The sequence below is a fragment of the Centropristis striata genome, chromosome 4, assembly GCF_030273125.1.
Source record: "Centropristis striata isolate RG_2023a ecotype Rhode Island chromosome 4, C.striata_1.0, whole genome shotgun sequence".
Taxonomy (NCBI): Eukaryota; Metazoa; Chordata; class Actinopteri; order Perciformes; family Serranidae; genus Centropristis; species Centropristis striata.
Window position 1 is genome coordinate 32007076 of NC_081520.1, and position 144179 is coordinate 32151254.

Consider the following 144179-nt stretch of genomic DNA (forward strand, 5'->3'; position numbering starts at 1 on the left):
GCAAGAATATAATATGACAGACAGTGAAAAATAGAGACTGACAAACAGAGTGAGGGAGTATCACAGATACGGAGTGAAACATTACATTAAATCTAATGGTTCTCTATTGTTCTCAGTGTGTGAGATTACAGCTTGTTGAAACTCCTCAGTGACAGAAAGGTAAAGAAGACTCTCAAATACTTTTTACACGTCAGCCAAGAGGAGCCAGGCGCGCCCCCGCTGCTCCGTGAACTAACTAGTTAGCAAAAAGGTGCGCGTGTAAGTCTGATAGCGCGGGTTGCGTTCAAAAACTATCGGGAATATGAAAACTGTCCAATCACTGCACAACTAGTAATACACAGTCATGTAAAAAAAAAAAAAATGACCATTTTCCCCTTCAATTTCTTGTTTATTTTAATGCCATTTTCCATGGTTCTCTTGATGATAATCCAAAATCATTATTTAGAAAACCATGGAAAATGGCTAGATATCAGCTCTTAAATTAAACTCTTATCAGCTATTTTTTGTTATTATCATTATATTTGTCCAAGCAAATCTACCTTTAGTTGTACCAGGCATTAAAATGAACAAGAAATTGAAGAAAACAAGGGTGGTCTAATATTTTTTTCCATGACTCTACAGGAGATGCATACACCTATTTGCATTGTATATGTGGGTTGGTAGGATAAAGGCCTATATCCACAATAAAAAGTTTAGGATCGAGTGGTAGTTTCTTTGACAACATTTGATCAATCATATTAATAACATCTCACTAAAACGATTAATTGTACAGGTACCTGTAGAAAACAGATTTTGACCAGTTTAGGATGATGGTAATAGTCATAGTCTGTATAAATAATCTTATAGACAAGCACAAGAAATCGCATTTTTTTTTCAATATATTTTAAATATTGTGTCTTTTAAATAAACGAGAATCAACTCCATCAAAAAAATATATAGGCATAGATCATGCGTCTAATGTCGAATGAAAGTTTTCTTTCAGCTGTAACTTTACAAATGAAAAATAAAACATCTTTTAAGGCAGAGCTGGGAGATTTTCGGGGAGCACCTGAATGCAGCAGAGGGAGGCGTTTCTATTGAAGCCGTCCCTGCGTCGCCTGCCTGTTCAGCCTGATTTCTCCTCCTCTCCCTGGTCCACCTCCTCCTCTTCCTCCTATTTCTCACCGCATCTCCTCCACCACCTGCCACAGCAGCAACGCAGCGATGGAGAGCCCCTGCAAATGATTATAAGCTCACGGAAGACTACACTTGAGAAAGAGGGGAAGAGAGACAGACACAGAAGAGAGGACTGGTAAAGAGGGAGACGTAGAGAGACAAGCGGAAACAGAAACATATGGTTTGTCTGAGGAGCGGCTGTTTCTGAGGATTGCTGAACCGGACTGAAACTTATTCAACCACCGTGATCAACTAAAAGGCACATTTTGATTAATCCGTCTTTATTTTTGGACATTTCTTCGCCTTATTTCCGTGTGCTCTCACCTGTATGAGGCTCTGCTTCTACACTTGTGTTTGATTAGTTTGTGCGGGGTGGACTGCGGTTGTTGCACCTCCCTGAACGCGCACACACATACACACACACACATACACACCACAGTGATCATCACAAGACGCGGTGCAGCCTACCAAAGCTTCTTGCAAGGAGGAAATTGAATTAGACAAGTTATTCCCACAGAAGAGGACAAGAGTGGTTTGGTCTCTGCCTTCACTTCATTTCCCCGCTGATCACCGTGTCTCCTCAGTGGACAACAGGAGCCCCCCTTCTCTTCTCCCAGCCCCCTACCCCCCAAACCTGTGAGCCATGTCTGGACAGACTGTGACCATCCCGGACGACCGGGCGTTCGCCAGCTTCAAGGCGGAGTGTCTGTGCGAGGAAGGCTGGAGTACGAACCACAACAAGGGGGGCATCACGGTGTGGACCCAGGCTCTGGAGGAGGGGAAGTCCATCCACAAAATTAAGGTGAGACTACCTGAACTAGGCAGATATGAAACACGAGATGGTACACGTCAATTGGGTTGTCATATGCCAGAAGAAACTTCGATACAGTAAAAGGAATGGAAAAATAGTCTACTCGATATCTTTTGATCGTAATCGAAAAGTAATCGGCACAAGAAATAAATAAAAAAATAATAGTAATTTTGATTTTTCTACCCTATTGTTTAACATGTGCAGTCTTGGGTTGAAAATCAGATTTTAGATCTGATTAGGGCTGGGCAATATGGACCAAAAGTCATATCCCGATATATTTAGACTGAATATCAATATACGATATATATCCTGATATTTTTATCGCAGAGTGAGAGAAAATGTTCAGTCAAAGTCAAAGCCAAATATGACATATCACAAGTAGTTTTATTGAAACTGTTTATTTAAGTGAACATAAATACTGTATAACAACACAAGAACCTTTTTTAAAATCAAGTAAATTAATAAAAATCTTAAATAACAATAGCCTGAAATTACAAAAAAATACAAAACAACTAAATATGACAAACCCTAGTAAGGGCAGCATTTATATATAAAGAAAGAAACATTTTTTAACTATATCGATATATGCGATATGGTCGGATTCCATATCACATTTGAAAATATATTGATATATTTTTTTATATCGATATATCGCCCAGCCCAAGTGCTGATACAGAAAAAGTTGATTTTTCGACCCCATTGTGTAACCTGTGCAGTCTTGGGTTGAAAATCAGATTGTAGATCTGATGTAGGTTTTGTACCATCAATACTAAGATGTGGATATTATATTGTTTTAAACACGTGGTATTAAAAAAAAATGCTTTGATACCTTTTACATTCTGTGTAGAAGTATAAATCTGATCTGTACAGGCCTACTTACTGTCTGTGTAAGGGGAAAAAGAGTCTGATGTATAATCCAGTTGGCAGCCATGTGCTTTCGCTAAATTCCCATATGATTCAAACTGCTGACGTGCTTTAACTGCTGCTTTTCTGCTGCATGGTAGTTGCAGAGGCTTCTCCAACCCACTAATAGCTTAGTGCATTTATTTATTTATTTAGTAACTACAGGAACAAATGAGTTTAATAATAGTCACAATATAACAGTGCAACTATAAAGCCTGCAGTGTGTAACTTTTTTATGACACTGTTTAGTGGACACATCCTGTGTTAGATTCACTCATCTATTTATAAACGTGTACAGTGTTGGGGACTTTATGCCTGATACTGTGAGTAATCCCCAGTACTATAGAAAAGTGAGAGAATCATGAGACAGGTTTAATTCTCCTGAGACACCTTTATCCTCTGCCAGTGAATCTATTTTCAAGTCTCTACCCAAAAAGCATATTTGGCAGTGTTGAGTGTAACATGTCAGCCAACTTCTGACTTCGGTGGAGTTGGTTTTTGCATACAGTTTCACAGAAAAGTGAACAAAAGCTGAAATAATACAATAAACAATAGAACTGACTCAAGCTAAAAAAAGAGCCGGCAATTTACTGGGAGTCAATTTACAGAAATAGTTCAGTTATGAACTGTGTTTTTTTTATTCAGTACTTATGTCTCCTGAAGTTTAAGTTTTTTCTGCATTTCTCAGTTTCCTAAATGTAATATGTGTGTTATTTTTAGGTGTCTAATCAATGAAATAATTAACCAGCCCTGGAACTGCATGTGTGCACAGTTTATTATAGGGCTGGGTGACAATTCAACATGATAATTTGTCGTCTTTCAATGAAATCTTATATCATGATATACAATTATGTCACCTGAAATGATAAAAAGCACATACTAAATCAAATTTCTCAGAAAAAACATTATGTATGTATGTTACATTTTTACCCCCTAATTGAAACTGTTATGTACATTTTGCACTGAAGTTATAAATAGAATGAGTAAAAGATGAGATAAAAGATCTTGCCCAACCCTATTTTGATATGCAGTAACACAGGTTGCAGTCGGCAATTAAATGTAGCAGTTCCTGGTTATTGTTTAGGTAAGGTGATGACGTGACAGGCATGTGAAAGTACTTGATGAGCAAACTTTGTTATCTAGTCAAATAAGAGTCGTGGCAGTTTGTCTCAACTGTGAATGTTTGTCTTGGCGTCGATGTGAAGGCGTCATCAGGACACCGGTGTCACTTTAAGCCACAGAAAAACTGCTGTGTACCAACTAACCCATTATATTTAACCACAGTCATTAATAATCCTTTGTTAGTGTTATGGGACAGAAACCCGGGGGGAAAAAACTCATTAAGACTGCCTTCAATGCACATTTGGGAAAAAAACATAGTTAATAGAAGTACGTTGAATTTTCACACATTAAACACAACTTTAAGCTCAATTGTTTAACTAAGAAAGGTCTTTATAACATTAATTAATATTATTCTGACTTCTATATCTATGTGCCTGTACCTAAGCTGCTGTGACAACTACATTTCCCCACTAAATAAAGTCTTATCTTATCTTAATTATTTGAAGTAAGATAAGTGCTGAGTAAGACATGATGTATTGTGATCTGTCTCTGAGTCAAGGGTGACCCTAAAAATAAAAATAAAAATCATTATATCACTGTTGTCCTTGCAGTTCCCTTTACAAGTGCACACTACAGTCTCCGCTCAGCCTCAAACCAGACTGACTGGCTGGCAATTTAGTGCTTAAGTGGCTCAAAATCTCTTGTCACTCTCACTTTGAGACGACTTTTGCTTCACAGCTGTCAGTTTTTTGGCAGTTGCTTCCACTTATCCAGTGCTGTCCAGTACTTTCTGATCTGACCTGACATAAAAGATAATCAATTACAATAATTTGTCCTCTGTGTAAATGTGTGAATGTGTGTGTGCTTTCCTGCTGCTGTATCCGGGTCTGGGGAGTGTGAGCGAACCACCAGGTGTTTACTTTGTTAAGTAAAGTAGTGTGTGTGCCTGCATGGGTGTGGGTCTGTGTGGGGTAGGGGAGTGCTAGAGCCACAACTGCAGGGGGGGTTTCCCAACCCCCCCTCTATCTACTGTATCTGTGTTTGTTTGTGTTTATGGTGAACGGTCCAATCAGGATTGTGTAAATTGGCCTCATCTGCATGTGTGATTCCTCAGGGTACGTCATGTGTGAGCAGGAGAAGATTCTTACCCACAACCCCATATGTATGTCACATAGGGATGTACCCAACTCCTAATGTTTTTTGGCAAAGCACAAATAATGTGATGTAAACAGATATTTTTTTGATCCAGAGTTGCTTGTTATTATTCTGGGAAAAAAAGCCCAAACTGAAATATCTAAGCACCGGCCATTTTGTTTCCTGAAATGATATGATATATGTTGAAATATACCTTGTAATGAATAACACGCTAATATTAAATCAAGTTGATGCTTTGGAGCCCACCCCCGGTCTTCTATCCGAATATGGTGATGGATCATTTTGTTCGTTACACATACAGAAAATGATGCCTCTGTCCACCTCTAATGTCCCAATTGTATGCATTCTATATGCAACAGTACATACTTTGTAAGGGCAGCTGCGTACATACTTGCTGGTTTTAACAGACGACAGCACATTACTTCGATTTTAGCTTCTCCTCACCTGCACCCTGTTCGTTTTAGAATTGATTTTAAGATTTTACTGAGCACTTTTAAAGCACGTCAGGGGCTGGCTCCAAGTTACATTTCAGAGATATTGACCCCTTATGAGCCAGCCCGCAGCCTAAGGCCCTCGGGTGGGTCCCTTCTGGCTGTTCCAAAGTCGGGGCTCAAAACTTAAGGTGATAGGGCTTTTGCCATCAAGGCCCCTCGACTGTGGAATGTCCTTCCTGAGGACCTAAGGCTCTCTGAATCAGTGAATTCTTTTAAGTCACTTCTTAAAACACATTTTTACAGACTTGCATTCACATGATTTTTTAACTTTAACTTTTTTAACTTGTGTGGTATTTTTTTTCTTCATTGTTAGTTTCCTATTTTTGCATGATTTTTATTCATGCTTGTTCTGTCAAAGCACTTTGTGAACACTGTTTTTAAAGGTGCTATATAAATAATGGTATTATTATTTTTTTTATTGTTAAAAGTAAGAAATTTGCGATTTGGAGCGCAGCAAATAGAGGTAATTCCCCAGGAAACGAATGTTAGTGAATGTCCTCTAAAGTGATATAAATGCAGCTGGGTGTGTTTGTGTGTGTGTGCAGAGGGCATGGACAGGTGTGTTTCCTCAGGACAGCTCTGCAAACACAGAGAAGTAGAAAGTGCACACAGAGACACATTTTGAGTTTGAATGGGGGCTCCTATCTCTACCTGCCACTCTGTCTTTATGTAAATGTGACAGTTACAGGAGCTTTATTTTGCATCATTCTCTATCCCCTCTTTATTGACTTGACTTTATCTCTTACACACACACACACACACACACACACACACACACACACACACACACACACACACACACACACAGTGTCAATCTGCCATTCACTTCATGCAAACTCTGACATGTCACATGTTTATTTATTCCTCTTTACTTTAATGAAAGTTAATTAAGTTAATGACAGTTGACTGTATATACAGTAGGTGTAGGGATCATGCTGCTCATAGGTGTGTGTGTGTGTGTGTGTGTGTGTGTGTAAGGGTAAGAGTAGGGGCAAACACTGATGCCACAGATACAGCACTTCTATTTATAGACAAAATAAAAGCATGCATCTTTGCGGATGCATGTCGAATGATTAATGTGTTGAGACTCTCTTCACTCTTCCTGTTCCCCTCTTCGCCATAGCATTAATAGCAATACAGAAAGAGTGATATATCCAAATTAGAGAGTGAGAGGGAAAACAGGCTGGCAATCATCATTATCATTAGTCGTCTAATTATCATCAACCCCATTATCGTTGGAATCATTGCCACTGCCGTATTCATCAATAGTGACTCTCGTATCACACTGTAATCACAGCTGTAACCATCAAGATCGTGTCATCTGTCAGCACATGACTCCAGACACAATGCACAACGTGTAGGTGTGTGTTATTGTGTAGGTGGTTTTTGTTTACTCCCATAGTTTGACAAACTGTCAGACGGCCTCTCCGCCACACACACACAGACACACACACACACACACACACACACACACACACACACACACACACACACACACACACACACATCCATATGCCGACACACAAATACTGGAGACTCCTGGGTTTGCTTTCTGCCCCGCTGACACACAGGAAAGCCCGGCACTGAAACACACACACACACACACACACACACAAACACACAGTGTCAATCTGCTATTCACTTCATGCAAATTCTGACATGTCACATGTTTATTTATTCCTCTTTACTTTCATGAAATTCGGTTAATGACAGTGGTGTATATACAGTAGGTGGTAGGTGTAGGGATCATGCTGCTCATAAGTGTGTATAGGTATTAAAATGAACATGAAATTGAGGGGAAAAAAGGGGGTCTAAACATTTTTTCCATGACTGTATTTCCTAGGAAAAGTTTTTTTTAAGCATCACATATTTACACCCTGCCACCATATTAACGCCAGCATGGTGATGCACTCAGCATCTATTCTGTACTGACCGCTGCAGGTTTTGTCTATATTTCTTGTTGCCAAAAGTTGAAAAATGTTCAACTTTTGGTAAAATGCTGCCACTCAACACTGTCACACAGCTGTTCAATCAGCTCCCAGCTGGGTGTTTCCAGATTCTTTGAGCTGGGAAAATATGCACTGGTGGACAGACAGCCTTATTAAAGCAACACCAACGAACACCAATGAGGATTTGGTCAGACAAAAGTATATTGACCAAACAATTGATGTAGGTATCAGGCCTTTTGTATAGTTTTGATGGCAGCAACCATGGATGGATTACTAAACGGGCCTACCGGGCACAAAAAGCGACTATAGAGATTAAAAATGATCACAAAGAGCTGCTTAATGACCGAAAATAGACACAAAATGATCAACATATACACATACCGACAAACAATTATCCAAAAGACTACAAAAAGACACAAAACAACTACAAATAAATGTAAACTGACTAAAAAACACACACAAAATGACTCAAGTAGAGACTTGAGACTCTGAGTTCGGGTTTCTTGTTCTTGTGTAGGCCTTTTTTTTAACCCTCTATGGTACGGTGTTGCACTCAGGCAACATACCCATTTTTGGCCTTTCAAATTTCTACAATGCATGTTTTTGAGTGATGCAATACTTAAAAAAGAGGGAAGAGTATAGGGAACCACTAGCAATGCTTTAATTTGTCACATGACCTCCAAAATGTCATTTCCTGACCCTTTTCCATCCAGAAAAAAATATATTTCTACTGATAGGTGAGAAAACCTTCATTTTTGATAGTTTCATACACTGAGACTGTTCAAGACATTCATTTCAATGGGTCGTTGGTTGAATGGTACAATGTTGCCTACAGGCAACATTCAGACGAGAAACCAGTTAAAAAACTTCCTTTAAATTTAAAATGTTATGCATTTACCCTGTTGAAGCTACTGAATCTTTTACACATGTTTATTAAATAATTAATTTAAACTTTTTTTTTTTTCACTTGTGCACTGTTATGGTACAATGTTGCCTACGTGCAACAAACCCCAAAAACTGTAAAAAAAAATGAATGATAAAATTTCTTCAGATTATGTTTATTTAGTCTATTTTAAGACAAAAAAACCCCACTCCAAACATTATTGACCTAACTGGCATCATAATGCGTCCCATAGAGGGTTAACAGTCTGTGGCCATGAACCATGAACCATACAGTCTGTGGTGTGGTAAGGTCGAGCATGCTGTATTTGACAGAGTTGGCCGTTCAGCGTGTAATGCATTTGTGTAAAAATCATTTGGATGAGGAGGGGTGCTGATGGAATTTCACACAACTGAATGCTTCCATTCACATGACTGGTATCAAATGAAGTAGAAAATAAAAAGTATCAAATGACGGGCTCTATTGGTATCACTTTAAGGGTGCTGGTATTGTCAAGCCCTGGTTGTCTGTGTAGGGGTCAGAGGTCATTGGGTGTTCTGAGTGGGCGGTGGGACCAGGCATGGAGAAAAACTCCCAGATATTATTTTGTGTACCTACTTGTCTGCCTCCGTCTCTGCTTTATCTCTCTGAACTCTCCTTCACCCGCCTCTCTCTATCTCCGTCTCCTTGCTTCATCTGTTGACTTCACTGAATTAGTGTATAATAGAATTACACACATGTGTACTTGGCTGGCTGTATATCTTCATTCTGCCCTGTATGTCTTTTGCTCCCTACGGTTCTCTTCTGTCGCCTTTTCATTTGGTTTTTCTTCCTCCTCCTCCTACTTCTGTCTCAGTTTGCCTGTGGACACAACACATCCATTATTCTCCCTGGTCTTTTCTCACTGACAAGTCCTCTGCCAATCCGTCTACACACACACACACACACACACACACACACACACACACACATACACACACACACGGATATCAAATACTAGGCCTTACTGATCCTGCTGTACTGTCATTATTTGCTCATGGCTGCCTTATCTAGATATAACACATTTAATATTTGCAGTATCTGTTTTCTCTGCTTAGATACATCAACAGACATGGCATTGGCATAGTTAATGTCCACTTTATTTTGAAAATCCATTCATACTGTCTGTTAAAAGAGTCAGAAACAAGCATTTAATATTGATTTAGTTCTCTGTTCCAGGCTTTTTGCTCCTCTGTAATGTTAATCTGCACCTCACAAACTTTCTCTTCCATACATCTCTCTGACATTGCATTCGTTTAGGCAGATCAGTATCAGGTGACTCTACAATCACTAATCACATTTGAACAGTCAGTTAGCACCACATGTCCTGTTTTTTTCACTCACAATGCTGGAAACTTTATTTGCATCCTTTACTTAAAGGCGAGTAGGCTTTGTCTGATTGGGTTTCTAAACACAACATTCAGACCTGGCCCCTCCTCCCTGGCTCAATGACACCAAAAGCTTTCACCTCCTGACCGCCGTGCTTGCTAACAGGTGAAATCCAACTCCAGATTTACTCTCCATTTGGAACAAGCTTTGTCTGCTCTGTGTTTCACTTTGCTAATCGCATTCACATTTTTTAACACAGTGTCTGCCATTTTCATAACTTCCTCTTGGACCCTTTTTTTAAAAAGTAGTTTAACCTCAAAGTAAAAAAAAAATCTTAAATAAAAATAGCCTATGATGATAAAATAGGCCAATCTTTTTATAAATAAATATATTTATATGATAAAAAAATAACGAACATTACAAAAGAACTAAATATGACAAACCCTAGTAAGGGCAGCATTTATATAAAAAGAAATATTTTTTTTAAAACTATATTGATGTATGCGATACGGTCTAATTACAGTACTCATTATGCAGAATAACAGCTTCCAGATTATAACTTCCAGAGGTGTTACTAGCGTAGGGTAACATTTTCATGTTATAGTTGGTCAAAATTCAGCTAATTTTATCAGTTTTTGTTGACACTGTCATATAGTGTGTTAGTTCAATTATACTGTAGCTTTGAGGGAAGGTAATGGTGTTGTCCTGCACTGCATTATATTCAGAGTGTCTGATATCCTGCTCCCTGCTGTGTTCAAATGCAAAGGACAAAAAAATGGAACTCTCAGTATACTGAGATCATCGGTAAACCCCACCTTTATCTATGATCTCACGAATAAACATATAATTGAATTTATGCTTTTGACAATGTCAGCAGAAACTAAACATAATAGGCATCCTAAAAGTAGATTTTATGGCATAACAGTTGTATTGGATTGCGTCAAAGTGTACAGGTGTACCTAATAAAGTGTCCACTGTGTGTAAACTGTTAGAAAGTTTAATCTATAACAATGCATGCAAATTGTAGCTTTTCCTGTCAGATAAATTAAGTAGAAGTATATAAAATGCATGAAATGGAAACACTCAAATAAAGCAGGAAGTCTTACTGGATATTTTCCGATTTCTGTCCAGTATGAGTGGCAGCCTACTTCCTAAACAGAACCATAAATTCGCTCCTATGATGTATTTGATTGAACTAATAATGACCTTGCACTATGTTCAGACATTCACTGTTGTATTTTTTTTATCAGTCTGTGTTTACCTGCTGTTTGGACCCAATCTACGTCGCCTTGTTACCAGCGAGGGGGCCGTGTTTTGGGGGATGTCATTTCAATTTAGCACTTTCTATTTCTTTTGTTGCACAGTGTCGAGCCCTGTGAGATGTGGCCATGACTAAGGGCTATATAAATAAAGTTGATTTAAAGAGGCAGCAACAAGTAAACGTAGCTCTGACATACTGTGCAGACAGCGGTATTATTGTACATGTCCAATTTTGACTCTTGAATAAGTGGGTTGGAAGCCAAAATAGGATGCTGAGAGATATAATGATATCTGGTCCCAGGACAATACTATTCACTTAATGTGTGTGTTCTCTGTCTGTTGGTTGGTCTGCTGCTTGTTTTTGTTCCAGTTTGACACTTTTTCATATGAGAGATATAATTTTCATATCCATATTAGGGCTAGGTATTGATAGCCTTGATATAAAAGATATATCGATATACCCTTAGGGTTTGTCATATTTAGTTCTTTTGTAATGTTTATTATTTTCTCATATAAATATATTCATTTCAGAAAAAGATTGGCCTATTTTATTTCATCGGCTATTATTATTGAAGATATTTTTTAATTTAAATGTGCACTTTATGGAGCTTTGGTTTTTTTTTTAAAAAGGTACTCCTTTTGTTATACAGTATTTATGTTCACTTAAACAGTTTCAATAAAACTACTTGTGACATGTCATATTTGGCTTAGACTGAACATTTGCTGTCACTTTGCGATAAAAATATCGGGATATAAGTCGTATATCGATATTCAGCCTAAATATGTCGGGATATGACTTTTGCTCCATATCGCCCAGCCCTAATCCATATCTCACTGAGAAATTCAGATTTGTCTTTAAATGTGAAGTGCATATTTTGAGTTGAACAGCAGAACTGCAGTATAAAGCTGGTGATAATTTTGTGAAATAAAGCCCTCAGGGAAACAAGGGAAAAAAGATTGAGTTTTAACCCTCCTGGACTGATTTGTAACGGGAGTTAAAATCATCTGGGACAGACCAGCACCATCGGTCATTTCCTTCTCATTTACTCTTCTTCTCTTGCTTTGTTTTTCTCTCTCTCGGCCTGTCACTTGGTCTTTGTGTCTCTTTTGTGTTTCTCTTCCTTCATGGCGCTGTCGTCCTTTGTTGTTGTTATTAAGACTAATCCCCCCTGGCAATTGTAACTGTAGTAACAGCTTTACTCAAGGGCTGCAGATCTTTCTTTACATGCGGTTAATGTACAGTGCCATCCACTCCAAAGCTGACATAGGCAAGAGTCCCTATGGTTTCATTAATAAGCCGTGACACCATACTTGTTCCAGATCAACAAGTACAATTCAATTTTACGAGATTCTGCTTTGAAATATATCCCTACAATTTATCTGGAGGTTTTTTTTAAAAGTAGATTCAAGGGTGTGTACGGCTACCCTTTCACTTCACTCACACAGACCATTTGACAGGCTGCATCTCTGTCCTGTGCTGATTGTGTTGTTTTCCATTTAAGCGCTCAGGTCTAGTAATGACTCATCTGTGGTCAGTGGCCTGCCTCCTGGTTCTCTCCTAATTTTCTATTCCTCTCCCTGTCACTCACACACACACTCTCTTTCTCTGCTCTCTGACACTGATATTCTCTGACCATCCCATGTCTGGTCGGCTACATGTCAGTTGCCAGTTGTGTTTGTGTGTGTTTCTTCCAAACCAAGTGTGTGCGGGATCTGTCAACACTTGTATTTACACACATCCTTTTTGGTATATTTTTATTTTGCACATAAGATTAAGTATATGTGTTGTTTGTTCTCATCTTTGATGTGTTAGCCAAGGTTTAGTTTTGTTTCAGACCTACCACTGCAGCTGTTATGTGTTAACAGCACAGTATTATACTGTGAATTTATGGGCTTCATTAAAATCAAATGGATTTTCTTAGTCCATAGCTTGCATTGGATAGAGTTCTAAAGGCATGAATTGCATACATAGACTTAATAGAAGAAGTAGACGTGAGCTCCGGGTTTGAAAAGTGAAGCCAATGCGGAAGTGCCTTAAACCTGCATTCTTTCTAATGGCCAGCAGGGGCGACTTCCAATGTTTGCAAAAAAAAAAAGTCAGATTGTATAGAAGTCTGAGATAATAACCCCACTTCTCACTTTGATCTATTACCTCAGTTAACATGTTCCTAATGAGTTTTTGGCTCCAAACACTTGTTTCAAGTCTATGAATAGAGAATTATGTTAATTTTGTAAATAATAGGTATTAAGCAGGGAGGGCAGACATGGTAGGGCTGGGCGATATATAAAAGATATATCAATATATTTTTAAACGTGATATGGAATTGGACCATATCGCATATATCATTATTGTTAAAACATTTTTATTTCTTTATATATAAATGCTGCCCTTACTAGGGTTTGTCATATTTAGTTCTTTTGTAATGTTTATTATTATTTTCTCATATAAATATTTATTCTCTCTATCTATTTTTATTAAAGATATGTTTTATTTAAATGTGCACTTTATGGAGCTTTGATTTTCAAAAAAGGGACTCCTGTTGTTTTACATTATTTATTTATTTATTTTTATTTATTATTCACTTAAAAAAAAGGTTTCAATAAAACTACTTGTGACATGTCATATTTGTCTTTGACTGAACATTTGCTCTCACTTTGTGATAAAAATATCGGGATTTATATCGTATATCAATATTGAGCCTAAATGTATTGGGATATGACTTTTGGTCCATATAGCCCAGCCTTAAGACGTGGCTACCTTATGATTGTCAAGTTACTACCATGGCGACCTGTCATTCAGGATCGAAGCACAGTAATTTGTATTCTTCGTACTGTGTATGTTTAAATTAACTTGTTCTTGAGGGGGGGCTTTAATTTACGGGCCCTGTTCATTACTATGAAAGTCACATGAAGCCAAAAAAGTTTCCGTGTATAATAATTACCCATATTCCTGCATTCATGGGACCAAAAGGGTCCATGCACTAGTGTTTTTCTTTGACCCCAACTCCCAGCAAGTAAACTCAAAAAAATATGGTGTAGTCTTTGATGTAGTTGTTGTTTTTTTTCCCAGTACATTTTTTTTTTACTCAAAATTAAAGGTCTGTCTGTCTGTCTGTCTGTCTCTTTCACAGTGTCGGATGGTGTGTAAAGACGTGTCAGCTGAGACCATGTATGATGTGCTCCATGACATTGAATACAGAAGGAAATGGGACACAAACGTCATTGAGACTTTTGATATCGGGAAACTGACAGTCAACGCGGATGTCGGTTACTACGCATGTATGTAACACACTTGAGTGTGAACTTGTGCTGTTAACAAGCATTCATTTGTCACTAATATGATTTGGGGCTGTGAAGGGAAGCAAGGACAGAGACACAAAGTGCACATTGATCTACAGTGCAATGTTTTGTTCATCTGATTTGTCTTGCGTGTTAACAGGGCATTGTCCGAGTCCTCTCAAGAACCGAGACGTCGTCACGCTTCGTTCCTGGCTGCCAATGGGGAAAGATTACATCATCATGAATTACTCTGTCAAACATGCCGTGAGTAAACACACACATACTGTACAGCACTTATACATGCTCAGCTGAGGCCCTGCTTATTCACCTCTATGTAACTCTGTACATATGTGCTCATAGGTGCGTTGTGAAACAAGTGGCCCGTTTGGAAATGAGTGCACATTGTATGAGCCGACATGATCCAGTTTAGCGAACTTCAGGGCGTTGTGCTGCATGAAATGAAATCCTTAAATATTTGTGGAAAGGCAGCGACACAAAACTGTCTGCACGTCAGTTAATTGCATGCAGTTAAAACAACCACTGCATTCATGAAGTAAAGACAGTTTGGAACCTTTCCAAAGAGAGAGCAACCCTACACCTCCTGCCCGTCGATGCTTTTACCTGTGAGAATGATAGATGAGTGTGTGCTGGCACTGCTTCAGTTTAAGTCTCTGGTAGTTAATTTTATTCAATTGAAAACACTGTGTTTTTCATTCAGCTTCCAGTCGTGCTTTTTAAGAACCTGAGTGATTTGAATGCCAAATGCCCATAAAACAAGTGACTGATAAGAGACCACATGAGTGACTTTAAGTTTGGAATCAGGCCCAAATCCTCAGCCTTTGCTTGGGCTGTTTTTCTTGTCTAACAGGAACAACAGTAGAGGAACTATCCCGTGTGAAAGCTTGTTCTCATCAGCTCTCTCCAGGGCTGCAACAACCCATTAGCTTTATTATGGATTAAATCTGCCGATTATTTTCATGACTAATTGATTGTCTGGTTTTTAAAATGTCAGAAAATAGTGAAAAATCTAATTTTGCAGTGTTGTAAACAGCATGTCTGACTGAAGAGTTTAAAACTGAAATATATTGAATTAACTATCAAACAAGACAAGGAAAAGCACAGAATCCTCACAAATGAGAAGCTGGAAGCAGAAAAATGACTTATTTGATAAATCAATTGTCAAATTAGGTTCCTATTCTTTTTCTGATTCCTCAGTGACTCAATTAACGAAGGAATTGTATCAGATGTCCCTCTCTCGATCTGTCTTCTCTGTCTCATTCTCCTTCTTTCTGTCTTTTTTGCCTTTCTGTCCATCCCCCGGTCTCTTTTCCTTTCTCACTTTCGCTCACTAATGTTTACAAAAGGATAAGGCCACTCATATGACTCTTAGCTGTTGACTTCCGCCGCCCCTTCCGCATTCTTGCATCAACAAGTGGTTACGAACATAATAGACGTTATGTGTGTGCATGACTGGCTATGTGTTTGATTAGCCAAGGTCACTCTGTATAATCATTAGAATTTGAGAGCTTGACTTGTGGAGTGCAGCTTCAGGGGAACTTTAGTCGAGTGCTGAACTCAAACACCACTTATACTGTATTTTACACTCCATATTTCTGCATTCTTTCCCATGATTAATCACAACTGCTTTTTCAGTCATTCATTCGAAGCATTTTTCAGCAATCTGCCCTTAAGATCCAGCTGCCACTGACCTGCCGTAACTGTCTAAGTCTAACTTCTTGTCTGGTCTTGCAAGTGAGGCCTTTATGATTATATTAATGCTACAGCTAATGACTACTAATGACTACTCCATCAGTTGATCTATTAGGCACTCTTTTAGTCACAATGGCTCCAGGGATGGCAGTGCTATTTTTGGATGGATTAAATTTTGTACAGGCATTCAGCCCACTGGCTTTAGTGATTCCTTGATTCTTGAACAATACCTTCACAACTAATGACGTTCCAGTCAGCCTCAGCTGGACTTTGTGTTTCACGTTAATTAGTTGGGCTGGTCGATATGGACCAAAAGGCATATCCCGATATATTTAGGCTGAATATCGATATACGATATATATCCCCATATTTTATCGCAAAGTGAGAGCAAATGTTCAGTCAAAGTCAAAGCCAAATATGACATGTTATAAGTAGTTTTATTGAAGCCGTTTATTTAAGTGAACATGAATACTGTATAACAACAGGAGAGCCTTTTAAAAAAAAAAAAAAAAGCTCAAAGAGCATAAAGTGCATATTTAAATAAAAAAAATATCTTAAAGAAGAATAGCCTATGAACTAAAATAGGCCAATCTTTTTCTGAAATAAATATATTTATATGAGAAAAGAATAGCGAACATTACGAAATAACTAAATATGACAAACCCTAGCAAGGGTAGAATTATTTTTATAAAGGTTTTTTAAAAACTATATTGATATATCCGACACGGTCTAATTCCATATCACATTTAAACATATATCAATATATTTTTTGTATCGATAAATTGCCCAGCCCTACTAATTAGCACAATGAGCATGCTAATATGCTAAATTAAGATAGGGAACAGTAAGCCAAATAACACAAAGTTAAGTGAATGTCTTGTTGATAATCTAAGTGACTGATTATTGTGTCAGATATGGAGTTTCCTGGTATGGCGGATGTGTACAGATTGTAGAGGGACACCTCATTGGTGACTAACGCTTCAAATACTGTAACCCTCCCCTCTACATTACACCAAACATTGTCATGTAGTAGCCCATTTCCCAGCAACCTGCAGATGTAATGTTTTTTACTGTCAGCAGAAATCCCTACAATGTAGCCTTTTAGTAGAGAAGTGCAGACACCACAGATATGATTCAAAAAGTTGAAAAATAATAAAGGAGTTGTCTGATGTTCTCCTCTCATAAAGGTTCTTGAGCTGACTGCTACACTGTGTGCTTCTGAAGTGCTCCGCAGTGTGCCTGTCCCAATTAGCACAGGCTAACCAGTGCTGTACTTTATCATCATGAATAATAATCATATATATATATATATATATATATATATATATAGTGGGCCTTTGCTGCTGTGTTATTCACAGAGCACTGTGCACTGGATTTACATCAGAAAGACGACTGTGAAGCAGAAAATCAAATTGACTGGCAACAGAAAAACACAACACAGAAAAAAAACAGAATCCCAGTGCTTACCCTGCACAAAGTATGTCAACCATTTGACACGAAGAGCCAAAGGCATTTTTTAGTAGGGATTTCTCAGTTTTTTGTTGTTGTGTGTTTCATTGACCCTAAATAAAAAAATTAAATCTTGAGCTACCAAAAATAAAATGAGGATTTTACAGGGCTCCATATCCTTTTTAAGCTTTGTAGATACATGCACTGAATAGAAATGTTATTGATAACAATGTGTGTGTGTGTGTGTGTACTTTCTCTACAGAAACACCCCCCTAAAAAGGACGTGGTGCGAGCTGTGTCCATTCAGACTGGCTACTTGATCCAGAGCCAGGGACCAACCAACCACTGCACCCTTACTTACATGGCCCAGGTAGACCCAAGAGGTAACTAACACACACACACACACACACACACACACACACACACACACACACACACACACACAAACACACAGACACGGGCAACCAACATCTAAAACACAAGGACAAACTCATAGAAGAAGAACAGAAGAAGATGCACAATGTGCTCAAAGTTCTAATGAATGATTCATTACCCTGCCTTTATGTCAAAATGAGTCGCCATAGTAACACCATATGAAGGACAGAGTCTATTTCACTCACCGCCTCGTTCTGTCTCTCTCTTTTCTCATTCTATTCATTAATCTGGTTCTTATTCTCGTTTACTTCAGTCACACTGAAAAAGTTCTGATTGTATCTAATGTGGCAGTGTCCATCTAAATTGTGTCTGTTTGGAGCAGACCAGTTGCTTGGCCTGTGTTATTGCTTTTTGCAACTGTCTCGAGAACTGCTCATCAAACAACCTCACACTAGGGCTGGGCGATATGGACCAAATGTCATATCCCGTTTTATTTAGGCTGAATATTGATATACAATAATATCCCCATATTTTTTTTGCAAAGTGAGAGCATATGTTCAAAGTCAAATATGAAATATAACAAGTAGTTTTATTGAAACTGTTTATTTAAGTGAACATAAATACTGTATAACAACAGGAGTACCTTTTTTTTAAAAAAAATCAAAGCTCCATAAAGTGCACATTTACATGAAAAAAATGTCTTCAATAAAAATAGCCTATGAAATAAAATAGGCCAATCTTTTTCTGAAATAAATATATTTATATGAGGAAAGAATAACAAACATTACAATAGAACTAAATATGAAAAACCCTAGTAAAGGCAGCATTCATATATAAAGAGAGAAAACTTTGAACTATATCAATATATATACGATATGGTCTAATTCCATATCACATTTAAAAAAAAAAAAAAAAATAATAATAATAATAATATATGTATATATATATATATATATATATATATAGTATATATGTATATGTATATGTATATATATATATATATATATACACTGTGCTTCCTTTGGACCCTGAGAATTACACCTGCCAAGAGATAGTTGGCTGGCTAGTAATGTAAAGTGTATGCGTGTAATTTGCTCACAGCCAGCTATTTGGGACCAGGCTATTTTTCAGGAACAAAAGTGTTTATTCCAAAAGTTGCATTACAAATTGAAATGTTTCCCGGTTTCTTTCTCCATCTGTTCTTGCATGTAGTGTAGCAAGCGAAGAAAATTGAGCTGTACCCAGCATGCGATTTAGCAGTGTAACAGTTTACGGGGGTCCCATCTCAATACATTACAGAGTGTGTACATAACGCGTTGCTGATAAATATATCCTGTAGATCCCAAGAGCTCCCCCATAGGAAAAATTAGTTGCTCATGTGTTGCTCAATCTCATCTCTTGAGATCAGTTTGAGCTTCTCATATTCTTATCATTCTGTGATCATTTGTTTCGGTATTACTTCACCTAAGGGACCCTTAGGAGCAAGAGATAAGCTAAAAAGAGACAAGACATCACTAAGACAAAGAAGGCTGAGTTGAGAAAACCATTTGAGCAATACTTAAGAAGTGGGATAAACTGAGGAGATCTCATAGTTGTATGCCCCTGATCTCAATTATGTCTCTGTTATTATGAAGGAGAATTGAATTGAGACATAATTGAGATCAAACTCAAACTCAAACTGATCTCAAGAGACTAGATTGAGCAACACATGAGCAACTCATTTTTCCTACCAACACTGCCCTTCCTTTGGTCCTTAGCAATACATCCACCGACTGTGAAGTCCTTCTGATGAGCGGTTGTCGAGAAAATCAGAGGAGAGACAGAGACTCCTTCCATTTTAGTTAAATGTCTTTATTCACTTGTCTGAAATGTGTGTTGCAGTGAGTATTAAAATACAAAGCTCCACTTTGATCCTGGATGACATGACATCTAATAAAGCAAACTTTAAATCCCCCTTTCTCTCTCATTCTCACACTTCTCCGTCTTCCTCTGTTCACTCTGTGTCTCTCTTTGCAGGTTCGTTACCCAAGTGGGTTGTCAACAAGTCTTCCCACTTCCTTGCTCCTCGCGTAAGTAATTTGCAGATTAACAGAGATTGTGTGAGTGTGTCGTGTATTTGGTGATGTGTTGATCCACAGACACTTTTACAACCAATTTATAATCTCGCCAATACCTCATTATGAGTCTCAGTACTTTTCTTGGCAAGACCAATGACCCTTGGCTTGCATTGGTTGAGATTAGGCATTAACCTTGAGTGGTTAAGGTCAGGATAGCCCATTAGTCAGGGAATAGGACCTGAAGAAATTGGGTTCTGGTGTCTCACGATTGCATGGATGCCTGGCCAATGCTAGGGCTTGAATGCTACGCAGGGAGGGTCTTGCCAAGAAAAGCAGCAGGATTCAATATAACACCTCTCCTTCACATTCCAGGAACAAACTGTTTCCAGCATTTGTTTGTCTGTTTGATGGTGTCTGAAATAGGGCAAAGATTCTCCAGAGAGCACCCGGGGTTGGAGGAATCCCTTGATGATAGTCAGAAAATAGCAGCACAGCAAGGCGCACAAATCCCACTGAAAATAACCATGCTGACGACTTTAACACAATAAATACGAAAAGAACTTTCTGTCTCGGTCTTATGGATTTTTTTTAAATGATTCAAAATATAGTACATACTGCAGACTTTCATTTGATAGTACAGCTGTATATGGACAGGAAAGGGGGGGGGCAAAGTGGGTGACATGTAGCAAAGCACCACGGGTTGGAATAGGGGTGTGAACTCACTAAGCTTCTCTGCGCTTCTTGTTTGATCTTTTAAAAAAATATGTTTAGTAATTTTAAAGAGACGAATAAAAATAGGAGAGGGAGAGAGAAAAAACAACAAACAGAAACCAAACGAAAACAAAAAAAAAGAACACCTGACAAAGATCACATAACATACAGAACACAGCACATCTTGGAATACAACAATATTCCATGGTCATAGTTAAGATGGATACTATAAACAAAAACATCTAAAAGTAGTGTGGCAATTTTGTAGATTGCACAAAGTTAATGGGTGAAACAAACTCGAGGCACACAATCCTCTGTTCAGCAGGTTTTATTAGCACATTCGAATTCCATACACCACACAATCCGGAATGGCTCTTTTACAATACAACAAAGCCCCATACACCACTCGGCTTATAACTGTTGTATTTATCAGCATTGGCTCTTCAGCTAGACTCAATGCGGCCCTATCTTCCTACCTTCATACATGACCTAAGGTCAGAGGTCACTCATTTACATGTATCCCATGGTGTTATCAAAGTTAAATTCACAGTTCGAGTTCCCACAAGGCCTTGCATCTCGAATATCAAGTACTTCTTGTCCCACCATGACAGGAAACACCAAATTGCCTTCACAGTAGCAAAAAATGAATGAATTCGAGAAATACAAAATCACATACTTATTTGCACTGTGAGGTTTTATATAATAGCTTAAAGCCTATAATAGTCTATGAGCTCACATTTTTAAGATAATTCAATACTGGGTTCCATGTTTTATCAAACGTATCTCCTCTACCTTCGTGATAGAATCTCAGTCTCTCCAGATGTAAAGTGTTTGACAATTCTCCCAGCCACAAATTATATGTAGGCACAGAGTCCACACACGTAAAATCAGCTTTTTTTGCAATCACCATCCCAAATTGAATAGCTCTTCTTTCAAATTTATTGACCGAAGAAAGGACACTTGTTTGGGCTGGGTACCAGATTATTACCAAAAGCCTCAGAAAAGCACTGAAAAATACACTTCCAATAAGAATGAAGTTTACTATTCTGGTGAAATATCAGGATAAAATTTGTGTAGCTTTTCCTGTGAATAATGAAGTCTGTGGAGTGTTTTCTACTTGTTTGAACTTTTTAAAGCAATAGTCTTATTGAATGAAGGTTTTTTTTAAATTCAGCACACTATTTTTCATCCCTGTTGAGTTCAGTCCAGTCTGCCCTATCTGAGCCTTGGCCAAGAATAAATATTGGCAGTGCACTCAAGTGGTACAATCCCCTCCTTTCTGCTCGCTGAAGTTGTTGATGATCAATACAAAGCTTTCAAAAATTAACTGATATGGCGTCTAACCTGTGTTGTTCATCTATTTTGTTCTTTTTAGGCGATGAAGAAGATCAACAAAGCTTGTTTGAAGTATTTAGATTGGAAGCAGAGACACAACCCTGGCTTCAAGCCCTGGCTCTACCCTGAACAGACTACATTACCCAGCATCCCACTCTCTGAGCTCAGCATCCAGCGTGCAGAGAGCCTGGAGAAAATTGATGAGAGCTCCCTGGCTGAGACCCAGGAGAGAGACGACAGCGACTAACTACACAGACACACACACAGACACACACACACACACACACATACACAGAGTCACGTAATTATACACACACAAACAGAACTGCAGGGTTACATGCATGCCTGACACACATCCATAGTTACACTTATGTATATGTTATTCTATATGGAAGTATGTGTGTGTATGCACATGCAGTTGCATATGCAGGCATACTAACATGCACATGTATGGAATAATTCATGCACACAGACAAACACATACTTGACCAACTCCATCTCATGCATAATGTATAAACACATAGATGCACTCACATACACACTGGCCCACTTAGAGAGGGCCCTGAAAATTATTTTTTTTACAAGTCAGTAAATTCATATTCATTGTAATCAGAAAGCGGCTGTTAATGCGATTTTTCATGCTGCTTCAAGGTATAACAAAGTTCTCTAATCGGGACCTTTGCAGATTCTAACAGCAAAATATATTTTCAGGAAGACTTACTGGTGAAATGTTTACAGATTCCCCAGACAGTGGACATCCATCTCAAAATATGAACAATGGATTTCAAAATGTATACCACATTTTGAAATCCATTGTTCATATATGTGATCTATGGACACAAACCATACATTTATACTACATTTATGCATCCAGACATACACACGCGTACACACTCAATTTGTGTCTTTCTCCCTGTCGATCATTATGTGTCTCCGTCACATTTTGTAAGCACATATTAAATATGCAGGTGTGCAGAAGGCAGCTGGAACCCCCAACCTGCAACCCTTTCATACACACACATACAAACACACATACAGATTTTACACACGTACTGTCTGCTCCTCTAATTGAGAGATGTATGAATGTATGTAGAGTTTAAAAATTAAATACATATTCCTACAAAGGTTTTCAAATTTCACCAGTGAGCTGAGTCATTTTTTTCTTTCTCTGTGTGTCAGTGCCTTTTGCCCGGGTTGATGTCTGATGCTGCAGGTTTGCATGGTTGTGCTGATGCAAAAATGGGTTTGATCTGCTCTCCTTCACACATTCTTTCAGTGACAAACGCACACACATAACCATTGATTTAAAAACTGCACTGCCATGATTAGAACACCATGACATACAACCTATCGATGGACAGTTTATCTCTTTACTGGGAAAGTGCACATATGTGTGTGTTTATTTAGTTACATGCACCCATGCATTCGCACGTGTGCAGCATATGTGTGTACAGTGGCCTAGATCGGATTTAGGAATCCCCCAATCTGTTGGCATGGCAACTCTGAGATCGACTCAGCACCAAAGGGAGACAAAGGGATGGGAGCGTGCCTGTCACAGAAGAAGTGACTTATTGCAGAGTGTCTGCCCCTTCTTCCCTTCATGAAGGATTAGACTCAGCACATATATTGTAAATGCATCGCACGCGTAAACAGCAGTTCCCTCTGACTTGGGTTAATTAGATAACATGGCTTGAAGTATGGCTAAAGAACACATTAAATAAACACAAGATAAGAAATTATTTTAAAGTCCATGAAGCAATCTGTGTGTCTGTGAGTGCCTCAGTAAGAGGAACATAGCATTGCACTGTCAACACAATGCCTTAATATATATTCTTTGCATGTCATCCTCTCTGAGTGTTCCCTTTTTACAACATCCGCCTCTGCATATGCACCACCTAATAAAATATGAATGATGAAGGAAAGAGCATGTAAGAGATGCAAAAAAAATGAGGTGTATAGAGCCTTGGTGTTCTTTCCAACAGCTGCATTGACTGTTTATCTCTGGCCTTGTATCAACCCATCCATCCATCCTCAGAGTCTTAATGAGGCCCCTCGCTTGGCCATCATCATTACGTGCATGTGTGTGTGTGGTCAGAGGAAAAGGGCTGCATGTGTGTGCCAGTGGCATCCCTGTATTGTCTTCCACCCGCCTCCACAGCAGGAGGAGACGTATAAGCAGCATGGTGAACGGCATCCCTGTGTGTGTGTGTTTCTGCATATGTGTCACACTGCCACCCCCACAGCAACCCGGCCCAGCCTGGTGATGACTCATCACCACCACCACCCCTACCTCCTCCTCACCTCCTCTCGAGCTCCCTCCACCTCTTGTATTCTCCCCCTGCTTGGTTCCTCAATTTTCCCCTCTTTGCTGTTTATTTTTTATATCCTCTCTCCACGTGTTCATCCTCTCATCCATCCTTTCATCCAGTCCCCATCCAGGCCTCTCTTCTCCTTTGATCATTTTTTCTTCAATTCTTTTATCTCGCCCCATTCCCCCTTCTCCATCTTTTCTCTTCCTCTGCCCCTCCTGTCTTTCCCTCTCCCCCCTGTTTTTTTTCTTAATTCAAACCATTTGTTCACCTCCATTTATTCCCATCCTGTCTTCTCTCCAGTCTCCAGCTTGTTCATTTGTTCCTCCTTTTGCTTTCCCGTTTTTGCTCAACTTCTGCTCCCTGTTCTCTCACTGCCACTTTTCACCTTCTATGACCCGTGTCTTCCATCTGTCACCTTTCATCTCGTCTCCTTATTCCTTTTCCCATTTCCTTTGTCCGAGTCATGGATGGATTATTGAACCAGCACAGAACCACTGGCCAAATAGTGTCACACCTCCCCTAGAGATGCAAAAGGACTACATAAAAAGAGGCACAAAATAAGCAAAACAATTACAAGGAGACACAAAACTATAACAAAAAGGGGCTAAACATCTATAAAGTCTGTGTTTTTTGAGCTTATTTTTCTGGCACTGTCTCATTACCCCAAGTCAGAAGTAAAATGAGTAACATACTGCCGAGTCACTGACTTGTCACAGAGTCAATGTATTGTTCATTCAGGCTCCTAAAGGCTAAAATATTACCCTTGTCCTCACTAGATCTTTGGACCGACTGTAACATGAGGGGAGCCCAACACAATGAAACACATATGACACACACAGAAACAATGGCCAAACTAATCGGCATATTTCTCCTTCACCTCTTTTGACAGAACACATTACAAATGTTGCCTTTTTTATTCCTGCAAACAAACAAGTAGGGTTCATACATTTCCAATTTAATTTAGCTTAACTTTTATTGCATGCCAGGCAGCCTTACTTGCTCTCAGTTGCTTTCATCTTGCTGACTCGTCACTGTGGCTGAAATGCAATCAAAGGGATCCTCTTTAATAATTTAAGGTCTATTTACATGCAACATTCTCTTTGCTGTTTCCCTTTATTTTGTGCTTTATTCTATGGTGCCTTTTTGAAATCCTCTCCATCTATGAGGCTCAGTATCTTTGTGGTTAGTTGATGCCCTCTTCTGGTTCCTATGGGAGCTTACAACTAACGAATCAGAAGCCTGTCTGATACGAATGCCACATCATCGTCACCTCAGTACAAACGTCTGTTTAGAATTATATATTCTGGTCTCAGTGGTGACTGGATAACACCTGTTCATACCACCTGCTGGGCTCATGGACCGGAATGGACCCTATGCAATAAGCTACGTCTCATTTGACTTATAGGCTTTAGTAACTCTTTTGTTTTTAATGTTTTTTTTTATTGTGTGATTAAATGTGTGTAAATAGTTGTTTGTATTACTATTTAATTGTACACACACATATTGAAATCAATTGGTCAACATTATTGTTCCCCAAGGAAATTTAGGCTTATAAAGCAGAGTGTATGTTGAAATTACTGTGTGTGCTTTCTCATGTGTGTCTCGTTTTCAACAATGAGTTAATCATAAACGGTGTTATTGTTTTCTATAACAGTTATTTTATATCTTGTATAATACAGGGATTTACAATTTGGTATAGTATATAGCCTTATATTTACAAGTATAACCCCGTGGGAGCTGTAAATGGGAATTATGTGGGATAATATCTAGTTAAAGGGCATTTGCATGAAAACAAACTGGGCTGTCCAGTTTTTTTTCAGTGGTCACATGACGGCCGTACAGAGGGTTTTTTGCAATTTTGCTGCATCAAGTTAGCCATACCAATACCGGAAATACATAATTAATAGCTTTAAAGATAAAACGCTACATCATTGGGCGTCTATGTGTGTATTTAATTTGAAATTCACAACCGGAAATGGTCTACTTCCTGACTCTACCTTAACACTGGCTGCCTGTGAGTTGCTGCTGCTTCCCATCCGTGTGAAAAATGTTATCCGCTATTCTGCGTCGCAGTCGTGGCCGCTACTTTCACCTCGAAAACCAAACGGCAGCATTTTTTCAGCGTATTTAAACACCCGGCAAGACTTTACAAGGTAAGCGATAGCCACGACTTTTAAACTTTTTTTTTTCTAAAGAGAGGAAACTTTCCCAGAACAGCTGATAAGAATAGCCGCTAACTTAACAACATGAAACCTCACAAACGTGTGTTGTCTAGGTTACACTGACCGGTGGCAATAACTAGCTAAGCTTAAGAAAGTCACTGTTTTTGTGAATAAACCGACAACTGCTGAGACCATTTCTGCTTTTAGCAACTTACTAATTATTTAACTAACAATTCCCGACCTTCAATTGGTTATTGTAAACTTGTCAGAAGCTGTTCGGGTGTTTTTCTCAGGCTGCTCTAGTTTTTGTGTGGTAAAAGCTGAGAGGAAATGAACTGCCCACGACGGGGTTGTTTATCCCCAGTGGAATTCATTAATTTTAAGCCCGGTGCATGGGTGAATTGAGTGTTAAATCGTGAGAAAACATAAAGATGGAGTAATTTGGTCCCCATCTGTGGGGTTAGAGTTTATCATACGCCCTCTCCCCCCACATCATATATATCCTTTATTTAAACAGGTAAAAGTCTCGTTGAGATTAAAAAATCTCTTTTCCAAGAGAGACCTGGCCAAGAAATCAGCATGAAAAGTGACAAGTTACTACATTTAAACACAGTTAACATAAACAATACAATTAAATACAAATTCAGCCATCACAACAACACTGAAGGAGCCTCAAGTATAGAGACTCATAGGGAGCAGTCACACCGACCAAGGGAAATTATTTAATTATCCTTGAGAATCGATTTAAATTCACCGATTGTGATCAACTCAGACAATTTCAATTATTTTTGCAAATTGTTTCATGATAAAGGGGCGGCGTAACTAAAAGCTTTCTTAGCTTTTCATGAGTATGCTAACAGGTGGATTTGTGACAGGTGGTCATTCAGGCCCAGCAATGTCAGACCTAGAGCAGGGATTTATAGCTACACTTTTATACACAGGTAAAAGCAATACCACTCCAGCTACAGCAGATTACACAAACCCACTTAGCTGCTCAAGGCTGTTTTTCAGACGCTTGTTTCTGCTTTTTCTGCAGTCTAGAGAAGGGCACTTATATGTGGGGTTTGTTCAGACGTGATAAGATGTGATCAATAGTGAAACTGTGAATATGCTATCAGATAAGGTTATTAAGTGAAGTGGAAACTGCAAACGTGTTGTAAGTACAGCCTTGTAAGATATCCTTAGAATAGAGTCATTTTTGCATGACTTGCCTGCTCAATAGACCCTTACATTTTGTAAATATAATGGTTTGTGTCCAGTTTAGTGTTCTCACAGAAGTAGAGCCTCTGAACCATGAAAATAATATCTGCTCTGGTTTAACCGATGCTATTCTGCTGGCCCACACTTCCTTGCTAGTACAGTTACAGTTAATGAAACTGCATTAGAGAAGTTAACCAGCGCCGAGGACTTGCTGACCATGGATTAAATAACCTGTGTATCTTTTTAAAAAGCCACCAGTTAATTTCTCCAAATGGCAACACAAAACTGACTCATATAGCCTAATGTTATTTTTGGGAGACTGGCAAGAGTAGCTATCAAACAGAATGGCACTATGACCCTGTTTTGTCCTGTAGTGGAAACTCCGTATTTGGCATGTGCACACTGACAGCCACAAAATGTATTGTAACAGGATGTCGTTTATCAAGGCACTGATATAAGTATCTCTCTATCCCTCAACATGTGTTTTTTTTGTGTGACTACCCGTACGAGAAACACGCTATGCTAAATTCAGCCAGTTTAAATTCTCAATGCACTTGTACTGAGGATGTAAGCTTGACTTAATATCCGTTATTGACATCAAGTTGCAGCTAAAAGCTTTGTCCGTCTGTCCCTGTCTCTGATTTTCTTTATCCCTTTTGTGTCTACCACTTTTTTTGTCTTTCATCTCTCCCTCTGTTTCCCACTTCGTCTGTCTCAACACTCACATGATTACTTGCTGCTGAATCACTCTATAATGAGGTGAGAGGAGGAATATCTCACTGGATCAGAGGACGCGTTAAGCAGTCTGGCTGTAAAATAACACTGACTAAATGGAGGGACTGTACAATTTCATAAGGGAAGAGAACATATCACTTGCGAATGAATTTATATGTCTTGTGAAAATGAGATTAGCTTGACACGGAACTCATATGATTATTTTATTTCACAGAGACTCAAAGTTGTTTCTGAAAGATGTAAATGTAAATACTTTGATCTCTTCAATCTTTTCCACCCAACTGTGAGCGTACATTACCATTGTGAGACACAGCCATACACTCATTTTAGTGCACCCAACATAAACTAATAAAGTATAATATATATATAAACAGTTCCGCAATAAATCCTGTGTTTATGAGGCATGTCATTTCCCGTTAAGTTGAAACTGTTTTAGAGAGGTGTCAAATGAACTTTAAGACCATTTTTGGGGATGTTTGTTGATGCTGTTGAATAGAGAAAGTCTACATTGTAGACCAGATATTCAAAGCACTTCTCTTTATATCTCAGTGTAATTCATCAACATTTTGTAGGATTTCTTGGTACATTTTTCAGTCAAAGTGGTGTTATTGTGAGGCACTTTTTTTTAAAGCTGTTCTTGATGATATATATGCATTATTTCTAACATCGGAGATGAAAGTTTTCTGAAATCTATGTTGATGTGCTGTCAGAGTCAAAACATTGGATCCATCTTTTGTGATAATAGACTTCATGAAAAGGCTTATGTGAACCTTTAAGTTAGTGTGCTAAAACATGGAAAACTTTTTCATTCTTTCTGTATTTTTCTGCAGTGACTTAGGGACTGGACAGTAGAAAGAAAACAACATTAAGTCCACACCTATTCTGCTGTAAGTTTGTGGTATGCACAGTTTGTGCTTGTGGTAATATCGGCTCAAGTCAACCATGAGAGAACCATGAGAGTAAACATCCTGACTCCAGGAACTTCATACTCACTAAACTCAGATCATTGTTTTTTGTCATAGGCAAATGACTTTGGTGCCATTAAGGGATTCACAGGTTGGTAGTTTATGGTGGGTTACCACTGGGAACAGCCTCCTGTAAAATGTTGAACCCTGAAGAGTTTAAGGCAAGTGTGTGCTCACTCACACAGGCTTGTTCACTAAAGGACATTGTTCAGATGCATTTCTTTACTGGCAGGACTGAGTCACTATTCAGTTCTAATTGAAAGTGGGCTAAAAGCAGCAGTGTGTCTGGTGGTGAACACATGAGTCATGTTCCGTGTGTGGGTGTGTATGTGTGTGTGGGTGTGTGAGTGTGTGTGCATGTATGTGTTTTTCAATGATCCCCATAAGGTCAACACCTTGATAGAAATTTTAAGGTTTGCAGAAAATTCCGCTACCCAACCACTAGTCCCAGGGAAGCATCGAGTGAATGAAAAATGTTCATGAATTTTTGAAATTTGACATGTATAGATGGAAGCATTTTTGTCAGCAACAAAGTGAAGTTAATGTGAGCAAAAATTGTGACGATTGAATTTTGGACTTGTATGTATAAGATTGTGACAAACATGACCCCAAATGAATGCTAACTTGCTCTATCAACAGAGTACCACGTATCAACAGAGTACCAGATGTCATTGTGGGAGTCTGTGTTGAACCACAGACAGAGTTTCATAAATGGTGAAAGCTTATCTCATCACCGCTGAGTTGATATTGTGTTTTTGTATATCTCTTGTAGTATAGGAAATTATGCTAATCCTTTCACTTTTTCAACACCACATATCAAAATGTGCTCACTCAAACAACAATACGCCTGTGCCTTTGTAACAGCATGATTTTGGTGCCAGTGTGTCAATCTCAAAATATTGCTGTATTGATTGTCTGTCCTGCTCCCTGTGGTTTCGGCACATTTTAAATAATGCATGGGGCTCCAGCCTTCAATTGACTCTCACACAGTAATCTTCTTACTGTTCTATACTTTTCTTTTTTTGAGAAATAATTTATTTGTTGTTGAAATAAATGAGACAATGTCGTAATACTAAATTGTAGGAATGTCACATAGAAGGATGACTTTCCCTGTCTTTGTTTTACAATGGTATTTTTGTTGAAGTCATTCAGTACGGAGGTTTTAAATTCTCTACATTTGTAGTCTGTTGGTATGTGTTCTACATCATGATTGCAGATAACCAAATCTCATTTCCTTTCACCTGATGCTTGTGAGAAATTCATTAAGAATTTGTTTTTGAGTATTTCCCCAAGACTACACAGTAGAGGAGTTGTATGTAGAAGAGACAGCTGAACATACATTTGTAGACAAATATCACATCATCATTAAGATAATGTATGAATGTGTCAGTACAAATATAATTTACAGCATGACACAAGTCATGTGGTCAGTGTGTTTGTAATACACAAAGTGGGTATGTCATGACGAAAAACTTTGCTATTATTGCATTTCACCATTGTTTGTGCTATTTAACCAAAGTCCAAAATTAGGCACAAAGCAGACGGTGAAATTTCCATTTGCATCATAATGGATTTTTTTTTTGCCAGCTTAGAAGTCAGTATTTATTTATTTAGTGTGTCTGTAGATCTGCAGCTAAGGCCATATATTTAAATGCACCTCGGCTAACAACATTTTGAACTCAATTTCTTTTCACAACTCCATATATTTCATGCTACCATAAAACATATATTTCTCACGTTAAGTCAATACTGTATCTGCTCTGTTTCCATAAGAGATAATTTCATAATGATAGCCAAGACAAGTTTATTTCAACCTTTGTTTACTTGAACAGATTTTCATTGGGTCAAGTGTTTAAATATACTCTCTGAGCAAATGCTGCTGACATCCTATTTGTCTGCTGTGGTTAAAGTTGGGAAATAAAATGCATATGGATTTTTGATGAATTAGATTTTTTGAGAAATATTCAAATAGTTTTATCTTCAATTTTATTTTAAAATTTTCATTGCAGGGAAACCTATTACATTTAAAATAACCTTCCAATGACAAACAAGTGCATGTACGCTAATATTGCTTACACCGTACCCAGGCTTATTTACATTTATCCTAGCTCTCCTCAGCTGTATCACTAATTAAGCGAGGTAGTATGCAAAGACTCTGGCAGTGGAATTAGAATAAAGGTCACAGTCATTACTCGTCATAGCAGGTAGCCTAGTAAAGAAATGTGAAAGGTTTGAGAAATACCTTCTTAGCTTTGTGTCATCTTGTCACTATAGATGTTATGTACGTAAAAAGAGCAGGAGACAAGCCAGTCATGTGATTTTGGTGTCTTATATTGCTGAGTTCTCATAATAATTATAATTTGTTCAAGTTTGTTAGTCCTTTTACATTTCCTTGCACTGTCTGAGGAAGTACTGAATGCAAAGTTGGTCTAGAAGGTAAGCAGAGTTGAATCTGACGTCACCCAGCACTGAGAACAGAGAAAATGGAACATCCTGGTTATCTGTTTGTATGTCAAATTGAAAGGGGATATGAGGCCTGAAACACAATTTCAGAGGCCCCCCCTGCTCAGGCAACTTTACACACACAATGTTATTAGGTGAGCACTTGTTTTGGAGAGTGCAGCCAGATTCGACCAGTAGGCCCCCACCAAGCGTTTCCCTCCTTCGTGTGTGTGTGTGTGTGTGTGTGTGCGCGCGCGCGTGTTTGTGTGCGTGTGTGTGCGTGTGTGTGCGTGCGCTTGCTTGCTTGCCTAGGCAACAGAATGCCCCATTGTGAAGGCAGCACAGAGACTCTGTTATTGGCAGCTTTCTGAGTGGGAGGGAGGGAGCGCGGAGAAGGATGGAGAGAGGGAGAGAGTGGAGAGATAAATGAATTGAAAGTGCAGACAGCAAAATGCTGGTTGGAAACTGCAGAAAATAAAATACAAAGCTCAGGGAAAATGAGGTTAGCAGTGGATTAACAGATACACTGACTATACAGAATTTATGAAGTACCCACAGGTTTCTTTAATTTTATGAGAGTTCAGGTGCAGAGATGAATCTGCTCTTTGTTATCAAGTAAAATTGTTTAGCCTAACAGACCAAAAACAAAAGGCCATAGGTTTGAACTATTTCACAGACTGTAAATACCAGAGGGAAACTGGGGTTTTCTAGCATTTCATCATACCCAAGTGTACACTACAAGTTATAATGTCTTATTTATACACATGATGGATATCTGGCAGTTCACACACATAATAGCAAATACATGTCCAGTTTTCACTGGATAGTGTATGTTTGAACAAACCAAAAATTATTTCCACCAAAATGACTATAAGAGATCGAATTGATATCAGTCTTCTGCCTCTGCCAAAAGTGTTGCCGACTGTGAAAACTTAAGGTTGAGTCAAGACTTGCTACATCCTGTAAAGTTCATCACCGACACTGGGCTACTTTCTGTGAAAATGTAATTGGTTTTCCTATGTTTACAACTGCATCTCCTGAGTTAGATCATCCATTTATTTATTTCATTTGTGTATTAGTTTAATTGTAAGGAGCAATGCACAAAACATTGTAAGAGTTTTTAATAACATAACACATAATAACATGATACAGATGTATCTCATATATTTCTTCCTTGGGATTTCTTCCCAAGGCCCCTTCCTGTTCCTGGATTGGCTTAAACACTAACATGGTATTTCCTCCTGATAAGAATATTGAGCTGATTTTGCTGGGTTCTCTACATGATTGCTCATTTGATTTGATTTGACAAACAAACAGTAAAACAAATGAAAAAATATTCTCAATGTTTTTATAATCTTGGAGATATTTTAATGAGACTCAGAGATGATCTGACCTGCTTTTATCTTGTCACATCTTGATTATTGCAATAGCCTTTTCACTTAAATCCCAAAAACTTTTGAGCGGCTACAAAGTGCAGAACTCAGCTGCTTGACTTTGTACCAGAGCCAAGAGGCGGAACTGTGTGTTATTTTACCAGAAGTATTTTCATTAGTTTTTCTCATCCTCTGTATTAGCATTTAACATGCGCCTCTTGAGTCAGCCAGCCACGCGCATGCACACACTGACACACAAGGCTACTTCAGGGCTTTTATGGACCAAAGTGCGCGGTAGAAAAAAAATGTCTGGTCAAATCTTTTTTATGTGTTCATATGTACTTTTTGCATTGTGTGTGTGCGTGTGTTTAGTTGATGAGTAACTCTGCAATGATGGCTGAATACCAATCAGGCTGTAATTCATTGTGTTTCTGAAGAGTTCCTCAAAACAAAAATAGGAACTGGGCAAGATCAGAGAGCAAGAGTCACCCTGTCCCTCTGCTCTGCGGTCTCTGCCCTGTTTTGAGGAAACATTTGACAGGAAATGTAATACCCTCGTTTCAACATACTCACTCACTGGTTAATAGAGTGTCTCACACTGGATAGTTGGGGTTATTGTGAGCTCGCTACGTCTTCGCTGCCTTCACTTCTTGCTACCAAATGAAATCAGGTCTATGTGATATATTTATTATTTACTATCTTGCATGATCTGTTGCTAATCAGGCAGATAATGCGTACGTGTAAGATTTATGTGAGGTGAAAGAACATACTGTCAACTTTTTTTTCTTTATTATAGTTACACTTCAAATTTTCAAATTTAAGATCGACCAAAAGGTTGCATTGACTGTTTACATGACATCATATGTAAATATTTAGCAGCCTGTTTCCTGTCGAATTTAGACAGTGAAGGTTCTTGTAATAAGTTAATGCAAAACCAGCATAAACTAACTACTAAATAATTGTTGCGAGTGCAGTTATGCCCTAAATTAATAAGACTTGACCACCTACGTATCCCTCAGTATTTTAAATAAATTGTATCTAACTTCCTTTTATGAATAAAAAATAGTATGGACATATTACACAATTTAGTAATTTCCTATTTTTTGACAAAATGCATCTTAATTAAATGACACTGCAAGATTGGGTCCACCGCTCACCACAAATAAATATATTGCATACACTCCTCTTGTTACTCAAAGTTAAATTCCACTAAAGCCCCTTTATCTTTGTTGAAAATATTTCAAATGTTTTAAACAAGTACTTAACACTAGCAACAGTCATCATGTGGAGTGATAATTACTGTATTTAGGTAATTAGGTCAGTGGACCTTGTATTGAGCTGGATTGACAAAAACTTGCAATCAAATGTAAATTTGCTTGTAATTGTCGACTTAGGTACATCAGGCGCCTTGGTACAAGTGGTATTCAGTGAAGAGGCTCTAAAATTAAGCTATGTGTTTGTGTAGAGGAAAGACTGTTTGTGGCTCTTTCTGGGGAATCAGCAACTTCCCTTGTGGTCAAAGCCGAGACAGAGTTAAAAAAACGTTGTGAATACAGTAGCTGTTTGATTAATAACTTTAACAGCAAGAAAATAGCTTTTTTGTAAGTAAAGATGTTCCCCTGTCAAAATTCATCATAGCTTTTTTCCCTAATTTCAGTTCATGCATCACAGAAGTCCTCTCAAGATGTTTCTTACAGTCAGGAAGGTCTGCATCATGTGAATCAAGGCAGCTGGTACTGCCTGCTGTTTGCTAATCAAGGCCTGGCATTGTGAATCATCTGCATGTGAAAACTTCAAAAAGAAATCCTCATGATTTACTTTATTCATATCCTAAACCATAGAGCATTAGAAAACTAAAACCTAGCATGAATGGTACCTTAAGAGAGTGCTAATGGAAAAGGATGGGCATGCCTCGTGGGAAGCTGATCTCGATTCTACTTACGCAGCATTCAAGTGTGTGTTGGAGAGATGTAGAGAGAATTGAGTGTTTCTGTGTGAACGTGCTGTGTGTGCCAATACTTGTTGTGTCAATTACACTTCCTTCCAAAGTGGCCTGATGTGTGATAGTGCTAAAGTACTGGCTGTGTGTTGGCTGCTTTAAAGGAATAATCATCAAGTGTAATTGTGTCTGTATGCATATATAGCAGTGAGATGTGTTTGCCTGTGTAGCATATCAGATAGGTAATACAGGCCTAACAGCAGTTTCTTTCTAAGTCACTTAAATAAAATATGATAATCTAACCTGAGCAGTGATCTGAGCCGTTTCAATACACAGTTATTTTATGCGTTCAAGCTGTCTGTAGACATTAAAGTGAGAAGAGATGCTTATCAAAATGACTAAACTGCTTGGAAATCATACTGTCAAGGCATTAACACAACTTCCTCTTTTACTGAAGTGGCAGGCACCCACCCTGACAACAGTTTATCACAGTCAGCTTCGACACTGCTGTTTATATTCTACAAATATGGCAGACGCTTGGATGTGTGCTGTTTTTGTCTTGTTCATCATCATTATTTGTCATTCATGAAGAAGAATATTTTTGTTGCACTTTTTGCACCACAATATATTTCCCAATGTAGGTTTTCTCAGAATAGTACAGTATGCAGGAAGTATTTTTCATCATCTGGTCTATATTCAGACTAATGTGACGAACAGTGATCCATTTTTAGGAACTAAAACAAAGTTTTCAGTTTAAATCAGGGAAAAAGGAGCTGGTGTATGCTTTTCTTTAGTTGTTCCTCCTGAAACCTCCTTATTATACGAGTTATATCCTTGAATGGATGCAGTGCCTTTATGTGATACTGTTCTTGTTTTTCTCTTCTACAGGTTGTGTGAGCCATGATCTGAGTTGTCTGCATTTTCTCTGTGGATGTAGACTCGTCCTCCTACATGCTGCACTCACACACATCAATCATGTCTCAGTCTGAATCCTGTTCGACTGTGTGGGACTGGTTATGTGTTCTTCGTCTGGAGCAGTATTCAGAAGCATTTCGGAGTGCCGGGCTGGCAACGTTACAACAATGTCACCACCTCACACCAGATCAGCTGGAGCGGATGGGAATCACCTTGCCGGGTCACCAGAGACGCATCCTGGCTAGCCTCAACAAAACACATGTTAACAGTGACACACCCTCTGATACACACACTCAGCTAGCACAGTCTGAGAGAGATCAGAGATTGGAGGAACCGGGACATGCCAAAGTATTGCTTAGAGAAAGACCCGTGCCTGTCCCAGTGGAAGAAAAACCTGTCCTTAAGGAAAGGGAGCAAAGCGATGGAAAGAGACCTACACCCAGGGAAAGGGAAAAACCTGTACCCAGGGAGAGACAAGTGCCCAGGATGAATGAGGACAGTGGAGAAGAAGGAGAAAAGAAGCCAGTTCCTGGACAAAGACAAACAGCACCTAAAGGAGGAAAAGAAGAAGAGAGGGATGGAGGTATAGATGGAGAGAGGGAGAGGCCTGTGCCTAAAGAGAGGACTAAGTTTCGCTCTAGTGCTACAGTGGAGTGTGACCACAACCTACTTGTCTCTCCATCTTCTGACACCTCTTTACCCCCTGTGCCTCCACGAAGCACCCCCAACTGCCCTCCACAACGATTCACCTCTCCCCTGAGCCCCTCACCTCCTCCTCGAGCCCCCGCCTCCCCAAAACTGGACAGACATGCAGTTAAAGCCCCGGCAGTACAGAGCCGATCTGGTTCCCAGGGTTCCACCCCAACCAGCACCCCTGCCCATACCCCCACACATGCACCACTGCAGCCTCCCAGCTTCCCCTCCGCCCTACCTCGGCCTCAGACATTAGTCATTCAGCCACCTACCCACCACCTGAGTGGCGATGAAGGAAAAGCTTCAACCGTCTCCCCCACTGCTTCCCACAGCGATGAAATAAATGCTCCACCTCTCCCCCCAAAAGCAGGGGTGTTACCTAAAGGCCCTCCACCAGTCCCACAACGGTTCCCTGTACAGTCACCGAGAACTCACAGGTAAGACTGCTATTTTTAATGGATGTTTATGTAGCTTTTAATGACTGTTTGCAGTTTGTTATTTCACTGTCTTTTAGAATACTCAGGTTTAAGGTAAAATTACACTTTGTGACACGTATGTGAACGAAGGTGGAGTAATGGGGTGTGACCGATCCTGTCCTTTTTTGTGGATCTAAGTGTGGAGTTTGTACACTGCTAAAAACATTAAGCTTACCAAGTATTTTCTTTTTATATTTAGCAATAATATCTTGTAATTCTATTGTTTTGAGTATAATTTATCTACTGACCATAACTTCATGTGCTTATTTAATTATTATTATTATGTGCTTATGTTATGTTATCTTATCGTTTAAAGACTTCTTTTTAGGATTAACATTGTTAGCTTTTTCATGCTTTTCAAGCTATTCAACTGTTGAATATGGTGAGTTTTTACCTAAAATATTGGTTCCAGTTGAGAGTTTTAGTTGCATGTAGTTCGAATGCTATTTCAAAAGCATTTTCTACCACCAAAACATGCTCTTTTCAAGTATTGCTGGCTTATTTTAATGTTACTACGGTTGGGCTGTTTAAGCCACAATTGCTCAAAATAACTATATTTGAATTTATTTCAAGACATCATTGGTTTTTTCCAGTGCCTATGTTTTTTTTACTTATTTAAAGAATTCTTACAAAGAAAAAATACTTACTGCACTGGCAGATAATTTTACTTGTTTCGAGCATGTATTTGCTTAATTCTAGTTATTTATTTCTTATTTTTTGTCAGTTGGTTTTTGCAGTGTAGTGTTTTCCCTCTGGTTTAGTCTCTTTTTACACAAAGAAATATCCAAGTGAGCCAAAATGCAACACTACAAACCACATGAGAACGTTCACTCCGCTTCTTGGGTCAGATGTGTCTGTGGCTGCAGCAAAAGTGAATAAAGGTTCCACTGTTCTGGCTTGTGCATATTTCTGAGCAAAACATTACAATTTTCCAGCTAGCTGCTACTTCTGCATGTTCTGCTGCATCCCAGAATGCAAAGCACACCTAAATTCAGGAGCTCTTTAACTCAAACTTGCACAGTACACCTGGTATTTGGACTGGATTGAAGACTGATTACGTCTCCATCACAAAATAACTGTTCTAGAGTTAGTTTGGGATTAATCTAAAAAGGACTCGGTACGGTTGTCTGATTCACACTGCAGTGTGATTAAGGTGCTCACACCGACCCAAACCAACCAAGGGGGAAAAACGAGTCTAATTTAACTAGGCTTAAAAGTGCTGTTCTAAAACTGCACTAAAACTACTTTTCTTTTTCTTTGACATGGCCTGTATCTGTCATTTACAGAGGCACACAGGCTGTCACTCTCCCCTCTCCTGTGTTTTAAATGGACCCATCCTCTCTGCTCTTGCAGGACGAGGGTTAGGATTTTAGTTATTCCCTAAAAACATTTGCATTTTCCCATTTTGTACTGTGTTTGTGTGTTAACATTGAGTGGAAGACTATTTAAAGAGTGAGTTTTAGCAATATGTGGTCCCTCTGAGAGTGTGAGGGTTCTGCATTGAACGTGCAATGACAAAGAATAATGTGAATGATTGTTAGTCGTGTCTATAATTGTGTATTGGAAGATATATTGAATTCAGAACTGGTTAAGAATCTTATCTCTGTAAATGCTTATTACTGCAAATTCATAGAGGATTGTGCTGCCACCTGTTGGACAAAATGGAAAAATGCATCTCCTGTCTACTTCAGCAGCAGTTTAGACATCAAATGTTATTTGTGACTTTTAAACACTTCCTTAAATTAAAATTAGACACTTCCTGAAACTGAAAGGCCGAATCACATTAACTGAAGAGGTGAACCTAAAGCTCAGTAGCCTGTCAAGTACAGAAATATATATGTGAGCAAGACCTTTTGAGTGTACATCTATGAGCAAACTCAGTCTGATCTGTGAGACTGTAGCCTCTAGTCTTGTGGTTGCTTATACTATACCACATGATGCATGTGCATGTTTTCAAAGGCCCTGTGGTGACCATTTCTTAAATACCATATTTCATATTGTATGTAATAGCCTGCTTTTTGCAGGGTTTAAATGTTTTGCACAGGTCGTATTGTTTTTGCATGTTTATCTCATTGTGCACATTGATGTGTTTGCAAAATTGTGGGTCTGTAAAACTGCCCTTTCCCTTAAACAGCTGACTGTTTCTCTTTCTACTTAGTTTCACTGATGAAAGTGTAGCAGTCATTTATGTCACTGTTTCTGTACTTCCTAGTGATAGCAGACAAAATTAGCAGATCTTTCTGTTTCTCAACACCAGTAAGGGAAAATAAACCTAAGCTGTGCCGAATGAGCAACATGAGCATGTTGTCTGTCTGCGTTTTTAAAGGGAAACTAGCTGCAGAAAGAGGGAGGAAGTTATAATGGAGAACAACATGGAGGGGTTCAAAACTCCCATCCTCATTAGCTTCAGTCAGTGACACAGGGAGAAAGAGAGAGTGAGAAATGAAGAGGGAGGATAACAAAAGTGATTTGTTACCAGGAACTACCTTCAGACTTTTTCTACTCTCTACCAGCTCACATTCACACGCTCTCTTGTCACTTTTTGTTGTCACTCTCTTGTCGCTCTCTTGTTTCCTCGTCACTATGCTTCATTGCCTCCTCCCATCTTTTGGTTAACTGGTCATTTCCTCCTCCTTTTTTTTCCCTCTCCTCCGATTTGTGTGTGTGATTAAGACTGTTGTATCGTCATGGAAGTGGACTTCTTTTGAACATGTCGTGACAGGTAACATTGATACAAATCATATCTCTGCATGTCTCTTTTCAGTTGCTACTTGTTTTAGCATGCGCTCTCACCATCTAATCCCCCTCCCCAGTGTGTCAGTGTTTCAAACAAGGAAGCCTTTCTGTTTTGCTGTCTTCATGTTTTCGGCTGTTACACTTATTTTCAGAGAATAGAGGACTAGATGCTGTTGGTCCTCCAAAGGTTATTCTGTTTACTTATTTTATCTTGATCAGTGTGGGGTACTTTCATGTTGTAATGTTCCTGTGTGAGATCAGATATCACTGGGGCTCGACACGTTTAGAGGACTCACACCGGTATTCACCTGAATTTCTGTGACGAATACAAAAAAACAGTATGACAGGATTTTACAAAGGCATCACTGGTGTTTTTTTTTGTCATGGAAATCAGGTGTTTTCTGTAAGGACAACTGTGCTCTTAGCTTAACTGTTAGCGCTCACTTTTAGCAATCACATACTGTTATTCAGGGGTTATAAGAAATGTACATTGGCAGTTTATTACAGCATAGAATGGCTTGGTCCTGAATGCCAACTTGCTACATTTTGTTTGTATTTAAGATTATGTGTTGTATTTAACACATATGCTATCTTAAATTGCCTCTCAGCTATCAGCACAACTAAAGGGTCCATTAGCTATTGTGTTGAAAGCAGCGGTCATTGTTTCTTCAGCCTATTATCTACAAGTTAACAAGGGCAGGTTAAATATAACGTTTAGCTAGCTGCCCCACTCACAGCACTCTTCCTCTGAGAGAAAGGAGGAACTGTGTCAACAGGTCGGTTTCCCGTCATTGTGTATAATTTTATACTTTGTTATTACACAGAGCTTATGAATAGAATATATATTAAGAGTCTAGTTTTTTTTAGGTATGGCTTTCTACTTCATTCATAAATTAGTTTCTTGTGCTGGAACTGAAGTCAGTGAAAAAGCAGAGTCATTTGTTCACAGTGGATTGTGGATGTCCACCTAATAATATATAATATAATTTAGGCTGTGTATATTATATAAATGTGGGTATTTTGGCAGCTAATGCAGACATGACATATTGCCATCCTTAAATAAGAACTTCAGATGAAACACAATTAATTTTTTTCTTGATTCTGCGGTCCAACAGCCAGGACATCTAACTGTGATGAGGCTGTCTCTAAAGTATGTTAAACTGATGGTCAGATACAGTCACATGGTTGTTGAGCTTTTGTGACATTTCCTTCATCTTTCCTGTTTCCCATTTTGACCTAAAAAAACCAGTAACTGTTTTCTGCTAGTATTTCACTCCGGCACAAATACAACCCTGATTCCAAAAATCAGGGTTGTATTTGTATAAATAAAATATAATGTCTTTGTACAGTTAAAATTAAATGTATGTTAAGAAGGATAAGCAAATGGTTGCATGGTGTTATATTTACGTTTTAGACAGCGTCCTATTTAAAAAAAAAAAAATCAGGATTATACTTTTGATATCCTAAACTAAAGATTCGTGTGAAAAAACATAGTGACATGTTTGTGACGTTTGGTCTTGAGCTGTTTGCTGTAACGTGTGACTAATATGTCTATGATCATTGTGACTGTAACAAGAAGGAAATTTACAAAAGAGGGAGGAATAAAGAGGAACTTTCACAATACTGGATGGATTTAAACCCGGCCTGTGTGCTCACTCCAGAATTTCCCGTCAGCATGGGCCTGCGTGGCCATATAGGCTGTTCAACATTAGATAATTTAATTAATTAAAAAAAAATTGAGGTTAGATGTCATTATGACTAACCCTAAGAGTAACAAAAAGTATAATATAGTAGTAAAAATATTAACAGTAAACAAGGCAATCAGTTGAAAAACAAGCAGCAAATATGCTATATCGTGTGACTATAACATTCTTTTCATGCAATATACTGTGGCCTATGCATGTGTTACATAATAGTAACATGTGACTTTGAATGAAGGATGTTGAAAGTGCAATTATTAGTAGCCAAAAATTAACAATGTAAGGGATATTTTGGGATAACCCAATTATATGAAGTTAGATCTAAGGCATTGTGCTTATGCACATTGTCTTCACATTCAAAACCACATCGGTAAGGTTGGTGCTTTTTCAGTTTATTCATATGTCCATGCAAAGCAAAGGAAACCCGAGCGATGCACGATGTCTGATGAATCAATGTGTAATTATCTTGTAATATCAGGCCTACTGGCCCTGTCAGTCATATTGTTATTATTTCAACTAAATGTGCACATTGCACAATATATGAAGTAGAAATGAGTTATCCCAAGTGGAGTTAAAATATCTCAAAGTGTTGCTCACAATTCAGGGTAAGATGGTGAATGAGATCAACCCAGAATTTCCTGGATGGATTATATTTGACCTGGGAACAACATGGGATCCTCCGGGTAGAGCTAGAGTAGCTAGGGAGAGGTACATTTTAGATAATTTGCGTATCAACATAACCCAATGAGAAGAAGCGTCAGACAATGGATGGATGGATGGAGGCGTTTATTGTAATAAGTGATATTATGGGTGCATATTTTTATGTGTGTCATGATAAAGGTATAACCATGATATTTAGAAAAAGAAATCCTAAAATCATGCTTTTAGTGCTAAAAACTACAGAGAAATAATTACTTCATATCAGGAGTGCCTTGGTTTTCATGAAACATAACAAGCCATTAACTGTATTTTTATAGCTTTCTCGGAATCTACAAAAAGCAGGTTAACCGGTTCGTGGTAGATGTCATAACCCCAGAGTCACTGGAAATTACAAATGATCTTAATAAACAGGGGCAGAGAATGTGTTTCACCATCCCGTCACTTGAGAAAGTTTTGAAAGTTTTTTAATTATTTTGGCATATTGCATACATTTTGACATGGGTGTAAAAAGGACATGAGCTGTGCGGTGTTCTCTGTGCAATCTGTAAATAGCAAAACATGGTAATGACAGTAATAGAAAGTGTGGGCGGTTTTGTCATTGACCGTTTTTCACTACAGTATGTTGTACATCTGGTGTACCGACACATCTCTCATGCTCACATGTACATGTGTTTACAGCAGAGCCACAGGTATGCCATGCTTACATGAAGATAGGATCTTGCAGGGTGAGGCAGGTTCAGACTTGCTGCTTAAACCAGAAGCGGAGAGAAAACAGTCGGAGTGAAGCCAGTTGACCACAGTTCTGGGATCAATTCTTTTATCACTGAGGAAGTCAGAGAAGCAGTCAATGACGTAGACTAGATTTTTTTTTCTATCTTCATATAGTTCGTAGAGATTTATAACTTAACTGACCAGCAGCTTTGCGCAAGTTTGTTGCCTGCAAGTCTTTTTTTGTAGGAGGTGCCTGGGGTAAAATCTCAAATGCTTTTTTCTCTTCGTGGAATGAGAAAACACAAGACAGGAGGGGGGTTGTCAAAGGGAGAAGGACTTTCTTCTGAGGATCAGAGGATATATAGAATCAGCCATCTGCGCCGGATCTTCACCTGATCTCCGATTACTGTGGTGTCTTAGGACTGCTCTCCTGCTCTCCAAACCTGACATTGACATGTCCTGTAACCCTTTACCCCCCAGCCCCTCTCCCACCAAGACTGTCGCTGATGAGATCCAGAAAGAACAAACTCCACAGGTCCCACCTCGCATCAGGACACCCCAAACTCTAGAAGATGCACAGCAGTCAGCTCAACCTGAAGCTCAGCCAGCTCTGCCTGTGAGAAGAGTCCCCCCACCACCTGAGCCCAGTAAGTAGCAAAATCAGCATATACAACTTTTTTTGGAAGTTTAATGCTTTGATTAGATAGTGATAAAGATGGCACAAAAAGAGGGTGCAAGGTGGGTTAGGGTTAGCTACAAAGGTCCCCAGCCCTATTTAAACTGGGCCCTATGGTTGGTGTCATAACCCCTGAGTCACTGAGAATTATTAATTATATTGAACCTACATTTATATGTATTTCTGATTTAAAAAGTCAATATCTGCAAGAATAGAATCAAATAGAATAGAGTATCTTTATTTTCATTGTGACAAGTACAACAAGATTTAAAAGTGTCATATCATTTGTGCAACATGTAAAATCAATCATTAAAACATATAAATAGAAGCTGCTAAAAAACAAACAAAAAAAACAGATACCCATCACTCATGCACACACAATTGTACATTCCATTGCACTGGTCCCTTATTGCACATTAAATGCTTTTTTGAGGATTGAGTATGGTGCCTGCAGTTAGATAATCTGTAATAATTTTGACGCATGGCTGTAGCCTCACAGTGAAAGTAACACTCTCACTCTCATTGTAAATGTCATGTGAATTATTATAAATTACAACACTGCAAACACTACAGCTTCCTTATTATATACCTTATTCATTGTGAGTTGAAGTTGTGAAGTAGTGTGGGATAATTAGAGATGTTGTCTTCACCACCATTACTGTCATTGCAGTCAGTGACTTTTTGTGTTGAAACGTTCTGAAGGTTTTTATTAGGGGCTGTACTGTACGCAAAACAAATGGACTAGCTGATGTTAAATCAGTAAAGACACAGATAAAGATGTTTCAGTGTTTCTCTGACACTATTCAGGAGACAAAGGATGTCTCGGGACCTCAAGCCAAGCTGCCACTAACTCTGCTCTCTCTGATAACTTAAGATCCAATAACTAAGATTCTTAGTTAATAAAAAACAACCAAGTTCTAAAAAGTGTATCACAAAAATGTGGCTCAAACTGTTTAAAAAGTCAATTACAACGCCGGCGCATGCACAAAGGGGACATTATGTATTTCTTTAGGTTTAAAAAAAAAAATCGGATAATGTAAGTACAACTCAACAAAAACATACACTACAGGCCAAAAGTTTGGAAGCAACTTAAACTTTCTGTTCACAATGGCTTTCTTAAAAATCAGTATGGATTCTTTGGATTTTTGGATGTGTTTACTGCATGATTATACTTTACCCTTATTTAATTGAACCATTTTCCTCAATTTACCTTTAGGTATACATTGATGTTACCAGACCACTGCTGAATAAATGTTAACAAAAGAAAAGAAGGGCTTAGTTTTAGGGTTGAGAAGATTTGGAAGAGTCACAACTTCAGTGCAAAAGTAAAAAAAACAATCACAGCTTGCATTATTCACTTTAGCTCTTTGGCTTTTGAGAGTTTGGGTACAAAAATCCCAATAAATCTCAACTGTGTTCATATCTATGACAAACTGCCACAGAAATGGCTGAAATTGAAGCAGCTGAGTAAAGAAACGAGTAAAGATTTATACAGTAAGGAAAGAAGGATACACAAAGCCTAAACAATAAAAACCCAAAGACCTGATGATTATAGTAAAAATGTGTTCTAATAAGTGATTATATAATAATCATGTTTATTTTGTTGCAAAGTATTGCAATGAAACTATGATCTTTTTCTTTGTTCAAATTTGATCTTGCTTCCAAACTTTTGGCCTGTAGTGTAACATAGGTGTAATTTTTCAGACATTGTAATGTAATACTTAATATAATACCTTTTAATAGAAACCTCTTCAGTTTCTAGATGTTGTTCACAATATATTTTTCTGGCTCTTTCAACTTGATATTCTTTAACCTATCCTCATGCTGGAGGGAATATAACTCTGTTTGATATTTGTTATTTAGTCGCTCACCCTGAAAAGCTAGTTCTTCAGAGAGAGAGAGAGAGAGAGAGAGAGAGAGAGAGAGAGAGAGAGATCTACCACACCGACAAACTGGTACCTAGAATAGTTCCAGTAAATTCTTCTGTTGTCGACCCCAGTCGTTTAGTTTCCATGTTCAAAGACAAATCAAAAGAGATAGCTTTACTAACAATCAGTGTTGTAATGTCCCTACTCTTGCTATATCAGTGTTTAACTGCATTCCACAGAATGACTTCCAGTAAGCTGCAGAGAGAGAATATAAACATTGAGTTATCTGTAGGTTACATGTGAGCAAAGTAAAGTCTACTTCAACATGTTCAACATTCCTTCTTTGAATTCCTTTTATCTCTCTGTTCTGCCAGATACATTATCATCTGTCTTGTTTTGATTAATTGTTTCACAAATGAAAATGGAAAAAATACAACCCACCAGATATCCAAAATCAAACATATGCTTTGTGTATACAGGAAGTATAGAGAGCACGCTGCAAAAAACATGAACCTTCCAAGTATTTTCTTCTTATATCTAGCAATATTATCTTAATTATATTGTTTTGAGTATAATCTACCTACTGCCCATAGCTTTATGTTCATTCATTCATTCATTACCATTAACCGCTTATTCGCATTCGGGTCGCGGGTCACTGGAGCCTGGTTGGTTTTTGCAGTGCAATGCTGTTGTTCCAAGTCAGAAAAATGTTGTCAGCCCTGCAAGCAAAGGTCAGATAATGACTACTAGATAATGAGATGATAATTGCGATAATGCTGTTTTGCATTATGGTTAATTAAGGTTTGTCCAAATAACGTCAGTGTCTTAAAGTCTTCCTGCAAAGTAGTCTAAAACTGCAGGAAACTTAAGAAGTCAAACTCCATTTGTTCTCATTTTCTACTTCTTTACTCAGGGTTGGATTCACTCGATGACAATTCTGATGACTACGAGGAGCCAGACTTGTTTTACCCCAGTGTTCATCGAATGAATGCACCAGACAGGGTGAGTGAGAATGTTTTCCTTCCTCTACACTCTCCTTCATATTCTCCAGCACAATGTGAATGACGGCTGTCTTCTCCTATAGGATATGACCCTGCAAGTGCCCCGTATAGCAAAGGGACGGTACAGTTCTTTGTGCAGTGATGATGAGCTGTTGGATGATGATGAGTGAGTCACGCATCAACACAAAAACAAACCATTTACACAAACACAGAAACTCACAATGAGTCTGCACAATAGAAAAAAGGCCAAAGGTTGATCTCGACAGGCTCGAACACATACTACACAATACTACAAGTGTAATGTCCTCTCGTCCTAGATTTAGTTCACAAATGATTAGTAATCTATACACAACAGCATGCTACTTAGGGTCCCTGCAGATCCTTAAAAAGGAATTGAATTAATTAATCAAAAAATTAGGCCTTAATTGTTATGTTATGAAACAGTCTTTCAAAAGTTAAAATGTTAAAGTTAAGATTTTACTACATGGTAAGTAGGGTTTTATATATTATTATATATATATTTTATTATTTTTATGCTGTTGCATTGTAATATCTCAAAATAATTGGTAACATTTAAAAAAAAACAAAAAAAAAACACAAGAAAATCGCAGTAATGTCTTGCATATCCACATAGCGGAACCAACAAAACTGAAACTGTTTCCAGTGAGGATTACAAAAAGCTGGATACAGTGTGCACCAACTGGAGATTTATCTCCAGAGTGTTTAAAGTACAAGTTTATGACAAGTAGTTTCGGCAATTTTATCTAATACACCTATTTACATGACCGATCTGACTGGAAAAAAATATAGTTTTTACTCTCATGGATGTTTATAGATAAATTTGTAAACACTGAAACTTCTTCTCGGAGCCCTGCAGAAACCCTGAGGCAACCCTTCATTTCCGTGGTGAAATAAAATCTATGCTTGTTGGTTTACTGGTTGATAAATTGGTAGATTAATTTGTTCCGAAAGATTATACAAGATTATCATACATATATTAATATCTGGTTGCTTCATGTAAATATTGTTTACTAAGTGTTTGTGTTTGTGTGTTTATTTCTGAACATCAGAGGTTCAACCCAGTGGGAGGACAGCGACATCAGTAGTCAGCAAGGAAGTATCTACCTGCCAAAAAATGGCAGACTGGCTCCAGCTACTAAAGACGACAGCTCTCAGCTTGCTGCTGTCATCAAGATGGGCTGGCTGGACAAGAATCCACCTCAGGGGTAGGAATTGCAACACACACACACACACACACACACACACACACACGACCTACATGAACTGCTTATTCATCGCCAATTCATTCAGCTGCCTAAACACAGATAGAGCTGCAGATTCATTTATACTGGGTTAGCAGTTTATTAGGTACACTTGTATGACGTAAACAGTCAAATTTGACTAAAATATGCTTTTTGTTGACATTGTGTCAAGGGTTTGTGGTCAAATTTGTAGTCATTTTTGTGATGTTGGATTATATTGATTTTATTTTTTTATTTAAACACTTAAAATACAATTTCATTTGGGGTTGTGCTAATAAATGAGTATCAATAATCTACATAGATATCTGCTGTGTAAATGGCATTAGTACTGTCTCAATCACACTTTAAACTATTCAAAATATCAAGGCATGATTTCACTGAAGGGGCTGTTTTAATACCCGAACAAATGCAAATTAGCGTTTTCATGCCTTTCATTTTATTCTTCACAAAATGACTGTTGTATGGTTGGGTTAAGATGATTTGCATGGAATTTTAGTCTCACCACTAAAAATATCTGCGGTGAAACCACTGTCACAGTGAAACGCTTCAAATTTCTGCCCAGTTTAACGATGCAAATCCTCTATCCCAGTTCCTCTTGTATTACAGTGAAAGTAGTTTGAATTTCACACAATGAATATTTGTCTGTGTGTGTTCTCATACACAGGGCCCTTTATTATCAGAGACGATGGGTGAAGCTGGATGTCGACTACCTGAGATACTTTGACAATGACAAGGTAACAAACATGCACAATCACATGATCACATGAGTCACTTAGTATCTATCAAAAGTGAGATGTTAACAGCACGGAAGCACTACTGAAGCAGCGTTCAGTCTGTTCCGTCCTCACCAACTCTAAAGGACAACTCTGAGGACAGCAGCCGCCATACTGTCACCAAACTGACTGACAGCTGAAATCTCAAAACAGAATAGTTTTCAAGTGGGCTCAGGTGGACACCATATACACATACACATTGTATAAAGTATATATTCATTTTTCCTTCCCCACCCTCTAGAAGGAGCAATGGAAATATGCTTATAGTTAAACTTTCTTCATAATGAAACCGGGGCCAATGTTCAGTACTTACTAATAAGTTTCCAATACATTGCAAAAACAAGAAATAAGGAAAAAATAAATAGAATTAAGCAAATACAGGCTTAGAATACAGGTGTTTAGGGACCAGTCCAACTTATTATCCAGGTATACACCTAGATACTTATAACTTGGCATCACCTCGATGTCCACCCTACAGGTATTCACTGGCTGAAAAGTGTTCAAACTACATGCAACTAAAACTCTCAACTGGAACCAATATTTTAGGTAACAGCTCACCATATTTAACAGTTGAATAACTTGAAAAGCATGAACAAGCTCACAATGTCAATCCTAAAAAGAAGTCTTTAAACAATAAGTAAATAACATAATCACATAATAATAATAATATTAATAATAATAATAAAATAAGCACATAAAGCTATGGTCAGTAGGTAAATTATACTAAAACAATACAATTGAGATAATATTGCTAGATATAAGAAGAAAATACTTAGTAAGCTTACACAACAGATACCAAATATACGGCTCACTGAAGCTTCTCTAAATGAGTAATGGAAAAATAATGGTACTTGCTAAAAGGAAATAACCTTCTTCTGTAAAAACTCTGTAATTGTTGCTGTGTGTGTGTGGTATGTTGTAGGAGGTGTATTCTAAGGGGATCATCTCTACTGCCTTCATCACTAATGTGACCAGTGTGGGAGAGCTGAAGTTTGAGGTCGTCACAAACAACCGAACATTTATCTTCAGGGCTGAAAATGAAGGTCTGTGTGTTTGTGTTGTCCGGTCATTTGTGTTGCCTACACACATAACATTTTTTTAGTGTTTACAAGATGTCATGTGCATTTGTCTTATGCATGTCAAATATGCATGTGTCTTGGTTCACATCTGTTTGTGCATGCACATTTTATTTCACACGTTTATTCATACATATGTTTGCACGTCCATACAGTTGAACGAAATGACTGGGTGGCAGTACTGCAGGACTGCACCAGAGGGCGCCAACGACGCAGCACCATAAACCCTTACTCACCTTTGACCCCAGAGTATCAGGGCTATCTGGAGCTCAGAGGGCTACGTTCCAAACTTTATACTGTTGTCGCCTCAGATAAAGTCTTTCTCTACAAAAACATGGAGGTAAGGACCCTCTGTGTGTGTGTGATTGCAGAAGTAGACAGTGGGGACAAATCACATAGTGGAGTGGACTTTATTTTTTGGAGAATTCTGTGTATTAAACTGCACCAAGGAAGGGTTCCATTGAGTGATTAAAATACATCTACTTATTTCTAATTGATTGTAGAAATAAATGAAAATGATGTACCATTCTTGTGGAACAATTTTCCTGTTTTGCCTTTGCAAAAAGCAAAGGATGAAATTGATGACATGACTCACATAAGCTTTCTCATTTCTGTTTAGCTTTCCCTTCACATTTTTAAATTCACTGTGTCATACAAATGTATCAGATTGAACATCAGCCTATATTTTTGGCTGAATTTATGGCTAAATTTGCAGAATCCTTCAGCCTACTCCACATCAAAGAAAACAGTATAGTTAATGTAATATAACAATTTCAAATGACATTTAAACAAAAAGTTGAGCCAGTTTTTTTTTCTTTTCTTCCAGGATTTTCGTATAGGACTGGGAATCACATCCATTGAGATGAATGTAGGAAATATTAAAGAGACAGATCGTCGTGGCTTTGATCTCACCACACCCTACCGCATCTTCAGGTACTGCATGGACATAAAGATAGTAAACTATTGACCTGGATGTGTGCTTTGTGTATAGGCCTGTCACGATAAATACTATATCGATGTATCGTTCAGTATATAAAGATGGACACAATAGTTTTTTATGCACACAATATATTGTCGCTTACATGCATGACTTTTTGTGCTTTTTTGTGTTTAAAGTGAAGCTGCAAATTTTTGACAGGCAGTATGAATTGCTGAAAAAAAAACCCCATAATGATTATCTCATTGCAATGTTTTGTTAACAGAGCCTGAAAGTCTATTTTATTGGTTTTGGTTGTAGTTTAGTTATTTATGTTTTATTTATCTAGGATATTTTAATATTTCTTTTCCACATTTCAATTCCAATGTTTAATATTCTCAAGATTTAAAAATTAATTGCTGTGGAAAAGGATGTACTTATTATGCTCTAATATTGTTGGAAAACTAAAACGACATCGATACAACGAAACTATCGTTTATCTTGATAGTTTCTGGGAAAATGTATTGTTCTAAAAAAATGTGGTATCTTGACAGGCCTATTTGTGTATGTAATTATCCTGTGCATATACATACGTTTATGTATTGTACAATGTCTGTCTCATTTTTACTTTGTCGTCATAACAAAGGATTTATGTTTTCCCATAAGGATTTAAGTGCAACGGCTGAGTAGGTTTTGGTGCCGGGAAATCAGATCATGTTGTTTTACTGAGAGCTCCCACCGTCCAGCTATACTCAGGGTCCTCAGCAGGACATCTTTGGAGGATGTGAAAAGCCCTTTGTGTGTGTGTGTGTGTGTGTGTGTGTGTGTGTGTGTGTGTGTGTGTGTGTGTGTGTGAGTGTGTGAGTGTGTGAGTGTGTGAGTGTGTGAGTGTGTGAGTGTGTGAGTGTGTGTGTGTGTGTGTGTGTGTGTGAAGAAGAGTGAGGGAGATGTGTGTGCACAAGTGTTTGTGCTGGTGTGGTGTGTGTGGTCCTTTGGCTGACAGTACAGCCTGCAGTGCAAGGGCTCAGCTTGACAGGATGGGGAAATCTGAAAAGGCTTGTGTATTTGTATAAGAGTCGGACTGTGAGTCAGTGTGTGTCTCGGTCTAAGTGTGCATTTCTACTTGTTTGAGAAGTGTGTACATGAGAAGTGTGATGTGTGTTGTTGGAGAAATGAGAAGAGGAAGGCTTCAGACATGGGAGTCTGCGTCAAGCCACAAATCTGTCTGTGTGTGTGATCATGTGTTTGTATAGTTTCCAGTCTTTGACTCCAGTATATTTAGCAAAACAAGAGCAAAGCAGATTCAGTACTCAGTGGGCTCACGAGCATAAGGACACACTCACTCATTCACACACGCAAAAGCTTTTTCCTTTCTATCACTTGGTAGTTGTTATCGACACCATCATGACGGCATTGACACTCGGCCGTATGTTTGTGTCTGTCCGCAGTTTCATCGCGGAGTCAGAGCAGCTGCGAGAGCAGTGGGTGGACGCCATGAGGGATGCGATAGGTGAGGCGCTGTCGAATAGTGAGGTGGCAGAGCGGATCTGGGCGGAGCCTAGCAACAGCCTCTGCGCTGACTGTGAAGCTCCCAAGCCGGAGTGGGCTGCCATCAACTTGTGTGTGGTGCTCTGCAAACGATGCGCAGGTTTGTGTGTGGGGAGGTGTCCAGATTTGTACATTTGTCATTGTGAATATTTCCTGTTTCAATAAGTTTTGGCATAGTTTTCTACATGTTTTTGTTCACTAATGTCTTTGAAATTTGGTTAGAGATACTGACGAAATATTGATTTTGGTGTAAAAACTCGTATTGTTGCAGAAGAATATCACAGTATAATTACACCGTCTTTTTGCACTTTATCCTCAAAGTGTGTGTGTCTGTTTCAGGAGAGCACAGAGGGCTGGGTCCTAGCATCTCAAAGGTCCGTAGTCTGAAGATGGACAGGAAAGTCTGGACAGAGGAGCTTATACAGGTACACACACACGCACACACAGATTTTTTTTATACAGGAAAAAGTAATCAAATCTTTACCAAGAAAAATTATAAGATGTCCCTACAGAGACATGAACTGCTTATTCATCGCCAATTCATTTAAATGCTGTAACACAGATAGAGCTGCAGATTCATTTATACTGGGTTAGCAGTTTATTTGACTAAAATATGCTTTTTGTTGACATTGTGTCAAGGGTTTGTGGTCAAATTTGTAGTCATTTCTGTGATGTTGGATTATATTGATTTACACTCAAAAGGGTAGAGAATATTAGTCACTTATTGCAATACAATGCAATGACATTTTTATTTTTAAACACTTAAAATACAATTATTGTAAAGTGTAGCTTATATCTCTTCATAGACTGCCAGCTGTCTGATCTGTGTGCACTAAAAAATATCTGGTGTTCAAACAAAGTCCTGGCCCTGCAAATGGGAAATAAACAAAGTTGCATAGAGCAAGACACACAACACTATTATGTTAGAGCTTGTGCACAGAACAGGGAAAAGCCCATGGATGTTTAAAGAGAAAGGCAGCAAGATCGAAGGTAAATCTGGCACAAGCTAACGTTCTGAAGGAGCAGAATCTCCAGAATTGTTGATTCCACATTAAATCAACTGCAGAGTGTATATTGTCAGACAATAACGACCATCTTGATCTCTAAACAAGCTTCCTCAGGTTTTAATCCCCTAAACACTACCTGTGTTGCAGTTGTTCTTGTTGCTGGGCAATGAGCGGGTAAACAGTTTCTGGGCAGCTAACGTCCCGCCAAGTGAAGCTTTGACAACCTCTAGCTGCAGCGACGAGAGACGGCGATTCATCACGAACAAATACCGCCAGGGCAAATACAGGAAGTACCACCCTCTGTACGGAAATCAGAAAGAGCTCAACAATGTAAGTTGAAATCCCTGTTTTGATTGTTTGCTTTTGTCTGGCTAACCCACTTTTTTTTTTTTAAATACTCTTTTGAGAGAGCGATGCGCTATGTATTTCTATTTATACATAAAATAAGTAAGTAAATAAAAAGACAACAGGAGACAGGTAAACGAAGAGCACATACATAAAATAAAGGAAAGGGCAGACAGTCCTCATCTTCCAGGGACAGATTTATAGTTATAGCTACTGTAAAAAGGAATCCAATGGTTCCCAGATCCTCCTGAACTTGTTCGATTTGTGATTAAGGTCATGAGTCAACTTCTCGAGAGGAATAAGAGCAGTAATCTGTGATATCCACATGTCGACTGTAGGGATCTGGGGAGTTGACCACTGCAGCAAGATACATTTTTTAGCCAAAAACAAAAGATTTATCAACAGAGATTTTTGTGTCCGTGCCTGAAAAATTGTCTGGAGCATGATTAAGTAGATAGAAAGAAGGAGTCAACAAAAAACTGTTTACCAGTGACCTCCTGGATTACAGAGTGAACCCCCTTGCCGAAAGTCTGGATGCAGTCACATGACCAAAACAAGTGGATAAATGTACAAACTGGTGTGTAATAAGTTTGGTGAAAAAAGTTCTGTTCATGTATAGAGATGGAAGTACATTTAGGAAAAATTCCGCTGCATATCTTATCCCAGTCTACAGAATTAAATGTCACCTCCAGATCGCGCTCCCACAACAGCTTCAGAGAGTCATAGCCTAAAGAATCAGAGTAAAGTAGCAAAGAATAGATCTAGGAAATCAGTCCTTTGGGAGATTTGGCCAGAACTATAGTGTTTTCCAGCTCTGACAGTCTCATGCGGATCACGCTTGTCCTCAAGAGAGACCCTATAAAGAAGGATATTAAAATCGGCCCTGATTTTACCAACAGGTCTATAAAGTTTGACAGGCCCTTAGATGCCCACTCCATCAAACCAATGAAATCTGTGCTGGTAAATCTGGCTTCAGAGCCAGGGGAAAATGGAGGGAGATGACAGGGGGAATATTCAGATATTTCTTACATCTCACCAAACCATTAATGTGTTATAAACAATTATGTTGTTCTTGAGATGATTTAACTGATCTATGTTATTGATAAAAGGAAGGGAGTTAAGCCTTCTGGGATAGCAAGATAGGGATTCAAGACCCAACCATAAGGAATCTTTGCCGTTCATAAACCAATTTGACATTGTTTTAAATTGCGCTGACCAATAATATAGTTGTTGATTGGGCAGGGACAAGCCTCCCAGATCCTTTGGCTTAGTAAGTATAGAGAACTTAACTCTTTGATGTTTGTTGTTCCAATTATAGCGAGAAATATGAGAATTCAGTGACTTATAAAAGGCAGGGGTCAAGTAGCACTGGAGATTTTGAAATAATTATTTCAATCGAGGAAGATTATTAACCCTTTGCAACAATTTTGTAGTCCACGTTGAGGAGACTAATAGCCCTAAATGATGAACAATCTAAAGGGTTTTTATCTTTTTTTTAAAAAGTAGACTAATGGATGCCTATCTCCAGGAGGGTGGGATGCCGTCTTTTAAAATAGCAATGATTTCGGGCATAAAAATTAGGTGGATCTCTGGCCAAAATTTCTTAAAAAATTCCAATGGAAGCCAATCTGGGCCTGGACATTTCCCATTTGGCATAGACTGGATTGCGGCCCAAACCTCCTCTGGTGTGAATGCAGCGTCTAAGCTGGAGAAATCCTCTTCCGCAACGGTAGGCAAAGGAATATTGTTCAAATATGAAGCGATAGCAGCAGCGTCAGCCTTTTCTGCACTCTACAGGGATTTATAAAAATCCTAGAATGTGCTATTGACAATCACTCGATCAAATATGACAACCCCATTCTGTGTTCTTATCATGTTAATTGAGCGATCATTATTTTTGATTTTTCATTTGGTGGGCAAGCAAGCGACTGGATTTATTACCAAATTCATAATATTTCTGTTTAGTGTAAAGTAATAGTTTCTGGACATGACGAGCACGATCCATATTAAGTTCAGTCTTAACAGCTACAAATGCCTTTAAGTTTGCTAGTGTGGGTGACTAATTATGTATTTGCTCCAGCCTAATCGCTTCTTTTTCAAGGTTTTTTCTGTTTTCCCATAAGACTTTTTTTCTGATGAGAGCTATAGGAAATAAGGTGTACACGTAAAGTGGCTTTAGCTGCATCCCAGATTGTAGTAGAGGACACCGGAGAGCTTTTATTATCGAGCCAGAATTGTGATAGGTTGTTCCGGACAAAGGTGCAAAAAGGGCCGCTATTAAAAAAATCTCCATGTGGGAGTTTTAGGAATGTTAAATGCTGGGTTAATGTACAGATGTACCAGAGCATGTCTGATATAACAATAGGGTCTATACAATAGGATTTTTCCAGCAGCTGTGTGCATATGTCTCATAGAGGGTCACAGGTTTAGTTGTGACTGGATATTGCACTATTGTCATATACACATACCATACACTGTACATCTGCATGCTTACTACTCAGACCATGAGTAAGACTCTAAGAATAAAGAAGTGACCAGATAGTTCTTGTATTTACTTGTTAGATATGTTGACTGAGAGACAACAAAAACTGCTTTTCCTGTCAAACCAGTTCCAAAGAACTTGCAATACACCAAAGGAGAGCATTTATTCTTTTTTATTTAAGCAAATGTGAAAGCACTCTGAAAGCCCATCTTAATAATCTGAATCTCCAGTCAGTGACAAAAAAGTAGCTGCCATTAACTCCTTCAGTGTTTGATGTTTTTTTCCAGCTAATTGATTATGCAAGCTACATTTGTAGCTTCACCTCAAAGTGGGGCATTCAAGGGACTGATTTGAACTCACTGCAGTTTGAGTGAAACACAGGTTCCTTGATTGCAAAAGATGGCTGAATCCCTGATTAAGTACAACATGTAATATGCAGTCTGCCATTCAGAGTAAAGCTATATTAGAGTAATTAGAGTGATATTTCAGATGTTTACGAACGAACTCCTGCAAATTCTTGGCTCGCTTCTGAGTCACCTGTGCTTGGGAAACATATAAGCTCATACTGGTGGTGTAACAGAATCAGCAGTGATTACAGTACCTGTAGACAACAGCTCTCTCAGGATGGGCTGCCAGTGTATCTGTCCTTGTTAATGGGGAATTCAGTAAGCACACCTGCTCTGTCAACATGATGAAGTTTGGTCAGTAAAAGTCAAAAAGTAGGACACGTGGGAACACTTTCCGAATGGCTAGAGTCTGGGGTTTTATATCGTGCCCTCACTGTGCTCCACTGTGTGCAGTAAAGGTCTTAGTGTTTCAGAACCTGCTGGGTCACTCATTAGCTGCTTAACCCACTTACCGCAAACAATGTGGACTGCTCACAGACACACTCAGTGTGTGAGTGAGTCACTTTTAGCACCTGACTGTGAGTTCTATTTTTCCTCCCTCAAGCGTTCAGGCTTGTCTCTCTCTGTGTGTTTGAGTGTTTGTGAGTCACTGTGTTTGGGATGTGTAGAAGGAGATAAAGGAAGTTTTCCTATTGTCACACACTCACATACCAATCACTGCTTGTTTTGGGTCAAACCATTTTTGTTCAGCTGCTGGTCCTCCCTTGTTCATTCAGTCCTCCCTTTCGATGGCTATCTCTTTTTCCTGTTTCTATTTTTTCTCTGAGGCGACCTCTTGACTGAACATGATCAGTTTTCTGTCTGTTTGTCTGAATGCAACTTGCCCTAATTTCAAACAGATGCGGTCGTACCTGTTCTTTTGAATTTAAATACTTGAAGTTCCTCAGCTCTGCATTGCTACTCTTTCCACTTGGGTGTGTCTTAAGAAATAATAGACTCTGCAATGTGTTTGTGTCAACTATGCAGTTATGTGAAAATGACTATAAGGCTGTGTGTGTGTGTGTGTGTGTGTGTCTGTGTGTGTGTAAAAGAGCAAAAAGCAGACATTTCTGTCCTGTGTGAGTCGCTTCAGGTTTCTTTATCTAGTCCTGGCTTTTTATCCCCACTTCTCTGTTTCCTTTCTTCTTTGTTTTTCCTTTTTTTTTTGAACGTGACATCATTACTCACTGCTTAAGCTGGAATGTGCTGTAACTCCGCCTCCCCCTCTCTTCCCCTCCTCATTGTTTGGCTGCGACTGCAGAAGAAAGTTGATCTCTTCACTCCTGGCTCTTTTTCTTGTTGTGTAAGTTTGGAGTATTTCTTTAACTTTCTGCCAGACTAAAGCACCACAAACTAGTTTTTCTTGACATTTGCAACTTTGTGTGAATGTCTGCGTTGACTGACATTCAGAGAGGAGTGGTTGAAAGGAACTGAAAACTTACAGGTAAGGTTGTTTGTGCTGGTGAGCTGTAGCATAGGGTAGTGAAAGTATTTTGTGTATCTGCATCTGTGTGCCTGTCTTTGAAGGTTATCTCTGTTAATAATGTGAGTTTAAATGGGGTAGGTTAGTGTGTGCCTATAGCAATGTGTGTCAATGGACTTTGGATCTCTGACAGTATGTGAACTCAGTGCAGTCAAACAAACCCATATTTGTGGTGCCTAGTTTGTCTTGAGACTATAAGGACTGCTGAACTGTAGCTCTATGTCAGTGAGCACATTAGAGTTATTGTATGATTTTCACTGGGAGTGGGCTGAGATACGTTTACATGCATATGAATGTGTGTGTAGGCATGTTTCTGTGTCTTTTTGCATTTTTGATCCGCGTTGCTCTCGTGTGTGTCCATGTGTTCTCAGAGTAGTAGACAGGCTCACCTCTTTCAATGGACATCATTGTCTCTCTCACTCTATCCCGTCCTGCTTTGTGTCCCCTTTCTCTTTGCCTCTCTGTTCTGTCCTAGGTAGGTCAACTATTGATGCTTTCATTTATTGAATAAGTACCATATCCTCTTGCTGGAACACAGTGTTGTAGCGAACGATAATTCAAAATGTTTTGGAGCATGCAGTACTGGCTTTAGAGATGCCTGCCTTCTAATCGAAGTGCTAAAAAGAAATGTTTGAAAAACTCAACAGCATTGTCTCTTTCTAGAAATCATGACCTGTTTACTCAAGATATCCCACAGATATAAACATACAAATAGTTCTATTATACTTTGAGAAGGCAGACATATCTGTGGCTTTTATCACTCTACACATCACACCAAAATAATCCAGACTGATAAACAGAACTTCAGCTAAAAGAAAAAGAAAGAAAAAGGTGCATTTTTGATTTGGGGATGAACTGTCTGTTTAAGTTCGGGGAAGTTATCACAACTAAGACTCTTCCTCATCATCCATCTTTGTTGCCTTTGCTATAACAAAGCTATCAGTTTCCAAAGATTGCAAAACCCATTCAGTGCTATCATACTACATTGTATCTCACATATCGTTTTTGTTATCTTTCCACCTGACCTGCCCAACCACAAAGAATGATCTGAGGCTTTTTGAGCATGTGTTTATTGTGTTTATGTTGGTTGCATGGGCTTCTGACAATCAGCATGTTTTTGGTCCTTATTATAGCAAACTTACACAGCTGAGATGCAGTAGTTAAAACTCTTTATGGGCTTGTTTTTGTGCTTTTATAGCTTTGGAAAGTGGCTTCCATATAAGAAAAGCTCCATGTCTCTCGTCCTTTTATTTCTGGTCATTCCCTGCTTTTGCTCATTCTATTGTCTCATCTTTCTTCCCTTTTTTTCCAACTCAAGTCTCCTCATTTCCTCATTCACACTGTCGAATTTTAGGTCATAAATCCTTTACAGAGGGTTGGATAGAATCTGCTTTTTTGTTTATTTTTCTTTTACTCCATCTTTGTGTCTGTCTTTCTGTTTTTCCTTAAAGCAATGTTCATTCTTTTCTTTCCCTTCTTCATCTGTCTGGCTTTTCACCTCCAGCTCCTTCTCCTGTATACTGTCCCTGGTGAGGTAATGACGGAATGTATGCGGATTACTGCTCCTTCTCATCTGGATTTAATATGTAGTTGTGCACACACACATATATAAATGTGTGCTTTTGGTTGGATGTTTAGTATATGCTGAAATGGACAAAGCGGCTGCATATGTTCGTCTGCACATGGGAGGTCTCAGTGTTGTATTTGTAGCCAAGTACAATCATTCTCTGATTAATGTGCCCTAATAAAACGCTTTCATCTTCCTTTCATAATATTTTTCTTTCTTCTTTGCCTCATCTCTTTCTTTTCCTCCAATTCTGTCCCATATAACTGCAGAGGCCAAATGGAGCCCTGTGATTTCAGACACACCCAGATAAAATCTCTCTCTCTCTTTCTCTCTCTCTCTCTCTCTCTGTCTCTCTGTCTCTCTGTCTCTCTGTCTCTCTGTCTCTCTGTCTCTCTCTCGCTCTCTCTCTCTGGGGAAATGGGGTAAGATTCTTGAATTCCCTTCTCCTCTCTCTTTCCGTGTGTGTGTGTGTGTGTGTGTATGTGTGTGTGTTATTACATTACTCTTTCATAGGCAGCAGATGTTGGAGGGCGTGAGGTCTTTAAACACCCATTTCCTCATTGTGCTTTGTTCTGATTGGTGCACTTCAATTGGTCAGAAGGTACATGGTGGGCTATTGGCACTTTACAGGACACTGACCTACATACAACATGCCTTCCACATGTATGTCCACATGGGACAGAGGGCTGGTTTTGTTCAGATTTACTGGAACACAAAGTTATCAGGAATGTGTCACCACCAAATGTCACTCTGTACTAGTTTGCAACAAGGCACTGTTTCTGACCTGCACTGTGTTTGTGGTGAAATTACAGTAAATCATGATATGGCTTGGATTGTACAGTAGCACCATGGCTAATTTTATCCTGCAGGGATTGATCTGAAGTATTGATTTTTGTGGCGCCAGCCAGCACGGCTAAACAAGATGATCAGGTCAATATCGTAGTAGATTTTCACTCATAACCCCAGTGACGTAGAGCAGGCTAAACGCATGCTTTTATTTATAGAATACCTTTTTTATTAGTGCTCCAAAGGCCCAGTAAACAACATTCGTTCAGTTCATTCTTGTAATAAAAAATTAAAAAAAAGTTTGCAGGAAGATAAAGCAAAAGATGGCAAGAAGTGAGTGGATTATTGCAGGAGAAATACAGTACATTGTGTCTCTGGCAAAGGAAAAGAGAAAGTGTGGTGCCAAATCCAAGCAGAAAAAGGTGGTGATGCAAAACGTCGATCAAAGTCACCCCAGGGATCCGCACTCTGTCTAGCATATGGTTTCCCATTGATCTGGTTTTCTAAAATAGTGCTGCAAACATACAGTACTGGCGTTCATACTTTTCTGACTGTTCTTTCATGTTCAGAATTAAATCTTTTGAACCCTCTCACCTTGAACGTTTCACTGTTCCCCTTTACTCTAGTTGGACTTATTTTACCTCTTCCACTCTGATCACAGATGTCACTAATTTACTGGATTTACTATTCCGAAGTTTTAAACTGGAAGACAGTGTTAATTCTCATTTTCCCTTTCTTTTCTGCTACAGTATAGATCAATAGATAGATACCTGGAGTAACATAAAAATAAAATAAATCGAGGTATGTGCAACATTAAAATAATAATAATAATGATAACTCTACCTGTACAGAAGAAAAGATAAAAAACAAAATGAGATTTACACACTATATGCATATGAGTTTGTGCAATAGATGGACTTGTGCAGAGAGTATTGACATTATATAAATATTAAATATATACACACGGTGACAGTGGTGAGATTATCTGCCACATAGCGGTGAGCTGTTGTAAAGTCCAATTGTGAACTGTAAGAAAGACGTCCTAAACCTATGTTTGTGATATGTGTTTTGCAGTATTGAAAAACAAAAAACCATATAAAAACATATAAAAAGAAGACGATGGTTAATACATTTAAATTATATTACTCACAACTTTAACAACTCTAGTAATCAAAATGTATAATGTTAATGTATTAATTTAAAGTCCCTTCCTTGCTTTAATAACGTTACCATTACTCCAGGTTGTTCTTACATTCTTCATCAGTTGTTTTTTTCACAATATCACCACTTTTAATAGTTTACTAGCAATTGAGCCATAAAATGAAGGTTCAAGTGTACTTGAAAATGTCAATCCATTCTTTGCTGCATATATGAACAAAAAGGAGCTGCTGAAAAAGCAGACCTTTGTAGCCACTTAAATATCTAGAGTGCACTGTAAAATAATTTATTTCCATGCCCAGCTCGGTTGTGGCACCCACATATGACACTCATGTGATCCATGTGTTGAGGTAGTTGTTGGGTTGTACAGTGTATGTATACGTGGGTGTGTTCCACTCCAGATGGCTGACAACAGAAATGCAGTTCGTCTCTGTGACTGTTGTGTGTGTGTGTGTTTGTGTCTAGAGGTTTCTTGTGCAATTTGAATCTTTGTTAATTGGTTTATTTGTGTGTGTGTGTGTGTGTGTGTGTGTGTGTGTGTTTGAGCGTGTGTGCGCGCATAGAGGCTCAACTCTGCTTAATTAGGGGAGGGGTTCTGTCTGTGTGTGACATAGTGCTGTGGAATTTCTCAATCAGATCCAAAACAGCTTGTGTGTGCGTGTGTGCGTGTGTGCGTGTGTGTGTGTGTGTGTGTGTGTGTGTGTGTGTGTGTGTGTGTGTGTGTGTGTGCGCGTACTCATTGCTCATTGCATGAGTCTGAGTTGAGCGCCTCAGCTGTGAAAACACTGCATCCGTCCTATTCTGCCTCCTTCTACTTCCTTTTTCTTTACACTGGGATTTACAATATTTGGACAAAATCTAAATCTTCAAAGCAGTAGTTTATTAATATCAACATTATTCAAATCCAAACAATCCCCAAATGATGATGATGCTGGTGATCCACCTCTAGGAACTAAAATAGCGGTTTCATCTTCTGAGTGTGGAAAGGGTTTCCTTAGTTATCGGGTTTGTTTCCTACTTTCTTACTACTTACCCACTTTTCTGTTTTCCTAAAGACATTAACAATATTTGTAATTTCCCACTAAATCTGTTTTTGTCAAATGGCTTAATTTTGCACATTCAAATGTTGAAATTATTCTACTTGTATGCAATAGAAATATTGGAAGTAACGCTATAGTTCCTTCAGTGAAATAGAGATAAGAAAACAACACTTCAATTCTGCTGAACTACATCAAATATGATCTACTGATAATAATACTACTGATAATAATCTTTAAAAAAAAAAAAAAATGTGTAGCCCCACACAAAGAGCAGCGATTGTTTATCAGACCAGTTATCTTTTCATCTGCTCTAAGATTAGTTCACCAGCGCTCCTCCTGAAACAAAGCAGAAGGTTTATGGGGGACTTACAGACTAATCACTATAAAATGGCTTCAGGTTGCTTTGTTATTAAATGTGCATGCTGTGTATTTAGAGTGGACTCAGCAATTGGCACAAAACTTAAAACACCTGAGAGTAGTATGTCAGAAGTTTATTCATAATAATAACCTGCACAGATTCTATAAATCCCCAAATAATTACTTTTTACAGTACAGGTTATCAAAATATAACAAAGAAAACATTAACTTCTACCTGGGACTGTACTGTTAACAGCTACTGGCAAAAGTGAAGCAATCAGACAACACACATACACACACACACACGCACAGTTTGACCTCAGCTGTTTCCTAACAAAGCTGCGATTGGTTAAATTACATGACTAATGCCAGGTCAGCAGCTGCAGAACCACATTGCAAAAGTCATCAGTTTATTATCAGTTTAGTATCGTTCTTACTCATTTTATCTCTTTCTGTCCCTGTTTCACTGTTGCTGCATCTCCCTAGTGTGTCATTATTTTGTCTTACCAGATTGTAGGTTGGCTGTGTTAGGCCAGTTCAGTTTGTCTTTCGAGTCAATCAAAAAACAAACTGCTAATTCGATTTGTGCTGGGATCGTGTGGTTTGATCTTCACAGCACCCAAATGGTGTCTTTACATATTGTGTTTGACTTAAATCTGATGCCTAAAAGCATTCTGCACACTGAAAAGCTGGAGGCTATTCTCAATCTGTTATTTTTGTACATCAGGATTGAATCATGATTTGATTTTCTCCTTCTCTCTCCTTCTCCCCAGGCTCTTTGTATTAATGTGCAGTGCAGTGATGTGCTGGAGACGTTGAGCCTGATTTTCTGCGGTGCAGATGTAAATTGTTCAACTGGTATGGCAAGTTGGCCCTCTGTACTCTCCCTGGCCAACGCACATTCTCAACCCTTACAGGCGGAGTTCATTAGCCACAATCTCAACACAGGTACAGTAACATTCTGCATGCACAGGGTCATATTCAGACAACTGTTGTATAAATATATTTGAATGTGTGACAGATATACTATCGGGATTGTCTGATTTATCTGAGTGGGAGTCATGCCCACTCTACATAAATAAACAGATTATAATGTACATCGTTATTAATTTGTTCAAGTCAAACATAATACTATTTAAATAATCAAATGATATCTGCTTTATGTGTTCTGTAACCTGATAGTATCTGTATTGTTGGCATTGTGACAATTATATTGTCAAAATTATTGTGTAGGAAGTTAATGCATATTCCTTATACTTCCTTCAATGTGTTATTAATGTGCTATCGGTAGTTTTCCAGCAATAATGTCATTCCAATGTAATGTTGCATAACCAAACTCAAATTCCTGTCATTCCCAGGAGTGTTTGTGATGTATAACATTTTCCACTTAACTTTACCAGGAGCTTTTCTCCTATTTTAGATGTCAGTGAAGGCCCAGTAATGATGACAGCCTGTATGTTTTTACACAAGAAGATTATTTTAATTATGCATTGTTTGTTTGTTTGTTCTCTTGCAGAGCTACCACGGTCAGAGGTGGTCGGAGGCATGGAGGCGGTACATTACTCAGCACCACCTTGTGTGTCTCATAATAGCTTCCTGTTCAAGACTGCATCAATGGGTCGGGCTATCACAGAGCGCAAGACCAGAGAGGGTATTTACAGACACCATGCAACATTAACACTAACTTCAATAACACCAATAATGAATACTCTAATATTCAATATTATTGACTCAATGCAGTAAACATCCTAAACTACTGTGTCTACTGTACAAATGCCATTTTGTATTATTGTTAATATTACGCTTATCAAATCTTTATCTGTCCGTCCATGTAGAGTTCAGTCGCCGCTGGTGCGTGCTGAATGATGGCACCTTCAGCTACTACGAGAGTGACAAGAACTCGAACCCTAACGGAGCTCTGAAGGCTTCAGAGATTGTCTGTTTGGCTGTCGACCCACCTGAGAGACATGGGTACACACACACACACAAACTGATCCATTTCCTGTTTATTTTACTGTCTGTGTTAAATTATTAATGGCTATTTAAAACCAAACTAATACAGGTACATCTCAACTGGATACCTTAAACTGGATCCTAAAATTTGCAGGTAGCCAGTGCAAAAAAACAAGGATAGGGGTAAAGTGCTCACGCCGTTTCTTTCCAATCAGCAGGCGGGCGGCTGCGTTTTGGACTACCTGTAAGCGGCGCACTGCTGACTGGTCAACAAACAAAGAATTACAATAGTCTAGGCGTGATGTAATGAACGTCTGGATGACTCGCTCAAAATCATTTGTGGGGAGATAAGCCTTTACTTTAGATAATACAGCCTAACATTTGTGTTTAAAACATCCTTTTTTTTACTGATCTTATGTAATATTCTAATTTTCTGAGACACTGAGTTTTGGGTTTTGATTATCTGTAAGCCATAATCATCAAAATTACAAGAAATACAGGCTTGAAATATTTCACTCTATGTGTAATGAATCTATATTATATACGAGTTTCACTTTCTGAAATAATTGACAAAAAATATTGAACTTTTTCACGATATTCAAATTTTTTTAGATGTACCTGTATACAAAGCTAAAACTGAATCTGTGTGTTATTATTCAGTTGGTTGTCCCAAGTGCAATATAACAAATTCTTGTCTGGTTGCATAAACATACCTTTTTCACACAAAATGACCTTCTCTCCCTCCTGTTTTATTTTTTTTAATTTTTACATCACCCTCTGTCGCTTCCTGCTAACCTCCACTTCTAACCCTCAGGTATGAGCACACCTTTGAACTCTACTCAGAGTCGGAGCGTCTCTATCTGTTTGGCACTGATGACCCAGACAGCCACAAGGAATGGGTCAAGTCTATTGCCAAGGTAACCACCAAATACTAGAGAGAAATTTCTGATTAGTGGAAAGTGTGCAGTCTCTGCTATGCTGAGGCAGAAAGTGCTGCATAGTGGTGAGGACAGGGCTAGCTAATGCTGACCTGTTTCCTGTAGCACTTATTTTTCTTCAGAACAGCACTCACAGCTGATAAAATTGTCATCTACATGATGATGGTGCGCAGCAGCTGTGACTGTGACTTTGACCTTCAGCTCTGCTAAAACTGCTGAAGTGCAGCAAAAGTTGTGTATTATTGTAAAAACAATTGGATGTGTCAAAGTTATAGTCAAGGTTGTGTAGCACCTGAAATTTGAAATTTTGCTTTGAAATTAGCTGTTTCTGTTTAACTGGCCATCACAAGAAACATGAATGCCAACATGGTAGATTGACAGCACATACATGGCTCCTGCATGTCTAACAAAGACCGTTTTCAACCCACCACCATTGAGAATCACAGGAGCTTTAACCTTTTAAACAATTTAATTAGTATTGATTTTCACAGTGGAGTTCAGTAGTGCACAAACTGAAGTGGTTAAATCACCATCAAAAGAGAAAGGAAACGATGATTAATGCTCAGTGTATTACAGAGCCATAATGTCCCCCTTTTTATTTGTAGACCTTCATCCCGGCCTCTGCAGAGCCGTTACTGAGGCTGGCTTTTGTTCGGATCGGGAAGCTGAAGTGTAAAGACGGCTTGAACCTACAAACATCCAAGGTTGGTTGGTTTGCTCTAGTGGGCTCCACACTCCACGCCTACCTTGAGAACAACCAAGGAGAGGAGATCCACCTCCGCAAACTGAATGAACTCTGTGAGTAACACGCAGAAATACAAATACAAAATACATACACAATACACAAACAAACTGCACTTATAGTGCTCAGAGTGATGGTTGACAGAAGGGTCATGTGGGAAGAAACCAGAAAATACATAAACATATAAGTATGAAATTAGAGTTGTGTATTGGTAAGATAATGGTGATACTACAGTCACTGAAAAAATTATTACAATTATTATTGTTTTCTTCAATTGCATGTATATATTAATGTCTGGTACAACTAAAGGTGCATTTTTTCGGACAAATATAATGATAACAACAACAATAGCTCATGAGTTTAATTTAAGAGCTGATATCTAGACATTTTCCATGGTTTTCTTGATAATGATTTTGGTTATTATCATGAAAATCATGGAAAATGTCAAGATACCAGCTCTTAAATTAAACTTATATAAGCTATTTTTGTTATCATTATATTTGTCCAAACAAATGTGCCTTTAGTTGTACCAGACATTGAAATGAACAAGAAATTTAAGAAATAGGGTGTTGTAATAATTTTTTCCATGACTGTATATGTCTCATGGAAAAGGGGTTATGATTCAGTATACTGTGTAAGTAAACTGATATATTGCAATTTCAAAAAAATTTTTTTTTTTAAACTGCAAGTGTGAAAATGCCATGTTTTGCAAACAACATGGCCCTTGTTAATCTCTTTAATGACTTGTTTATTAAAGAAGCTAAAATGAGCCCACACTTCAGCTCTGTACCCCAGAGGAGCCGGTCTAACTCTTTTGGATTCAGCCATTACGCCATTAGGTTATGCCACTAACGAGGTTTGCTCATACTTGCATTAGCAGTATGCTCTTATACTACTTTCTGTAGCATCATAGTATATTGGAAGAGTCACATGAATAAAAACTGATTACAACGATGCTCTCTAGTGGTCGGGGGCGTAAACACAACACGAAGTGGACCACAATTTGCCACAAATCTTCACATGTAAACTATAAATTAAATGTCAATACAGTGGGGTTTTTTTAGACTCAATGGAGTATTACAAAACATATCGAGATCATCAAGTGTTTGGATATATAGTAACACATTTATGAAATACAGTAGTTTTGAAGTACAGACATACTGTGAAGTTTACTGTCTTTAAAAGCATAGCTGCTGTCTGAAATAATATAATTTCTTTTTGTGTGTTTGTGTTTTATAGCGATTCAACAAGACAATGAGGTGCTGGTCCTGGTGGAGAGAGGCAGGTAAGAGGGCAGATTGTTTCAGATCGTTTGTTACAAATATGATACTTATAGGAAGAAGTTTGACTTAATCTGTCTCATAATGTCAAGCCACTTTAAACAATGTACACTCTATGCTCCCCTACAAAGCCTAACTGCAGTAACTACATTTTCGGTTGAAATTGAGTTATACCTAAAAATGAACTCCTTGATGTCTGTTTTATTTTGTGACAAAGTTTAAGATTTCAATTTTGCTCTATTTCAGAGAAATAATGATATAACAATTACAGTAACTACAAAATCCAGCTCAAAACCAAAGCAGACCGCTGTAACTTCACTTTGACTGTGATATAAAGACAAGAATAATAGAAATTATAAGTGTATTTGATAGGGAGATTATTATCTAGATGGTGATTAAGTAAAAAAGTGAGACAAAATTATATTAAGACTAAAATGTAACATTCCTTTATAATATTAAGTCTAAAATACACAAATTCTTTAAAAAATAGTTGTTAAACACTTTTAAAAACATTTATAACAAAATCAATTTGAGAATGTTTATTCACTGAAAACAAAATATAAAAGCTGAAAGAAGACAACAACATTGTAGTTACTGCACTCTGTTTTTCCATTACTATTATAACCTTTTACAGCAAAACCAGAGGGCAGTAACTACATTTTTGGGGTCAAAGGTGAAATAAATTGTCATGATTTTTTTAGCATAAAAATTACATCATCAATACACATAGAAATAAGTGGCATATCACTTACCTATCTATAACCCATTTGGCCGGCCAGTTAAAAACATTAAAAAACTCTAAAGCAGTTTTTCTCAATTTTACCCTTTGCGTAGTTACTGCAGTTAGGCTTTGTAGGGCAGAATAGTGAAGAGATCTTTTTGGTCTTTTCTAAAAATGTTTTCCTTTACTATCATTCTATATTGCCATCTCTTCTTCACTAGTTAAATGCTTTTGTCCCCGTCTTTATTCAGAACTCTGTACATAGAGGGAGAGAGGAAGTTGGACTTTGCAGGCTGGTGTGCGGCCATCCAGGCAGCAGCAGGAAGTGGAGGAGACACACTGAGCCAGCAGCAGCTGACAGAGACAGACATACCTGTCATAGTTCACAGCTGTATCGGCTACATCACACAGTGTGGTAAGAGACATGCAGAGATGCACACAGACGGGAAAACAAATGCATTTAAGGAGCAAAAACATACTGTCTGTCACACACTGCGCCGACATAAAAAGGCACCTACACAGACACAAAGTCATGCTCTTTTCTCTGCCACATATACAGTCATGGAAATTTTTTTTAGACCACCCTTGTTTTCTTCAATTTCTTGTTCATTTTAATGCCTGGTACAACTAAAGGTACATTTGTTAGGAAAATATAATGATAACAACAAAAATAGCTCATAAGGGTTTAATTTAAGAGCTGATATCTAGACATTTTCCATGGTTTTCTTGATAATGATTTTGGTTATTATCAAGAAAACCATGGAAAATGTCTAGATATCAGCATTAAAATTAAACTCTTATAAGCTATTTTTGTTTTTATCATTATATTTGTCCAAACAAATGTACCAGGCATTAAAATTAACAAGAAATTGAAGAAAAGAATGGTGTAATTATTTTTATTATTCTTTATATGCCTGAATTTACATCTCAGGAGTCTATATTTCAGTACACAGTCTACAGTACATTGCTGTTTGTAACTGTGGTCTTTCTTGTTGTTAGTGTGTGTATCCACACTTGGCACTTTCTGCGCGTGTGTGTCCTCATGTGACAGTGATAGCAGGAGTTCTGGCTCGGAGAGAGACCAATGGACCACAAAACAACAAAACAACTCAGTTCCAACTACATTTCTCTCTCCATGCTCCTTTTTTTCTCTACATTCTTTTCTTTATTTCTCACTCTTCATTTTTTGTCTTCCTCCCACCTCATGCAGCTGACCTGCTTTTTTTTAAACTCAGACTAGTTCTCTCTCTTCTTTCTCTCATTTCAACTCCTGTTCTCTTCCTTTGATCTCCCCTTTCCTCCTCTCACTCTTGCCTTTCCCTCCTTGTGCACTTGTGTTTCCACACATGAGCAAGTGTGTATAAAGCTGTGTGTGCGTGTGGGCAGGAGGCTTTATTTTGCTGATGGTATCTACTTTCCTGTCGTTGATGTGAGCTTTCTGAAACCAGGGCAGAAGTGTCCTCATTCTCGCCTTCATGTGTTGGTAGTGGTCATTTACCGTAACACGACATTTGACGTAACCATCCGTTCATTTGTGATCAGGTTTTTTCAAAAACCTTTTGACAAAGTATAGTGTGTTATTCTGGTCATTTAAGCGATTTAAGTAACTGTAGGTCATTGACCTGGATGTTCTTGTCCTGATAACTCATTGTGGTCCCTCATAGAGGAACTACATTGTGATCAGGCCTCCGTTTACAAATGTGGCACACTTTGTTAAAACCGGATCTTAATCATGACACAGTGCATCCAAAAGCGGCTAACAGAAGAAAAGCACCAGAAGGCCCTCTGGTGGATATAACTTGCACTGAGTCAAAAAAATTCACACCCAGAACACTTATTTTCTAATTTAACAAGGAAGTACACACAGTAGAAGTAATTGTAAGCATGGTGTTCTGGCTACAGAAGATATTTTGCTGATTGCTATATTTTTTCTTGAACAGTCAATTGACTGACTGATGATAGATTACACATTATTTAACAGCATCGTTTCACAACTTGCTTCAAAATTTAGCCTTTAGAGAAGAGAGATGTACGGCATTTTGCTGTATTTCATAAAAATATCAATAAGAAAACAATCAGAGTTTGACAACACCCAAAATCAAATCGACACATAGTCTGTCCTCCATAACCAATGGGACACAAATGCATTGTTTTCTCTAATGTTGGATCAAATAGGTTATTGTTCTCCATAAAACCCCATCTCCAAAATGTATCTAGTCTTGAGGTGGAACATCCTGCATTTTGTCATTTACAGGTGCATCTCAATAAATTAGAATATCATAGTAAAGTTTATTTATGTCAGTAATTCAATTCAAAAAGTAGAAATAACATTATATAGATCCATTACACACAGAATGAAACATTTCATGTCTTAATTTATTTAATTGTCTCAAAAAATGTAATATTACAAAAGACCAATTTTTCCAAGTCTCTGAAAAGTATGTCCATCTATCTGACTCAATACTTGGTTGGGGCTATTTGACTTGAACTACTGGAAATTGACTTTTCCATCATATTCTAATGTATTAAGATGCACTTGTATACAGTGATTTTATTTACATTCTTCAGATTGATATTTCTGAAAATATATTAGACCATACGACTCTTTTGTTTAAGAAATAATATGTTGAAGGAACCAACAATGGTGCTACAGTATGTCTTTTGTAGGAGTTACACTATAGACATTATGATTGTAGCATTAAGTTTGTTTATGTCTGCTTGTTTTTTCTTTTTTCCTAGGCTTGACCTCTGAGGGAATATACCGTAAGAGCGGTGTGAACTCCCGTGTGGCAGCACTGTGCGAGAGATTCCGTCGTGATGCCCGAAGCCTTCGTTTGAGGGAAGGAGAGCACCAGGTGGACGACGTCTCCAACACACTCAAACGCTTCTTCAGGGAGTTAAAGGAGGGACTGTTCACGTCAGAGGACTCCAGCACCTGGCTCAGCACTGCATGTAATTTACATAAGTCTGTTGTTGTGCTCTGCAGTAAAGTTAAGCTGTGATTTGAGGATGGGTCAGTTCACCCAAATCACAAAAAAACACATTTTTCCACATACAGTCATGCAAAAAAAGTATTAGACCACCTTTTTTCTTCAATTTCTTGTTCATTGTAATGCCTGGTACAACAAAGGCACATTTGTTTGGACAAATATAACAATAACAACAAAAATAGCTGATAAGAGTTTCATTTAAGAGCTGATATCTAGACATTTTCCATGGTTTTCTTGATAATAACCACAATCATTATCAAGAAAACCATGGAAAATGGTTAGATATCAGCTCTTAAATTAAACTCTTACACTCCACATGCAAATCAGTTTCACGAAAAAAATGCCCCCAGTATGTAAAGGGCTTACACTCTCCTCATGTGGTTTCGCTCTTCCCCTCAGACACCCCTGATACTCTGTGTGATCCTGCTTCTCTTTATTTTCCCTCTGTATTCATCATTTTCTCTTTTCCTTCCCCTCTCTCCAACTCTTCCTGCAGCCATTCAGGAAGAAAGCAACAAAATCTCTCAGTACAAGATGCTGTTGAACAGACTGCCTCGTGTCAACAAGGCGACACTACAAGCCCTTATCAACCACCTCTACTGGTGAGAAATGCACACATTGTAAGCCTCTTTTATCTCCATGCATGTCTGTGTGCACATACCCATGAGTGTTTTTCCCTGCATGTGTTTCAGTGTGCAGCGTTTCTCTGAGCTGAACCAGATGAACCTCCATAACTTGGCCATCGTGTTCGGCCCCACACTGTTTCAGACCGACGGGAAAGACTTCACTGCTGGCCGTGCCATAGAGGACCTCATACAGCACTACACGCTCATCTTTGAGGTCAGACTCACGGCTCACTCTTACACAGAGGGATGACAGGAGGGCAAAACATTTTGTTCTCTAAGCTGATCCATTTGTCTTTAGTGATGGCATCAGAAAATGGCAACATAATACAGAGTGCAGAGCTCTAAAAGGTTAAGATGTCAAAGAATGTGGCATCTCATATTGGCTGCAAGATTAAGCTCCAATAAAAGCAGGAAACAGATTCCAGTCCCTTTTATTTCATTTCATTGAATTTATTTTTTTTCCTTTGTGGTAATAAGATTACAGTATGTTCTTACAGTGCTTGTTGTTTGTTTCAAAAGAAATTCAATAGAGAATGAGAGGAAATACTGCCTCCATTGTCAATAAGACAACTACCTTACTGCAGAAAGCCTAGAATGAGTAAATTAAGAGGTTTGAAATGCCTTTAGGAATTTCTGCCAGAGATGCTATAATTAAAGTTTTATGTCAGTTAATTATTGATTCATTGGTCGCGTGAGTAAATGAATGTGTTTGTACCTGTTTGCAGGTGGAAGAGCAACAGCTAAAGAAGCAGCTGGAAGAGATCACTGTTATCATCCAAGTGCGAGAGAAACTCAACACCAAGTTTCCTGTGAGTCACACAGAGCACTCAGTTGATAGATAGATAGATAGATAGATAGATAGATAGATAGATACATAGATAGATACATAGATACATAGATACATAATAATGTTAGTGTATGTAAACTTCTGACTTTGAAGAAAGTAATAAAAAATTGTCTAAAAAATCCTTCTCTCATTATTCTGTCATTTAGCAAATAGAAATAATTTTGTTAATCCTAACGGACCTAAAACAGGAAAAGTGATTCTCTGATTTCATGTCAGACAGTGAGAAAAAAAGCATATGTGTCTTTTTATATAGTGTATGTAAACTTCTGGTTTCAACTGTACATGCACATGTACGCTGCATTTTGCTGTTGTTTGTTACTCTAATGCTGTAAACTTTCTGTCTGACCTTTTCTGTCTGTGTTTTTGCTTACTGGGCACTTCAGAGTACTGAACCTGGAGGGCATTTCATCTGTACAGTGTATCTGGAAGAAAAGAAAGAGACAGCAGAGCAACATGTCAAGGTGACCTGGACTTCACCAAGTGACACAATTTTACTTTACATTTTACATTTTAGGATGCCCAGTTCCTCTTTAACTTGGTGTGGAATGAGTGCTGCAAACAGCTGGCAACATGTATGAACGTATGAAGCCACACGTTTACTCTTTCCTGAGGAGAGTAAACCTCTGAAGTGAATGTTGAACTTTTTCTCTCAGATCCCTGGTTCTATGACAGCAGCAGAGCTGACCTGTGAGGTCCTGGACCGACGTAACATCGCAGTTAAAGACAAAGAGTACTGGAACTGCTGGGAGGTCAGCGACAAAGAAGAAATGGGTGAGAAGACGTAGATGTAGAGAGAGAAAGCACAATAGTTCATAAAAACCAAACCTTTCTTGTATTCTTGAACGTGGCGCAGATTATGATTTTTCTTCTCTTTCATAGACTGTGTATTACAATGGACACAGCCACTAGAGGTGGGGGAGTATTGCGATATTTTACATGGCAATATAATATCGATTCATGGCCGCCAAGTGTCAATACTTAGCGATCTGATGGCCGCCGTTTTTGGCAAAAATACTGATGGCCGTAGTGGGCTCACTTTTAGGAAGATACTGGAGATACTGGTATCATATGAAACTTGAAGATCTAAGGAATCTATAGGCACCATGTGTCATCAGGATATCGTGTGTATCTGGTATCTGGTATCTGTTGAATGCACTTATTGTAAGTCGCTTTGGACAAAAGTGTCTGCTAAATGACATGTAATGTAATGTAATGTGTGAAGTTGTTGAAATAACGCTGCAAATTTAGGCTTTTTTTATCTTTCATTCGAAAAATTCAGAGCAGTGAATGTTGAAGTTGAGAAAAGTTTGATGAAATGCTGCAGTTGTTGTCGTCCATACATGTTTGATATCAGTTGAGTTCAGTTTGACTGAATACTTTGTTGGTCAGTCTGTGGGTTTGACTCACTGTGAATAAATAAAAAGACTGAAGTGAGATGAATAGACTGAGAATTTTCTCTAATTTGACGAAACAATTCTGGATTGAATTTAATTTTATGGACACAGAATGCAGTTTATCGTGACTCAAGTATCGGGATAGTCAAGTATCTACTGTTTTGAAGCCTCGAGTTTGCCATCCTGTTTTTTTTTGTTTGTTTTTTTTAAGCAGAAGTGACAGTATTTGGATGAGGGTTACAAGGGTTATCAGCCTGGCAGGGCTTTGGCTAGTGTAAAACTCTTGTGTATTAATGAATATTAATTGGGATGCTTATTTTTGTTGTATTCAGACTGTGTATAATATGCACAGACAGGCTCTATTTAAAGCCATCTTGGTTTGGAAAGCAACACGGGTTTGCATGTAAAATTAACATGAAAGATATAAAAAAAAGAAGACCCACAGGGAACCAAAAACAATGACGCAAAGCTTGTGAAGTGCTCTCCACTCAAGCCGCAGCATGACCTACTCAAAGTGACACACAAACTCCAGAGGCAAGAAGATCATTCTCAGCAATGTGACTGTGTGTCGTGGTTTGTTTGGAGCCTGGTATGTGGGCCATCTGGTTCCCCACCGGGAAGCCTGTAGGTGGCTTATCAAATGCCAGTAACACTCAACTCTTTTGGCATATTTCCCATCACTGGCCAGAAAACCAACCTGCTGATTACAGGAATAGATGAAGGAATGATAGTGAGAAGAGGAAGAACATTAGAAATCATTTGAGTGACGAGCAGAGCTGGAGGGAATTCTGTCCGTCACTTGTTTCCTTCAGACGTCACTTTTGTATCTGAATAACAAAAGCTATTTTTGAGTTTGGCATGTAGGTGTAAAAGCACTGTTTGCATGGATGCAAAGTGACATCATTGCATGCTGAATCAGCATTCCACTGTTTGCTAAAATAGAAACCAAAAAATATTTCAATCACAACGTCAAGAGTTCAGCCTGTTAATCTTAGAATGTTCATGTAAACAAATGATTTGAGGATTGAGGAAGTCTTTTATATCAACATGTGGTGTGTGCCGCTGTGCTTCCCTCAGAACGTCCGCTGCACTATCAGGAGCGAGTCTTACCCATCCTTCACTCCTTTGGCACCGACTCCCATCTGCTCATCAAGAAACACCTCGCTATGGAGGCCATGATGGTCTACCTAGGTAAACACACAACCCAACAAAATCATTTTTCTCAAAAAAAAACTGAGTTTGTCGCCCTACATCATTTTTTTCTTTATGATTTCCTTATTCAACCGTTCAGCCAGTAAAGGGGATGCATCCAAGCACGGGATGATGAAATTCAGAGAAGAGCGTAGCATCTTGGGACTCTCCACTGGAAACTTCCACGACCGATATTTCATCCTCAATTCCAGCTCTCTCAGAATGTACAAGGAAGTCAGAGTAAGACATATTTGCTCTGAGTTTATTTTAATTTCTCACTTTGTATAGCCACAATCATTCACAGGCTTTTCACTTTGTTCCTGTCTCTCTCTCTCTGTCTGTCAGAGTAACCGTCCAGAACGTGATTGGTCAGTGAAAAACCTGAAGGTCTACCTGGGTATTAAGAAGAAGCTCCGTGCTCCCACATGGTGAGCACATGCATTGTGGCCCTGATGTCACTTCCGATCCTCCTCATGACTGCTGAGTGCCAAAGTAACAGGTGGCTGCTCTGAATACCATGAGCTGTAAAAAAAAATAAAATACCTGGAGCTTATTAAGTTTGCTCCTCTTTATGTATGAATGTTCACTCGTTGCTGAAAGGTTTATTGTCCTACTTCAATAGCTTCTGGTAGGAGCTAGTAAGAGTACACTACTAAGGAAAATGTATCACTTTTTAATCTTAATTAATTTATATATATATTTACATACATAGAAATGGTGTATACATATCATGGAAAAAAATATTAGACCATTGTTTTCTACAATTTCTTGTTCATTTTAATGCCTGATACAACTAAAGGTACATTTTTTGGACGGATATAATGATCACAACAAAAATAGCTAATACAAGTTTAATTTAAGAGCTGATTTCTAGACATTTTCCATGGTTTTCTTGAAAATTATTTTGGTTATTATCAAGAAAACCATGGAAAATGTCTAGATATCAGGTCTCAAATTAAACTCTTATGAGCTATTTTTGTTGTTATCATTATATTTGTCCAAACAAATGTACCTTTATTTGTGACAGGCATAAAAATGAACAAGATATTAGATAAAATAAGGGTGGTCTAATAATTTTTTCCATGACTGTATACCCTGTACCCTCTCTTAGTATTTTCCACCTAGTTTTGCCTGGGAGACTATTTGCAAAGGCAATCATATTTTTCAAAGGCATCAGTGAGTGCCATGGGTTTAAGCTATTCTGTATTTGATCTATTTTTGATAAACTCAAGTATTTTCATTAAACTGCCTTTTTTTCATTTCATCTGAGCACACTTCAAAATGTCCTATTTAAAACCTATACACAGGGTGAGAGTCATTTCTGTAACCCCACTTACTCTCGAGGATAAGCAGTTAAAGGAATAGTCAATGACTACATTTAAATAATTCATACTCCAATTTTGGTGACATTTAATTACTTGCCTCGTCTGTTTATAGCTCAAGGGGACATGTGGACAGAGTGACCACCAGGGGGCAGACTGAGCACAAGAATCCTAAACATATAATTGTACTGCTGTTGAGCTAATTTCATCTTTTTCTCTGTGTGTTTCTAGCTGGGGACTCACGGTGCTTTATGAGAGCAAGAAACAAGAGAAGCCAGAGAAACAGCAGTGGTGAGTGGATGTCCAGTACACAGCTGTACATACATGGTTTATTCAAACTTCCGTTCATCTGTATTACACCCCAGTGTCACACAGTGTGCCTAATAGAACCAAAGATTTGATTTGATTTGAGTTGTGATTTAATTCCTGCTGTACTACTTAAACTGTCATACTATACTGCCCTACAAAGTCTAACTGCAGTAACTACAATTTTGGTTGAAATTGACTTATAACTAAAAATGAACTCCTTAATGTCTGTTTTATCTTGTGACAAAGTTTAAGGTTTCAATTTTGCCTTATTTTAGAGAAATAATGATATAAAAATTTGCAGTAACTACAAAATCCAACTCAAAACCAAAGCAGACAGCAGGAAGTTCACTCACCGTGGTCTGATACAGTGTAGCCTCATATTACTTCATTGTGTCGAATATCGAAGAAAAGAATAATATTTGATAGGGAAATTATTATCTAGATAGTGATAAAGTAAAAAAGTGAGATATACTTATATTAAGACGAAAATATAACATTTCTTTATAATATTAAATCTAAAATACACAAATCTTTGAATAGAGTTGTTAAACACTGAACTACACTCATAAGAAAATCAATTTGAAAATGTTTGTTTACTGAAAACAAAATATAAAAGCTGAAAGAAGATTACAACATTATAGTTACTGCACTCTGTTTTTGCATTACCCAGAGTGCAGTAACAACATTTTTGGGGTCAAAGGTCAAATAAATCATCATGATTTTTCAACATAAAAATTACATCATCAATACATGTAGAAATAAGTGTCATATCACTAAACTACCTATAACCCATTTTGCTGGCAAGTTAAAAAAAACATTAAAATGTTTTTCTCAGTGTTACTCTAGTTACTGCAGTTAGGCTTTGTAGGGCAGTATACTCCAACAACACTGTAGTTTAATCTCTCTGCAGTAGTTTGCAGCCTTCAGTGCAAGCTTATTCAGTTGTGCTGACATGTTCTGCTGTTCTTATGTTTAGCAGGCACTTTTATTTTTCCCTTCATGGCAGTGTGATCACATTTTTGATGTGCATGTAAACATGTTAGAAAAAGCTTGCAGTTTCTCTGTAGGCAGAGAAAACAGGTCAGATCCCTGCGTGAGAGTTTGAAGAAGGAGGAATATGAAAGGTCGACTCCACCCAGGAGGGAAACACACATGAGCACACCTGTAACCAGGCCTCTGTTCTAATCTGTTCACATATACATCCCTCTCTGCGTGTGTGTGTGTGTGTTCATCAGCTGAATATGTGTGCAGGGTCTGTGTGTGTCTGTGCGTTCATGTTACAGTGGGCCTCTACTCTGTCAACAGCAGTAGACATCAGCACTGTTGTAATGGGAGTGCTGTTCTCGTCACGCTTTAGGCAGTATCATCCCTTGGTTACGCTCCAACGCTGTGTCGCTCACAGCAAAAAACACACACCTGAGAGGAAGAAAACGAGAGAGAAAGAGGATGGGGAAGAAAGATAAAGAGAGAGCAGAGTAAAGTAGAGATGCAAAGTGTCACGCTGAAGGGGAAAAACTGTATACTAAGTAAGAAATTTTCCATTTACTGCAGGTAAAGAAAACTTATTGAGGAGAAATGTTGTTGGAGATAAGGCAGAATGTGAAATTATGGGAAAATTAATGGAGGAAGAGGTACCCATGTGGCTCTCTCTCCCAATCTTACTTACCTACCTGCACTTAGTGTCACTTCGTTATTGCTTCCATCCCCCTCAAAACACTTAATTTTATCAGCATTAAGCTACTTAAATAGAATAAGAATATTATGTAAATGTCATTCTGTGTCTTTTATGAAAACCCATGATTATAAATGAGCAGCATTTTATTCTTCTGTAGCTGGTAATGTTCTCGATAAGCACCCCACTTAATTACATAGAAAGTAAAAGCATTGCAGAACATTACTGAACTGTCAATATGCATACTAGAATACAGTGAAGTTTGAATCTCACCAAGCACTAATGAGCTCCGTTGGCCCTAATGATGCAAACTAGGGAGAGGGAGGAGCTCTGTGTGTGTGTGTGTGTGTGTGTGTGTGGTGTGTGTGGTGTGTGTGGTGTGTGTTGTGTGTGTTGTGTGTGTGTGTGTGTGTGTGTGTGTGTGAGGTGTGTTAGCATGTGTGCCCAAGCTCTTGACTCTAACTAAATTTACGTCTGTGATGCACACTGTACTGTATCCTGTTTTTCCTGTGTTTGGTTGTGTCTCAGTGGAGAGCGCTCGAATTATTGTTGTAGTCTAAATCTGTGCTCATAACAATAATAATTGTATAAATAAAGCCTATTTATTCAGCTCCACAGCATGGCTGATGACTCGGAGGGCTATGTAACGGCAACCTGAGTGGCATAAAATATTTATATATACACACACACACATTACAGAGACACTTTTCATGGACACAGGCACACACACACTGAGTGCTGAAGGTCCTAATCAGTGTTTCTCTTTGTTGGGAGTTTAAATTAGGAATCACACTCAGTGTTTACGCTTGTGGCGCTGCCACCGGGCGCCATAAGAGAGAATATGTCAATTTCAGTTAATATCTTTGAATTCCTCTCGCTCTTTCTTCTTGTTCTTTCTCCAAGTCCCCCCCCCCCCCCCCCCCCCCCAACATTATTACGATGTCTCTCTCACTTTATAACTCTGTTAATTTGCAGGTATCTCTGCTGTGACACCCAGTCAGAAATGAGGGAGTGGTATGCTACTTTTCTCAGTATCCAGGTGTGAGCACACACACACACACACACACATAAAATCAGTGGTGGAAGAAGTACTCACTTAAGTGAATAAAGGTTCTGAATTTAAAGTATAACATAAGTAAAGCTTCAGAAGTGCTAACAGTGTCTGCTAGCGTTGCAAGTAAATGGTTTCCATGGATGAACAAAAAAAAGCAATGACGACTACAGATATATAATATATATAAAAAACATTATGAAATAATATATCCAGGTGCATCTCAATACATTAGAATGTGATGGAAAAGTCCATTTCCAGTATTTCAAGTCAAACAGCCCAACCAAGTACTAAGTCATATAGATGGACATACTTTTCAGAGGCCAACATTTCCACATGAAACATACTTTTTAAAATTGGTCTTTTGTAATATTAAACATTTTTTTGAGACGCTGAATTTTAGGTCTTCATTAAATGTAAGCCAAAATCATTATAATTAGAAGAAATTAAATAAATTAAGACATGAAATGTTTCGTTCTGTGTGTAATGGATCTATATAATGTCTTATCTCCACTTTTTGAATTGAATTACTGACATTAATACGTAGACATTTTATGCTTGTATAAAAACACAACATTAGTGATGATACAGCGCTTGTGGATGGAGTGTACTTCACCAGACATTTTAAATGTAACACACTTTTAAAAAATTGCTAAACCTGCTGATAGTTATGTAAGATCTCTTCTTACTCCCTCTTCTCTTCTCTCCATGTCCACTCCTCATTAAAGTACGACGGCAACGTGTGGCCTCAGGATGGACTCAAGCAGACACGAGTGAGCCGTGTGCTGCCAGATGCACGTCATGGTAATGTGTCACTGATACCGCTGCGTGGCAGTGAGAATGAGATGCGGAACAGCGTGGCAGCTTTCAGCCAAGACCCGCTTGCTGTGAGTGAACCTACCAATCACTGGGAGTAATCTAGGACAAACCAGGAAGCTCAATCTAAAGCTACTGGCTAATCAGAGACATTCATACTGAGCAGGTGGTCCAGAAACTCGATCCTCACTGAATAGATGAACAAATTTACACTGACCGTGTGCTAGCTGTTCAATATGTACTTAACATTATGAGGACAGAAGTCTATTTAGAGTTTAAATATTTGAGATATGTGATTGGACATGAAAAAGGCTGTATGAGTGTTAAAAAAACATCAATTTTTCAGTGGTTTTGTCTTTTCTTTTTGTTAGTTACTATCTCAAAAAGGAGGACATGAGTTTGGGGTTACACCTGTGCAGAATCAATAATCTCTGTTAAATGATTCATCTTTGATTTAATCATCCTGACAGGATCTGGGTTCTTAAACTGGGTGCTTTGACCAAAAATAGACTACAGGGTGCTTCCTTGAAGTGTTTCCATGAGCCTGGATTCCAGGAAGAGAGAATAAATTACAACTTTGAGTCTAAAGCTGTTTAAGAATCTAGATGATGTGAAGAGGAGGAGACAGCAGCATCTTCATATTGCAGGAGGTTTGGACTGAATACCAACAAAACAAAATTACAACAAGAGTAATTCTGGTGAGGCTCGGCCAAAGCTTTGCTTCAAAACACCAAGGAAACAGTAGAAACAACAGATAACACATTTGAAGTGAACAAATGCCTGCAGGCAGAATATGGTCTACACTGTGTTTCACAGCAACGCTGCCATGTCAGCTCACAGAGTTGTATGCTTGGCAAGAGTTTGAAAAACATCATCACTGTTGGTTTGTTGGACTACATTTCAAGCAAACTGACATTAAACCAGACCTGTTCAACAACATCAATATCACCCTCTCCATCTGTTCACTTGTTTTCATAGAAAATATGAAGTGTAGCTATCCAAAAGAATTCACTGTGTACTCAGTTCTGGCGGTATGGGACCAAATGTCCACAATCTGATTATGCGGTTGTCTCCTCCTGCTGTTTCTGTAGCATCACATGCCTCTCGTTAGTTTGCTGCAGACTGCAGCAGCACATAAGAATTCAACTCAGTCTGCTGATACCTCTACTGGCAAAAAACACAATTCCAGGGTTGTTTTTGCCTTCCAGATATTTTCTATTGATCCTTGTCTTCTCAGTGTATTTACTGGATAAAACATTTGTTATGGCTCTGAGAGGAGGTGTGATTGCTTTGGTGATGGGGCAGGGGCAGGAGCTGGATTTATGCAAAGTGTGTGTGTGTGTGTGTGTGGGTGGGTGTCTGTCTGTGTCTGTGTGTGTCTGTGTGCGGGAGAGAGTTACTGCATATTGATATGCCCAATTTTGAACGTGAAGTGAAAGTAAATGTGGCACACTGACCTGGTGTGTGTGTGTGTGTCTGTATGTATGTGTGTGTGTGTCTATGTCTGTGTCTGTGTGTTTGTGTGCATGTGTTTGCGTATGTGTTTGTGTCCGTGTGTCTTTCTGTGTGTGTGTGTCTGTGTGTGTGTGTGTGTGTTTGTGTGCGTGCATGCATGCATTTGTGTGTGTGTGTGTGTGTGTGTGTGTGTGTTTGACTGCTAATGTTTATGACTCTCAAGGTGAGTCCAATGATGTTAGGTGTGACTTTTGAATGCTGATATCAGATTCAGCACATCTCTCCTCTCACTCTCTTAACAAGCCTTTTTCACACTTTTCTTGCTGTTTAGACATACCGTCACCACCTGCCTGCCACTTAATCTGTTCCACCCTACATTTCCTTCCTCCTGTCTCTGGTCCATCACTGTCTTCACCTCCCTCCACAGTATTTCTACGCCTCCAGGTTTCTCCATCTGTCCATCTCCCTTCTTGTCATAACCCCTCTGTTGTTTATCTTTCAGCTCTTTAGAGATGTTCGATAATGGTCGCTGCAGGAAAGGTAAGACATTTATAAGTGAATGACAAATTCAATTTTGATTTGCATCTGAAAAGTGTTTTCCATATTCTGTGTGAGCTTCATCAAGCTGGTTGACCAGTGTAGGTCATAAAACCAGGGCTTGTAAAAGTGAGTAAATTATAGGAGATATTATTTTGTCTTTATGGATACATTTTTTCGCTGTTTAGCTTTAGCTGTCATGAACATGAACCAAATAATCATGCAATTATTGGAGTAGAAAAATGATAAAGAAGAAAAAGCGTCAGCTCATCATTAATGTATCTGAATGTAAAGTGTTGAAACAAAGCAGAGAAATCCTCAATTTTAATAATTCATTAATCATTTTAAGGAAACAAATCATGAAAAACTTGTGCACATACGGTCATTGAAAAAAGTATTTGAACCACCCATGTTTTCTTCAATTTCTTGTTCATTTTAATGTCTAGTACAACTGAAGGTGCATTTGTTTGGACAAATATAATGATAACAACAAAAATAGCTCATAAGAGTTTAATTTAAGCTGATATCTAGACATTTTCCATGGTTTTCTTGATAATGATTTTGGTTATTATTAAAAACAAAAATTACAAAAACAATAGAGGGACATACCTACAGGTGCATCTCAATAAATTAGAATATCATAGAAATTGTATTTATGTCAGTAATTAAATTTCCAAAAGTGGAAATAATAATAATTATTATTATATAGACCCATTACATACAGAATGAAACATTTCATGTCTTAATCAATTTAATTTATTCTAATTATAATGATTATGGCTTACATTTAATGAAGACTTAAAATTCAGTGTCTCAAAATAAATGTATTATAATTAAATATTATATTTTATAATTATATTATTAAATATTATTAACACCAATTTTAAAAAGTATGTTTGATATGGATTGTTGGCCTCTGAAAAGTATGTCGATCTATATGACTCAATACTTGATTGGGGCTGTTTGACTTGAACTACTGGAAATAGACTTTTCCATCATATTCTAATGTATTGAGATGCACCTGTATGTATATCAGGGTACATTGGTGTCGGCATTAAACATGTTTGTATACACCCGTAAATTTAGATTTGTATACTTTTAAGAACAATGGTCACATAAATTGAAACCAAATAACAATACAATATTTGGATATTTAGATATAGTCTGTATAAAATGATTAAACTGACCACATAAACATAACAGATGAAATTCATGAGTAATAGTAAAAGAGAGAGGGGAAAGAGAGGAAAAAAGAAAAGAGAGTGCATTAGTTTCCCACTCTATCTCCTTAAAAGTTATAACTGTTTCGGTCAAATGGACAAAATATTTGTGTCCCATCAGAGAAACTACTGATGGAAAATCAATAAATCAAAGCAGGGAGTCAATAGGAATCACAATTACAGGTTTCCTGCATAGAAATGAGTTTCCCACTCTATCTCGCACTCGGCGTGTCTGTGCGGGGGTTACATCGTCACAAAAAAAGTTCATAAATGGTTGCCATTTGAATAAAAAGTTTATGATGTGACGGCACTGATTTGAACTCTTTCTGTTCTTTAAAGGGCGGACAGCCGACCTCAGATGACCTCTGAACATTCCAGTGACATCATCAACTGTAACTGTAAAGGCCAGAATGGTGGACACTCATACTGTATGTGGATTATGGCCTTACATTGCCATCTGCTCCTTTGAATATGAACTGGACCAAAACTTAAACAGACAAACAGGATCACATGATAAATATAAGCGACACTGGGCTCCCCGCACAAATGAATCTGACTTGACTTGATGTACAGGAGGAGCAGCTGGGAGCTGCGGCTGTGACTACAATCACTCACTTTGATGTGCGACAAGTCTGCCCAATGTTCCACTGTTTCCATTGGTCAGTGGCATGTGACTCAATCATGGCATTGCATTATGGGACGAAAGCGTGCAAGACATGCTGAGAGAAACTTAAATTTTTTAAATGTATTTCAGAAAAGACTTGGGGGTATAAGAGGCACTAGCATTGAGTGCTTAACATTTTTTTTTTTAAATAGAAGATAGAAGTTTGATAAAAACTTTTGGCAAAATCTGATTTTATAGTTTTGTGATGTTTTCAACTCTCTTTCTCTACTCTCTTTCTGCTCAATGAATTGAACGGGATAATCCTGCAGTTCAAAACTGAATAATTGCTATTGTAAGTAAGAGACGGGGGCCTGGCTCTGTCCAGAGTCTGGGACTGAGAGGAAAAGCTGAGAGATGACAGGTGATGGATCCGTGTCTGTTACTCCGCAGGACATTTGCCTGTAAAATGCGAAACCTTGGTCAGAGTTGCATTCATGTGCTGGTGTCCATTTCTCTGCTTATGTGCACCAGAATGTGTGAATATGTGTACATGTGTTAATGAGTGGGCAAGTGCCTTTTATCTGTAACATTTTCTAAGAAGAACATATCAATAATGCAATATAAGGGGATTCATAGTGAATTATGATGCATTTATAACACTCATAAACACATCACAAAGGCATTATGAATGCATTATAATTCACTATAGATTAGGTCTTCATAGAACGTGTTACCATTTTATCTTGTATGAAATTTGTCCTTTTTGGGGAGTGAAGGAACGAGAGGTATGTGCTGAAGAACAATACACATTTTCTTAAGATTAAAAGGAGGAAGGTCACAGTTGAGGGCAAAATGGCCTTTGCCAAACACTGTTGGAATATATGATGAAGTAAGATAATCTTTTGATTTACTGTTGTCCTCTATTCTGAATAAAGCACCTTAACTGGGTCACATTTCAAACCATAGTCACATGTTCAAAACAATGTTTTTGCTCTGGCCTGATCAGTCCTCTTCTTATCCCCCCCTCAGTCCTCAGCACTGCCTCCTCCCCTCTCTCTTTCGCCCTTTCTGAATCATGTGATGCTTAGATATACAGTATATGTACATACATGGGCAGTTTTGTCATTAACCAGCAGTATTTATGAAGTTTTAGATTATGAATTAGCCACATTGGAATTAACATGTCTTTTGTTGTTTTGTTATGCACATCTTAGAATCTGTGCAACAGTTTATTATTATTATTATTATTATTATAGTTTGTTCATAAAACAGGGTGCAGAAGTTCCGTTGAAATATATGTATGCACAAGAAACAAATTAAAGTGCATTATAATCTTCTATCATTTCCACTTGGGTCAAAACTTGTATATATTTTGTCAAAACAAGAGCCATGAAAACAATATGTCTTAACTGTATTAACCTGTCACAGTTGCCTTATGAACTGTCCATCATTCCATCTTCACCGCCTTGTCGTGCTGCGTGTATGTGTGTGTGCTCCACCTGTAGGAGTCCCCTGTTGTACGGATGTTTTTTCTTAATTTATTTGGACAGCATAGGACGCTAGATGCTGTCCTGTAGAGATCTCATCATAACGTTCAGTTAAATGCTCGTTTTTAACTCCTATTAATCACACTTTGTATGACAAATGAGTCCAGAGTAGAATCCACTCCCCCCCTCCCATGTACTTTAGTTGTTTTCAACATTGAATCACACAATTTAATAGTTTGAAAGTATTCAATCCTATTAAATCAGCTTCTATTTCACCATGGACTTGAGTTTGGAGACAGTGACGTGTGACAAACTTATGACATTCATTGCGTTAACTATTAAAAAACCTCACCAGACTGGACAGTATAACTCTTTGTTTCACACTCTTCTTTATATCCTCTGGCAAACATTTTTAAGTTTGTGCCCTTTTCACAAAGTCAGCTGTTCAAGGCAGCTTTCCAATTTTCACATTTTCTTTCCATTTATTTCATGATGAGACCTTTGTAGATACAGGGTTTTCTTTCCCCCACAAGTTAGTTTTCTCACCTTGGACACTTGCAAATGACTTTGACTAGACACACACACAGACTGTGACTTCTGAAAACACTTGGTTGCAGCTATGAACTTCAGTCATTATTTTATGTTTTATATTTAAAATAAACAACTAATTTGGATTAGTTGGAGCAATGCAATGCAAGTCAGCATGTTTTTCTGGCTATTCTGACTCACATTCGTCTGTGCAGCATATATACTGTATGTGCAAGAGGGTCAAAGATCAAGGTGCAATGGCATTATGAAGAAATTGAATATACCACTGTATGCAACAGTACATACTTTGTGAGTGCAGCTGTAGTACGAAGTAGAAGTAAAAGTAAAAAGAACTTTAGCAAACAAGTCAGATTCTCTATAAAAACTTTACTGAGCTGATGCTGTATTCAGAGAAACACAGCATATGAAAGTGAATGTTGAGTGGATAGTAAGAAACTTTATTAATTCACTTATTGCATATCAATTTTTTGCACACATAATTTGTAATATGGTACAGGCTTTACCATGTTGCGCTCCACATAGAGTGACCTAGATTAATTACAAGAGTTAATTATTAGCATTAACCCTGATAACATGTCAGGGAAAGCAATATTTTTGTGATTTTAGGCAATGTGTTTTCAAATGCACTGAGCATTTTCATACAACACATCTATTCACCATCTATGTTGTTTCACATTATTACTGAAAGCTCATGAACACAGTGAAGTTGCAACTCAGGAAAAGGGGCTGTTCAAGGAGCACATGAATGCAGCATTTTCACATTAACTCCTGTCTAAACCTCATCAGTGGCTCAATGTAGTAAAACAAAAAAGTAAAAAAGGGTCCAACAGGCAGTGGTGAATACTTTTAAACAGTGTATAATCTCTCTCTTCCTCTTTTCTTATGCTGTTATTCTGCATTTTACTGATTTTGCATCTCTGAAACTCTAATAAACACATTCAGCTGGTTGCTTATTGTGTATTTCTGGACATGCATATAATTAAAGTGCACAGTTGTCACATATTTCTTTGAAAAATAAGTGTTTTTGTAAAAGGTTAATGCCCTCCAGCTCTGCTTTGCCCCCATGGTAATCCACATGTTTTTCTTCAGTGCTTCTTATGAAATTAATGTACAAACACACACACACACACACACACACACAGTCAAACTCTAATCCGCCCTACAGGGTAACTGTGAAAACAAGCCGGGCTACAAACACATACATGACACATTTACATAGGCTTTACATATAGGGGCAGAAACTTTTGTGAGGCCTGCAGGCTTCGTGACAATGTCATGCTACAGCCATAAAATAGAAGCCTATAGATGTGCTTCGAGGAAAAATGTCAGGAGTGTGCGTGGGTGGAGTACAGTTATCATAGGGAGGGCCCTGAGGAGGTCTCGTGTGCGTGTGTGTGTATGTGAGTCATGGTGGTCCACCAGCTCTCAATTCATTCTCCTAAACAGAGCTGACACATCAGGGTCACTCTGTACCTCGAGACACACACCGTAGAGCCCCGCTAGGGACTCACACACAGGAGACCTTCACTATACCATTCACACACACGCACAGGAGACCCAACGGGAGAAGAGCACACACAGGAGGAGGCTTAAACATACACACACATACACCAAAATGGCCTTTACAAACATAGGTCATAGCAGCAGTTGCATAAAGCAGAGGGATGACGACAGATGAGAAGCAAATGGAAGTCAGAGATAAAGTCCAAGCTGAGTAGATGAGCCTCAGGGGCGGACCTGCAGGGTGGTGGGGCGTGCCAACTGCCAGCACCTGCCAGCCCACCTGCCAGCTCCCCAAAAATAAAAATGTACATTTTCACTGAGCACAGTGTGTGCCACAAATCCTGAACCAGACAAACAATAGGAGGGACAATGGCAACACACCGGCCTCCCACAGAAATCTCGACATCCACCTGTGTGAGCCAATTTCCTTCATTTCCACTCCGAGCACACGGCGACAAGAACAGCATGAGTGAGTGACACTTAAATTGGCTCCCACTGCACGCTGCGCTGCATCAGCAGACACAGAAGCTTCTTTAATGTGAAGTTCAGTCTAAACCAGGTCAGCAATACAAACAAGTAAAAACAAGTGTGGGATTGAGTGCATAATGACAGACTGCGGTCATTGTTTGCTCAGTTACAGTTCACCTAAAGTACAATCTTAACAACCAACCTAAATAAGTACAGTGGTGGAATGTTACTAAGTACATTTACTCAACTACTGTACTTAAGTACAATTTTGACGTACTTTTACTTTACTTGAGTATCTCCATTTTATGTAACTATACTTCTACTCCCTTACATTTTGAGGTGAATATTGTACTTTTTCCTCCACTTCATTCAGCTGCCAGCTCTAGTTACTTTTTAGGTCAAGATTTAACATATAAAAATGATCAATTTAAAGTGATGAGACATTTTTTTTCTTTAAACCTCATAATGATATATTAAGTAGTTAAAATGTATGGTGGCCCTGAGAGCTCACAGCAACTGCAATTTACGAAAACACATGCAAATACACAAAACACAAGCAAATTAAGAAAACATCTTCATCAATTTGACAACGCATGCACAGCATTTAGAAAACGTGCTGCAAAGACCACAACACAACAGAAGTGTTTCCAGAGCACACTTAAAAGTGATGCACATGTCTGGACACGCATGTGATGTTATCATATTATTTCAAGCTGATGGTAATTTCACGTTATAATGTGAAATGATCAAGTTATTTCATGATAATGATATTTTCATGTTATAACGTAATATAGCGTGAGCCCGCTAGCCTGTATCAATCATATTGCAGTTAAACAAATCAAATAACTGAATGATAAACGTTTTAGTTGGTCTCTCTTAACGGCACCGTGTTGATCTTGGTCTTACTAACACTAGCACGCTATCGATCACCGGCTAAATTTAGCATGCTATGATCGGCCACTAAAGTTATAACGTGAAATTAAAATGATCTTGAAATAACAATATCACATGCGTGTCCAGACGTGTGCATCACTTTTAAGTGTTCTCTGGAAACTCTTCTGTTGTATTGTGGTCCATTTGCATCTCTTTTTCTTATTGTGTTGTGTTGTTGTCTTTGCAGCGCCTCTGCTAAATGCTGCGCTTGTGTTGTCAAATTGATGAAGATGTTTTCTCAATTTGCTTGTGTTTTGTGTATTTGCATGTGTTTTTGTAAATTGCAGTTGCTGTGAGCTCTTAGGGCCAGCATCGAAATTAGCCCTATTGTTACAAAATGAAAACACTGGTTGCATAAATGCATCAATACAAATAATACATTAATATATTTAGAATATATAAAACAATCTGAGTGGGTCCATTCTGCATAACGAGTACTTTTACTTTTGATAATTTAAGTACATTTTGATGCTGATACTTTTGAACTTTTACTTCAGTAAGTTTTGAATGCAGCACTTTTACTTGTAGTGGAGTCATTTCACAGTTTGGTATTAGTACTTTTACTTAAGTAAGAGATTTGAATACTTCTTCCACCACTAAATAAGTACAGTAACTAATATGTATTGCTGTCATATTGTTACAGTGTTTTTTCACTCTCCACTCTCTATGTGCTTGCTCCAAGTATGTGCTTCCAACTGGACAGCATATAATACAAATACAGCACCCACATATTTATTTCAATCATTTTTATTTCTTTATTCCATTTTCCCTATAAACTGTAATCTAGAGGGAAATGTCAGGGGTTTGGCCACACTACTGTGCCTCTGAACTTGGCACTAAACCTGAAAATAGTATTCATTTGAATTTAAAATGTATTCAGTTCTTCAATATTTTAAGCTTTTGGTACAGAATAAAACAGACTGATGCATTTACTGGCACTGTGCCTGCAGTAACTCATGTCAGCTTAGCATTTTCATACATCGTCAATGCACCAGTATACAGTGGTGGAAGTATTCAGATCCCTTGCTTAAGTAAAAATAATAATACCACACTGTGAAATTACTCCACTACGAGTAAAAGTCCTGCATTCAAAACTTACTGAAGTAAAAGTACAAAAGTATCAGCATCAAAATGTACTTAAAGTATCAAAAGTAAAAGTACTCATTATGCAGAAAAGCCCCACTCAGATTGTTTTATATATTCCAAATGGATTAATGGATTATTATTATTGATGCATTTATGTACAGGTGCATCTCAATTAATTAGAACATGATGGAAAAGTCCATTTCCAGTAGTTCAAGTCCAATAGTCCCAATCATGTATTGAGTCATAAAGATGGACATACTTTTCAAAGGCCAACATTTCCATATCAAACATATTTAACTACATAACTAAAATTGGTCTTTTTTAATATTAAAACAATTTTAAGACACAGAATTTTAGGTTTTCATTAAATGTAAGCCATAGTCATTATTATTAGAAGACATTAAATAAATTAGGACATGAAATGTTTCATTCTGTTTGTAATGGACCTATATAATGTGTTATTTCAACTTTTTGAATTGAATTACTGACATACATTTTCTATGATATTCTAATTTATTGAGATGCACCTGTAAGCAGCATTTTACTGCTTTCCAGATAGGGCTAATTTAACTACTTAATGTACTTTTAAGTGGTTTAATTTATAAGCGTGTAATCACTGTAAATTGATCATATTTTTTCATGTTAAATCTGAACCTGAAAAATAACTAAAGCTGTCAGCTAAATGTAGTGGAGTGAAAAGTAAAAATTTAGCCTCTAAAATCTAGACGTATGAAGTTACATATGTGGAAATACTCAAGTAATGTACAAGTACTTAAAATTGTACAGTGGTACAGTACTTGAGCCAATGTACTTATTTACATTCCACCACTGCCACCACCAGGCTTGAAAAGTGAAGCCAATATGAAAGTGCCTCAAACCTGCATTCTCTCTAATGGCCAGCAGGGGGCGACTCCACTTGCTGCAAAATAAAATAAAATGACAATACTTCTCATTTATTATTATTATATTATTTCAGTAAACATTTTCCTAATGAGTTCATGGACCCAATCTCTATTAACAAATCTTCTTTAATACAGCATAATCTCATTGAGAGTAATATAGAACACATCTTATGCTTTAGGGCGTGGCTACCTTCCTGCCGTGTTGCATACTGTAGAGTCTACCTGCAAAAATCATATTTATCTGCCATACCTGGTGTCCTTCATTACACCTTCTACATCCACCTGCTGTGTTTAGCTGCATGAGGCATCAGTCCAGCTTTGGATAATTACTCTGCCTGCTGCCAGAACCTGCTGCTGCCGCCTCCTGCAAAACTTTCTAATCCTCCTCTGATGAGCTTTACACAACTTCTGCAGATATAATCAATTGGACTTGTTTGTTCAGTTCAAAATTCATTTCCAGTTTTTCTCCTTTTTGAACCTAAACAAAAATCATTTCAGCCCTCTTAAAATCTGCTGCTTTGTTGCCAAGGAGACCGGCCAAGCAGGCACCGCTCACATCAAAGGTGTTGATCCTGGCAGCAGTTTGACTATAAAAAGCGCTGCTGTCAGAGGTCAGACTGTATTTTATTGAATGTTATAGCTCAGATTAGCAGGCTGTGCACGTGGTATCGGGCTGCGTCGGGAGGTTCACACGTTTCTGAAGCAGCAGGCCTTTTCTTTCTCGTCTCTGTTACATCAGTGTGGCTCACGGTGATTGAAGTGGCTGTCAGAGAGAGTGAAGAGATGTGATGAGACGTGTACAGGTTGAGAGGCGAGACACGTCAACCTTCTGCCGAGCCTTTTTTTCTTCATCATGTACCGGATCCTTGAATAACTTGTCATTTAGATTAAGATAATGAGACTTGAGAGATTAAAAAGTATTTATTTTAGGGTCTCATCATGCAGAAAAAAATGTGAACTTGTAGTTCAATCAAAGGTAAAATCTACTGTAGATGCATTAATAATAGCAAAATGTAGTTAAGATGGTACAGTATTCTTGTTTTCTGTTTTCTTCTCTAATATTCTGTCAAAATCAAAATCAAATCAAAATGACTTTATTCATCCCTGAGGGGAAATTCAGTTAGTCTGGTAACTCTGGAAGAATGAGACAGTCTGATGACTGTAGGAGTGAAGGATCTTTTGAATCTCTCTGTCCTGCAACGGAGAGAGAGGAGCCGTCCACTGCTGTTTTTTTGGTCCATAAAGGTTTTGTGTAGTGGATGATCTGGGTATTTCAGGATGGCCTCGAACATCTTGACAGGTCATCTCTCCACCACCTCCTCCAGTGTGTCCAACCTGGCTCCAACCACAGAACCAGCTCTTTAGACCAGTCTGTCCAACCACCTTGCATCTCTGTGTCTGATGCTGCCTCCCCAGCAGACTGCAGCATAAAACAACACACTACCACCACAGACTGATAAAACATCTGCAGCATCTTACTACAGATGTCCAGAGATCTGAGCTTCCTTAAGAAAAAGAGGCGGCTCTGCCCCTTTTTGAAGAGAGCATCAGTGTTTAAGGACCAGTCCAACTTATCCAGGTATACACCTAGATATAACTTGGCACCACCACCAAGGGGGGGCTTGAACCTGTGTAAATCTATGATCATTTCCTTAGTCTTTGTGTTCAGTAGGAGATAGTTCTTGTGACTCCAGTCACTGAAGGTTTTTATCAGATCTCTGTATTCAGATTCCTGATACATGCCACAATAACGGTGTCGTCCAGAAACTTCTGGATGTGGCAGGACTCAGAGTTATATTTGAAGTCCCCTGTGTACAGTGTGAACTGGAATGGAGCCAGAACAGTGCCTTGTGGAGCCCCTGTGCTGCTCATTAATGTCCCAGAAACACAGTTCCCCAATCTGACATACTGTGGTCTTCCTGTCAGGTAATCTGTGATCCAGGAGATAAAGGAAAGATCCACTTGAGTAAGTTGGGTTTGATGGTGTTGAATGCGCTTGAAAAATCAAAGAACATGATTCTTACATAAGCACCAGTTTCCTCCAGATGAGCAAGGGCAGAGTGAAGCATGTAGAGGACAGCATCGTTCACTCCGATGTGTTGTTTGTATGCAAACTGCAGGGGGTCGAGTTTGTCTTTGACTTGTGTTTGTCTTCTGAATTGATGCTTACATCAGTGAAATTAAGGTGACCATAATTTTCACCTCACTTAAAGGGCGTTTGATATTTAAAAACAGAAGTCAGGAGAGGAGCCACTTCCACCTCACCATCACTGTTCAGAGAATATCTCGACGAGGTGGAGGAGAGGGAACAGCAGCTGGAGAGATGAGAGGGAAGTGAAGTCATCCCGAGAGATTTCAGAGCTGGTGAGCAACATACTGAGGCAGAAATTAGCCAAATGATGTTTATATACAGTCTTGATGAATTAATGCAGCAGATCATTAAAGCAACTCCTTCAGGTCAGCAGACAGATAAGAAATATTATGTTTTAACATGTTTACTTATCAAACATTTGGAATGCTTCAGACTTTAAGTCAACAAAGAGAAACATAAATTGTGTGAATGATGTAGAGCATTAGCGCAGTAACAGGCTATCACCTAACCAACACTTATGGGCTATTTGTACCTGATACTGGCTGAAATAACATCAGATGAACTGTAGGCGTACTGAATACACTGTAGGACATGAAGTCAATCCAATCCACTTTATTATATATAACATGATTTTAATAAACACAAGGTTTCCAAAGTGCTGCACAAAAAGATAAACGCAATTAATAGATACCACAATAAAAGAACAATAAAAATATAAAGTGGATAACAGAACAATAAAACACAATAAGATAGAACAAAATAAAATAAATAAAATGCACTGCCTACACAAAATAAAATATGCATGTATACACGTAAAATCGTGAAATCGTAAAATCATAAAATCAACACTCTACATGGTGTCAAAGAGTAGCGGTTAGACACAAAAATGGTAGATATTTTGAAGAAACATGCCGAAACAGGTCTGTCATGATAATTACACTATCGACTTATTTTATGATATATGGACATGACTGAGATTATATTGGCTGACCTTGATATCAGATTTTGTGTTTACATGCAGGTTTGTTTATTTAATAATGTCACCAACACTTCAGCCAACATGATGTTCAACAAACAGCAGGTTTTACTAACTATTATAAGACCTGGGTGCATGAAATGAACAGAAATATTAAAAAAAAAAAAAATACTGAGACACATATTACTTTAATTTCTGTATTTTTTTTTTCAAATATTCTTATTAATTGCTCTTTGAAAGAGAGCATTATACTCCTATTGTTTTATCATCAGTGACATAAAATATGTAAAAAATGGAAAATATAAACACAGATTAAGATTATATTCAACACAAGTTTTATAGAATCTTGATCTGTATTTATATATTTTAACTACTACTATATAACTACTACTTTTTTCTCTCCTGTAATTTATATTCACACCTTTTGCTTCTGTTTTTGCTGCTATGACTGAATTCGAGTGAACTTCCCTGTTGTGTCTAATCTCATCTCATCTCATCCAATCTAATTTAAATAATAATTAGAATAATATAATTATAAAAAAAAGAAACAGATTTAGCCAACAGGTGGGGCTTACTAGAGATGACTTCACCTGTTACCCCGTCAGCGACAGGTTGTAAAATCATGGCGGCCGCTACCCTTGAAATGCAATTCTATCTAAGTTTATGGATATGGATAGTAAATGTGTCCTCTGTGATGTGGAGGAATCTATTGCTCATGCATTTTGTGAATGTAATGTTGTGCAGGATTTTTGGATGGACTTGAGAAATAATTTATCTAACTTTCTTAATGTCTCATACCTATTAACCAAAAAAGCTGTTCTTTGTTATTTTACTCATTGTAACAAATCTGTTGAATTTGTAACCAATTTCTTAATTCTCTCTTGTAAATTCTTTATACACAAACACAGATTTCTCTATTTCTATTTCTTCAATATTATTACAGCCTGATGAATGTATAACCTTAATTTCTAATAACTCTATGTTTTTTTAAATCATTATCAGTGAATGCACAGACTTTATGTACTTCGTATTCTCTGCGTGACCAATGTCTCTTCCTCTTTTTTCCCCTATTTTTTTCTACTATTTCTCCTGATCAGTTCTTTGTTTCATGACATTTGTTTCTTGTAATCCCTTTTTGTCCGACCTCATGATTGTAATGTTCCTCAATTGTCAATAAAGACAAAAAAAAAAAATCATGGCGGCCGCGGGATGCAAATTATACCATCTATAGATGCGGCATCCTGTTTGGTTTCAGGTTTAATATCTGAGGTCTGGCAGAATTTAGAAACGAGAGCTGCTTCTGAACCAGCCGAACTACATCCGATGGACTCCAGGAGGAAGTCCTCAAAAACAAAATCATAGAGAGTTTATTTATGACAGTAATTTAATTCAAAAAGTGGAAATAACACATTATATAGATCCATTACACACAGAATGAAATATTTCATGTCTTAATTTATTGAATTTCTTCTAATTATAATGATTATGGCTTACATTTAATGAAGACCTAAAATTCAGTGTCTCAAAAAAAAAAAAAAATTACTGACATAAATACACTTTTCTATGATATTCTAATTTATTGAGATGCACCTGTATAATGACGTGCACTAATTTCAGAATGCTCCACTCCGCTCTGCAGCTCATTTGGGTCATTTTGGGTGGGATTGACAGACGACTTGTTCTGTTGTTTAGGTCTTTGATCTTCTGACCTTCAAGTTAATGTGTAGAGCACCAACAGCTTCTCTGGGTCATAAAGGAACATGAAAACAGCACGCAGCTATAAGACCTGCAGTGATATTGTGAAGCTGTTCTGACACCAAACAACGCACTATACCTTCAGTTGTATGTAGCTCCTGGTTGTGTGTGTGTGTGTGTGTGTGTGTGTGTGTGTGGCCCTTGTTATCCTTAAAGACCCTCCTGCAGGCTGCAAATGAAAGAGGAGCTGGAATGAACTTGAGTGATCCTAAAAGGGTTCGATGGTCTGCAGTGCCATGCGGAGCGTCTCTCAGCTGGATGCAGTTCATCTGAACAGTTTCTTTTTATACATTTCATTAACACCTTGTCTTCAGTCACCTCCAGCTGACTAGAACACACACACACACACACACACACACACACAGATTGTGTCTCCTTTCTCTGCCTTTAACACACACACAAACTGACTTCCTGAGTCCTGCAGCACTTCTACAGTTCTGCGAAAGCCGCCGTGCTTCACTGCGTCTGATTACCGGCCTACAGCCCCTCCCCTCAAATTTATCACCAATTACTGGTCCACCAAGTGGCAAGGAAAAAAAAGGGAAAAAGCCCCCCTTCTTCATTCCCATGGCAACCGCTCTCCTCCTTTCCTTTTTCTGCACAATCAATCACACGACGACTGTCTGGCTGTCCTGGCCCAGCCGGGCTAAAGAGGAGAGGAACAGGGCCCAAATATCACTCTCACAGGTTTGGTGTCTGCAGGTTATTTTTGGTCATTTTTCACCCACGCTGTCTCTGCATGAGCTCCCTCTTCTCCTGTATGTGCTTTCCTTCTGCTTGTTCCTCAAACTGACAAAACATATTTTCAGACTGCCACAAGCAAACATGCAACAAAACAGAACACTTAAATTAAAAAATAATCACCACCATGCTGACAAAATCTAGATATCCTCGAAACATGAATATTCAGCAATACTTTCTTGTAGGGAGTTAGATGAAAAGATAAGACCACTCTCAAGTCTGTACAGTTAATTTGAAGCTACAGCCAGCAGCTTGCTAGTTCAGCTTAGCATCAAGACTGGTGTATAACGCTCACTAATTAACATTTAATGATGCACGATTATTTCCTGGCCAGTATTACTGGCAGGTGGATTTGTCAACTTTGGACAGAGTCATGCAAGATTTTGCTTGTTTCCAATCTTTGTGCTAAGCTAAGGTGGCTCTACAGACATTAGAAAGGCATCAGACTTCATTACGGCCACGTAGGTTGTTTGTTCTTACCCCATAAAGATATAGGGTGTTTCAGGAATTATGTATTTTTGTAGGCTGACCTGGATGTTTGCATCTCCCTCGTTCAAAAAAGCCAAGGGTTTAAAATTTCGACAGAGAATAAACTCTGCAGCGAACAAAAGTTCATGATAAACAGATGTTTTGTTCCTTCACAATAAATAAAGATAACTTGGGGCAGCTGAAGCGTTATAATCACCTGAAATAAAAACCTGAGAGTGATGATGAATACTGATGATGTCATTGCACCTCTAGGGTGTCATTTACTGAGTTTGAATTGTTGGCACTAAAATGACTCGGTTAGGTTTAAGAAAAGATCATGGTTTGGTTTAAAATAAGAATGTTTGTGACATACCTTAAGTTACATAAGTTAAAGGGTGTTATCTACAGTCATGAAAAAAATATTAGACCATTGTTTTCTTCAATTACTTGTTAATTTTTATGCCTGGTACAACTAAAGATACATTTGTTTGGACAAATATAATGATAACAACAAAAATAGGTCAAAAGAGTTTAATTAAAGAGCTGATATCTAGACATTTTCCATGGTTTTCTTGAAAATGATTTTAGTTATGATCATGTAAAATGTCTAGATATCAGCTCTTAAAATTAAACTCTTATCAGCTATTTTGGTTGTTATCATTATATTTGTTGAATAGGGTACAAACAAATGTACTTTTAGTTGTACCAGGCATTAAAATGAGCAAGAACATGGGACATGAGCATCGGTCTTCTGGGTCGAAGACTTTGCTGCTCGTCAGCTGACTTCCTCCTTTGCTCCGGTCATTATTGCGACATCCACTAGAGGGCGTTCCCTTACACAAAACATAAATATGGGTGGTAATATGCTGGTTATACAGCATTTGATTCTCTGCAAGAAATATGAAAATTCTAACTTCTCCTGTAGGTTTATGCTACATATTTGAGAACATCATATATGCAGATCTGAATGATTGATGGCTAATTATATAAAATATAGATGCTTTTCTGTTTTCTATCCATATGCTCGTCTCATATCTGCGTCCGTCTTCCGCTCTACCTGTCTGTTCGGATGTGTTATTTTTTCACTCCTGTCCTACTCCTTCCCTCGTCGTCTTTCTTTGACTTTATCTTCAGGTCTGCCCATTTCTCAGCGGCAGCAGACACAGAGAAATTGGAGAACATTTCGTGTCTGACACCCAGCTTATCTCCCAGATAAAATCACCGCGGAGGGACTCAGGAGGAGGTGGTGGGGAAGAGGAGGACAAGAGGGAGAGGGAGAGAGGGGGAGAGAATGGAGAAAAGGTGTAGAGGTATAAAAAGGATAAGAGATGGTACAGGAGGAAGAGGAGGAGACAGAGGATAGGAAAGAAGACATGACAGATGATGTTCGGACAGTTCAGAGTAGGGCTGGGCGATATATTGATATAAAAGATATATCGATATATTTTTAAATGTGATATGGAATTAGAACATATTACATAAAATCGATATAGTTCTTTTGTAATGTTCGTTATGCTTTTCTCATGTAAAATTTATTTCAGAAAGAGATTGGCCTATTTATTTCATAGGCAATTTTTATTTAAGATATTTTTTTATTTAAATGTGCACTTTATGGAGCTTTGATTTAAAAAAAAAAAAAAAAAGGTATTCCTGTTGTTATATAGTATTTATGTTCACTTAAATAAAAGGTTCCAATAAAACTACTTATTACGTGTCATATTTGAATTTGACTGAACATTTGCTCTCACTTTGCGATAAAAATATCAGGATATATATCGTATATTGATATTCAGCCTAAATATATCGGGATATGACTTTTGGTCCATATCGCCCAGCCCTAGTTCAGAGACAATGCTCATGGTAAAGAAGGAACAGTGAGGACGTGATAAAGATACTGACAGAAAAACAAAGATGCAAAAGAGCCTGAGAAGAAGACAACAGATTGGTCAAAAACCTGAGCAACGAATTAAGATTTCATATTTACCAACGTTTTTATTATAATGATGCTAATAAGGAAACTCTTGAGCTGAAATCGATGAAGGAGGAGAAGAGCAGAGGAAGAGGAAGGGAGTGGTGAGGAAGGGAGGGCCTGGGAGACGAGTGCTGATAGTAGATTAGTCACTGTGAGGATGCTGTGGGCTGCTGCACCACTAGCCACTGTGTGTGTGTGTGTGTGTGTGTGTGTGTGTGTCTGTGTGTGCATGCTTGTGTGTGTGAATGAAAAAGGGTAAACAGGATGTGCAAAAGCTGACAGACTGAGGAATTTGCCCCTTAATCACTGTACAGTTTAATTAAACCTGATTGATTTGATAAACACACACACACACACACACACACACACACACACACACACACAGCGCTGCAGGGCAGATGATGTCACTGTCTTACATTGTAAAGGCAGCTGTAGCCATAGTGGCGTCATCTGTATGCCAGCAGACACATTTTTCTTCTGACACAGTGGCATAAATAAAAATTATCTCTTTAAACATTTTGACAGCAAATCTTTTTTTTTTTCTCATCGATGTTATCTCCGGCCTAGTTCTTCTCTTTTTCTCCTCCCTCAGGGCGCACAGATGACACAATACAGTGTTGTGTTTGCGTATTTGCTTGACGTCTTAATCTTCTCTTCTCTACGTCCGCACTGCAGGACAGCCATTGTCATTACAAACTCATGTTGTGTTCAAACTCTCACAGCTTTATTTAAAGTCTTTTCAGCGTTCACTAATGGGTTTTCTGAGATACTAACAACGCCAGGCTGAATCTTTGGATAAGTGTGTATAAATGGAAGCATTAAACAAAAATGGTGCCGCCACAAGAAAAACAACAAACGGGGAATTAGATCTTCACTAAAATATGTAAATCATATTAAATTCACCAACAGGCTAATGTGGTTTTGGGACAGTTTACATTAAACAGACCGGTCACTGCTCTGTGGAAACCATGTATTTCCAAAATGTCAACCTTTGTTGAGCTGAGAAAAACAGCCATTTTTAAAAGTGTTTTTTTAAAAAGCTTTACTTAGCTGAAGAAGTAGGAGAAATTTCCTTTTTTTTTGAGTAATATTTTTATTTCATTTTCCAACATAGACAAACACAAAAAACAACAACACACTGTGGCCAAAAAAGAACAAATATCCAACTACTTATTGTGTAATACAGACAATACAATGAAAATGTTCTGTCCCATTACAGTTGACAGTGTTGTAGCAAATACACTGGATCTACATCTGGAAAGAAAGAAGAGTAGTAAAAAACAACAAAAAAACAACAATTTTTTTTTTACAATAATCTCAATTTCCATTTCGAGGGAAAATGCAATGTTTTTTGTAAGATTTTTTTTTAATTATTATTGTTAATAATAATAATAATAAGTAACTTACTGTCCTGCCTTATAACCCAAAAACATCAGCCAGTTTCCCTCATTGCCATCTATCATCCCTTTTAATACAAAAGTTGTGAGTCTTTTACCAGCATATTTAAAGAAGGGTGCCCAGATCTTAAAAAAATCCTCCATCTTGCATTGAAATCTGTGTGTTAAATACTCCATTGGTAATAAGTCAAATATCACTTTGTGCCAGCCCCCAATTGTTGGAGGTGCATTATCAATCCATTTAAGTAATATATTCTTTCGAGCAGCAAATGTGAGAATACTGAGCAGCCTTCTTTGATGAATCCCTGTTAATATGAGGACTGGGTAAATCGAGAAGCAGAACCTGTGGATCAGCATCGAGCTGGACATTAAAAATCTAATTAAGTTTGCTAACAGTTTTTCCCCAGTACTCCTCAATATGGGTACATAACCAGATACAGTGCCTATATCTATTATTATCTTATCTTACCTTATCTTATCTTATCTTACCTTATCTCAACCTATAAAGGACCTCTTAATCCTTCAGTTTGTCTGAAAAATGACCACCAAAATTTCAAAGTGATGGTTCTCACTGAAAAGGGATATTATGCTTTTTGTAAAGGGCAGTTGAAATATTCTATTTTTTATATTTTATTTTAACTAAAATAATTTGTTTAGGGGAAGAGTTGCTACCAAGTCACTGCCTTGAAAGTCACAAGTAACCCTTTTGAGTTTTGTGTCTGAAACAAGTCATAATGTATTTGTCACAAAATGTAAAGCCACAATAACAGAGAAGTCATATATTAAAATCAAAAATACTTTTTGCTTTTATTTGTTAAAAACAACTTTGTTCAGCCAAGTGTGACTGAAAAATGTTTGAGCTTAGCCTGGCTTGGGGAAATGCATCAAGTATTTATAAATCAAAAGGCTGAAGTCCGAGTGAGTCATTAGTGTTCAAGCCTAAGTTAAGTCTTTTTTTATCGCCTGACTTAAGTCTAAGACTTAAGTCAGGCGATAACTCAAGAGGTAATGATAATAAACGAGAGTGTATCCTGTAATAAACACATACAGGGCCTATTTATATTTACAGGACAGCGTAGTGATGCTTGGGATTTGCTCTTGGACAAACAGATGGCCACAGATGAAGTGAAATCTGATTACAACTAAATCCAGAATTTAGCAATATTTGCACATTTCTATATTTTCTAAAAATGACTCAAAGATTGGAAGCCACACCGCAGCCCTGTTTGAATGCATATTTCATAAAATATATGTCCATGCACACCTGTGTGTTTTGTGTTATTATGACCAGTGGGGACACAGTAACAGTGTTTGAGGCACAGTGCTGAAAATAAGACATAAAAACAGACAATGCACGGACGAGGGAGGCCTTCATGCATCATATGTCTGCAGTTAGGATCATCCCTCTGAGCACAAAGCAGCATGGGCTCTGTTCAGGGAACGAGAGAGAAAATGGAGAGACTGTGCAGATGATGTCGCCACAGGGCCTTCTCCTGTGTGTGTGCTACTGGGTTATGCTCTCTGAGTTATGTAAGCTGTTTGGGAGAAGGGCTAAACTCTGCACACTGTGAAGGGGGGTTGGTATCAGAAATACAATTTACAGGGGCTGGAAATAACACAGATTGTATTCACACACACACACACACACACACACACACACTATAGTAATTCAACAGTCTGTTCCCATTACCATTCTCCAAACTTCTCTGCCAGTTTTCTTAATATGTTCACAACTTATTGACTTTGTAGCATAATCCTCTTTTCTCTCCTCATTTCTTCTTTCTGCAAAATCACCAGCCTCATCTCTCTTTCTTCCAACTTCATTATTGGTTTCACGGTGCATGTCTGGGCCGTGTGCGTGCACACACAGCACAGTGCTGTACTGTATGCTGCTGTGTGACGCGCCGGGCTGCCACTAAGCTGCAGAAACATATCCGCTTTCTCCAACAAATGCCACCATCTGTGTGTCTGTGAAGCCTGTATGTCTGTGTTACGTGTTTGCGCATGCTGCATTGCACTTAAGGGATAATACCTACTTTTATTATTTGATACAGATGATAGATGGGATTAAAATGAAGTGTAAAATACAGAAGGGGGCAAAATGACTGCAGTTTGGTTGGTGCTGTAATATTTACCATATTTATATTCATATTTATATTCATTGAAAAAATTATTAGACCACCCTTGTTTTCTGCAATTTGACCACAGGTGAAGTGGATCAGGTTTTAGGGCACAAACAGCATGAGTATCCAGCAGGGATCACCTAAAGGACTCCATCCAGCATGACTTCATCTTTCATCTTCCTGCAAACTTAATGATGACATGGACCCTGTTCAAACCCTCTATCAGGGGAGCAGCTGCATCACTCTGTGGCCAGCAGGGGGCCGGTGCTTGTCATGGTGGCAGCCGAAGAGCCAAAGGAGGCGCTGACTGAGGACAGGGAGTTCCCAGGCTCAGGTTGGCAGCAGAAGAAGAACCAGCAGACCAGAGATGCTGCAGCTGCCGAGCAGAAACCTTAGTGATGTGGAGGATGAAGACTATTTTATTTGCTCTAAACTAATTGATGGAAACATGGCTAATGTAAAGTGACTATTATTCAACTTTCACTCCAGTCAAACAGTGTCAGTAACCAGTTTTGCCCATATGAGGAGCATTAGACATAATCAAACTGGATGCACATACTAAGAACATGAGTATTGACACAGAGATAAACCAATCAGTAAATTTAATCAATGAATGGAGCATGTGTGTGTGTGTGTGTGTGTGTGGGTTGCTGGAACAGAAGGGATTTAAACTGGAAACTTATCAAAATGTGCCATCAATTTCATGGCTGTTAGGACAACATAATTAGTGCTTGTTTTCTTGTTTACATGATTTTGGAAGTCTAATCACATGAGTTTGGCTTCATGACAGTCAGCAGAAGCAACAGAGAGTAAATGAATGTACTGTTGTCAAAGAACCATCAAAAAACATTTGGTAGAAAAGAGGATCAAACCTGCAAAGCCCCCCAATCCAATACACTTTATTAATGTAGCATGATTTTAGCAAACACAAGTTTTCCAAAGTGCTGCACAAAAAGATAAACATAGTAAATAGATAACACAGTAAAAGCACAATAAAAAAGATAAGTAGACACTAGAACGATAAAATAGAATGAGATAAAATAAAATGAAAACAATAAGATAAATAAATTGCACTGCCTGCACCAAATAAAATATGCATGTATACACATAAAGTCATAAAATCATAAAATCAACACTCTACGTGGTGTCAAAAGCCAACGAGAAGAGGTGGGTTTTAAGAAGAGATTTAAAATGAGACAGTGAGGAAGCCTGTCTAATGTGCAGTGGCAATTTGTTACAAAGTTTTGGAGCTGCAACCCCAAACACAGATCTACATGCAGCCAACATGTGTGTGTGTGTGTGTGTGTGTGTGTGTGTGCGCGCGCGCACGTGTGTGTGTGTGTGAATGGAGTGTGTGTGTGTAACAGAGTGTTAAAGTAAATTCTGTGATGATGTTAAAATAGATTGTTAAACTAGTAAGACTCATATTGTGGAGAACACAGGGTTGAATGTTAAAAAGGGAGTTTGATTCATTTCTTGATATTTTTATCGGTGATCTGCATTGTGGTCTGGATCTGCGAGATCTGACTCGATTGCTTTGGTCTCCGCCCACTTTACCCAGGGGAAATTGCGCTAGTTTTCTCATATCAGTAAACGCTGTTATGAAGGAAAACATCGCTCATGCTTTGTGATAATTTCTCCCTGTTTTCAGGGGCGCAACATTTTGGAGGCACCGCTGGGATCGGGTGAGACAAGGTTTGACTTCTGCCAGCAACAGACGTCCCCTGCTCTCATTCAGTCCCGTTCAACTTACCCAGGCAAGCAGCATTCAGTGACTTACACGGTGGCAGTTCAAGTGTCTACAACACAGAGCACAAGCAATCTGAGGTGAACTTAAGTCACCAGGAGCGCTATTGCCAAGATTTAGCACACAAACTGCTATTGCTACAGTACACTGAGTTGTTGCCACAGCGACAATGGAGTCAACTGAGACAGATACATTGCAGTTGGAAATAATTGGACTTTTGTGTAAACTGCCAGCAGACAAGCTAAAACTACTATGCGACTCTCTTGCTATTGCTGGAACAGACTTTGAACATGTAGCAGGAAAAAATAGAGCATCATTAATCACAATGATAAGTAACCACCTGCAGAGGGAGGAGTTACAGGAACTTGAGGATATGGGAATGGCAGAGCTCCTTTCCTTCAAAGACGAAATAAGTGAGCTCTGTGATGAGGTAGCTACGGCTCTGCACGTCACTGAGCCTCAAGCATCACTAAATAAAGAGCAAAATAGAGAGGACAAGACACAGGGCAATACATCACCAGGAAGCAGGCCCCCTCAGTTACAGCCACTGCCACCTACAGGAAGTATTAATGGAGGAAATGAACATAAGGCTCAGGTCGCCACACTCCTCCACAGAACGTCAGCCTCAGGTACAGGTCTAGGACAAACCCCTATCCCCTGGCATAAAGAATTTAAAATATCTGGACAAATTGGAGAACCAGGACAAAAAGACCGCCTCACATTTTCCAGCTTAGCCCGGCAGATTGAGCACGGCCTCCTCAAAGGCTTCCCAGAGACTGAAATTGTGGATGCTGTCATAAGAGCCATTGATCCAGGAATGCAGTTGCGCAGTTACTTAGAAGGGAAAAGTGACCTCACACTACCAACATTGAGAAGGATACTCCGTTGTCATTACCAAGAGAAGAATGCGACAGAGTTATATAAGCAGCTGTCATCTGAAGCCCAGGGCACAAAAGAGAATCCCCAAAACTTCCTCATCCGTGCTCTGGATCTAAGGCAGAAGATTCTGTTTGCCTCACAAGAGTCAGAGTCAGGCTTAAGGTATGATCCAGTGCTTGTGCAGAATATGTTTCTTCACTCAGTTATGACTGGCTTGCAGAACGATAATATCAAACGGGACCTCCAGCCATATTTAGAGCAAGCTAGTGTTTCTGATGAACTCCTGTTTGAGAAACTGAATACTGCATGTGCCTATGAAAGTGAGAGGCAAGACAAGAAAAAAATGACAACACCACAGCGACCTGTAGCCGTTCACTCTGCTCAGTCTGACCACACTCCAGCTGAAAAGAAGGAGAAAACAAGCAAGTCAAGTCACAGTAATAATCAAACTGATATTCTCACAGAACTGCAGGAGATGAAAGCTAACATGTCCCTCTTAAAAGACCTTAAGGCTGAAGTGGCTTCCATTAAAGAGTCTATGCAGCAGCCCTCTTACTTACCCAGGCAGCACCCAGATTCATCAGCTGCACCAGACTGCTCTCCACTATCACCCACCACAGAGACACTGGGCTGCTCCTGTCCCCGCAGCACAACACGGATATCCTCCACTCAACCAAAGGTTTGGCAACCAACATGCTCCTCCCACATCTGCACCACACCGTAGAGGGAGATGTTATGCTTGTCAGCAGACAAATACTGAAGACTGCATTCACTGCTTCAAGTGTGGCAGTAGTGAACACTTCTCAGTCGGTTGCAGAATGGGAAGACCAGGCCAATTCAGAGGGAATGGTTTAAACGGGCAAGGGTTACCCCAGCGGGGCAGGGAGTGACCGTCTCATCAACAGTGCCCCAAATTTGTGCATACTGTGGTGCACATGGAAGAAATGTGAGGCTGAGACGATGTGCATCATGTAAAGGTGTGTTATACTGTTCTAAGGCATGTCAACAAGAACAGTGGGAAGTTCACAGGAATCAATGTTCAACAACCTCATGCAATACAGTCCGAACCATACCACAGAAGAGAAAACAAGTCAAAGTTGCTCCGCTAGTTGGAAAGAAATATCTAATTGACTGCCATATTCAAGGCCAGCAGGTTAGAGCTCTGTGGGACTCTGGCTCACAAGTGACTGTAATGAGTGAACAATGGAAAACAGAGCACTTACCACATGTAACATTGAGGGACATTTCTGAACTCCTTGAAGCTGATGAAACTTTAAACCTCATTGCAGCAAGTGGGGGAGACATGCCATACACAGGATGGATAGAGGTGACATTTAAATTAGCTTCAGATGGAGTCCCCACAGCAGAGGTCATTGTTCCCACTCTAATTATCAAAGGTAACAGTCTGGCTCAACCTATCATTGGCTCAAATGTTATTGGACTGATTGTTGCTACTGAGCTGCAGCAGGATAATGCCACCGATAAACAGCAGCTAATCAAAACTGTCCAAGCAGCTTTTCCTGGCTTTGGGATGGATCAAGCTGAAGTTTTTGTAGAACAAATTACTGCTGAGCAACACCCACACGAGTATGTAGTCAAGACGACCAGAGAGCGAGTGCATGTCCCCAAACACACATCTGTAAAAGTAGAGTGTCGCATTTTGACAGCACCTTTGCAAGAAGAGGCAACACTGATTTTTGATCCAAGTGTTGATCCACAGTGGCCAGAGGGCCTTGAGTTCACTGATACTCTTGTGACGCTGAGGAAGGCAGCAAAGCCATTCATAATTGTTGATGTGCAAAATCCAACAGATCATGACATAGTGCTCACTGGCAGAACTGTTATTGGGACAGTACAGCAAGTTCAAGCAGTTTACCCAGCGACAATCTTTGAACGGCCCTGCACCACCCCTCCAGTAACAGTGAGTAATTTGGGAGTAAGGAATGAACAAGCCTCTGGTGAATGGGACCCCCCAGTTGACTTGAACCATCTCAGCCCACCTGAAAAAGAAATAGTGAAACAAATGTTAAAAGAAGAGTCAGACTCCTTCTCTAACTCTGATGATGACATTGGCTGTATTGAGAATCTGCAGCTCGCCATCTCACTGAGAGACACCGAACCTGTGGCCAAGACTTACCTCTCTGTACCAAAACCACTGTATCAAGAGATGAAGAGCTACCTACATGATCTCATCACACAAGGCTGGGTGCGCAAATCAAACTCGCCCTATGCATCTCCAGTTGTGTGTGTTCGGAAAAAGGATGGAAGCTTACGCCTGTGTATAGACTACCGTGAGTTAAACCGCAGGACTGTACCAGACCGTCAGCCCATCCCCAGGGTGCAAGATATCATGGATGGCCTGGGTGGCAACTCATGGTTTTCACTCTTAGACCAGGGGAAAGCCTACCATCAGGGGTTCATGGCAGAAGAGAGCCGCCACCTAACTGCTTTTGTCACCCCCTGGGGCTTGTATGAATGGATTCGAATCCCCTTTGGTCTAATGAACGCACCAGCTGCCTTCCAGCGATGCATGGAAGAATGTCTTGAAGGGGTTCGAGATGAGATTTGTGTACCATATCTTGACAATGTCCTTGTGTTCAGTCAGTCATTTGAAAGCCATGTTGAAAATGTCAGAACTGTGCTGAGGCGATTGAGAGAGCATGGCATAAAGTTGAAACCGGCCAAGTGTGAGATGTTTCGACGGGAGGTTCGCTATCTCGGGCGAGTCGTTTCATCAGAGGGCAGTAAAATTGATCCTGCTGACACCATAGCTGTCAGAGCCTTAAAAGACAAGCCACCAACCACTGTGGGAGAATTAAGAGCCCTCATGGGTCTCCTGAGTTATTATCGTCAGTACATTCGTGATTTCTCTCAAATCGCTGCCCCTCTCTACGACCTCATGAGAACCCCTGCTGATGTGCAAAAGACTGATGAACGTGGTAAAAGAACAAGACAGCTTAAAAGAAAACACAATGGAGCGCCCTCCAACCAGCCCATTGTGTGGACAGAGAAACATCAGCACTTGCTTGAGGGACTTTTGGACCACTTAGTGGAGCCGCCAATTCTTGCCTTTCCTGATTTTAACAAACCTTTTGTTCTACACACAGACGCTTCTAACCTGGGCCTGGGGGCGGTTTTGTATCAGGAACAGGAAGGAAAACTGCGTGTAATTGCATACGCGTCCCGAGCACTCACCACATCCGAGAAGAACTACCATTTTCATTCTGGAAAATTGGAGTTCCTCGCCCTTAAATGGGCCGTGTGTGAAAAGTTCAGGGACTATTTGATCAGCTCATCATGCACTGTGTACACGGACAATAATCCGCTCACCTATGTCTTGTCCACAGCGAAACTAAATGCAACTGGATGCAGGTGGGTTGCTGAATTAGCGGATTTTCACCTCACCATTCGATACCGGCCGGGAAGAGAAAACATTGATGCTGACACTCTCTCTCGGATGCCAGTGGATATCGACACCATGTTGAAAGACTGCACTGAGGAAATGTCATCTCGTTCAGTACAAGCAGTAGTACAGTCAGTTGAAGACCCAAATCTTAACACAGTGTGGTCCATGGCTCTGTCTGCTCAGTGCAAAGACATCAACAAGTCAGATGGTCAGCCTCTCTCGCTGGCAGAGATTTGTCATGCTCAGAAGGAAGATAAAAATATCGGCCCAGTGATTGAGTGTCGTCAGTTGAAAAAGAGACCTGAAAACAAACAGTTAAAATCATTCAGTGTGCAAAGTAAAAGGCTGATGAGTGAATGGGAAAAACTCACCTTGGATGATGATGGCATCCTGCGTCGAAAAACAGCCACACGAACACAGCTAATTTTGCCAGAAAAGTACAAGGCAACTGTTCTAAAGGAGTTGCATGATGATATGGGGCACCAAGGAATTGACCGAACCACTTCACTGGTAAGAGAACGCTTCTTTTGGCCATATATGCAACAGGACATTGAACATTATGTGGCTCGAAGCTGTTCATGTTTGAACCAGAAGAAGCCCAGCCGAGAGATTAGAGCCCCCCTAACCAACATTGTCACAACTCAGCCCTTTGAGTTAGTCTCCATTGATTTTTTTACATATTGACCAGTGTGCAGGCGGATATGAGTACATTTTGGTTGTTATTGACCATTTCTCAAGATTTGCCCAAGCTTACGCCACAACCTCCAAGTCAGCAAAAACAGTGGCAGATAAACTTTTCAATGATTATGCATTGAAGTTTGGATTCCCTCAGCGCATCCATCATGATCAAGGTGGCGAATTTCAAAACCAGCTCCTAGCACAGCTGAAGAAGACTTCTGGAGTGCTAGGTTCGCGAACAACACCATATCACCCTGAAGGAAATGGACAAGTTGAACGCTTCAATCGTACACTTATACAGATGCTGAGAACACTGACAGAAAAAGAGAAATCAAGCTGGAAAGACTCATTGAACAAGTTGGTTTTTGCCTACAACAGTACAAGATGTGAAGTCACTGGCTTTTCTCCCTTTTATCTTCTTTTTGGGAGGACCCCAAGACTGCCTGTCGACATACTCTTCCGCTTGACACCAGCAACAGGTACACCTGACCACAGAGAATACATGCGCAAGTGGCGAGAAGGGATGCAGGAAGCCTACGAGATCACAAAGAACAACGCGAGAAAATCAGCCGAAAGAGGCAAAAGAAATCATGATCGCAAAGTGAGGAGCTCAGAGTTAGAACCAGGAGACCGTGTTCTGGTCAGAAACTTGACCCTGAGAGGAGGGACTGGCAAGCTACGCAGCCATTGGGAAGAAATTATCCACAAGGTGGTTCGCAGAGTAAATAAAGATGCTCCAGTTTATGAAGTTGTACCAGAGCAAGGAAAGGGGAGAGATAACAGGATACTACATCGCAATCTCTTGCTCCCGTGCGATCACCTGCCCTTGGAAGTTCCCCTGAAAGTCGCCAGACCACAGAGAAAGAAACAGACAAATGAGGGGACAACCAATACTCAGCAAGAGGATGACAGTGATGAGGACTCAGAGGATGACTGGTTCTATTACCTGCCTCAACAGCCTCCTCACGATGCACAGCCGCAGGCATGTAATGAAGAGGAACCTACAGGCCCGTCAGCAGACTCTGAACCTACAAGAGCACATGACAAACAAGGAGAGGAACAGGAAAGACCGCTACAGCTGGAGGAGGATCATAGCAGGATTGATTTGCTTGATGGGGATGAAATACAAGAGGGACTGGAAATTCTTGGAGACGACTCTGTACCGCCACCTCTGTCACCCCCTTCATGTGAAAGCCACAGTGACCACAGACAGGAACAAGAGCGGCCGAGGAGGGAGTGACGACCACCAAAGTTATTCACCTATAATGAGTTTGGTAATCCAGTCTGCTACAGTATGGGCGTCCCAGCCAGATCCATGTATAGGTGTAACCCAATGCAACACTACAGAGCCCGTCAACTAGTGACCATGTGTGACCATTTTTGAGCTGAATGTACATTTTTATATGCAGTTGTGAGCCTTCTTCATAGAATTTTGAGAAAGTGGAATGCTCACACATACGTGTACCACTATACACATGGAATTATGAGGAAACAGTGTTTATACACACAAAACTCATACTGGACCTGTTACATTCAAGGATTTTGGGTGGGCCGAGTGTCTACATACGAACTGTTGAAAATCTTAATTGCATACTGTGTAATCGCCTTACTCATTTAATGTCGAGGACGACATCTATGTTGAGGGGTAGTGTGTAACAGGGTGTTAAAGTAAATTCTGTGATGATGTTAAAATAGATTGTTAAACTAGTAAGACTCATATTGTGGAGAACACAGGGTTGAATGTTAAAAAGGGAGTTTGATTCATTTCTTGATATTTTTATCGGTGATCTGCATTGTGGTCTGGATCTGCGAGATCTGACTCGATTGCTTTGGTCTCCGCCCACTTTACCCAGGGGAAATTGCGCTAGTTTTCTCATATCAGTAAACGCTGTTATGAAGGAAAACATCGCTCATGCTTTGTGATAATTTCTCCCTGTTTTCAGGGGCGCAACATGTGCATAATATTAGGTACTCTTTTCTGAAGTGTATTAATAGAAAGATAAGCACAACTGTTTCATATGATTTCTCCTAATTCATGCTGCTAAGTCAGCCAGCAGCCATCTGGCTCCCCTTGACACACACACGCTCACGCACATACAGAGATATTAACACACACACATACACACACACACAACCACACACACACACACACACACATTACACAAACTCAGCGGGAATGACAATCTGAGGGCATGCAGTCAGAGAGAGGATATTATGACAGGCCAGAGTGACCATAACTCCCAGCTGATGGTGTGTTCAGACAGCTCATACTCTCTCTGTTATACACAAACACACAGCACTGGCAGAGAGATGAGAAAAGCCTGCTCTCTTTCTTTCTTTATAGGTCTGGAGAATAGAGTCATTCATCAAGTCACATTCTTTTGCCTGTCTTCCAGGCATTTGTACATCATCCAGGGCTCTTGAATGACTCTCAGGGGCTATAATTCGACAAAACCTGCTCAGTCCATCGAGGACAATAAAAGAGGAACAATTAAATTAAGTCAAACGCTGGACGCCGGTGTGTTCCTGGTGATAGCTGGACTCACCCCTGCAGGGTTCAAGAGATTCCACCGATAATATATTAGAGCTCAAAATGCTTTGTGGTGACATGCCTCCGGCTGAGCCCAAAAAAACTGTTCAAGCTGTTCATGTGACACAAGCGAAGAGAAGAAAAGGATCAACCCCTGCGCTGTGAAAATGATGTGAAACTGTTGCAGCGACAGGCTTGGCGCATGACTAACTGCGCTCAGCTGGCTTTGTGCTGACATAAAACTCAAACACTGTAGGTTTTGTTGAATAATGTTGGCGAATTTTCCGCAACGTAGCCTTAGAAAAGTTTCCATTTCAAATGAAGCACTGTATGACATTGCATCGTTTTATGTTGCTGGAAAGTCTCCCGCTCCAACACAAACCAGTCAGTCAACAGTTTACATTTTGGTGACTCTTTAATCCAGAGTGACTAATGATCCTGACCAGGTAGGAGCTTCACTGTCTCACTTTTGCAACAATCTGTGACCTTACTGCTGTCTGTGACTCCAATTCTCCCATCCAAAGATATTATATGACTAAGATTACATTCCAGCCTGAAACTGATACCAACTTTAGAAATTACTGATTACTGATATGGGTGGTGATATAGTGAACTTTTGAGCTTTCTTTGTAGTTTGTGCACCAGTTTTGCACCAATTTAACAATGCAAAGTTCCTCCCAAGGCTGTTTTCTAAAGCAAATAACTTTAGGCAGATGCTATTAGCAACCAGGTTTCCGTAGCTAACAGTGCTATTTGCACGCAGGGTGGACAGAAGGTGTCCGTAGGCAACAAGTAAAGTATCACATTTTACTGAATAATACATAACTAAATAAAGTGGCTTATTACATCCAGAAGTATTTATTTCTACTCATTGTGAGTCATTTTTGCATGACACGTTAGACCAGGGGTCGGCAACCTTTACTAACAGAAGAACTATTGTTGGCAGAAAAAAAAGCTGCAAACCCTATTTTGAGCCTTTTAATGAAGAAGAACACAGCCTACCAGGTCTAAATTAGTCTACCAACATTACTAATAGGTTTTAATGAGCATTTATTAATGTTGTCAGAATGCAGCAAGAACCCAAGTGCAAATGAAAGGCTAAAGAAATATTGAAAGATAGCCTCGCTAGAGAGACTCAAAACTAGACCTGAAGTTGGCAAAATTTAGAGGTTAAGGTGCCAGGACGTAGACTTTCGTGAGCTATAATGCACATTGTAGTTGACAAGATGTAAAAAATATATATATTTTAATGCTGTATATAAGCTACACATTTTACAACTGAAGAATACAAATTACTTTGGGTATACACCAATGATAAATTAAAATTAAATAAATTACTGTTTAATTTTGTATACATCTTTTGTCACAGCTACAGCGAGCCACTGCAGACGGCCTGAAGAGCCTCATGTGGCTCCAGTGCCGCAGGTTGCCTACCCCTGCATTAGACCAACCAATCAACAATCTTTACCATTTTCCCATCAATTGACACCAAATTAACAAAACACAAGTTTCTCCACCACACAGTGGGGAGTCAGCCCCAGGTTTGAGGCCCCATGACTTCCAACCTGAGCTAACCAGCCACACTTTTTAATGACATGAAGCCACAAGGACATATAGCACGGCCCTGAGCAATCCTAGCATCGCAGTGGGATCCATAATAATGCGGGATTAAAAGGACCAGTGTAAATAGCTGAATAGCTGACATGTGACTTTTCTCACGCAGCAAAATTAAATCTGAGGAAATAAAGAATAAATATAATTAAATAAATATCCTGGTTGCAGGAGACAGGGAGACAAAAACTTAAGTAAATCCAAGTGAAGTCCAAGACCTGGTCCAGTTGTGTCAAGTCCACAGCAAATTGAGCTCTGTTCAAGATTGTTATAGGCAGTAGTTTCTATCCAATGCTAATATGTGAAGAAGGAGTTAGGATGGACAGAATTAATCCATTTATAAACAAGACTGATTGATGGAGACTAATCTAAAACAACTTTTGTATGACGTCACCGCACAAAATTTCATAAGAAATTTCAGAGCATGGCTTGTCTTAAAAACCATCAATGATCAATGATATAGATGATAAGTTAACTGTGTAAATTAGAGTGTGGGGTTTACTTTAGATTCAGTGAGAGTTGTTGACAATAACATGTAACTCATTTCTACAAAAAGCGACCACTCAGCAGTTACAGTCTGCAGTTCTAGTGACCTGCTTCAAGCTTTAAATTAGCACAATTTAGTTTAGTCTGAGGCCCGATTTGCAATGATGCTTTTTAAGCCCTTTCCGGTACCGTGATAAGTTATGCATCAAGCAGCCTGGCTGTTGAAATTATTAAAATATGCACACAGAAAACAGTTCACAGAAAGGAGTTACATAATGTCGCGACGAGCATCACTTTACTAAGTGTGTTTTTTTCTCTCTGTCTGCTGATATAATATAATTAACTCGATGTGCTCCAGTGTAGTTAGAGGGGGCAGAGAAACGTCAACACAGTTAAAGATCATAGTGAAATATGCAGGAATGTTATATGCACATAGTACATATAGTAAACATGCAATCATTTTGTGAGTGACTGCAAGCACGTACCTTCAACTGAGAACCTTTCCTTGAAAACATGATGTTAGATCTCTTTTCATTATGGAGGATGATGAAATTAGCTTTAACCGCAATGTAATGTGGAACCAGCGTAGCACAGCTATCTGGGCTATTTCACAAAGGCACGTTCTAGTGGACCGACTGTGTTTTTAGCCTCGAGCTAGCTGGCCTTGAACTGGAGAAAAGCAATCCAAATGTGAAGGATGAACACTTTGAGGAGGGGTTTAATTAGTTTTGGGAAATCTCAGCCCTGGGCTGAGGATAACACTGGGCTACAACTCACCACGTTAAACCGCAAAAGATCAAGTGAAGATGGCAGCGCCCATAGGGTTTCCAGCTAATGCAGTATTTGGACGGCTGTGAGAAGAGGCTTATGAGTGCTAGGGATGGTAGGATGGAACAACGGAAGAAGGAAGGAGAGAGGGGAAGGAAGTAAAGAGGAAGGAGAGGGATTTTAGGGCTACAGGAAGGTATTAAAGCAAGCACAGCAGGGATGGAGGGAGGGAGGACGGAGGGGGAGAGGGAGGGGAGGCACAGACAGAGAAAGGAGGGGATTAAGATAAGGAGGGATAGATAGGAGGAGTGAGAAATGTCTGGAAAAACATGTCAGCTCAACGTGAGCTCATTTTCTTTGCTAGCAGTTATTTCCAACAATTTCTCACATCTTTACATAAAAGTGATAATCACTTCAGATAAATGACGAATGTTAAGTCACCATCGCCAAATGAGAATACACAATCTTCTTGCATTTACAATATTAAGAACTGGGTTTCTGTGGGACAAAATCACAAGAAGCACGCCCGTGTCTGAGCAGGGAGGCAAACCAGGAAGTGCCTTAAGCTGCATTCTACTGAAAATACGGCGGCTGCAGAAGCATTTCTGTCCATTAATTTCATACAAAATGAGAAAACTTCTCACTTGATTTATTACCTCAGAATTTTTTTTTGAACAACACTATGGTCTCAATCGCTAGTAAAAATCTTCTTCAAGACAATTTGATGTTAATAGTGTAAATATTGGCCTCATTTGGAAGAAAACATAAGATAAAGATTTGTGGCGTGGCTACCTTTGATTGACAGTTCACTAACAAGGCAAGCCGTCATCAGGAGAGAAGCAGAACAATGCGTGTATATATATATATATATATACACGCATATATATTTATAGCAAAGTGTCAATAAAGTTATATAAAAGTTATATAGATATAAAAAAGGATGTTTACCGGTTTGGTCTCATAACTTTCACTCTATTACTGTATTTTCACTTAAGGACAGTTTATTTGAACATTCTGTTCATTAAAAATGTCTTGTTCAGCATTTGGTTGGACTAATAGACACTCCAAGGAGTCGCTTTTCAGTTTTCTTTGGTAAGTAACGTACATTTTGTTTTCGTCATACCTGATAGTCTATACAGTACATATCTGCTCATAGTTTATCTACTGTACTTTTTAATACTTAGGGACCACTTTTCTCCAGCAGAAAACGAATATACAGTCATGGAAAAAAAATATTAGACCACCCTTGTTTTCTCTATTTACTTGTTCATTTTAATGCTGGTACAACTAAAGGAAGCTCAGCTCTTACATTAAACTCTTATGAGCTACTTTTGTTGTTATCATTGTATTTGTCCAAACAAATGCACCTTTAGTTGTACCAGGCATTAAAATGAACATGGAAATTGAAGAAAACAATGGTCTAATATTTTTTTCCTTGACTGTGTAGATGGTTATTTAGTAGTGTTGTTGATTGAGTCAGGTCCAGATCTTGACATTTAAGTGCGAACTATTTGAATTATGCATATTGTGATAATATTATGTTAATATAAATATTTATAGCGACTGCTCTTTACTGGTTGAAGCCGGGCTGCTGCACTTGAATTATGCTATAGACTGTTCTGGAGGAAGATGACACATGTTAAGGCAGCTTTCATCACCAACAGTCCCACGAGTAGAGGCAACAACTTCTGTTTCAGCCAGTTTCAAATTAAAAGCCCTCTAGGGTTTTTGTAGACATAATCTCTTAACCGTTCTGTTATGTTTGTTTCTCAGGAACAGCAATAATGTTCGTAGGTCAATTTGACGCTTTGGCTTGTTTAATTATCCAAAAGTGTCCCAAAAATCCAAATAAACATTGTTTATACTTTATAACTCAAACCATTTCAATCAATATTTAGTGCAATGGTGTTCTTTACCTCTGACAGATCATGGTTCAATGAGGATGATTCACTTGTTTTTCATTAAAAAAATGCACGTTTACATTTTATACATCTTTTACATTTTATTTTACATTTCTATTTTTTTTTCTTTATATGAAAAAGATATTTGAACAATTTTTTCTATTTATAAACTTTGAAATGGTAATTTTATTCAGTCTGTTATTTCTGTTACAAACATAGGGCTTTAAATTCACTGGGTGGCTAGAAAAAAAAAGATCCAAAATAATTGTTGATGTTCCAGTAGCTGCTGGACGTGTTACTGGACGTGTTTTCTCCATGTTCACCTTATCAACTTGTAGGTGTTAATATGTCAGTGTGGTGTTTACAGGTGGTTTCAGCTGCGCCGCAGAAATCAGTTGATTCAGAGCAGCACAAGGCTGCTGCGTGTTATTTGTTGCTTGTTACCAAGCTGACACCATTTGAGCAGAGCAAGTGAGAGCTGAATTGACAGAGAAGGTGCAGGGCTGTGCTGTTTGGACAAGGTAATGCAGCTTGCTTAGTAGGATTGTTTTTGTGCCAAAATCAAGCACCAACACTGTCAAGGAGACTGGGAGGGAGAGAAGCCTCTGTTTGTGTTTGTTGAGAAAAGGAAGTGGACAGAGTCGAGCAAGGCAAAGTGATACCAGCAATAAACACACACTGCAAAAAACATAAACCTTCCAAGTATTTTCTTCTTATATCTAACAATAGTATCTTGATTATATTGTTTTGAGTATAATTTACCTTCTGACCATAGCTTTATGTGCTTATGTAATTATTAGTATTATTGTTATGTCCTTGTGTAATTATCTTCTTGTTTAAAGACTTCCTTTTTAGGATTGACATTGTTAGCCTTTCATGCTTTTCAAGCTATTCAACTGTTGAATATGGTGAGTTGTTACCTAAAATATTGGTTCCAGTTGAGAGTTTTAGTTGCATGTAGTTTGAATGCTATTTCAAAAGCATTTTCTACCACCAAAACATGCTTGTTTCAAGTATTGCTGGCTTATTTTAATGTTACTACAGTTGGTCTTTTGAAGCCACAATTGCTCAAAATAAGTATATTTGGATTTATTTCAAGACATCATTGGTTTTTCCAGTGCCTAGATATTTTTTACTTATTTCAAGAATTCTTACAAAGAAAAATGTACTTACTGCACTGGCAGATAAATTTACTTGTTTCGAGCATGTATTTGCTTAATTCTAGTTATTTATTTCTTATTTTTTGACAGTTGGTTTTTGAAGTGTACACAGAAAAAATGAAAATAAAAACAGCTTTGCCAATCACAGTGTGTGATTTGATCCCGCTCCAACTGAGAGAGCAGATAAATCCTTCCATGTGAACGACAGGTAAGGACATTTTCACCAACAGCTTTCAAGACTCTTTAATTACCCCTGCCCCCTGTCCTTATACCCCAATATTTCCAACCATATTGTCACTCCATATGTCTGCTGCAGGCTCTATGGCTCACAGCGATGTCGCAACACTTTCTGTGCATCACAGCCTGTTGGAAGATGGCGTTATCACTCATATTATGGCTCAACAGAGAGCTATTTACCAATCAGGCCATGGGCTCAGAAAGGATCATAAATAATTAAGCTGGTGTTCAGTCGGCACTTTCAAATTCCAGGAAGTATTAACGATTGGTAGATGTAGCCGCCCATAAATGTCAGTAAACACTCCTGGTTGAGGACAGAAGGTCTAATCAGGCTCTGATGTAATCAACTCAAGGAGCTGATACGGGAGCAACACTTAGGTTTGTTGAGTCACAACAAGAGGATTTTAGTTTCACGGTCACTAAAGTTTTATATTGATGTCAAGGGAGTTGTCCTGTCTTGCTCTTCTCTTATCTGATTCACAGAGCTTGTTTAGGCCTTGCTGTGGGACACTAAAGACGAGCACTAGGCCAGTCTAGTAGTGATATGGACCCCACCGAGCCATAAACTGAAGCATATCTCACACTCTGTCTGGCTTTTTATTACCGGATTAAAACATAGATTTCACTGCTCTGCACTTTCAGCACATTTGATTCAGGCTAAGGGGTGTGAAATGCCTCTAATTTCACTCTTATGTAACAAACAAATCAGTTTTTAATGAGGCGAAGACTGTTCAGGGTTTACATTAATGGGTCGCTTCAGTTTCATTAACAGATTATGAGCATAGCTGTGGCTGGCCGCTTCGCTCGTCAGTCTCGTCTTGTTTACACGAGCAGCTCTGCTCCGTGTATTTGAGTAAGGACTGGAACAACAGGAACTTCACCTCTCATAAAAATAAGCTTCACTGCACTTTATTGCAGAGCACTGGTCACACACTGCTGTCACATTACATCTGCTGCCTCTCACCGTCCCTCTCTGTGCTGGAAAGACTCTAATCATTTTTATCTTTCTGGGAGCGCTGACTGCATGTTGAGTCCTTCTGTCCACAGATGAGACGTTAGAAAGATCCACCAAATTTTGATGTCAAAGGTTCTTATTGCAGCACTAAATGTCTACTGACCTTTTTTTTAAAAATCATTATTAGATTGCTTAATACAGATTCAGGTACAATTAAAAGGGTCAGTTCACCCCCATTCAAAATAAAAACATATTTTCTCTTTTACCTTTAGATCTGCAGATCTCTTGTAGATAAAACTCAATAGCAATGTTTTTTCCACAAATATATGTTTCTTGTAGGAACTGTATTAGAAAGAAAATAGTTTCTACATGAAACTGCTCACAACAACACAACAGCGTATTAGGGCCAAGTATGAACAAAAAAAAATTAAAAAAAATAATATATATATATATATATATATATATATATATATATATATATATATATATATATATATATATATATATATATACGGACCCGGGGGAGGGGGGTTATATTTCCAGAAAAAAGTTGAAAATTTACTAGATTAAAGTGGCAAATCTATGAGAAAAAAGTTGCAGATTTACGGGATTAAAAGTGGCAAATTTGGGCGAAAAAAAAATTCAGATTTATGAGAAAAAAGTGCCAAATCTACAAGAAAAAAGTAGCAGATTTATTAGGAAAAAAATGTTGGAAAAATAGTGTTTTGTATTTGTCAAGGAACCTCAATGCGCCACAGACATCGCCCGGAAAGCAGAGGAGACCTGAAATGTTCCACAGACGTTTGATAATTCAGCTGACCTTTCCAACAAGATCTCCAATCTAAATGACAGAATAGACCGTTTGTCAATACCACCCATAACGACACATATGAGCGTTTGTCAAAATGAGTGTTTTGTGGCTCACGGTACTGCGTTCTAGAAATAGCACAAAAGTCATTATACATACACGTACGTTTCGCGGTTGTAAAAAAAGGCTGCAGTTTCTGTGTATTTAGGCTACAAACCCACTGACCTATAGGTTTTCCTGATAAGGTGTTATAAAAGACCAGCCTGTGCTTGTGTGTACAGGCAGCGAAAAACAAACTGTCTCTGTATTTCACCGTCCGCTGTAATGTGTCCACCGCCACCTTACTGATGTAGTAGTGATTGACAGCCGAACGAAGTTTAAAAGGGCGGATTCCTGCAGTTGGTTGAAAGTTGGAGTGGTGGATGGGTCAGGCAAGCGGTGGATTTCCACCCAGGAGAGTGGGGTTCATGTCCCGTGTGGAATCATGACTAAATCATTTTAAAGTTATGTGAATCACGTTTTTGAACGTAACTTGCGGCAGTCACATGACCCTTGTAACTACTTCATTTCCGGCATTTACGTACATTTATTTACTGTTTAAACTGTATTTTATAACGCCTTACCAGAAGTATTTCTCCCTAAACCTAAGGTCAGTGATTTTATAACAGAAATCCACAGAAAATGCAGCCTTTTTTAAAACGCGAGCCACGATATGTGCCTACGTGCCGTAATTTGTGCTACTGACACGCGACCTCTTCGGCAGTTTCTGTTGGAGAACCGGAAGCCCCGGAAGTTAGGTAAAAAACGGAAGTAATAAAAAATAATTTACTTTTGTTTTCACATGGGACATGAACCCCGTTCTTCTAGGTGAAAGTCTGCAGTTGGTTCAACCCATACACCTCCCCTCCCTTCCACCACAAGTGTCGATCATCACTGCTACTAAATCTGCAAGGTGGCGGCGGAGGACAGTCTAAAACATAAATGTGTATTTTGCTGCATGTACAAATGCCTTATACCGTATCTACATTTTCGAGAGGAGACTAGTCTCAACCTTTCCTCTAGTGCCATTATCAGGTCAAATTACTTTAAAGTACGACCAAATACCTCCAAAACTAATAACATTCCCATCAGCCTGAGATTACTCTCACGTAGCCAGACCTATTTCCACAGCACTGTGTAATCTTGGGCTTCACTAAGCCCAGATAGGACCCTTGCAAAACATAATCAGAAACAGCAGAAGGGAAAGAAATTTGCATGTGAGAAACACAACCAATGGCAGGTTTATAGCAACAGTCTACATCCTGTGAGTTGGACTTGTCTCAGCTATAATTAGCTAAATATTATAGTTAAGAAATGGCATACTAACATGCTGAAATGATGAAAACAGGTACCAGCTAAACGTCAGCCTTTCCACTGTGAGCAATGAAACCTGCATGACTATGTTAAGTTGGTTACCTCTAGATTTTTTTTGTCTAAAATAGAAGTCCTTGGATTCAACTTTTGGGTAATTTTTGCTGCAGAAAATTAAATATTAAACCAGCTTTTCTTACCTGACAATAAAGTCAGAGTTATATCCCTTTCAGTTTAGTCAATAAAAAAATTCAAACAGCTGCTGCCATTCATTTATTGATGCTAGACGAGCGTGTGTTTTTAAAAAAACACTGGTAAAAATACTTACTCCAGCTGGTGTTGAGGGCCAACTGAAGACATTTCTTTGACCCGAGTCCCAGCGGAGGATCTGTTAGTGCCCGCAGTGACTGATCTCAATCCGGGGGACACACGAGACTCACAAGTTCTGCTGGACAAACACACACGCACACACACACACACACACACAAATACACGTCCAGCTGAGCACCACAGATCTGTATGCCAACACACCAGATGTGACACGTGCGCACACATCCATGCACACACACATACACACACTCTCAAACTTGACATGGCAATAATAAGGTTCACAGTCTTCTTCGTGCTGCTGCAAGCTCTCCTCTCCTCCTCCTCACTTGTTCTTCCTCTCCCACTCCTCCCTGTCACACCCTTCTGTTCTCGCTCTTCTCCTCATCCATGTGTCTTTGTCTCACTCTGTCTCTCTCTCCCTTGTAATTGACAGCTCCTGCTGGGTGACCTAAGATGCCTCTATTAAAATTGCAATGCTTTTCAGACACATTGCATTGTCCCTCTGTATTTCCTAAATTAGTGCTTCATAAAATGAGGTACCACATGCCTCCGGCTGGTGGTTCCCTGCGTGACAACAGAAAGAAGATGTCGAAAAAAGCAGTATGCTGTGTCCTGAATTGCCTTCTCTTTTCACTCAAGTCTGAATGTGATGTTTGAACACAATCTACTAGATGCATTAAGAACTAGAAAGGCACTTGGACATCACAGAAGTCTGCTAAGTCCATGAAATGTCTCGCAATGTTAAGGGGATAGTTCGGATTTTTTGTAGTGAGGTTATATGAGGTACTTACCCACAGTCAATGTATTACCTACAATCTAGATCTACAATCTACAATGTCATTTAGCAGACACTTTTATCCAAAGCAACGTACATTTGTAAGATCATACAACACAAAAATAAGCAAGAATAAGTGGTATGGACCATAGAATAAACTGTATAAATAATGGACGTTGTCACTGTGACATCACCAGTTGGTTTGTGGCCCGTTGGACGCATCAAGGTCAGAGTTCCACTTGTTGCCATCTTGTTTCCGATATGGGGAGCAGACCATATTTGGACTGTGGAGGAGCGAGAGGGATCTGATCACTGACTACACGCCTCTCTACACCTCAACCTGACTGAGAGAAGTCACTGTTAATTCATATTAGCATTTACTGGAGCATTAACTGGGATGTTCATTTTGGCTAGAAAAAAACTAAAACAAAATGTAATTTACTTACCTCAGAAAAATGAACAGTGACTCCGTCTGTTAGTCCAACCAAACGCCAAGACAATTTAATGAACAAAACGTTCAAATAAACTGTCATTAAGTGAAAATACAGTGAAAGGGTCAAAGTATGTATGTATACATGAGACCAAATCGATAAATGTCCTTTTTTATATCTATATAACGTAATATATAACTTTATTGACACAGTGCCGTAGATACACATTGTTCTGCTTCTCTCCTGATAACGGCTCGCCCTGTTAGTGACCTGTCAATCAAAGGTAGCCACGCCCCAAGTCATACGATTCTTTATCTTCTATTTTCTTCTAAATGGGGCCATTATTTACACAATTAACATCAAATTGTCTTGAAGTTGTTGTCCTAAAAAAAATTCTGAGGTCATAAATCAAGTGAGAAGTTTCCTCATTTTGCATTGAAATTAATGGACAGATTTTTTTTTTACAGCCACAATTTTCGGTAGAATGCAGCTTTTCAGGCACTTCCTGATTTTCCTCCCTGCTCGAACCCGGAGGTTGTCGCCTGGTATGGACTAAGTTGAGTCCTGTTAGTAAGTGCTTTTAGGACACAAGTGCTTTTCAGTAGTGATTGCAGATGGTGAATTTTAAAATAAAAAAAGTTTTGTTCTGTATGTCGATTTTGTGTGTAGATGTTCAGTAAAGGGCTGGATCTTCAGCTTCTTTTTGATAATTGAGAGGGATTCAGCAGATCGTATGCAGTTTAGAAGGTCGTTCCACCACCAGAAGAGTCTGGTTAGAGTAGGACTGCAGTAGATGATGGTCTGCATGTTCCCAGTTTGGAGTACCAGACACCCTCTCCAGGCAGTAACCAGACGGGGCCTGTATTGTAAAAAAACATATTTTGACCACCTTAACAAAGGCCCATCCTAAAAATGTTATACCCGTTTGTCTACGATATATTAATGTGTCCAGCGATTTTTGTTGTTTTCCACAGCCGTTTCATTTGGAGCTACTTTTTCTCAACCGTAGAACTTCCATGTTTCTCACATAAACGGGTATAACATTTTAAGGGTGGGCCTTTGTTTAGGTGGTTAAACGTGTTTTGTGACAGGCCCTGTCTGCAGTCTGGTTACTGCCTGGAGACCGTATCAGGATCTCCAAACTAGTAACGTGTAGACCATCATCTACTACACAGAATACATTCACTGTGGGTAAGTAACTCATACAGCACCACCTAAAAAAATCGGAACTATCCCTTTAACAAAACTGAAAAATAATTTGTGTAACCGTGTACCTGAACTGCCAAGTGGAAACCTCTGGGGCTGAAAATGAAGCCAACGCAGTTGTGCCAAAAACTGCAGCACCTAGAAAGGCCACATGAGGCCGTCTTTCCTCATAAGGTGCGTTTCGGCCGAAACGGCCCTAATTTGAATGTGAGCCGGCCCTAGTAGCCGTTTGAGCCTGGTTGCTGATTGGATAGAACGCTAAGCGGGATGTGACGTAGTACTCAATGCCACAACAACAAGCGCCATTTTTAAAAGCCAGCGAGTAGTAAACATAAGCCCCTTTCATAGTGCGGTCCTGCAAATGTCCTGCTATACTGCTGCAAAGATCTGTGCCAGCTCTTCGCCTGAGGGCGTTCATAGTGATCCCGTGAAGGAGTGATATCCGTGCCCTTTCATAGTGCAGTCCAGCGTCGCAGAACAAGTTCACAGTAGCACAGTGCCAATAGGCTAACAGTTAGCTCTGTAGCAGTACAGTGTGTATGTGCTGCAGCAGGGTGTGTTCACTTGGATGTGATCTCTGTTTGTCTACAACAAGCTCCAGACACTCAGTGCACAGTTAGCGATGCCGGTTAATTTACGATCAGCGGCGGACACCAGGTGTACAGTTAGCATGCCCGTTTATTTACAATAAGCGGCAGATGCTGTGCATAGTTAGCGACGCCGGCTGCAGTTGTTGTGCATGCTGTCGAAACTGTCACTAAGCAATTACGGCATGATCGGAAAAACCATATGTCACCTCCGAAGTCTCGTAAATCCCTCTGGGGCCTTTTTTTGTAATAGAGACACGCTGAGTGAGCGGACATTTGAGAGGGCGTGGCCTGAGACTTTTGTTTTTTTTTGGTTTAACTCACCTTTTTAAATTCTATTAAGGCTTATTCCTTGCATAATGCATAATTGAGGGCTAGCTGCTGCATTCAACACCCCCAGTAACAACCACACTGCATCTCTTTGCCCATTTTTGGACTGGGTGGGGAGTCAGGAACCACCACACTGGGCTTCATTTTGACTCTTCAGAAATCTATGTGTGATGTCACAGAGACTGCATCCGTGTGTTAAACAGTCTAGGAGATCCTCTCCAAAGTTTAGTTGGAAATCCTCCTCCCACCCATACTGCATCCTTCCAGCAAGTTTAATGGAAATGGGGCCAGTAGTTTTTACATAATCCTGTTGACAAACACACAAACAAAACCGAAAACATGACCTCTGTGGCGGAGGTAATGATGAGGACAAACCAAGATGCTGAGATAAAGTTACACAGGCACGACTGATCTGATTTTTGGAATCCTTCTGGTCTTTCTTTATTACAGTGAGATAGTCTGGTTTGAATCAGATTTTATCCGTCCGGACAGTGCTATGGAGATAATCCACATGCCACAAATTATAAATAAACACACTGTCTGTTGGAGCTTGTAAATACCAAAGAGGACATTGAGGGTATTTATTTCATGTATTATGTTTATATGTCAAACAAAAGACACAAATCATTTAATTACTAAAGGCCTGTAATATAATCAAAAGTAACTAGAGATATACCACATGCACATAAAAACATGCACCCATAAGTTAACTAAAGACAATCAAAGTCTGAACCAGTTGTACAGATGGGGGTCAGGATCCCTAGAATGGACCACAAGATGAGCAATGGGGTGGTTAAAAAAAGATTTTTGAACTGTTTTATGTATTATTGCATAGTTTGACCTCTAACAATAAACTGATTCACTGACATTAATTTTTAATAAATCTCCCATTCATATCAGCACACTATAACAGCAGTCTTAAGACTTAAGATAAGCTTAATTGATGACAGAGTTGCCATCCAACAAGTTGTTATTTATTAACTTGACAGACGCTTGTTAGAGGTCACAGTTTGAGCCCAGTAGTGTATTAAATATAACCTACTGAAAGTGAAAGTATAGAAATGGACCACAGATAATTAAATATATATGGCATTGTATTTCATGTCACATTTGGGGGGTGGGGGTGGGGGTTGTTTTCTAGTTTGTACCTGTGAGCCCAGGAGACTTGCAAACTTTCTGTAACAGCCTGTCAGAGAGATTGGTGTTGTTACAGATAACTAATCTGCTGCACTACAGTGGTAGTGAGTATGTTGTAGATAGGATTTTTACAGAACAGGCACTTTTGACATATCAGCACAGGTGTAATTAATAACAATAATTGTGTCTCCATTTATTTGCGGCGGGCCAGTTCAAAGGGTCTTGGCGTTGTAATTATTCACTCCCTAATATGTCTTAATGGAATGAATGAATGAATGTTAGCAGTTGGACCTGTGATGTCTTGCATTGACACAAAGTAATGGTTGACTTGAGATATGCCTATTTTTAAAAAGTCAGGGACAGGCCAATTAGGCTTTGCACAATTTGATTGAAGTTAAAGACTTTTTAGTGCATAATAAAGATGGCTTTTTAATGAAGGACAGGTGTAAGTCATTGTGTTATAACTGAAGCAATGTTTTTCCTTCTATTTTTTATTTTCTTTATCAAGCATTCCTACCCACCTCCCACTCATCCCATCCACCCTAAAGTCTATATAAAGATACAAATTCAACACAATGACATAATTCTGTATAGGTAAATAAAGACCAGTAGAAAATAAATATAAATGAATAAATAAGAAGAGAAACAGGGGGAGAGGAAGGCTTATAACTGAATAACATTAAATCAGAGTGAATATTATTGTATAATAACACAGACAGATATTCCTCTTATTCCAGGGAGTGTGTTCAAAGGCTATTGAAATCATCTATCAAACTTTGCCATTTTGTTTAATAGAAAAGGCCTCTAGTGCTGGTACTGGGAGTAAATGTTATATTCTTAAGTTTAAGATATAATCACAGGTCCCTAAAACTGATAGAAGGTGCATGGGAAATTAAAGCCATTTTACAATCTTGTTCATTTTATTTGACTTACTGAGAAAGCAGAACAATAGCAGTATGGAGAACGCAGCTAGACTTCAAAAGATAAAAGTAAAATATGGAGGTGTGGTTTATAATTTAAATGTTATCAAGGGTAGCCCCACCACCGAAAGGAAAAGCACAAAAAGTGTATTAATATTTTGATAGTATTGCATGGATTAATCCAAATTACATAGAGACCCAGCTCATTGATACAGGTGTTTGCAGTTACGGGTGATTAGACCTCAGCTCAGGCTGAAAAGCCCTGAGGTCACCAAACTCTCTAACTAGAATTAATGACAGAGATGATGATGCTGAACAGAAACAACAGATCAGTGTTTGGAGAATGACAGAGCTGTCACTCAATCACGGCCTACACACACACACACACACACACACACACACACACACGGCTTGGCGTGGAGGTCTAACCAGACAAAAATAATGGAGAACACCTGTGTAGGTGAACCATACTTTAGGCTGCAGGCGGGTTAATGTTTTCAGATTATTTTTTTTACATAAAATACTGATTTTCTATTTGTCTTACATGAATATGTTGACCAGAAATCCTTAGAATGCAAGAGACCTGACATCTGAAGCTTCTTGGTGATATTTTAAGGCCTTGAATGTCAACAAATGTGAAAGGCTCCTGTTTCACTGCCATAGTAGTGAATCCCTGCTGCTTCCTTGTGTGTACTGGGAGGGCCATATAAGGCAGAAGATCAGCGTTGGACCTTGAGACCTGTGTCCCACACTGGATTAGAGTGCAACATGTGGTTTTATAGTGAAACCCTGCCAGCACAGGCCGATAACATCTCCTCTGTTTGGGACAGCAGACAAGTGCACACTGTCTCAGAGTTACAGTAGATATATGGAGCAAGAAGAAGAAGGAGTGAGCGTGGTGGGAGTTGTGTGTGAAAAATGCGCAGCTGAGGTGTGAAGATACACCGTGAAAGTTGCATTTTCACAACACGACTTGGATTTTTTCACGGATGAGTTAATACTCATGGGAGAGCAGGCATTACCCGAGGAAGATGTTTGGTCAGCGGTGCACGCAGGGGAGTGACGTGCTCCGGTATGACTGACGCGTGATGGACTGTTGATGTGTCCATGTGGCGTTAAAGTACCGTCTTTCTCTCTCTCTTTCTCTCTCACCCCCCCCCCCCCCCCCCCCCCCTCTCTCTCTCAGCCGTTATATCCTCGCTCACCACAGCTCGAGTATCAGTTACCGGGTCCCGACCAATCCCCGCGCGCTGTCAGAGCTCGAGAGGAGACGAGCAGCGGAGAGCAGACCGGAGCGAGGCAGACGCAGGGGTAAAGAAAGCGCGAGGAGCACACACCCAACCATCTTTCTATCCATCCATCGTCTATCCTCCGTCACCCCCCCACCCTCCCCCCTACACACAGGCAGCTCTCCTCCCACCTCCTCCTCCTCCTCCTCCTTCCCTCCCCCCTCGAGGTCCTCCTGACTGCAGCTGTTTGGGTTAACCGGGGAAGGCGCGAGGCAGGATGCGCGATGGGACAAGCGTGCGGACACGCGCTCCTCTGCCGTAGCCAGCCGCCGTCCTCCGAGATGTAAGTGTATCTGATAATGTATGTTGGGGATACTGTGTGTGTGTGTTGTGTGTTCCGTGCCACTTACTACATACAGCGCGCAAACTGAGCGAGACACATGGCGCCGAGCGTGGAGCCAAATCCAGACTGGTGCTGGAGTAGAGTGAGTGTGACCTGCTGGGTGTCATCATCCCCGCTGACAGCGGCGAGGAACACCCCAGGTGAACCGTGCAGGTGGCTGTCAGTACAAACCGTGTCAGTAGTTTACCTCCATCACACTGGAACATCACTAAAATGTTCTCATAGTGAACAGTCTGCTCTACTGAGAGTTTGTTGACCTTATGGTGCCTTTTTATCTGCCAAGATATAACATAACTTCACAGTGATCTGGTACTCTGTAAAAAAACAAAAACAAACAAACAAAAAAAAATCTGGCAGCAAAAGTTGCCAAACACTTCAAATAGCAGTAAACAACCATAAGTTATTTTACAGATAATGTCTTTTAAAAATACAGATAATATACAGTCAACATCTTTATTAAAATACATATGTAATATATGTATGTCTTTAAAAATATCTTTATATGATGGTAAATGTCTTTTTTTTAAACCATTTTCTTTACATTAAACACATTTTTTTACTGTAAAAAAACAGAACGTTGCCTTAATTTTACATTCAGCAATTTGATATGTATTTACTACTTAATCATATTAATTTTGAGTCATTTACACTTAAAACAACTGCTTAAAGTGTGGTTTGTGGCACTCTGACGGAAAAGTTTTCAAATTTATTCACTCAAATCATCACAATATTAATGTATACAAGAAATAAAATCTGCAAATACGTTTAGTATAGTATAGTGTATAGTGTAATATATACATTACATACCTTTCTAATACATTTTTCCTCTGTCGTTCTTTTACAAAATTAAAAGTGTAATAAATTGGTACTAAAATATAGGGCTATGATGAGAAAGGAAAAACATTTTTACCCATATTTTATGCAAATTTGATCTAAAATATTGTAATATCGCAATTAATTGGAATCGACAGATTCTTGCCCACACACAGCCAGAGTAAAAACCTTATATAGTACCACTTTATAAGGATTATACTCTGTAACTAATCACTTGATTAATGGTTAAAAAAGTAGTCTACGAATGGTTTATAGATCAGTAATAAGCCTTTAAGGAGAAAAGCTTTTGGGTTGCTAGGACGCTGGTTGCTATTAGACTTACCATGTGGCATTGGGCTGCACAGAAACTGGACCAAAACATGTTTATTGCCAACTTATCATACATTTATACAACTATAAGTGATTATATTTGTGACTGCCATGGAGATTCTTCCCACCCTGTTTATCCAAAGGTTGTTTTTTTTATTAACCATTAATAATATTGTCTTTGTCAGCCTCTTATTAAGAGTGCCTTATTAGAATACTTGATGATTTTCAAGTTTTTAAATAAACTTGCCCTTTATGTGCAATTTTCTCCTTTGAAACCAAAAAGATGCCTCATCTCAGAGCTTAAAACCCGTCTGTTTTTCAGCTTTAATGTTCATTCTTGACCCTGAGGCTGTTTTCCTTGTTCATGAAAAGTTGACATTTTAGTGATAAGTGGTTTTCACAGAACAGCAAATATGTGCCATGGATCAAAGGAGGTTGACACGATCATTATTAATGCAATAAAGCAGCCCTGTGTTGCATGCTGTCTTTGCGAAGCTTCTAGTCTTTACTGTATGCTGAGAACATCGTGGAGGGATGTACGTTAAACTCCGTGGTTATTGTCAGGACCATTAGCTGTGGTGTTGTCGTTCAGTCCGTGTGTGTTTGTCGTGACTTCTCTCAGCACCAGCTGTCTGGTGAACTTTTAAATGTCAGGGCCACACTCGGCGTTCAGCTAAATGTTAGCTAATAAGGAAGTCCTCCTGGTATTGAAACAGCTTTCTTTTATGTGAAATTAAAGTTTGCCATGTAAACACACAACGCCGGCTCTCAAATTAAGTGATGCATGTGCTGCTGCGCTGCTGATCAAACAGCATGCACATACTGTATATAAGCTTCCCTCAGGACTTGTCTTGATGCCTATAGTCTGCTTTTTTATGCTATAAACATCCCCCCCCCCCCCCCCCCATCATAGCTGAAAGAGCATTATTTTCAGTTAATAACATTGTGTTGCCATTATACGCTGATTGCTCAAAATATTAGAGACAGCTCCCTCATATCAAGTTTCACCCCCTTTTTGTCTCATAGTTGAAAATCCTCATCTAATGCGCTCCCTCCTTCATTATTAGTTTAAATCCAATGTGGGAAATCATTGAGGGATAATGGCTTTTATTCACCTCACCAGTGCTTGTGGGGAGAAGACTAAGCTTCTTACATTGGGCGTTTGTTGGCCAGTCTAGGAGAAAATAACCAGAGTTGTGGAGGGATAATGAATCTGCCAGGTGGACGTCAGTGGTCTCTGACATACAATTAGTTTCAGTAGCTGGCCTCACCTGCTCCCCTCAAGCTGGAGTCGCTTTGTCTCAGAGACTCAGTGATCAGTTCGGGTCATGAAGTGTGATACAGCCATGAAATACACAACAGCAGATGTCAAGCCTGTACCTGTTGGGAGGTGCCCCATGTTGTGGGCGAGCATTGTGGTCCAAATAAATCCCAGCTAGAGCAACATCCACAGCCTTTTGTGTTTCCGTCATTGTGGTGGTTTTCTTGAGTCCTGGATTACAGCTATTCATCACACATATTGACCAAGTTCTACGGTTTCAGAACCACATCCGTGTATTCTGTCTAAACTCAGACCTCCATCCATTCACCCTCGGTTTGCAATGTTTGATGCTCTGTCTTTGTGATGCTCTGAACAGCCCTTTGAGGAGGACACGTTCATATTAAATGCACTTCATTTATCATCTTGCTTCATTATAGCAGCCACCAACCATCGCCTCTTTAATCTGTATTTGAATGTGTTTATGAGTGTGCATAGGCACAGTCTTTAGCCTGAAAAATATTGCAATTTACTGGATTGACGCCAGTAAGTCAGATCCCCCAGCCTCCTGCTGAAACACACACACACACACACACGCACAGGAATCAGGTTACAACTCTCCTGCTGCTGTGTACTTTTGTGCACTTGTGTGTGTGTGTGTGTGAGTGGGAAAGAGAGAGAAGGGATGCTGACGTTGCACTGTGTTATCATCAGTAATGGGCTCATCAATACTAAAATATTCAGAGAGAGGGAGAGAGAGAGAGAAAAAGAGACAGAGAGGGAAGAAGGAGATAAAGTGAAAGCAAAGAGAAAGCAGAAAGGAACCATTGTGACTTGTGTTTGGATGCTTTTGCATGTGCTTATGTGTTTGTGTAAATACACAATGTGTGTGCTTCAACAGAGACATTTATCTTAAAAGCCTTCTATTTACTGATTTATCTGCATTTCGATTTCCTGTATCTTGCCTGAGTGTAGATCCCATTCCAATGCACAATTATTCAGAACTGATCAAAATTGCAATATGGACGAGTGCAATATCCACATTGGAGGATGCACTATATTTGTTAAAGGTAAAATATGTGTAAAAAGAGTATTGTCATGCTGCAGAGATGTCACAGCCTACTAATTGCAGCTTTGGGTTGCCTCTATTTGGGCTCAGATGAACCATGATTAGCTTCCTTCTGTTTTGCGAGAGCCCGGAGATCATTGATGATGCAAAAGTTAGTTAGCATATCTTAGTTAGCTTTGATTCAATAAAACTAAACATGTCATATTTGACTTTGACTGAACATTTGCTCTCACTTTGCGACAAAAATATCAGGATATATATCATTTACAGATATTCAGCCTAAATAGCCTATACAGGGATTACTTTTGGTCCATATCCCACCTCCCTTATTCGTATTGGTTTATCTTCTGTTATTTTTTATGTGCCAGCAGTTTGTTCACAATTTGGATGTTCCCTTTCAACAAGCTCGAACAGTCTGGTCCCATTAGCTCAGGAATTTAGATATAGGATATTATAGTATAGGCCATTTATTATTAGCATAGGTTTGGATAGGATTGACTATTGTGTATTTTATGTTTTTGGTGTCAGTATTAAGATAATTGCAATTAGATAATTTCTCCAAATTGTGCAGCCCTACCTGTATCTGAGTCCAGAATCATATGTAGAGTAGTCAGTATGACATATACAGTCATGGAAAAATATCTAGACATTTTCCATGGTTTTCTTCATAATGATTCTGGTTATTATCAAGAAAGCCATGGAAAATGTCTTGCTATCAGGTCTTAAATTAAACTTAACTTAACTTAACTTAACTTAACTTAACTTAACTTAAATACTCTTATGAGCTATTTTTGTTGTTATCATTATATTTGTCCAAACAAATGTACCTTTAGTTGTACCAGACATTAAATGAACAAGAAATTGAAGAAAATGGGTGGTTTAATAATTTTTTCCATGACTGTATATTCAAACCCCTGATTCTCGGGCTGTGACGATAAGCGCATCACCATCACTGTCACCACTGTTGCTACACTCCAATTAATATGTAGAATAAAAAAAAAATAATTGAAAAGCTGTGCACATTCATGGCAAAAACTCTTGTCCTCCAGTTCCTCCAAATTGAGCATGTAATTCGTTTTTTTAAATACAGAACTGAAAGAATATTCGGTTGCATGCTCCCATGAAATTTCTGCATGAATATTATTAGGGCGACTGGCAGAGCTCAGACCCTGTGAAGCTCTTCCAGCTGAATCATCATTACGAAAGATGAGCAACTGTGTCAAAAAACAAAACTCTGTCCTTATAATAAAAAGGTCAAAGGTCACGAGTGTGAGAGAAGAGAGATGTCAACTGTTAAAAATGATTTGATCAGCAAGAGTGAAGTTTTCGTCCCAGCATCACCACTGTATATGTTTATGATAGAGATTAAGCTTTGTTGATACATTTAGCAGTTTTGATAAATTAACGAGTGGAGTTTTTTGTTTCTGATTGCAAAGAGAAAGCACTCTGATACTGCTGTGGCTCTGATGTACCGATCTGAAGGACTAAACTTTCTCCAAAACATAGCTAAAAAAGATTGTAGTCACATACTGAAACAGAAACCTAGTATCATCAAATTATTCAGAAGACTCAGTGGACTTCAGTGGCATTGAGGTTGAGTGATGACCTCAAATGCAAATAAAGTGCTGCTTTCAGACCTCCCTAACCCTGCTCCACTTACTCCTTTACTGCTCTTGATGTTAATGTGTACTTGAAAAAGTACAGCTTGAACAGAACCAGTCAAGATAGTTGTGAAGGTCACATCTGCACATTAATCGCCCCGCCCATCCTGAGTCACACACACGTGCACACACCACCATCTATCCATTTTCCATACCTTCTGATCCATCACAGGGTTTCAGGGGGCTGGACTCAATCTCAGCTCTCAATAGGTGAGAGGCTGACTACACCCATTCACATCTATGGCCATTTTCAAGTATTTAATACATCTATTCTAGATAGCATATTTTTTGACTCTGTGTAATAGTGATGTTCAGTATCTAAGGGTATTTTACACCATTTTCCATTTCCCAACTTTTTTGTAATCGGGGTTGTAGTTATCAGAAGTAATGCCACTAACGTGCTACTTAGTCACGCTAATCGGACTACTTTTTTTCAGTAATGAGTAGTCTAACACGTTGCTATTTCCAAACCAGTATTTAGTTACTATTTTTGTCATTTTCATACATATATATTTTTTTTCTTCTTGGGGTGACGCAGGCTACATGACAAATCACGTTTCCACATGAGGAGGTCAACTCATGTGTAGTATGCTACCGCGACACAAACGTAAACAATGGAGGGAGGAGAGAGATAGGTGTTTTGCGGCTGTAAATACAGCCATTACTTTGACTTTGTGTCAGCAAAAGATGGAAACATTCAAGGTTCGTTGTACACTCTGTGCTGGCGGCAACGTGTTATCTACCTTTAAAAATACGTCCAATTTTAAAAAAACATTTAGAGTGGCAGCATGGCACAGCCACACTAAAGGAGCATGTCCCACCTGGTGCCAAGCAAAGAGGTCCCCCAGCCTCCAAACTACCAAAACTGGACTTCGGTTCAAAACTACAAGTGGGGGAGAGTTGAATAAGTTGGTCGGTCAGTATGTTGTAGAGGAAATGCAGCCCTTAAACACCGTTGACTCGCCCTCGTTTTGTGCCATTATAAACAAGATCCCTACTATCAATGCTGCCTCACAGAACATCTTTTTCTTCTTACCTGGAGTATGAGGAGAATGCAGAGATGGAGAGAAATCTGAAGGCTGCGCTGAGGTCGACTTTGTGTCAACTACTACAAACATTTGGACAGCTAACAACAGAAGCTGCATGGGAGTAATGCTCCACTGGATCAGTAGATCCACATTAGAGTCAACAAGGCAGCTGCTGAATGTAACTAATAAAATAACTTGTAATCTAACTTAGTTACTTTTAAAATCAAGAACTTAGTAAAGTAACAAAGTTACTTTTTAAAGGAGTAATCAGTAATCAGATTACTTTTTCAAAGTAACTGTGGCAACATTGGTAATCACACTCGGGTTCGGCACAAAACAAACGCACCGAGACCCTTTGATGAGGTGTTCTTAGTCACACTCACACACAAGTTTACAAACTCATCAACTGATTCGGACTGGAGCAAATGAGCTATAAATGTGAAAAGAATTAAAACAATTGGAAACTTGATGTTAAATCTAATTTGTTTCACCCAGTAGTTACACTTGTAATGAACTGTTCAATGCAGCAGAAGGAGCAGTGGTTAAAAATCACAACATTTTTGGAGGCGTATGGGATGAAAGCAGGACTGTAAGAAAGTCTCTATTCTATTCAAGTGGAATCAAGAAGAAAATCCAAATAAAAACATGGCTACATGGCTCAGAGTGGTTTGGGGACTTAAGCTACGTTACTGCACCAAATTCATTCAACTGCACTCAATAAATGCCATAACAAGACTCATATTTTACTCAGTGTGTGTATTTAAGCCAGAGGAAGGAGATGGATGCATTAATTTGGTGACGGCAACAAGCTGTTTAACATTAATGTTAAATGCATTGTAATCTGTATATAATGAGATGTAAAACAACTGTCCCGATCATTAACAGAGTGGAAATCTGTTTCATCATTAGCTTTAACTAAACGTTCTCCTTGGTTTGCCGTGTAATCTACCAGTGATTTTCTGAAGATAATATAAATCCTTGTGGTCACCCAGTGCTTCAAGTGATGTGCCGTATGAATAGCCTTTTATTAATTATTAGATATTAAATGAGATCTGTGCATATCATATACTAATGTGCTCCCTCATTGAGATGCATATGGAACCAAAGCTGGGAGTACGATAGTTTGCATAAAGTAATGGTGCCATTGGGAGTATTATACTGTAGCTGCAGGTGTATGACGTACATATAGAAGTACTTAAATTAGAGCACTAACTTTTACATTTTCACCGATTAAAGAAGTTCCACAATGAGACATTCGGACATACAACAGGTTTCATCATCGAAAGACAATAAAGGTCTTCATTACGGCTCTGGCAAACTGTATCACAGAAGAGTGAAGTGAGCATACAGTCATGGAAAAAATTATTAGACCATCCTTGTTTTTCTTCAATTTCTTGTTTATTTTAATGCCTGGTACAACTAAAGGTACATTTGTTTGGACAACGTTAATGATAACAACAAAAATAGCTGATAAGAGTTTAATTTCAGAGTTGATATCTAGAAATTTTCCATGGTTTTCTTGATAGTGATATTGGTTATTATCAAGAAAACCATGGAAAATGTCTAGATATCAACTCTTAAATTCAACTCTTATGCTATTTTTGTTGTTAACATTATATTTGTCCAAAAAATGTGCCTTTAGTTGTACCAGGCATTAAAATGAACAAGAAATTGAAGAAAAAGGGTGGTCTAATAATTGTTTCCATGACTGTATATGCATCACACTTGTAGTCCTGCACTGCAGCTGTGATTGAGCTCTTTTGTTAATGTGTTTGTTAATATTTTAGTTATCTTACTGCATAAATGTTATCAAACAAAATAAAGTTTTCCTCTACATGAAATGGAATAACTCTCTTCCAGCCAGTCCATCACCACACATTGCAATGCTGAAACAGCACCTTTTTTCCCAATATAAATTCCCTCAAAACATTTATTTCACCATATTGATCTGCAGGAGTGAGTGTGTGTGTGTGTGTGTGTGTGTGTGCGTGTGTGTGTGTGTGTGTGTGCATGTGTGCTTCTGCAGTGTTGATTTAGAAACTTTGTGAGATTGTCATGCCGTCTCTGCTGTTTCTATTGTGGGTTCGACACAAGAATAGAAAACCTGGCCAGCTGGTCACTTGTGATGACAGTTTCTCACACCTTATTAGGAAGTGTTATTTTAAAGACGGAGGCTAGGATTACAGTTAGGTTGAATTTAAGGTTTCATATGTTTCAGGTTTAGGTTTAAAGCTAGAGCAGGTTTAGAGTTACAGGGCTGAGGTCTGTGGAATGTGTTGATAAAGTGACAGCCATGGTAAGAGTACAGCTCCAGGGAGTGAATTTAAGTCAATACAATATCATCACAAGTGTGTGTGTCTGTGTGTGTGTGTGTGTGTGTGTGTGTGTGTGTGTGTGAGCCTGGAGGTGTCTCGGGGAAATGAGCCTGACAGCTCCCATGGTTCCCAGCTTTGGCTCCAGCAGCTCCTGTCAGCCTTCTTATCTCTATGGACTGTTGCCACAGACAGGTGTTTCTGTGTGTGTGTGTGTGTGTGTGTGTGTGTGTATCTATGTGTATGCATGCAGGCTTGTGTATATTTACAAGTGTGTCAGTGTATAGAACTTACAAGTGTGTCTGCATGTGTGTATAGGCACATTTGTGTTGTTGTCGGAAACCCAACGGACAACCTCTACTGTGCATGTGAGTGTTTTTTAAGGTGCTTCTGTCTGTGTCTAAAACTGGATTGTATGTGTGTGTGTGTGTGTGTGTGTGTGTGTGTGCGTGCTCCCTGGAGAGATTAAGGTGGGAGGTAAGGCAGCTGTGTTTGGGACACAGAGCTTTGGTTTAATTAGAAAACCGTATCAAGCACCCCTCCGTTTGTGTGACAAGACCTCATTGATAGGCAGTAGAGGTGTGTGTGTGTATGTGTGTGTGTGTGCGTTGTTGTTACTTATAGCTTGAGGCGTGAATAACCTTAAATAAACGTGGCGTAATCTGCCACAGAGATTGCATACAGAAATTCAGGTTTGACATCCGGCTTTAGCACTTTCAGTCTTTGTGACGTTTGTGTTTAAGTCTTGTTGTTCTTGTGTGACACTATAATGCTTGAATGTGTTTACGGCTTTGTTTGAAGGTCATTGTGATTTCAGTGTGAACGGCTACATCTGTTTTACTATGTGTAAATTTTAGCTCATTTGTTTTTGCAGGCGACCTGTGTGTGCCTTTCTTTGTGTCTGAAGTTGCACAGATACAGGGTCGTTGTTGCAATACGAAAAGCACAGAAGGCTATTATCTCTGACACTCTACACTTGGCTTTAAAATGCATTCTGGGTGATCACATTGCAATCGGAAAGTGCTTAACCACATGAAAGTAGGTGTTAATGCACCCAAAATTCAAGCATTGAAGAATTGTGGACTGATCGGCATTGAACACAATGCATCTCAGATCTTAGATGAGCCCCCTGGACTATTATTATTATTAGTAGTAGTAGTAATATTATTATTAATAATATAAATATTGTTATAGTTATCAGTAGTAGCATTGGTGCCCCCCCCCCTTTTTTTTCTTGGATCTTTATTTTATTATTTTTAATTAATTCATATATTTTTTCACTGTGTTTTTCTACTTAAATTAACTTTATTATTATTATTATTATTATTATTATTATTATTATTATTATTAATAATAATAATAATAATAATAATAATAATAATAATAATTTATTTATTTGTCATGGTTTGCTCTCTTTTTCTGGGCTTGTCCTTTCTTCATCATTCATCCATTCTTATATATTTCTTATTTATCACACACACACACACACAAACACACACACACACACACACACACACACACACACACACACACACACACACACATTTTGAGGTTAAAGGGCATAGGTTGCTGTATAAATAAATACAATATTTTCATATTGTGCATGAATGTGAAAATGACCCAGTATCTGGTTTCTTATATTATTTCCCCCCTACAAACATGGTAGTATTCAGAGAGAGAGCATCCAGTAGTGGCATCTACCGTATGTGGAATAAAAGTAACTATTTGAAGAATAGGCTGAAAGAGAAGTGGGATCTTAAAATGACAGAAGATGACTGAAGTAAATTATTTATGAAGCTCAAACTGACAGACCCAAAAAATAATTTCACGCAGCTCAAAGTTTTACAAGTTCACAGTGTAGTGAGGGGAGAATCCTTCATATCCTGTTTTTCATTTATGGAAAAAAACCAAAACAAACCAAACCAAACACAGACACCCTCGTAGCTCAGCGGGTAGAACATGTCCCATTAGGGCTGACACCTTCCAGCACCCGCCTGGGTCCCAGTCTGTGGCCCAGGGCCCTCTGCTGCATGTTGCCTTTCCTGTGTTTGTTTCTCTGAAGCAGAAATGCTCAAAAATTAAATCACGAAAAAACAAACATTGTGATTTTGTGCAGGTAGGTAGACTGAAATGGCACTGTGCTCCCATGACTCCATTTAGCTGAATTTTATTCTGTGTGTGTGAGCCTGGAGGTGTGTGCAGTGTGTGTCATTGCTTTTGCTTCTGTGATAGGTGTTATTATCCTTAAGCCTTTTTTATTGCAGATATTCATCATGTGTTGCTGTTGTAAAACCACAGTTGTTGCTTATGTTGTTGCAGATGTTTTGTGTTGCTCCTGCAGTAGCTGCAGATGCTTTGTGTTGTATTTTTTTTTTTTTACCTTTTTGAACATGAATCTTTCCCCACTATTAGTGTCATCATGTACTGCTATAGATTTAGCGGTTGGGCAAAGTTACATCGACGTTGTTACAGTAGTTATTATTGTGATTATTGTGTTGGCATTGTTGTGCTCGGCCTCTACAGTCGAGTGGCAGAATGTGCTCCGGTTCCTCTTGCCCTGACTGCAGGGCTTTTTCTCATCGATCGGCTCTATTGATTGACTCACACAGAGATAAAGCCACTGACGGGCTGTAAGTGTCGCATTTGGGACATTCAGGGGTTTTGTGATGCGTGTCTTACGAAATGAAATGGCTCGTTCGACAGCATATGAAACAGGCAGACTGTAGAGACACACATACATAAACAGACACACACACACACACACACACACACACACTGCTGCTGACAGAATACTTATAATAAAGGCTGATTGTGTTTCTGTCTCCAGGCTACTATGTGTCCAGTATTTTCACACAGCAGCTATTGTTATGCTGATTACCAAATGGAAACATGGTGATGATTGTTCTGATCACGTGGACACACAACTATTGACCGTATCTATCCGTCCTCACCGCTCATACAAGGCTCCTGTTGTTCGTGCATTTGTTTACTCATTCATTTCGACTAATTCTCTATTGTCTTCGTCACCTCATAGTCTCCATCTATCCTTCATCTTTCATATTCTCCATACAATAAGTTTCTTGAATGATCCCGCGCCACTTGACCTATGTTGGAGGATCTAGTTGCAACCACTTTCTGGTTATGGCTTTCCTACTACTTGCCACAAGGATCTTCAGTAAGTATTTGTCCTTGTGCAGGACTGTTTCCGGAATTTTACTGAGATATAAGGTAACAAAAGAGAAATCAAAATCCCCCCCTATGATTTTATTTATCTTGGTTGACACCTCCCCCCAGAATGACTGGATTTTCGGGCAGGCCCAAAAAACATGAAAGTGGTTAGCCATAGAGGTTCCACATAGGCTCTGTGTGCCTTTTTGCAGTGCTGTTATTTTAGGAGTTATGAAAAATCTCACTACATTCTTCCAGCTGAACTCTCTAATGATTTGCAGTGGTCGCTTGTGCCTTGCATATTTCTATCCAGGTCTCATAAGATAAGATAAGATAAGATAAGATAAGAAATACTTTATTTATCCCAGCAGAGAAATTTAGGTGTTCCAGCAGCCAACATACACACAACACAACACAACACAACACAACACAACACAACACAACACAACACAACACAACACAACACAACACATGTATACATACATATTCCACCTATACAGAACATGAGCTCACAATACATAGCCTAGTATAGAGGAAGTGGGATGGATGGTCCATGTGCATTAGTAGCTGTTACTCATAGATAACAGTTACAGCAAGTGTCCAATATTTCAATATTTATATTTTGTTTCTGACTCCTTCTCCCATTTTTGTTTAATGGATAACGTAGAGTGATTTTTAGAGGCATATATACTTCCATGTATTATTGAGACCAGCTTTTTATTGTCTTTATTTTTATTTGCATAATGAAATATAGAAGAAGAAAAATTAAATGGTATTCCTTCTCCTCCTTGATGTGTATTTTTTTTTATTATGATAGTCTCTGACTTGCAGGTATCTATGGAAGTCCAGATTCTCCAGTCCAAATGTGTCTGATATTAACTCATAACTCTGAAATTTACTGTTTAAAGCCCCCGTCCAAACTAGTAGGTTCAAATTCTGGATCATATGCTACCTAATTCAAGACTCTAGCCTGCTTCATCTTTTATATTCTCATCTCTCTGTCCCAACTTTTTCCGGCTCTCCACCCTTGAAATCCCACCAGCCACACAGACAGAGACAGAGAGAGGGCGACAGGTGTGACAGAGAGGAAGAGGCTGCTGAGGTGGCTCACAGATGAAGGGCAGGTGTTTCATTTGAAGAATGATCCAGGTTGCCTGGCAACTAATGGTGTCACAGGCTACCCTACATATAGGCGTATTACACCCAATAAGTCCTCGATTTTTTTTTTTTCCTTTTCCTTTTGATCCATCTGTATATTGGTTTTTACAGTCTCTTTATGTAGTGTGTGTGTGTGTGTGTGTGTGTGTGTGTGTGTGTGTGTGTGTGTGTGTCTTCAACAGCTTTGTGACAAGTCAGTGACACGTGTGACAAGGCTGCTGCTCACTTCTACTGGAGGTTTTTCTTCCTTTCTCTCCTGGGAATACAGTAGCATACTGAACCAACCTCCTGTTTTTACTTAACTACATTCAGTGAAGACACAGTGTGTGATCCAGATGTAAACAAAAGGTTATTAAGTGAAATCTATGAAGGTTACCCCGATCCCGTTTTGAGACACATGCTGCTTTCAAATTTGTATACGGTGCAGTTAATTCCCAATAGGTGTTTTATCCATCATTATATTTTGGTGTATTTAAACAGTAGCATGTTTTTTCCCATATACACTGAGCTCTTTACCGTATTGTGACCATGGACTGTATAAAAATTGGACGTAGTGACCGTGACGTCACTCGTTGGTTTGTGGCCCGTTTGAGGCATCGAGTTCAGTGCTACACTCTACGCCATCTTGTGTCGCCATCTTGTTTCCGATACGGGGAGCAGACCATATCTGGACTACACCTCAACCTGACTGAGAGAAGTCGCTGCTAATTCATGTTAGCACTAACTGGGATTTTAACTTTGGCAAAAAACAAAAACAAAATGTTCGTTACTTACCTCAGAAAACTGAGCAGCGACTCCTTGGAATGTCTTTTAGTCCAACCAAACGCTGAAAGACTTTTTTAATGAACAATATGTTCAAATTAACTGTCATTCAGTGAAAATACAGTGAAAGGTTCAAAGTTATGAAACCAAACCGTTAAATGTCCCTTTTTTATATGTATATAATGTTACATATAGCTTTATTGACACATTGCCATGGATACATATTGCTTTTCTTCGCTCCTGCTGACGGCACGCCCCAAATCATACGATTGTTTATCTTCTATTTTCTTCTAAGTGGGACCATTATTTACACTATTAACATCAAATTGTCTTGAAGAAGATTTTTTACTAGTGATTGAGACCATAGTGTTATCAAGTGAGAAGTTTTCTCGTTTTCTATTGAAATGAATGGACCAAAATGCTTCTGCAGCCGCCGTCAGCACCCCTTGCTGGAATTTTCGGTCGAATGCAGCTTAAGGCACTTCCTGGTTTACCCCACTGGTCAGACCCGGAGGTTGCCGCCTGATTGAGACGAGTAACAGTGGTAGCTTGTGCAAACCTCAGCTCTAACGGCATATTATATTTTTAAATATATTTTTATTTAGTTTGTCATTTTGTAATCATTCCATACCTACTGTATGTTCTGACAAGTTTTGACTTGTTCCAACAAGAACTCACCCTCTATAGTGGTTACCGTTCTGTTGCTTGGCTCTCAGACTCCTGCTGGTTTTCATTCTCATTCATTCTCACCATGGCATACAGACTCATTTTCACCTGGGATAACAGGTGATTGCAGGTAACTTGTGCTTAGAGTGAAAATCAGCAGGGCGGTTGTGCTCTCCACTGCTTTCTCTACTGCTTGGACTGGATGTAGCAGGTGCATGAGAGAGCAGAACCAGTGTGCAGCCATTTCTGCATTAATTTTTTATAACTTAAAGACATGAAACACTCTTTTCATCTAGTCTTGCCCAGTCTGTGTTGGGTATAAAATAAACAAAGTCATGTTGATGTAGACATAAAAGATAACAGTGACATCCTGTGCTGAATTTATATTAAGGTTAGTGCATCAAGCTGATATTTCCCCCAGATTTCCCAGAGCCCTTGTGGCAAATGATAATATTTGAGGAGCTGGAACCAGAAAATGTAATTCTTTTTAAATAATACGTTTACTGATCAATAATTATCTTCTCCTCTGCTGAACCTTTTTTTTTTTGCTTTGGGTATGTTATGTGATGTGAACAAACCACAGGAAGGCATTGTTTGATTATTTACGTACAGTATATTAAACTAGAAATAATTAACTACAGTACTATTACACAGTCATCATACATTTGTTTGCTTTTTTGTCAGGACTTTTCAAAACATAAAGTGATTTACAACATGCTTCCGTCAGACACAAATACAGCAGGTTAAACCATTGGGCAAAAGATAAAAGTCAACCCAAGACACAATCTAATAATACAGTCATGGAAAAAAGTTTTAGAACAACAAAAATAGCTCATAAGAGTTTAATTTAAGAGCTGATATCTAGCCATTTTCTGTGTGTTTTTTTTTTTGATAATAACCAAAATCTTTATTAAGAAAACCATGGAAAATGTCTAGACATCAGCTCTTACATTAAACTCTTATGAGCTATTTTTGTTGTTATCATTATATGTGTCCAAACAAATGTACCTTTAGTTGTACCAGGCATTAAAATGAACAAAACAAGGGTGGTCTAATAATTTTCCATGACTGTATAACAGTGAATGTAAAGGATAAAAAAAGCTTAAAACACAAGACAGTCATGAAGTTATTAAAGAATAAAAATAGGTTCTGTTCTATTGCATTAAAATTACTTTGGAAGAGAAACAAACATAACACACCTTTGACCCTCAGGCAAGAAGAGCCACAGAAACATGGTCACCAAAAATTTCCTGTAAGATCACAGAGA

General features: G+C 38.9%; 3 protein-coding genes across 4 annotated transcripts in view; all 3 read left to right on the forward strand.

The window, feature by feature from the left end:
- The first annotated feature begins 1133 nt into the window (after nucleotides 1–1133).
- On the forward strand, nucleotides 1134–22711 carry stard10 (StAR-related lipid transfer (START) domain containing 10). The gene is made up of 6 exons (XM_059332078.1): nucleotides 1134–1957; nucleotides 14169–14316; nucleotides 14477–14580; nucleotides 17738–17858; nucleotides 19867–19919; nucleotides 21994–22711. Exons 1-6 carry the CDS (start codon nucleotides 1799–1801, stop codon nucleotides 22198–22200), a joined length of 792 nt encoding a protein of 263 aa, XP_059188061.1. The 5' UTR covers nucleotides 1134–1798; the 3' UTR covers nucleotides 22201–22711.
- Nucleotides 22712–26149: 3438 nt separating this feature from the next.
- On the forward strand, nucleotides 26150–87355 carry LOC131969794 (arf-GAP with Rho-GAP domain, ANK repeat and PH domain-containing protein 1-like). The gene is made up of 34 exons (XM_059330998.1): nucleotides 26150–26418; nucleotides 35970–37126; nucleotides 43453–43619; nucleotides 46430–46518; nucleotides 46601–46683; nucleotides 47588–47743; nucleotides 48444–48513; nucleotides 49475–49595; nucleotides 49784–49968; nucleotides 50455–50561; nucleotides 51993–52192; nucleotides 52432–52517; nucleotides 53247–53429; nucleotides 63477–63651; nucleotides 64220–64354; nucleotides 64539–64674; nucleotides 65471–65573; nucleotides 66200–66392; nucleotides 67576–67621; nucleotides 68589–68752; nucleotides 71077–71289; nucleotides 71824–71929; nucleotides 72020–72167; nucleotides 72679–72762; nucleotides 73184–73261; nucleotides 73454–73571; nucleotides 75272–75385; nucleotides 75486–75625; nucleotides 75731–75813; nucleotides 76939–76998; nucleotides 79664–79727; nucleotides 80468–80626; nucleotides 82513–82550; nucleotides 84107–87355. The coding sequence occupies exons 2-33, from the start codon at nucleotides 36033–36035 to the stop codon at nucleotides 82531–82533; spliced, it is 4881 nt and encodes a 1626-aa protein (XP_059186981.1). The 5' UTR covers nucleotides 26150–26418; nucleotides 35970–36032; the 3' UTR covers nucleotides 82534–82550; nucleotides 84107–87355.
- A 40913-nt stretch (nucleotides 87356–128268) lies between these two features.
- LOC131970546 (cGMP-dependent 3',5'-cyclic phosphodiesterase) overlaps nucleotides 128269–144179 on the forward strand; it is a 223692-nt gene continuing 207781 nt past the window's right edge. For both annotated transcript variants that reach the window (XM_059331965.1, XM_059331967.1), the window contains exon 1: nucleotides 128269–128627. In XM_059331965.1, coding sequence (XP_059187948.1) covers nucleotides 128569–128627 — 59 coding nt within the window. In that variant the 5' untranslated portion in view covers nucleotides 128269–128568. The remainder of the gene's footprint in view (nucleotides 128628–144179) is intronic.

Bases quoted from the DNA above. Each gene is read 5' to 3' on its own strand.
- stard10 (XM_059332078.1), top strand. From the start codon at position 1,799: ATGTCTGGACAGACTGTGACCATCCCGGACGACCGGGCGTTCGCCAGC. The intron at 14,581-17,737 runs GTGAGTAAACAC...CTTTCTCTACAG, and splicing joins ATTACTCTGTCAAACATGCC to AAACACCCCCCTAAAAAGGA. The intron at 17,859-19,866 runs GTAACTAACACA...CTCTCTTTGCAG, and splicing joins GGCCCAGGTAGACCCAAGAG to GTTCGTTACCCAAGTGGGTT.
- LOC131969794 (XM_059330998.1), top strand. From the start codon at position 36,033: ATGCTGCACTCACACACATCAATCATGTCTCAGTCTGAATCCTGTTCG. The intron at 64,355-64,538 runs GTATTTACAGAC...CCGTCCATGTAG, and splicing joins AGAGCGCAAGACCAGAGAGG to AGTTCAGTCGCCGCTGGTGC. The intron at 71,930-72,019 runs GTGAGAAATGCA...CATGTGTTTCAG, and splicing joins CTTATCAACCACCTCTACTG to TGTGCAGCGTTTCTCTGAGC.